This window comes from Sciurus carolinensis, chromosome 16 (genome assembly GCF_902686445.1).
Source record: "Sciurus carolinensis chromosome 16, mSciCar1.2, whole genome shotgun sequence".
In the NCBI taxonomy this organism is placed as follows: Eukaryota; Metazoa; Chordata; class Mammalia; order Rodentia; family Sciuridae; genus Sciurus; species Sciurus carolinensis.
This window is the reverse complement of record NC_062228.1, coordinates 59,074,133-59,193,696: the sequence shown is the minus strand read 5'-3', so window position 1 is coordinate 59,193,696 and position 119,564 is coordinate 59,074,133. Positions and strand designations below refer to the sequence as shown.

The following is a 119,564-nucleotide window of genomic DNA, read 5'->3' as shown; positions in this document are numbered from 1 at the left end:
GTTGCAAGTCAGAAATGCAGTCAACGCCCGGGCCCGCCGAGCCCCACAGCCTGGCAGACCCTCGCAGGGTGGTCACTGCCTCTGTGGCTCAGTGCTCAGGGCGGTGGGAGAGGATCGCCCCACCCCTCCCGGGTCCAGGAAAAGAGCAAAACTCAGGATTCCAAGTCCGGTTCTTACCTGGGCATGGCTCTGGACCATTGTAAAGTCGAGTACTCACAATGCAAACCACCATAAGCCGGGAACTGTGTGTCTTTACATTTTCCAGAAGCAAATCATTGTATTTACTGGTCCCATGTCCCCAGGTACCCAGCGTGACTACTGCAGATCAAGAGAGCAAACCTGCAGTAGATAATGAGGGAGACACTCGGAATAGCTAGACCCTATGTCCTGGCTTCTTGTGGTAGATATAGAGAGAGCGAGGGGAGGGAGAGAGGGAGGGAGAGAGAGGAGCAGATGCATATTGTATAATATAATCTTAAGTTCCAAAACTACCTGGTAGAGTCTACTTCTTTATATTAAAAACAAACAGGCTAAGTCATAAGGGAGCCCCTCCCGGGCTCCCCACTAAGGTGCCGGAGCACAGGCTTCCACTCAGCCAGCCACTCCTGCCCCGCACGCCCTCAGTCCCCGTCGGGGACATCGCTGCTGGGAGTGGAGACCAGAGGCAGAGCACAGGCAGCCTCCCCACCTCCACTGGGACCACGCATCATGCACCTCAAAAGTGTCCTTTCTAGGCGTCCGTGAGTGGCCCAAGGCCCCTGAGCGTCGCGTGGGGCGCAGACACATCTCGGCAAGGAGGGGCGTGCACGGCCTGGAGCCAGCCTGCGCAGGGAGGGTCAGCGTGCCTGCGCCTTCCTCCCTGTTCCTGGAAGTTCCTTCTAAAGGCAGGAGGGACAGAAGTGTGGCCAGTGCCTACAGAGTGAGTGGGAGGTGGCCCAGTGCCCGGGCTGTCACAGCCAAAGTGCGTCACTGTCCCTAAGGTCCAGAGGCAGGGAGCTGCTGCCGCTGTCACTGCCACAGTTTCACCTGACAACTGCCAACCCCACACCAAACTGGTGACCAGACGCCGAAAGGCCAACCCAACCCTGCATCGCTGTCCCTTGTATCTGGCGGGTGAGGGGGCCACCTTACCTGTTGCCCTGGGTGTGAGTTCTGGACTCTCCCATTTATCCATCTCGATGCCAAATTCAGAGACCCCGTGTGGCATCTCATGCCTGTGTCCAGCTCTCCCCTAATGCCCTGTAGAAATGTCCCTTCTACCCAGAATGCACTTCCCTGGTCACCACGGCCACCATTCTGGTCTCCCCGACAACTCCCTCTTGGTTCCAGAGGTTTCTCCCCTCTGACTCAGAGGCCAGGGAAAGGGAGAGAGAGGTGCAGCCGGCTGCGGCCAAGGTCTTAATGGCCATGAACTTCCAGGAAGTGAGGACAGGGGAGGAAGGCCAGGGGCGGGGCCAGGACAGAGGGGAAGGGCCCTGACCTCTGACCTCCTTCCCTAGAATGTGACCCTCGCCATGGCTGTGTTCACCATCCTTGCCTCCATCTACTTCTTCAACAAGGTGAGGGGACAGAGGGTGCAGGTGGGGCCGAGGTCCTCTCTGCTCCTGTTCGGTCATCTCAGTCTCTTTCTCTCCCATGTCTCTGTCTTTGCATCTCTTCCTCCCACAGGCTCAGCAGTGAGAAGACACAGGCTTCCCAGCCCAGAAGCCTGGTCTCCACCCACCTGCACCATGCCCCTGGCCTCGGAGACCAAATAAACATACAGCATTAGGAGACCCTGCTCCTGCTCCTGTCCCTGGGAGGGCCAGCCCCCTGGGTCTGAGGGAGGGGGCTGGGCCTGGACCCCTGGGTCTGAGGGAGGAGGCTGGGCCTGGACCCCTGGGTCTGAGGGAGGAGGCTGGGCCTGGACCCCTGGGTCTGAGGGAGGAGTCTGGGCCTTGACCTCTGGGTCTGAGGGAGGAGGCTGGGCCTTGACCTCTGGGTCTGAGGGAGGAAGGGAATGAAACCTCAGACTTTCAGATGCCTCATCTTGGAGCTGGGTTTGGGGAATGATTGGAGTCTCAGGTGTACTCAGAGAGGAGGAAAGACATTCCCACTCCAGGTACAAAGACACAGATGGGAGAAAGAACAGGGCAAATTCACTACCCAGCACCAGAACAGCCTACTTCGTACTTCAGACTCGTTACTTCTCTCCAAACCTTGGCTTCTCCTCTCTGTAGGACAAAGGTGGAAATCTTTGTCTGGTGGGTCCTGGAAGGGTGCAGCAAGGATGAACTGACATCAAAGTTGTGAATGGACGTACTTGAACAGCAAAGGGTCTGTAGTTACCAACATCCTATTCATCATTATTTTATTGTGTGAACACACTTCCTCTTTTCTTAGCAAACTCCTATTCAACCTTGGATACCCACTCTCCATGTCCCTTCATATAAAGGTGATCAAAGCCCCAAGTTCACAACCTGTTAAGTGGCCACCTGGATTGCTACCCGCCCACCCCATTCCCTACCCCCATTCCCGGATCCCCAGTGAATGCCCAGGGGCCAACCCAGCCTTTGCTTGAGGTTCATTCACCAGGTCTCATCTGGTTAGAAGCAATTTCAACTCAATATCTGAAAAGTCAGCTTCTGAATAGTGATTGTACATCATTTTCCAAGGAAAGGACTGAACAGATTAGTAGTCTTAGTATGATTTTAGCTCAGGTTAATGTTGTTTTATTGGATTACAAATACGTTAGGCCAATTATTTCAGCATAATTGGAAATAGCCCCTCCGAAATTCTCCAAAGCATCCTAATTTGATGAGTCCTTGGTTGCAAAACGACGAAGAACCACAAGGTGGCGGTTTTGGACCGTTTTCCTCAGCAGAACTTAGTCCGCGCGAGGGTCGCGCTCCGCAGAGGAACGTGGATTTCCGCAAAACCGTAATTCTAGGACCTGGGAGGTCTGGCCGCTCCCCTCTCCTCCCCGCTTGGGCTTGGGCTTCCTCTCCCCGGACCCTGCCCCAGCCTCCCATCTCCTCCAGGCTCAGAGGGGCCTTCTCTGGAGCCGACGCTGCCTTCCCTGCTCACTGATGGCTGGGGTCCCCGCCCCCAACCCAACCCGGCCTGGCACGGAGGCTGGGCTAACCCGACTCCCTCCGGTTTCGTTTTAAAAATCCCACCTTCCCCTGTGGCCCCTCTGCTCTATATAGAACTCAAAGATGGTCAAAAAGGCCACACGCCCATGCCTTTACCCTGGCTGTACCCGCAGCCTGCCGTACCTTCCCACTTCTGCTGTGCGTCCCGCCTCCAATGCTCCCCGCACAGGGAAGTGAGCCTCTGCTGCCCGCCCCTCCCCACCGCCTCTCTCTGCGCCCTCGGGATGGATTGGCTGTCGTTTTTTAAATCACGCCGACAAAGCGTCGTCTGTCTTCCCGCTCCCGGGTTCGACCACTTAAGACTTCTCGGTGCCCTGGGAGCTGTCAAAGTTCCGTTCGCACCACCACAGACACGTGGAGACGGACGGCTCGGCTCCGGCTGGCTGCCCTGTGCCTCCCCGGGGAGCTTTTGAAATTCCCAGAGCCCAGCTCCACCCTGACCACTTAAACCACCAGGCCTGGGGGTGGGCTCCCCCTGGAGATACCAAGGTGCAACCAGGGTCAAGAGGCATCCTGGGATGCATTTCCTGAAGACAAAAAGACAGCTGTTCGGCCTTGGAGCTGAGCGCAGGCAGTTCTGTGGCTGCTTCAGACTCCAAAAGTGGCGCAAAGATAAACTCTGAGTTTGGAAACGTTTGGAAGTTTGGAAGGAAGGTGGTTTCCCAGGACCCGGCAGGGAAGGGTGGATCAGAGGGACTTGGAGATCTACCACCCGCCAGCGCAGCCTGGTTTTGTTCTGTTCCACCTGGAAAGCCAGGATGGGTCACCCTAGGCCTCCTGCTTGGTTCCTGGGGCCCCTGTGTTTCTTTTCATCCAGACTCAAGCCTCTCCCTGTCAGACTGGCGCGCTCTGTCTCTCCGTCTCTGTCTCCCTGTCATCTGTCCGTCCGCCTCTCTCTCTTCCCACACTTCTCCTTGGATACCAGCTCTATTTCCATCCCTCACTGTGTCTGATACCGTCTCCACCCTGCAGCCTGACCTGTCGGTCACCTCCTGTCCCCGCCTCAGCCCCCTTATGCTACCTGCGCCTGTGTGATTCCTTCCCTGGTGCCTGTTCCTCCCTCCTGGCATCTCTCATCTTCCTTGGGGCTCTCCCTGGGTCTCTGTCCCCCTCTCTCTGGGTCTCTGTCCCCTCCCTCTCTGAGTCTTTGCCCCCCTCCCTCTCTGGGTGTCTTTGACCCCCATCTGGGTATCTGTGCCCCACCCCAGGTCTCTGTCCCTCTCTCTCTCTGGGTTTCTGTCCCCCTCCCTCTGGGTCTCTGTCCCCTCCCTCTCTGGGTCTCTGTCCCCTCCCTCTCTGGATCTCTGTCTCCTTCCTCTGGGTCTCTGTCCCCCTGTCTCTCTGGGTCTCTGTCCCTCTGTCTCTGGGTTTCTGTCCCCCTCCCTCTGGGTCTCTATCCCTCTCTCTCTCTCTGGGTTTCTGTCCCCCTCCCTTTCTGGGTCTCTGTCCCCTCCCTCTGGGTCTCTGTCCCCCTCCCTCTCTGGGTCTCTGTCCCCTCCCTCTGGGTATCTGTCCCCTTCCTCTGGGTCTCTCTGTCCCCCTCCCTCTGGGTCTCTGTACCCCTCCCTTTCTGGGTCTCTGTCCCCTCCCTCTGGGTCTCTGTCCCCCTCCTTCTCTGGATCTCTGTCCCTTTCCTCTGGATCTCTGTCACTCTCTCTCTCTGGGTTTCTGTCCCCCTCCCTCTGGGTCTCTGTCCCCCTCCCTTTCTGGGTCTCTGTCCCCTCCCTCCGGGTCTCTGTCCCCTTCCTCTGGATCTCTGTCCCTCTCCCTCTCTGGGTCTCTGTCCCCTCCCTCTGGGTCTCTGTCCCCTTCCTCTGGGTCTCTCTGTCCCCCTCCTTCTCTGGGTCTCTGTCCCTTTCCTCTGGATCTCTGTCCCTCTCTCTCTCTGGGTTTCTGTCCCCCTCCCTCTGGGTCTCTGTCCCCTTCCTCTGGATCTCTGTCCCCCTCCCTCTCTGGGTCTCTGTCCCCTCCCTCTGGGTCTCTGTCCCCTTCCTCTGGGTCTCTCTGTCCCCCTCCTTCTCTGGGTCTCTGTCCCCCTCCCTCTGTCAGTCTCTGTCCCGCTCTCTCTTTGGGTCTCTTTCCCCCTCCCTCTCTTGGTGTCTTTGCCCCCACCTGGTTCTCTGTGCCCCACCCCGTCTCTGTCCCTCCGCCCCTGCTGCTCTCCTCTTCCCCATCTGCCAACCACATCCAGCAGCCTCTCAGCTCAGCCCTGCATTCTTCCCTGCAGGTTGAGGAGATCGGAATCTGTCCCCTCCCTACCCACTGTCCCTAATTCCCCAGGAATTGCCTCTTGGGTCCCTGCAGGAGGGCTCAGCCTCCATCCCCAGAGCCCCGCCCCAGTCTCCTCCTCAGCTGCTCCTCTGCGGCAGGACAGGCAGGGCTGGAGGAACTGACGCAGCTGTCGCTGGAGGATCTGGGCCCCACACACATAGAGCAGGGGGTTGAGGCACCGCTGGCCACCACCAGGGTGAACCCCAAGGGTCTGAGAAGCACCCAGACATCCCCCAGGTCCAGCCTGGCCTTCTGTGTCCCCAGGAGCCTCAGTAGAAGCAGCAGGTGGAAAGGAAACCAGCAGAGAAACAGCATGGCCCCGGTGGCCCAGGGCATGCCCAGCAGCAGGGGCTGCCCTGTGAGCCTGGCCAACCACAGCCTGGCCCGCACGAGGCTGTGGAAGGAGCTCAGCAGCCCCAGACGCACCCCAAGTCCAAACACCAGCTGATCCAACGTGTGGCCCCAGAACCTGGAGTCCTGGGCTTGGCCAGGGGGCGCCCCAGCAGGAGTCCTGTTGTAGGGGTCAGCGGGGCTGGCGTGGTCCCTCACGGCTCGCAGGGCTGGCCCACCTAGGCCCAGCAGGAGGAGCCAGAGCCCACCGGCCCAGAAGACCACCCACCGAGCTGTGTGGTGAGCCAGCGCCCAGGTGGGCTGCAGCAGGGAGGTGTGGCAGGCGGCAGCCACGTGCGTCAGCAGAGAAGGTCAGGAAGGCCAGGCTGGGGTCCAGGCGGCAGAACACTCCACCCAGCATGTCCTGGTGAGGGTCAGCGGCAGGAGGACGGTGAAGATGGCGTCAGTGGTGGCCTGATGGCCAAACAGGCGGCTGACCAAGGGGAAGGCAGGAGGGGCCCCGCAGCCTGGATCAGCAGGCCATGGCCAGCCACCTCCAGCAGGTGGGAGGTGAGTGCCACCAGGGAGTAGAGGAGAATGAGGGTGGCCCAGGGCAGGCACAGCGCCTCGTGGGCAGACGACCATGGAGTCTCCGAAGGGCCCTCCATGGGCGGGACAACCTGTCAGGACCCACAGGCCACCAGGTTAGTGGAACCTGCAGCTCAAGTCAGCCCCACTGTCCACCCAGGAGTCCAGGCACCATCCTCTGGGGTTCCTCGCCCATCCTGGTTCTGCCCCGCAGCCCTGACCCAGTTCAGGCCTCACCCTCCTCCCCAGCCTCCCTGCCTCCAGTCTCTGGAATACTCCAGAGCTGACCCATCCCGCCCCCGATCACAGCCCTTCCAGGGCTCCCCGGCACCCCTGGACAAGGTCCCAGCCCCTCGGTCCCAGGCGGAAGCCCTGGATGTCTGTCCCCCTTCTCTGCCACCTCCTCTTCTGAACTCCCCCTGGTGTCTGCCAGCTTCCAGAGCCAGCCCCTGCCCTTCCTCCTCATCCTGGACTCTGCCTCTTCTAACCTCAAAGGCCTACCTGACAGGTGGTGTCCCTGAGCAGCTCCTGCTTCAGGTGGAGAAACTACCCAGAACGTGGAATTCAAAATCCCACAGCGGAGCAGATACCGTGAGCCCCAGGAGCCTGGACGTTAACGGGATCTGCATGTGGGGCTGGGGCCTCGGTTTATCCCCTCTGCTCCCTGGTGTCCTGAGCACACCAGCAGGCGGAGGGCAGGTATCTTCCAGGTGTCTGAGCAGGGGCTGGTAGCTTGGTCTCCCTTGAGGATCGGAGGTGGGGACTGTGGGCAGCTCGCAGAGGGCAGATGAGGAAGTGGGAGCCGGGGCCTGGCAGGAAGTCAGGGCACAGAGCAGGTCTGATCCTGGGCCTCAGTTTCCCCTCTGTGAATCGCAGGACTGACTCACTCCCCGGGGCACACCCAGGTGGGTCCCGGCCCCTCTGCCCAGCTGCAGCCCTGCCTGTTGTAGCCCACCCTCCCTGCCTGCCTCAGCTCCACCTCCTCTCACACCCAGGCGCGCATGGGGCTGTTGTGCCTGCTGTTACCTCATCCTGTGCCCCTTACTCCTTCCCTTTGCTGAAGATAGCAGACTCCTATTCATCCTTCAAAACCTGATTGGGTCCCACTATCCCTGGAATCCCCTCTCTGGCCACCACTCCCCCATCAGACTGGGTCAGGTACCATTGTCCTCGTAGGCATGGTCTCTGAGAGCGGGTTGGAGCTGTGCCGAGGGCGAGGACTAAGTGTCCACTGGGCACGGGGCAGTGTATTAGGACCTTTACATCGTTTTAATTTCTTCCCAGACCCCCATGAGGAAGTTACTCTTGCTGTCTTCACCTTATCAGGGGGAAATTGAGGCAGAGAGGAGGGTAAAGAACTGAACCAGCGAGGAAGTAAAAGGACGCAGGAAGGGATCCAGGGTGACCGACGGTGGCTGTGAGGAGGTATCATCCTGCTCAAACACGTTAGGTCCTGAGCCACCCAACCCCACGAGGCCACAGGACATGTTGGTAAATGGATGAGTGAGAGACGGCCTGTGTCCATCCTGCAAACTCCTACGATGCCCAATTCAATGTCCCCCCTCCCGGAAGAGGCAGAGTCCTGCCTGGAACCTCTTTCTCTCCCTCTGACTTCCTTGCACCCCTTCCCCCACTGGAATGGTCTCTGCCCTGTTTCCTGGAGCTCCCAAAGGCTGACTGGTGTCCCCAGGGGTCTGGATGACAGGTGGCTTGGGCAGACTTGCATGGAGAGCGGTGGCCTGGAGGAAGGGAGGCTAGAACCCAATGGTGAGAAAGAGGCAGAACCTCGGGCCAGTTCTCCAGAGAAGAGCCTCAGGGCTGCAGGCCACGTGCCATCCGTCCCAGGAGTCCCCGACCTCCCACTTGCTGGCCCTCACCTCACTCTGGCCTGTCCCTATGCATTCTCAGCTGGAGAACCAGGCCTCCGTCAGCAGCTTAGTGACAATGACCATACTGAATCCCCCCGTCAATCCCTCAATGCACCCAGCACCCTCACTGTAGGCTTGGACCCTCTGTGCCCCCTGCCTGGGGCACCCTTCCTCCTGCGGCCTCCTGGCTGCCTCAGGGTTGTTCAGTGTGTCCTGCTCCCAGACCCTGGGTGTCAGCGGCAGCCCTCATCCCTTGCCCTCCCCTTAATCCCTCCTCCTGGTGCTCAGGAAGTCTCTGACATCCCCCTCCTGCCAAGCATTCGTCTGCTCTCAGGTAGAAACTCCACAGGGGACAACGGATTCCTCCCACTCTGTACCTGAGAGAGCTCCGCATGGCATGTGGCTGGTGCTTCATAAAGACTGCTGAACTCTTGGGTGAATGATTGTGAGCAGGGATCCCTGTGCCCACTGAGGTGGCAGACGGCTGGCCCCCAAGATGCCCCTGTCCTAACCCCTGGGACTTGGGAATGTGTCCCATGACCTGGCGATGGGAAGGGAAGGTCACAGATGGAATTAAGGCTGCTGCTCATGTCATTTGACAACAGGGAGACCATCTCGGGTGGCCCAGGTGGGCCCGATGTGGCCACAGAGGTCCTTGTGAGGAAGTGGGAGCCAGGGAGAGAGGCAGAAGCCACCCTGCAGGCTTTGCAGGCGGGGGACTGGCTGGAGCCTTGAATGCAGACACCTCTAGCAGCCTGGAAAGGCAGGTCCTCAAGGGCCCGGTAAGATCTTTTTAGGACTTATAAGATAATTTGTGTTGTTTGAAGCCCCCAAAGTTGGATAATTTGTTACAGCGGCAAGAAGAAACAAATACACCCATTTTATAGACCAGCAAATGGAGACTCTCTGAAGGTCACACGGTCACTTCATTGTTGAATTTGCCTTTGGAATGAGAATGGGGTAGGTAATTGGGGACAGACTGCAGAGAGAGGGGGTCTCCACCCAACATGGCCAAAGGTGGGACGTGGAGGGAGTGACCAGGCAGTGGTGGAAGTGGGTAGGACTGGGGTTGGGAAAGAGGAAGGAGATCCAGGCAGGGGAAGTGGGAGGCCTGCTTGGCTAGGCCTTGTTCTTTGTGGCTCCTGTGGACCTCAGAGTGCCCAAGATGTGGAGGGAGAGGGAAAGCAAGAGAGGAGGAGGGGTGGTCCTGGATTCACACCCACTACCAGGTTTCCCCCAACTGGGTGTCCCCAGTCTGCCCCCTCCCCTTCTCCATCTCAGTGGCTAGGCCCTCCCTGCTCAGGCCAACTCCTCTCCCCCTGGGCCCTGGATGCAGCCTCCTCCTGGCCTCTGTCCATCCCCCACCAGGATCTTTCTACCCATGCCCTCCCCTGCGTACACACCTGCCATGGCTCCCCAGCATCCTGGGGCAAATCCCAGCCCCTCCACCTGGACTTCCAACTCCCTGCTTGAGCCCCACCCCCTGGTCCCGAGGTGGTAACCCCTCTGCCACAGCCTGAGCACCTTGTTTGTTCTTTGTGCCCCTCTCGAGGGTCACCTGAGACTTCCTTGAAATCAAGGTCTGAGCCTGACCTCTCCAAGGTGGCCTGCATCACCCACAGGGGGAGACACACATGAGAACCCTCTTGTCAGAGACGGAATCATCCACACTGCAAACCCACGCTGGGTCAGCATGGGACTGCCTGCGGGACCATCGTCATCCAGCAGCAAACCCAAGGGACCCAAACGCCCCTCATCGTGGGCAAATTCGGTCACGGTGCTACCTCCTCATTTTATTCCACACAAGAACAAGAGTGGGCACCCGAAAGCCCGCAGGGCATCTGGTGGTGCTGCGGAAGAAGGCGGACAGCGGACTCCCATGGTCTTGAGTTCGAATCCCGGCCCTGGCTGCCGTCCTGGCGGGCACCGTGGACGAATTAGGCCCATACCTGGTAGAGCAGCGGCGAGGAGTAAAAGGCCCCAGGGCCTCAGACCGACAGTGCACGGCGCGGGGAGCGTTCCTGCGCGGGGCTCGGGACGTGTCGGGGTGAGGAGTCTCATGACAGCTGTTTTCCGACATTTGATGACAGACTGTCTCCCAAGGCTGGGAACATCTCAAACCAGGCCAGATTGGGGGCGACGCCTCCCCTCCCTCGTTGCCTGCGAGAAACAGAGGTAGTGATTAAGATCGCATAATTACCTCCCTCCTGCCTGGGAGGGAGCCTCTCTCCGTGGGATCCGTGGGTTAGGACTGCCTTCCCCTAGGCTGCGCGCTCCCTGAGGGTAGAGGCGGCCGTTCCTTACGCTGCAATCTCCAGCGGTGAAAAGGATTTGCACCTACTATGCGCCAGGTCAACGCAGGCTAGGACAGGGCTCGCAGGGCAGGCGAAGGCGACGGGCACCCTAGAACGGAAAGTCCCACCCGCTGGAATGTCGACCCCGCCCCCAAATTCACATTCAGCCCCACCCACTTGGACGTAAGCTCCTCCTCTTGGAGTGTGCGCTCCGCCCTCTGGACACAGCCCCTTCCCCTGGCTGTCAGCCCCTCCCACTGGAATTTCAGCCCTTCCCACTGGAATGTCAGTTCTTCAAATTAACGATCTTTGTCTCCTTCACCTTTCTCTAAAACCGCGCCATTTCCCCGACAGTCCCCTATAAGCACAACTGGATGGGATAATGCAGTCAGACCCGTCAAGTCCCGCTCCGCCACTTACTTGCGGTGTGACTTTACCTCGCTGAGCCTCGAGTTTCCTGGTCTGTATGAAGGACATCAAGGCAGTGCCGTCCTCGTGGACTGATTTCGGGGGTTCACAGGTTTATAAATCCCTGGACAGGATCTGGCACTTAGGACACGATGAGCCATGGTCGTGATGAATGGAGGCGCGAATCGCCCTCTGTTGTCACAGCAGTCTTGTGAGATGAGGAGCCTTAGTCCCGATTTGGCGGAGTAGAAACCCGAGGCTCACCGAGGCGGTCCAGGGAGATGCCAGGTGCCCCCGCGGGGCCGCGGCCGCGCTCCGCCGCGCTGCCTGCGCTGCTCGGCCACCGGAGACCACCGCCCGCGCCCCGCCGGGAGGGTCCCGCAGCGGCGCTGAGAGCCGGAGCGCCGCAGTCTGCTGGAGAGAATGCTTAGCCGCGCTCGTTAGAAAATCAATGCAAATTAAAAACCTCCCCGGGATCCCACTCTCTCTCCGAGAAGGCGAGGATCAAAGAGTCTGACTTGGCGGTTGCGTTGGCGAAGCCAGCCGTGAGAAACAGCTTGGCGGAGCGGCGCCGAGTGGCGGTGTCTGGCGACACGGAGCACGCCCTCTGACCCGGGTTCCCCTCCCCGCCGAGGCGCTTACTCTGACAGGTGTCAGCCCTGATCTCCGCGAACGCCTCCCGGGGGCCGGGCACCGCCTGGGCGCCTTGCCCACCCTGAAGGCGCACTCCTCACAGCGACCCTTTGCAGAGGCCTGTTAGTGTCCCGGTGTGGCGCTGGTGGGACCCAGGCGTGGAGGGCGGGAGCAACTTGCCTGGTGTCCTCAGCAATAAATGACCATTGTGTTAGTCTGCGTTTTGGTACCCAAAAAAGTACACAAACACAAATGTTAAAGGACGTTACTGGTAGGTGGGGGGAGGGAGGTAAGTGAAAAACAATAACAATTCCCTCCAAAGAACATCTTCCTATCACAGCCCACCGCTTTTTCCTTTTCATTAATTGCCTCATTAACCTCTATTAATGCTTCCTTTCAACTTCTGGTGCATTGATTGTATTGTTCTTTTTCTGCTTTCTTGAATTGTTGGCTTTACTAATTTCCTTTTGGACTTTTCTTCTCCCAGTTTAAGACTAGAGCTATAGATTTTCCTCCAGGCACAGCCTTGGCCCTACCTCTGGCAGGTTCCAAGTGCCATTTTTGGAAATAAGGTGGAATATCAGTTTTTCCATGGAACACAGGAGTTACTGAGAAAGGTGTTTTGCAACGTATGGCCAAGGCGATTGGAGTGGGAATATTTTGTTCTTCCTCATTATTGATTTCTAATTTCCAACGTGCCCTGCATTATTACTTCTACTTGTGGGGACTCTTTCTAGGCTGTGCTTATGACCTAAATCAACCAGTTTGGGGTGGGGAAAGAATACCATTGTAGAATCTTGATTTTTTTTAAAAAGTTAAAGTTCATAATTGGGACAGTTAGGAAATTTGAATATGGACTTTTGTTAGATCATAACATGTTAAAGTTCTTAAGGAAGAGAAGAATGTCACAGTCATGCAGGGAAAATGCCCTTGTTCTTAGTGGCATAGGCTGAAGAATTTATGTGAAATATGGTGTACCCGTTTTCAAAAGGTCTGAAATTTTCTGGAGCTGCCTCTAAATACAGCCCCTCAGGGACAGCGCCTTGGCAGGGGCACCCTCTCTGTTGGCAGAGGTCGGGTGTCTCCTACTGACTTGCATGTTCTGGATGTGTGATGGTGTCCTGTGCAGGTGCCTGAGGAGGGGGAGGGGGAGGGAGAGGGGCAGAGGGGAGGGGAGGGGAGGGGGAGAGTGTGGGAGCCCCTGTGGGGTGGGACAGTACCCACATTTGGGAACTTTAGTTGAGTGGTATTGTGTACTGTTCTGGTAATCATGCCTTTGAATTTTTTCAAATGAAATCTTTGAGAGGAAAAAAAAGAAGTGTTTACAACTAAGTGCAGCAATGAGGTCACCTTCGGAAGAGATGGAGGAGTGATTGGGATGAGGAGGAGGAGGGAGGGGAACCCTGGGGTAGAGTTTTATTCTGTGACCTGGCTAAGTTGCATGGTTTTTCACTTGGTGATCAATTAATTCTCCCAGTTCTGTTTTTTTTTTAAATATATATATATATATATATATATATATATATATATATACTCTAGTGTGTCTTATACGGAATAATTTTCAGACTTTCAAAGATAGATTATAGCAGACTCAAAGCAACCTAGGTGCTCATCAGTAGGGGATCAGCGTAATACCTTTAGGCACAGTATGTCTACATAAGGGAACGCTTGGCCACCACCACTGCAAAACCATATGGGAGCCTCCTAGGCATTTATGTGCAACCGCCCTTTAGATTCACTCTTCTTGTTTGTTTGGTGGTTTGCAGTGTAAGGGATTGAGCCCAGGGTCTCTCCCGTGCTAGGCAAGCACTCTACCACTGAGCCACGTCCCTAGTCCTTAGACTCTTAATAGAACACACATGGTGTGGGATAATGTACTTGGCATGTTCTGTTTGTGTTAAAAATAATTATGCATGGGTAGGCTATCTGGAAGGATATGCAAGAAGGTGATATCATCTCCAGGGAGGAAAAGTAGGCATGGAGGATTAGGAGTGGGAGTGAGAATTTCTTCTTTTTGCCGTGTGCCTACACCACTTTAAAGTTTTGTTTTGTTTTTAATAAGTCACTTCCTCCAGTTAGTGTTTCTCAAGGTGCCTCCATCTTTCCTGTATCGTTTAGTCCTCTCCTCACCCCTGAACATAGAAGCATTTGGTCCCATTTTACAGAGTTGGTAAACTAAGGCTCTGAGAGGCAGAGTCCTCAGAACACGTCGGGGCTGGGCCAGTGGCCCCTGTGGACTGGGACAAGTCGTATGATGGTTTCTGGTTTGGATAACTTTTTTTTTTTTTTTTTTTGCCTCTACATAAAACTAAGGGAGTGGCACACATTGACCAGGAACGACTAGTGTTTCTGTCCCTGGAGGGAAGTAATTTTTGCATTTCTCAGCAAGGGCTGCTTGGGGTTTCAAGTCAGAGCAAGTCTGACTCTCAATGGCTTTGGCAATAAGAAATTTATTATCTCCTTCACACACAGCCCAGAGGCTGGTGCCCAGCAGGTGCAGACACATACGGCTGCTGCAGCAGACACCGCGCAACAGGGGCTCCAGGGAACCGCCATCCGGGCTCTCTGCTCGTGGCCCCGGGCGTAAGCATCCCAGGGCTGGCTGGGCTCTCCTTGGGGCACAGAAGCGTCCCACGTGGCTCGCCACGATCATTGCTGTGGTGGATTGCAAAAGCACCAGCTCTGCGTGCCACTTAGTACCCAGGCCCCTTCACAAGATCACTTTGCTGATTTTCCAATTGAAGTTGGCATTGTGACTTTTTTTCTTTTTTTTTTTTTTTTTTGTGGTGCTAGAGATTGAACCCAGGGCCTTGTGCGTGTGAGGCAAGCGCTCTGCCAACTGAGCTCTGTCCCCAGTCCTGTGACTTATTTTGACCAGCATTTTGGAATGGTAGTCACCTGTGCAGCAGTCCAAGCTTTCATCCCCTGCTTCTCTCACTCTCAAACCCTCCTCACGGGGCCGGGGATGTAGCTCAGTGGTACAGCACTTGCCTCACATGCACGAGGCCCTGGGTTCCATCCCCAGCACTTCCCTAAAGAACCAAATGAAACTTCTCCCCATAAACGCCACATTTTTTTTTTTAAAGCCAGTCTTCAGGATAGTAGGAACTATATGGCTCAGCCAATCTGTTACCCCAGCTGACCAGCCACTTCTCCCAGAATCTGTCATTTAGCAGACACACAGGTGCATAAGGGAGCCCAACTAAGACAAGAAAACTGCTCAACTGAGCCCAGTCTACATTGCTTAACCTCAGAAATCATAAAAGGTTTTGTTTCTAAGCCTCTCAACTTGGGGGGTGTTTGTTACACAGTAAAAGGTAACTGATACACTCACTTTCTAGTCAAATGGAGGAAGGGAGGGGAAAGCCCCGTTCAATCAAGGGCACTTCAAGGAAGTTACATTGACCCTCCTACTGGTCAGAAAGGAGTCCCATGGCAGCAACTACTTGCAAAAGTTACTGGAAAATGTAGTGTTTTTCTTTCCTTCCTTCCTTCCTTCCTTCTTTCTTTTTTCCTGGTTAACCACATGTCCAGTTTAAAACAAATAGGAATCTTCTTACAAAGAAAGGGAATGATGGGGAATGCCTCATTATCTCCACCTTTAGATGAGGGATTGCTGGTAAGACTTCCTGGAGTGGCAGTCTTGGAAGTCAGCCTAGGTAAGGGTTTGCACGCTAAGGAGGGAGGCTTCCGGCCTCTACCCGGAGGTTTCCTTCATCCTCTGGGGGCTTCACCTCTGGGACAGAAGGATTGATGAATCCCTCATCGCCAAACGCTCTGGCCAGGGCAGAAGGCAAAGACCGGAAACACTTTTCTTGGAACTCTCTGCCAATAAAGGCATAGATAAAGGGGTTGAGGCAGTTGTTGAGGCAGCCCAGGGAGAAGGTAGCCCACGTGATGAGCGTCATCTTGGACCAGGGGAATTTCTTTTGTATCATCAGCCCTGATTGGACCAAAAGCCTCGTGTTAAATGGAAACCAGAAGATGAAGAAAGTGCTCACCAGCACCAGCAGCAGCCTCCTTGGCCTGCTGGCATGGACCCAGCCTTCCCACCTGAGCCCTGCCCAGATGAGGTGGGCACAGGTGCCAGTGATCACCAAGGACACCAAGAAGCCCACCAGGAAGTGAGTCATGGCCACTGCCAAGCGTCTCTTCCAAGCCATTGGATTCCAGTCCAATGTCAATTCCAAGTTGAACTGAAGTAGCAGTGGCCACATCCGTTCACTTCTCCAGTGGCCTGGAATTTCAGGTACGGAGCGCATGCGGTAGCAGCCAGGAGCCACACGCCGAGGGACAGCCACCTTGCTCGTCGCACGGTGCGGTGGTTTCGGGCCCAGAGGGGGTGCAGAGCAGAGACGCAATGGTCCACAGAGATAAGGACCAGGAGGTAGATGCTGGCAAAGAAGTTAGGGGCCAGGAAGGCCATGTAGAGTTTGCAGACCAGACTGTCCAGGGTCCACTGGCCAAAGGCGGCATAGTGTATGGAGAGGGGCAGAGACAGCAAGACAGTGAAATCAGCAAGGGCCAGGTTGAAGAACCAGATGGCGGTGACCGTGCCGGACATTCGGAAAACAGTCATCCACAGCACCAGCCCATTGCCCAGCACGCCCACAGCAGAGGACACAGAGGACTGCCGTGGTCAGCAGGAGGAGGCACCACACCTGCTCAGGCAGGCACTCGGAAGCATCCATCTTTCTAGAAGGGGAATCACCACATGTCAGAGTCAGAGGCCGCCTTTCACTAGAGCCCACCATCCCCTCAAAGACCCCAGTCATCCCTTCCTCCATTCAATGACTTTTTTATTGGCTGGGTGCAGTGGCACATGCCTGTAATCCCAGAGGCTCAGGAGGCTGAGGCAGGAGGATCACAAGTTGAAAGCCAGCCTCAGCAACTTATAGAGGCCCTAAGCAACTCAGGGAGACCCTGTCTCTAAATAAAGTACAAAATAGGGCTGGGGATGTAGCTCAGTGGTTAAATGCCCCTGAGTTCAATACCTGGTACCAAAATAATAATAGCAATAACAATAATAATAATTTTTTGAGTGCCGATTATACAACAATGATATTGTTCTAGGTCCTGGAGATGAATAATGTAACAAGGTACTTGCATCGTAGGAAAGGAACAAATAAAATAAGAAGATAACACTTTATGGGGAAAAGTCCAAAGGAAGGCTTCAGATTTTTGGTAATGTCAGCACAGCTTTTTCAAATAGTCCTACAGACAAAAAATTACAAAATCTAGACAAAAATATCAAAAATCAATTTACTGATTGAAAACACTGGAGAGTAATCAAAATTAGGCATAAACTAGGGAAGAATTCCCCAATGGAGGTCTTTCAGTTTGCATCTTTCGTGGGGACTCCTACGCCAACCCTACAGCTCCAGTATCAAAAACCCCTGCATTCCCAGAGGCATGAGCAAGGAAATTGGCCAGAAAGACAGTAGGGAGGAAGAGAATTGTGGAAGGAAGCCACCTGTCAGGTAAACACAAAAATCTGCATACAAAACCCATCTAAATCCTTTCCTGACTGAATTAGGCATGTCTGAGGGAGTCACCAAGATGCCTGGTGGAAAAGCAACAGCTGGAATTAGAAATATCTGAGCACAGATTTAGGCCATTGTCCATCAGAGGTGACACAGACTTGGGGGTTCCAGTCCAGCCAACATAATTGCCTGCTAAAACAAAAGTCACTCTTCAAAGGAACACAACACAATTCAGAGTCTTGATATCGCTCATGATCTCCAGTCTCTGTTTGAAAACCACCAGACATGTGAAGTAAGAGATGCACAAGTCATACCCAAGAAAAAAGCAGCAATACGAAAACCCTGGGCTAACCCGGATATTGCAACACCCAAGGATGTTAAGTCATCTAATACAAACATGTTCAAAGACTTCAAGGAAAAGGTCTTCATAATAAACAAATGTGGAGGCCCTTGGTCCACTTAGAGGTCACTCAGGACATCTTGACTATAGAGGATGAAAACTGCTGACCTTCAGAATCAGAATATTCCTGAAACCAGGATGTTCTGTCCAAGGCTGACTGAGAGACAGGAAGCACAGATCGCCCCCTCTCAGCTAATTAATTGCAAAACTGTTGTGTTCAGTTCCTTTTAATTGTATCTAGAGTTCCTGCTTGCTGGCACAGAGAACTGCTTGCTGAAATAATAAAATCAAGCAGCTCAGCACTCATGGTTACTTTTAATTACATCTCTAGTTCTGTGTTCCTAACACCACACCCTTGTTCATGCCTCCTGAGAAAACCAGGAGCCAGTCAGTCTGGGACTTCACTTCCTCCTGGGGGAAGACGTCTGACCCCCTGCTTTGGAAGGACTTTGTCTCTGTGTCATTATTCATTCGCTACCTCCAGGGTTCAGCTGGTCTGGCCTGGCAAATAAATAGTGTGGGTATTCTAGCAGGAAAGAAAAATTATAAAAAGACAAGTAACTGACAATTCTAGAGATGAGCAGTTGAGATTTCACCAGATAGTCGTGTGGGCTTCACAGAGGGGAAATGACCTCAGTGCACTTGAAGGCAGATCAGTAGAAATTACCCAACCTGAAAGACAAGAAAAAAAAAAACATTAAAGAAAAGCAACGAGCCCACCAGTGATGCTGTGGAACAGCACGGGTCAGCCTAACCTAGACATAGCAGGAATTTCAGGGGAGGAAAAGAAAAGGAGACAGAGAAGTATTTGCAAAAATGTGCCAAATTTAGTACAATGATGTGGATCATCGTACTGATCCACGAATTTTGGTGAACTCCAAGCAGGATAAATACAAGAAAATCACTCGCAAGGCACCGGATAGGGAGACTGATGAAATCCAAAGATAAAGAGGTAATTTTGAAGAAAGTTCAATAAAAATGACAAATCACACTATGTAAAGCCATGAACATCAGCCAACTTATCGTGGTGGTGGGGGGCACAAAGTGATGGAGTCATATTTTTAAGGCGCTAAAAGAAGAACAGAAACATGTCGATTTGGGATTTTATAACCTGTGAAGGTATCCTTCCACAGTGAAGAACATTTTTTAAAATTGTTTTTAGTCGTCAATGGGCCTTTATTTTATTTATTTTATGCAGTGCCGAGGATCAAACCCAGTGCCTCACACATGCTAGGCAAGCAGCCCAGTGAAGAGCATTTTCAGGTAAACCAAAGTTGAGATAATTTATGGTGGGCAGACCACAAGAAACGCTTTAGGAAGCTCTTGGGGCTGAAAGGAAATGATAGCAATGTTAACAGACTTCTTAGGAAGAATGAAGATCATGAAATGTTTTCTTAGAAAATCAAGGTAAACTAGGGGCATTGGGACTGTGGGGGTGGGGCAGAAGAGGAAATGCCCCAGGACATTGGAACAGGCAAAGTCTTCTTTGGGTACAACCCCAAAAGCACAGCCAACAGAAGCAAAAATTGACAAACAAGGTTACATCAGACTGAAAAGCTTCTGCACAGCCAAGGAAGTAACCAACAGAGCGGAGAGTCCACTTCAGCACCCGGGAAACAATGGCGAACTCCTCCGGATGTGAGGCGGCCCCAAAGCTCACTGTGCTGTGCGGGACGTTCAGAGGAGGGAGGCTGGCGCCGCCAGAGCCTCCACCCGGCCAGCGCTGGAGGCCCGAGGGGCCTCCGGGGTTAAGTCTGTCCAGGAGCCGGACTCTCTCTGCTTCCTGGTGGCCACGTGCTGAGCTGCCTTCCTCCCCGTCACCCTTCACCACCCACCACGGCGTCCCGCTGACCCCGGCCCAGAGCGGGCCGTCTGTGGACTGGCCGCTGAGGCCGTGGGCTCCAGACGACTTCTCCTCCTCTCCAGGGACCTGCCTTCGGTCACCGTGTGGGAAAGCCGACTGACAGCCTCTGAGAAGGACAAACACCCAGTGCGCAGAAGGAACTCAACCCAGCGGGAAAGATGATGCGGGTCTTCAGACGCACCAAGGACCCGAACTGACCTCTCCCCGGGAAGACGCACGCGTCGCCGGGAAGCTCGTGAAAAATGCTCAGCCCTTAACCGTCGGGGCAGCGCGAATGGAAACCGCAGAGACAGCTCCTCGCCCGAGTGAGAAGGCGACGGTCAAAAAGAGAAGAGAGAACAGCGCTGGAGAGGGTTCGCAGAAACGGCAGCCTTCACAGGCGGCCGGTGGGAACATAAATCAGTACAGTCGTTTCGAAAGACGGCGCCCCCAGAGCTAGGAAGAGAACTGCCATGTGGCCGGGTAATCCCTCTCCTGGGCGTGTACCCAAAGGGAACGAATCAGCCCCCTGAGAGACATCTGCACTCGCCTGCGAATGGCAGTGCCAACAAGAAAGCAACTTAGGTCCCCACTGGCAGATGAATGGATGCAGGAAAGGAGGCTCAGATGTGCGATGGAATAGTATGCAGCCGTCAAAAGAGTAGAACTCTGTCCTGTTTGGCCACGTGGATGGACCTGGGGGATGTGGCGTTAAGTGAAACCAGGCAGGCGCAGAGACAAGCCCTGCGTGTTATCGCTTCAGCCTGGAAGGTGAAAAGTTGACCTCGCAGCCTGGAGCATGGAGAGTGGTTGCCAGAACTTGGGAAGCCGGGAGGAGGGAGGGTTCAGAAAGGGCAGTTGAGGGCAGGGAGGTGCAGTCGGACAGGAGGAATGGCGTCCAGCGTTGGACGGCCCAGGAGGATGACGCTGGTTGCCAACAATTAATCGCTTATTTCAAAATAGCTAGTAGAGAGGATTTGAACCTTTTCAACACAAAGAAATGAGCCATGTTTGAAGTGATGGAGACACCGATCACCCTGCTCTAACCACTGCACATTGGTATGGAAATGTCACACTGTCCCTGTAATTGGACTGAAATTGTGAATATGAACAATTTCTATGCATAAATTAAGATTTTATACATATATAAATGTCCCGACCCGCGGGACATCAACGCAGGACGTCAAACCTAAGAGAGAAGGAATGAAGGGACAAGAGACACAGGGAGTGACAGCAAGACAGGAATTCTGATCAAGCTGCAAATTTTTATTGTTCTCAAGGATATTTATGCTGAGGGAATGAGGGACATGATGAGACACAGGCTGGTTGGCTGTGTTTTTCTTTTGGGCTCCTGATAAGGTGCAAGTTCACGCCGGCGGGCCATAGGCAGAACTATCAGCCGGGAGTGGGGAGGGGGCGCGCTCCGGGAATCCGTCAGCCTTCAGCTGCAGGGTGTTTGTACAGGGGAGGCAACCACAAAATGCTCCCTGAGCTGCTGCTTATCATAAAGGTCAGAACGTCCTCAGAATGAGAACTTCTTCTTGGTCCCTGACATATAAATATGTGAAATATATTTAAAACCAGCTGGTCAGTAAGACACTTCATTGGGAAAGTACCATCTGAAAAGAGATTTTCAAGGAAGTGAGGAGGTGAGCTGTATAAATATCTGGAGAATGAGCATTGCAGACAGTAGTAGCAGCTTGTGCAAAGGTCCTGAGGTAGAACTGTGCCTGTATAGCCAAGGAACAATGAGGAGGCCAGAGTGAGAGGTGAGGAGGGGGCGAGAGAGGGCAGAGAGGGAAGGGGGCTGGTTATACAGAAGTTGTGGGTCATGGCGAGGACTCCCCTGCTTTTCCCCTGGGAGCCACTGGAGACTCTTGAGCAGAGGAAGGACAATATCTGACAGGTTTTGACCATTGCTGGGCTTCTGGGTTGAAACTAGATGGAAAGGGGCTAGCGTGGGGACAAGAGGCCAGGGAGGAGGCTGCTGAGTGATCCAGGTGAGCGAGGAGGGTGGCCCGGCCAGGGATTCTGCGTTGCAGGTGGAGCTGGCCAGATTTGCTGATGGGCCAGCTGTGAAGGTCAGGGAGAGCGGAGCTGGGGTGACCACAGGACCTTTGAGCAGGCAGAAGGTGGAGTTGCCCTTGATTTTGAAAAGGAAGACGGTGCTCCTGGCACTGCTGGGGAGCAGGTGTGGAATGAGGCCAGGACCTGAGCGCCTGGCATGGTGGTTGAGGCTCCCGTTAGACCCTCGGGGGGGCCTTCGGGAGGCAGTCAGACACGGGCAGTGAGGCGATAGGAGAGCGTTTCCGGGGGATGGGCACGTGGGAGGCACGCTGCTAGTTCCTACCCTGAGCCTGGGAGAGGTCACCAGGGTTGAGCAGTGGCTGGCCTTGGACGTCAGGCAGCCATGGGCTGAATCTGAGTTCAGACCTGAGTAGCTGTGTGGTCTTGGACATGGAGCTTGCCCTCTCTGGGCCCCAGAGTTCCCACCTCGGGTAGGTTCCTCCTTGCTCTTGGGATAAGTACAGGTCTCCTCGAGGTGGCTTATGAGGTTGTGACCCAGGAAGCCCTGCAGACCCTCCATAGTCTGCTTGTACCTCATCTCCCTTCACTCACCACATCCCAGCTCCCCTGCGCCGTGTCCATTGCTGAGATTCACCTCGTCCCTTCTTGCCTCAGGGCCTTTGCACATGCCGCATCCTCTGCCCTTCTTTCCCTGGCCTTGTTTCCAAACTTATTGATTTCTCAATGCAGATTCCACTTTCTCCCCCAAAACTTTCCCTGATCACCTTGACTAAAGCAAGGCTCTCCCCTGGGTCCTTCTTAAAAATGAAGGGATTGCTATGGGCAGCCCTGACTACATGATTCACATCCTTCCTCCCGGAGCCCCACGAATCAGTTCTGTCAAGACAAGGCCAGTGTGTGGCTCGTTCACCAGCCCCTAGCGCACAGTAGGCATTCAATCAGTAATTGGAGGGTGGATTAAAGGCAATCTTCTACTGGGTGTGGTGGCACATGCCTGTAATCCCCGCAACCTGGGAGGCTGAGGCAGGAGGATCACAAGTTGGAGGCCAGCCTCAGCAATGCAGCTAGATCCTAAGCAACTTAGCAAGATCCTGTCTCAAAAAAAAAAAATTTTTAAAGGGGCTGGGGGTGTGGCTCAGTGGTTAAGTGCCCCTGGGTTCAGTCTCCAGTAACAACAACAAAAAAGGCATCTTCTTTGCCACGGGGGGATGGATTCTCATCCAATTCGCCTAAAAACACACCTTGGGTGGGTGCCGAGTGCCAGACACCATTCCGTGTGCTGGGCCAGCAGCAGGAGGAGGGCATGGAGGCCTCTGCATGGGGAGACCCGAGGAAGCTCTTGTCACCCCAGAGCCCATCCTCTTCTGCCACCTCCCTGTGTGCGCCCCGCCCGCACCTGCTCCCTCCTTCCAACAAATCCCAGTCCCTTGTCACCCTCCAGGCGGGAGTGGGGTCAGAGGCTCTGCCTACCTCTGGTATCTGCTTCCCGCAGCTGCCAGCCAGAAACCCAGGGTGGGAACAGGACGCAGCTAGTGAATCTGCGGGGGGCAGACGAGGGTGCAGGAGAGTCTTGAGCAAGAGCCCTGGTGGCCCCAGAGGTCAATATCAGTCTGCGAAGTGTCTGTCACTCGACGTAGGTCCCGATAGGCTCGGGGCCTGGGGGCTAGAGAGTCACCCCAGCTCCCTGCTCTGCCCTTTCTGGCATCTGTGAAATGGGTCCAGATAAGCAAAGCACTGAGAACGGCCCCTGGCACACAGCTGGTGCCTAAGCATGGCCAGCGGTCAGTACTGCAATGACTTCACTCTAGAGAGGGCTCCGCCTGCTGCGTTTCACGGACACTGAGACTCGCCGTGTTTATAGGTATCACAAGAAATAAAAGACAGCCTATAAAATACTACACGCCCTCTTTTCCCTTGGAATTCCTACTTCCTGGCTCCTGAAAGACCTCTTAGAAATGTAGTGCCCAGAGGGAAGCACGGGTGGAGTGTCCTTTATCTGAAATGGCCGGGACCAGAAGTGTTTCTGATTTCGAATCCTCCTCCCTGCCCCTCACCTGCCATGGATTCTGGAATGTTTGCACGTACCTGGTGAGAGGTCTTGGGGTGGCCCTGACCCTGACCGTGAGAGGCATCCATCTCAGACACACTTCCACACGTAGTTGGAAATGAACTTGATGCTCTGTTATGGTGCACACTGTCTGTGTCTGTGGGGTTTTTGTTTGTTTGTTTTTTGGTACCAGGGATTGAACCCAGGGGTGCTTAACCACTGAACCACATTCTCAGCCCCTTTTTATATTTTATTTTGAGACGGGGTCTCACTGAGTTGTTTAGGGCCTAAGTTGCTGAAGCTGGCTTTGAACCCCTGCCTCAGCCTCCTGAGCTGCTGGGATGACAGGCGTGCGCCACTGTGCCTGGCTATGCCTGTGGTTTTGACTACAGCCAACCCTTGAGGTTGGGTGAAGAATTTTCTAGCCATGGTGTCATGTCAGTGCTCATGTCAATGTTTTGGATTTTGGAGCATTTCAGATTAGGGGTGCTTAACTAGTACAACGAAAATGAAGTATCCCCCAAGTTCGATTTCTTTGTCTAAAAAAATTCACAAACAACAAATCAAAACTGCATTAGAGAAAACGTCAGGCAGAGGCAGGAGCAGTCAACCGAGTGTGGAGACTCCGTGCCATTGTGTGACTTCCGTGGCCTTGTTCCATTGACATCTTTATCCCCTCCCCACCAGCAGTTGATCTGGGGGGTACTGGGGATTTAATCCAGGGTGCTTTACCACTGAGCCACATCCCCAGCCCTTTCTATCTTGAGATAGGATCTCGCTAAGTCCCCGAGATTGGCCTTGAACTCACGATCTCCTGCCTCAGCCTCCACAAGCAGCTGATTTTGAAGCGAAGTCCAGATATCACATTCTTCCAAGCGTGAATAATTTGGCATCTCTGGTTCGTTTTGGATATGGGTTGAGTGTGCCCCACCCGGGGCATTCTGTGTTAAAATTTAACCCCCATTTCGAGGGATTAAGAGGGTGGAAACTTGAGGTGGGAGAATCACAAGTTCAAGGCCAGCCTCGGCAACTTAGTGAGATCTTGTCTCAAAATAAAATTTAATAAAGGGCTGGGGATGTGGGCCGGTTGCAGAGCGACCCTGGGTTCAATCCTCAAAACAAGAGGGCGGAAACTTAATCTAACATGGCGTTTAGAGTTGGGGACTTTGGGGGGATGATTAGAATTAGATAAGGTCATAGGGCGGGGCCCCAAGATGGACATCCGAAGGCTTTACAGGAGGTCCTTCTGATTATCTTATGACTCTTACGAGGTTTTCTGGGGGGCTCGGCTCACCCCAATCACTCGATGCAGAACCATTCAGGTGCTGAGGTTTCTAAGCCAGAACAGCTCCGGGACCTCGGACGGGAGGTGAGCCAACTTCTCCATGAAGGGACAGAGAATGATAGTGGGCGCTTCCGGGAGAACACAGCCCGTGTTGCCAGCACCCGGCTCTGCAGCACCCAGCTCTGCAGCACCCAGCTCTGCCACCGGAGTGCGAGACCAGATCCATAGAAAACAGGCCGTAAGCGGCGCGGCTGTGAGCCCGAGAAACCGAGCTGATGAACGCCCGGTGGTGAGGTTCCGGTCAGCCTGACGGCCAGGAGGCTGCTCTTCTTTCAATCTTGTCCAGCTGCTGGAAAACATGAAAGCCATTCTTAGCTCAGAGGTGGCACAGATAAGCCGCGAGTGGGACTGGGCCTGGGGGCCAGGGTCTGCCATCCCCCAATCAATCTCCTCACCACGGGCTCTTGACCAGCGTGGTCATTCCCGCCCCTTGGTGGGGTCCCCACATGCAGCTCTGTCTCCCCAGGTCCTCGCCTGTCCCCACCCACACTCGTTGGCACCAGGCGTGAGCTGTCAGAAGATGCCTCCCGGTTTCCGAGGGGTGGCCATGTGGGAGCGTGTGCTCTGTGGAGCCATCAAGACGGCCTTTCTTTCAAAGGCCGTGCCTGCTTCTCGGTGGGGGCGCCTGCCTGTGCCAAGACTCAGGAGCATGAGACTGTTCTCGGCCGGGCTGTGCTCTACCTGGATTTGGGGGTTGCTTCTCACTGTGGTGAAATCCTGAATGTATTTCTCCTGCTGCTTCGTAATCTCCAGCTTTTTAAAATCAGACTCGCCCGTCAAGTGTTGTGGCTTCCTTTCTCCATCCTTTCTTGGCCCAAATGGCCCGAAAGCCAGGGGTGCTTTTTCTCCCTAAGTGTTTGGCTATTATAAATAGTGCTGCAAATAATGTCTTTGAAGATAAAGCTTTTCTCCACACTTAGGATTATTTCTTTGGTCTGAATTCCCACAACTGCTCCAAAGAAGAAAAGATCTTGTCTTTATCACCCAGAAGGATATAAGAGCCATAGGACAGCACAAGATAGACTCTGCCCCAGTCTCCGCCCCCTGCTCCAGGAATTCTTGGTAGATTTTTTTCCCCGGTTGTTGATTTATTGGGACAACCGACTCTGTGTGTGTGTGTGTGTGTGTGTGTGTGTGTTGCTGGGGATCAAATCCAGAACCTCGCACATGCTAGGCAAACGCTCCACCCCTGAGCGACACCCCCAGCCCCAGTGACTTCCTGCAAGATGGTGGGCCTTTCTGCTTCCTCATGGGTCTCATCCACCTGCCTGCTGGAATCCAGCTGCCCCTCCCTTTCCTGTGCCCTCTACAGAGAAGACTACTAACTCTGCTTCTGTCGCAGGGGATACAAGGGTTTTTTTTCCCCCCAAGTCTATTTCTTGACTTATTATTTTAGGGTGAGTTTTTTATAAGCAGAGTTATTAGCTTAAAGGCTGTCAAATTTGTGTTTTTTCTTTTTCTTAATTTTTTAGATGTCGATAGACCTTTATTTTATTCGTTTATTTACACATGGTGCTGAGAATTGAACCCAGTGCCTCACATATGCCAGGCAAGTGCTCCACTAATAAGCCACAACCCCAGCCCAAATTTGCATCCTTAATACAAGAAAAAATTAAGTGTTTTTAAAATTCAAGCTGTGTTTGCCTGCAGTTTGATTCACGCTTTTTAGGGGCAGTTCTGAGACTCTGGCAAATGACCAGCCCAGTTGTGACACAGAAGAGTTCTGAAGCCCCGGATTCCCTGTGCCCTTTTACAGTTAAAGGTTTTAAAACACAAGAAGAATATGGGAAGATGGGAGTCCATCAGCAGGATCCCTGAAAGATGCAGGGTTTCTCTCTGAGGTGGTGAAAATGTTCTAAAACTGGGGGATGGTTACACAAATCTGGGTTACACTTGAAGTGTGGACATTGTCTTCTATGTGAATCTCAGTCATTATTAGCTCTGAACCAAGCCTCACAAAGTTGTGTGCAATTGTACTAAATCTATAAACCATTTGTGAGGTCTTGACATCTGTGTGACGTCTTTCATCCCAACCAAGAGCTGGGAATGGCCTTGTTTTTATTCAGGCTATCCTGAAGTTCTATTCGAATCAGAGATTAAGTTTCCACTGCAGAAGTTTACACTTTCTTCTTTACTAATTTCTGCACGATTTCTAGCTTTTGGTGGGATTGTGAATGGTATCTTCAATATAGGATGCTTGTTTATTGTTGGTGTAAAGAAATGGAATTGAGGGCCGGGGTTGTAGTTCAGCGTGTGTGAGGCACTGGGCTTGATTCTCAGCACCGCCTATAAATAAATGAACAAAATAAATTCCATCAACAACTAAAAATATATATATAATTTAAAAAAAAAAAGAAATGGAATTGATTTTTTTCTCGGATTAATCTTGCTACAGGAGACCTTGCTGATATCTCTTATTTTTGTTCTAGTAGTTTATCTGTTCATTTATTGACTTATATAACCATATCATATTCAAATAATGGCAGCTTTCGCTATTCCAGTCTAGTCTCCACACTTCTTGTGTTCTTTTCTTTTTCAAGGAAGAATTAGTCAGGACTCTCCTTCAGCTCTACACAGAGCAATAGCTGTGAGGAGGGTATCCTGGCCTGCTCGGATACCCTCCAGAAGGAACAACATTCAAAATTTCTGTGGTGTTTGCTGGAAGCTTTATGCAGAAAAAAGAGAACCAAGTATTTTAATTTTTAATCATAAACAGGTGGAGAGCCTTATCAAATTGGTTTTCCACATCAGTTGAAACCATGATGTTTTCTTCCCTAGTCCGTTGACATGATGAATTACATTGAAAGATTCTACAAAGTCGGAGCCATCTTTGCGTCAGAGGCCCAATCATGATGAATTATAATTCAACATTAGATTTAATAGGTTATGTGATTTATAATGTGATTTGAGTTTTTTGCACCTATGTTCATAAGAGAAATGGAACTGTATGCTATTCTTTTCTGATTTTGAAATCACAAGAATCATCAATGGATACTAGATCTAGGAGGAAATTGAATGAGGAACCAGATTTTACCTGATCTTAGAGTGTCTGTCCATGGACTGCTCATTAGTTACAAAGGAGGGAAGAAAACATCAATTGCACAGTGGACACACTGGACATCATGTTGGCCGAACCATTAAAGCTAATGACAGAAGGGAGGGACAGTTGGACACTGACTGTCCAGATGAGAAACTTCCAGAAGGATGCACTGCACCTGGTGAATCCTGGTGGAGACTAATCATCATGAGCGAACATCAGACAAACTCAAAATGAGGGACTTCTACTTTTAAAGAGGAGGCGGAGGGGATGTTCTTCCAAAATGTCAGTATCATAAATGGGGGAATGTTCCAGATTAAAGGAGGCTGAAGAGACTTGACAACTAATGCAGTAGGACTCCAGCTGGATCCTGGACCCCAGGGGGAAGTGCTGGGAGGCACGTCATCAAATCAACCGATGAGACTGGAACGTCACCAGGAGATCAGATAGAAGTGTTGCATAAATGTGTTTATTGAGGTTGATTACTGCAGTTACGTAAGAGAGTGCTCAAATGCTTCAGAAAACACGGATATACTGAGGAATGAAAACTAGCTAGCACTGTAAAACTCTGCCCTGCCCCCCGTCTATGGATAAAGCCAGCGGCGAGGTTCACTGTAAATATTTCATCCGGGGATGTGCTGTACCTATAGTGCCTCAGGATCCCTTGTCACCGACAGACTTGGTTTTCTAAAATCATAGACTATGTAACACGACTGCTATTTAAAAGGTCCATTGACAACTAAAATTTTTTAAAAAGTAGTTTAAAAAATGTATATACAGATGACAATATTTCTATTTAAAAGTATATAGATGTCAGTCACGGTGGCGCATGCCTGTATTCCCAGCTGCTGGGGAGACTGAAGCACCTGGATCACCAGTTCAAAGCCAGCCTCAGCAAAAGCAAGGTGCTAAGTAATTTAGTGAGACTCTGTCTCTAAATAATATACAAAATAGGGTTGGGGATGTGACTCAGTGTTCGAGTGCCCCTGAATTTAATCCCCAGCATAAATAATAAATAAATAAATAAATAAAAACAGTATATACGTAAGAATGGAACAGCCAGTCATTTGGACACAGATGAGAAGCACTCATTTCCAGCCCTGCCTGGTGCAGAGCTTCAAATACGTTTCTGAGCACAACACACCACATTTATATTAACATTGTAGTTTTCAAGGAAATAAGACCCTGGCTCCACTAGGCTGTTCAGACCTGGAGCTTTGAACTATGTCTCTCGAAACCTTGTTTCAACTGACTCTCACCCCAATTCCTCTCTTCCTCTAAAATCCTGTAACTCCAGGACCTCTTAGATCATCCCTTAAGAAAAGGGAAAGAGTAAAAAAGCATGTCCCTGAATGCCTCTCTGTTCCCAAAACCGAGCCAAGTTAGTGAAGGAAGCAACGAAAGCAAGCCTGGGCCTGAAAGTCCAGATGCCCATCATCGTGAAGGACTGCACACACCACACACCTGGAACAAGGCTACGTCAGAGTGAGCGGTAGAGAGATACTTTCTTGCATGTACCCCAGGCAGGCGCTCCCTGGAAAGCTGCTCACACAAGCAAACTCAGCAAGTTAATGCCGGCGACAATGCTGCTGTTTCTGCAGTCTGGGACATACAACTCCCCGAGTGGGGAAGGTGCAGAACGAAGGAAACTGTAGAAAGGATATGTCACTCATCCAACTGACCACCACTGGACATGATACCCTGAGAGAAAGGAGGCACCACTTGGCAGAGCATCGCGAGGGACAGAGGTGCTATCAGACTGTCACCATTGAATATTTTGCAGCAGTTTCTGATCTCTTGTAAGTTTTCCCCAAAAAATCAAATGACTCCAGGCACTTTCTTTGGCCTGTCTGCAACCTGGCCCGCTGCCCTGGCACACCTGGGCTGTGGATGGGGTACAACTCTTCCTCTGAAGTGTGGTCTCCTTGGTTGAAGTGTGGGCTGACATTGTCCCTGTCCCATCGGTGGATAGAATGACAGAGCTAAAGCAAAGGAATTAACTGTTATTCACTAACATTAAATCTGGATAAGATACAGCCAGAGGAAGGAGAAGTTGTGCTCCATTTGTGTACAATGTGTCAAAATGCATTCTACTATCATGTGTAACTAATTAGAACAAATTTTTAAAAATCTGAATATTTGTGCAGTTTATCTGTAAGTTTTAAATTATTTCCAATTTTTTAAAAAATTGTTTTTGTTTCTTGTTTTTCTTTAAGAAACTAAGTTAGTGTGGACCAGTGTGTAGCAAACATTCTCTAGGCAAGGGAAATTTTGTTGAATTTTCTATGGTAGTTCCATGCATACTAAGACGTCCAAATTTTGAGACATGTTTTTTTTATCATTTTCTAGGCACACTGAATATATATGATTTTATTTCACCATTAAAAATTAGTTATGCTCTCTCCATGGAAACCAGCTGTATTTGCAAAACTCTGGTTGGAAAGCGCATGCACGAGTAGACTCTAGAGATTCCTGTTTTCCTACTCGCGGCCTAGGGAGCGGACTACATTTCCCAAAGTACCTCGAGGAGTGGGCATCCCTATGAGGGCGTGGCCATTAGGCTTGCTGGGAAATGTAGGCGAAGCCCACGTGGAAGTAGGTGGTGGGGCTTGCTAGAGGACTTGCAGGAGACGCCCGATGACTGCTGGGACAAGAGAACCCGCTTCTCAGCCTCCTGGGATTTGTAGTCCTGAATATCCACAGGGCTCCTAGTTTTTCCTGCTCCTCTGGGTAATATCAAGCCTCGTGCCCATTCTCTACTACTAATCTGGGATTCTTTAATGCATCCGTCCCAGTCAGCTGCCCTGGCTTCCTCTGGTCCATAACGCTGGCCTCACAAACTGAAGAGCCAGGGAAGGAACATTCACAATTGTAGCCCATGGGAGGCCTTAGGCCTTCTTGGCGGAGTGGGCAGGTTTCCCATTCCTTGACCAGTAACAAATGTGCCCATAATGCCGTGTACATGCTTGCTGCTCTGGTGCATAAACAGTCCTCCCAAATGCACACCCCTCCCCACCCCTATTCTCTCTTTGTGCCCACAACTCTCACTGAGCTGGTATGGTGGCCCTGGTCTTGCCAGAGAGAAGACCAGATAGTAACACCTATGGTGATGTGGAAAGGGACACCCCCACCCCCAGGATCCAGTGGGTGACCAGAGGAGGTGCCTGACTCATCCTGGGCAGATCAGGAAGGAAAAGCTGCAGAGATCCAACTCATCTTTGGGTTGCCACCACAGTCCCACATTGTATCTTCATTCAGTGGGCTCCCATGTGCCAGGGAGGCTGGGCATGAAGAGTTGGTCCTACCTATCCACATCTACCCCCACCATCAGTGTCCCCCATCCTGGCTGGGTCAGGAGAGCAGGCAGTGGTTCTGGAATATGGAAGAGGGACATTAACTGTGGGGTAGGGAGAAAGGGCTGGCTCTTGGATAGAGTTGTTCACCCTGCGGAAGAGGGATGGAGGACAAGGACCTATGCATGTGAAAAGGCAGGTGTCAGCAGACAGCACAGAGGTGAAGGTGAGGCTGGAATACCCAATGGATTACCCTAGGTTTCCCAAGGTCTACTAGGAGGCAGGAATGATTATCATTCCCATCGTGGGCACTGGGGCACAGCAAGGCAAAGTCCTACTCACACCCACCTAATAGGTGACTGAAGTATTAGAACGTGGATTAGAACGTGGGCCACCTGGCTCCGGAATCCAGGCAGGAATCTGTTGTGTAGTCTTGCCCATGGACTTCCAGAATGAAAGTGCTGAGTGTGGTGACCCCTCTGGAAATAGCACATACTCATCACTGTTGGCTTGATCTGTCCTGGTTCACTGTAAGCATCCTGCTGTCCCCTCTAACCCTGGGAAGCTGCTTCAAGTGGAAAGACTTTTGAGCATGTCTGCCCCCACGGATTGAAGCCCTCCTGACAGTAGGCCATTCCCACCTCCATTTTCTGTACTTCCCATGGAGCCCTGCAGCTAAAAAATGACTCCACAAGGGACAAGGGGAAGTGCAGTACTCTTGTGGCAATGACAGGAGTGGCTTGTTCCCCCCAGGGTGGAACCAATGATGACACTTGAAGCATGTGGTTCTATGGCTGAGGGAAGGTCAAGTGCAAATCAGGCTCACATCCCTGTTCCTGGACTCCACAATAGTGTCAGGGTCAGGCCCATGATGCCAACAGTGGCAGGGGCACTGGCATAATTCCATGAGCTCCTCCCCCAAATAATGTGGTACAAAATGCTGAGGAACAGGCTGGCCAACTCCTGAGTATCTTCACTGCTCCCAGGGAATAAAATTATGAAAAACAGCGAGGAAGGAAGGTAGTGCGTGGCTTTATGTTCAACCTCTTCCCAAACAATCATTTTCCTGGCCTCACCTGAACATCACAAGAGCCACACAAAGTAGGAGAGATTGCACCATGTTCAGATGAGAAACCTGAGACTCAGACAAGAAGGGCCTGACTCACACTTTCATGGGCCAGGAAGTAGAGGTGGCAGCACTGGGAAGGAACCTGAGCTTCCTGGCAGGGAAGGTTGTTAATTTGTGTCTGAACACAGGGCCCAGGAGTATGGGAGAGGGAAAAATAGTAGGAGGTGTCTCTCCTTTCAGATCAGTGCTTGATGAAATGGTACCATCTGGAAAAAACGAGCTTGAGATACACTAATTAACACTAAATAAAATTAAATGGATTCTTTCCAGTAGGACTTGCCAGAGCCTTTAGCAACTTTGTGCTTCCCAGATCTCTGCCCAGGACCAAGGCCAGGGCCTGGGGCAATGACTGACAGAACCTGCATCCCAAAAGCCTCCAGAGTGGGCACAATGGAAGTGGGGCATTCACAGCATGCGCACGTGTGCGCTCGAGACATATGTGCAAGGAAGCGCATGATCTTGTACACAAGCACATATGTTCTCCATCACTGATACTGGGCTCACATGTTAACCGTAAAAGGCAGGACGGACAGGTACCCAAGGTCCAGAATCTACTTCCCCAGAGGTAAGATAAGGTCAAAAGTGCCTCCACTGTCCCTCAAGTCAGATTCCACAAGGCTTTATTGGCACCGGACCAAGTCTGGTACTCCTAAGTTCAAGAAAAGGCACGGACATGGAAGGGGTCCCAAACCCGCAAGAGTCCTCCCAGGAGCGCCCAGCCCAGCCGGGGATGGGAGGACACTTTCACCGCGGGGCCCAGGGTGGGAAAGGAGTCCTGGTGTGTTGGGGGCGGGGAGGTGTGCACAGTGCAGGGATGGAGAGGAGAGGAGAGGCGGGAGACCGGCCCACTAGAAAGGGAATTCGCACACGAAGTAGAGGCGCCGTTGGCAGTCGTGGTCCCACCATGAGCCGTCATCTGAGGCCTGCGCCACGCAGTTCTCCAGCACGCCGCCGTTTGGCTGATCGGGACTGAGCGGATGCGGCGCGGCGCTAGGTTGGGCGCCCGGTTCGGTGCTGGGTGCGCGGTGCCAGGCGAAGAAGGACACCCGCTGGCCGTTCTCGAAGAGGTAGAGCCCTTCGGCGCGCCGGTCGTGCACGCCCAGCCACACCGGCCAGTTGTAGGGAGCGAGCGCTGCACGCAAGTAGCGAGTAAGCGCTTCCATCTGCTGGCGGTCCGCAGGTTGCGCCAGGCTACCGCCCCGCGCCACGCACCGCGCCTGCGCCGCCGCCTGCGCCTCGAAGTCGCGCGAGAGCAGGAAACACTTGTGGCCTAGGCGCAGCCCCTTTAGACAGCCTGAGGGCGGGGCGGGGAGGGAAGTAGGCGGGGTCAGAGCGTTCGGGGCGGGACCAGGGTTTCGGCGGGAGGAGGCGGGGTCAGAACCCTGGCGAGCAAGGAGGCAGACGACCAGGGCCGCCGGGGGTGGGGCAAGTCTGCTGGGGCGGGACCCTAGGGGGCGTGGCGCGGCCGGAGTTGGGTCAGCACAGTTGTGAGGGGAGGAGTGTCCAGCCCATAGCCCATCCCAGTTACTCGAACGTCCTGGGCGCCAACACACCCCAATCCTCTGGGGACACTCTTGCCCATGACATGCAGGGCCCCTCCTCCCACGAGTGCCCAATCTGGTCCGGATCGTCCCATTTTCCCTGCCGCGTGTGGTGGGGACTTACCCTCCAAGCGGCCATGCTCGCGCTCGGCGCGGCCCTGCGCCTCCTGCAGGACTTGCACCGCGTCGCGGGTGTCGCCCGCCGCTTCCCGCAGCTGCCGCAGCCCTTGGGTCAGCTCGACCACGCGGGTGTCCAATGAGTGCAGACGGACGTGCAACTGGTGCAGGCCTGCGTCCAGGCCGGCCAGGCGGCCCACTGCGGAAGGACAGGGCAAGCGCTGGAGGAGGAACCTTGGGGTTCTGGAACTTCTGAGTCCAGTAGCCCGGGCTCTTGGAGGCGAGGACTGGGACCCGGGGCCCCCTGGGATGTGGGGGCTCTGGGCTGGGCGGTGAGCAGCTGAAAGGCCACTCCAGCTTCTGCTTACTCACAGATATAAGTGATGGTGTCCTCATGGGTGGGAGAGGGACTGGGGATGGAGGAAGGGGTTGGCGTTGCTTCCTCCTCCTCCTCCTCCCCCTGATCCTCTTGAGTCTCCCAGGCCAGTTTACCTTCAGGAGTAACAGCAAGATTCTCATCCACCCCCACAGCTGGCAGCCCCAGAGCCTCCTGCAAATGCTGGAGCAGGGGAGGGATGGTCAGCCCCAGCTTACCATTCCTGATGCCCCACTGTCCCCTCTCCAGCTCAGCTCACGCTCTGAGCCTGAGTCCTTTCCCTGAACCCATCACCCCCATTCTCTGAGTCTATCCCCATCACTCCCCCTTGACCATTTCCCTAATCTTGGAATACCCCCTCCCAAGCCCACAGTTCCCCCAAACTCCACAGCTCACCTTCAGCATCAGAGCCTCCCTCTCCCGCTCCTCCTCCAGGGCACCTCCCCAGCCTCCCTCCCACTCTCTCTCAACTCCCCGAGCCCCGTGACCAAAGCCCAAGAGTTGGGGGACCACCAGGACCCCAAAGAGCCAGGCTGCCTGCATCAGGCTGAGCTCTCAGCACCCAAGGTTGCAGATGTCAGGGTGTCTGGGGTAGCACTAGGGTCTCTGGGGACTGGTGAGTGCCCCTGTCCTGTGTGCAGATCACTAGCCCCTGGTTCCTGCTTTTCCCAGCCTCTTCTTTGTGCCTCCCCTCCTGCTCTTGTCTCTGTCGGTTGGTCTCCTGGGCTCCTCTGAGTGTGTGTCTCTCCCCGCCCTCTTGGCTCCCCAGAGGTCCTGCCTCTGTGGCCGGAAACCTCCAACGTTCCAAAGCCTTGATCCCGCCTTGGGTCTCCCCACACCCCCCTCTTTCCACTTTCCAGAGCTTGCTTCCGCCCTGTTCTTTCCTTCTGCCTGGCCAAGAGCTTAGATGGTCAGGAAGAGGATGGAGCTGGCTTTCCAAGGGATCCTGGGGATGGCAGGCCCCAGCCTTGAGAAAGGAGCCCCCTTAGGACCAGCGGGCAATGGTGGGGTTCTGGGGCTTCAGTCTTGCTCCTTTCTCCCCCTCCTGGCCATTCCTTAGGAGATGGGAGAACTCTGGGACTCACTAAGGTTGTTATTACCCTGTGGCCACCATCGCCCACACACACTGATGGAAGAGACTCTTCCACCACTCTCAGGCTCTGGGGCACCTCCTACACCCCAGATGGCTCACCCCTGCCCTCCCAGCCCTTGCCTAGCAATGCAAATGGGGTGAGTGCATGGGTGCCTGTGGGGACACGTGTGAAAAGCATGCTTGTGGTTGTGTGTGCAGTCCCAGATGGGGTTCCTGGATTCAGTGCCTACATTTTACTGGAAGCCTCCTGCAGGCCAAGTGCTGGGCAGGGCTATGCTGGAGACTGCAGCTGCTCACAGTCAAGCAGACAGATGAGTCCCCAGGGTGAGAGGCTGGGCAGAGGGTGGAGACGGGGCGGAGGTAGTGGCCAGAGAAGTTTTCTCCAGGTGGTGGAGTAGACAGAAGCTGGGCTGGGTGCAGATAGAGCTCTGAGCGTTCAGTAAGCTGCCTCATCCCAGCCTGGACCACTGCAGTCACCTCCTCCCTGCCCTCCCCCTCCTTCCTCCCAAGCCCCTCCAATCCCGGCGGCTTGCCGCAGCCAGAGCAATCCTTCCAAACCATAAATCAGATCACATCATTCCCCACTCCCCTGCTCCCCCACCTTCCCATCATAAGCAGGAGGGAAGCCAAACCCGAGCCTTAGTCCTCAGCACAGCCCGCCTGGCTGGGGGCTGGGAAAGGAACCCTTTGCAGGTCTGCAACCTCATCACCCCCTCTGCCTCTGCCCCGCTGGCTCCTTGCTCTGCCCCACCTCGTCCTGTGCACTTGCCTTTCCCTCCTTCTAGAAGCTTCTTCCCTCAGCTCTCCCTCATTATTGGGGTCTCAACTCCAAGAAGCCTTCTCTGGAAGCTTCAGGTCCACAAGTTGCTTTATAAGTGTCCCCCTTGTCAGTCATTTTGGAATAATCATTTTGGCATGATCTTGTGTGTTTGTTTACATATGCCTCCTGCCAATGAAAGCAGGGATTCTTGTACACTGCCATTTCCCTCGAGCCTCCCTAGCACATAGTAGGGTTGAATCCAGCTGAGTGGGGAGGTAGCCATTCCTGGTGCGGTTGCAGCTTGGTCAAAGGCCCAGAGGCTTGACTTTTGTGTTTAGCATGCACCCTGAGCTCCCAGGGTGGTGGCTGCAGCATGGGTGGAGAAAGTGAGGGCAGTGGGAGAGAGGCTCAGAGGAAAGGGGAGCTGGAGGCCATGCCATGGCCACCCTATGCTAGCCCTGTGGATCATGCAGGGCTTTTCCAGCCTCAGCCTGGTTGGTTGTGCAAACAAGCATGGAACTCATGAGCCAGGAATCAAGGGGTCTGCTCTTCAAAAGAGGAAATGGAGGCTCTGAGAGGGGATAGCACAGATCTCTGGAGTCACCAGCCTGCTGGCAACTGGCCAAGACTTCTGGCTCCAACAAAGAGCAAAGCATCTGCCCTCAGCTACTGGAAGCCCCAGGAGGGGCCTTGAACATCAACATATCCAGTTTTCCATTTTCCAAGAAAACTGGTTCGCAGAGGGCAGTGTGACCTTGGACAGGTTGCTCACTGCTTCACGCCTGGGTTTGTCCAGTGCCCATGCAGGTGCAGAAACCCCTCACTAGGCCTAGAGACCTCAAGAGATAAGGTGTAGGTCCAGAAAGGCCTTATAGGCTGTAGAGGGGGCAGAGCTTCTCACTGCTGGCACCCAAAGGAGCAGCTGTTCTCCCTGGGTCCAGCTGCTCGCCACCTGGGCGGGTGGGTGTGCATCATAGGGGCCTCCCACTCCAGCTTGTCCCAGGAACCCTGGAGAGCCTGCAGCTGGAGGCAGACTGAACGGCTGACTAGAACTCTCCACTATAGGTGCCTGTGTTTACTGGTGACCCAGGAGGTACCATTGAAGCCAGAATAAGGTAGAAGCCTGGGTTGCCCAATGGAATCCACTCTTTCTGAGTGCATCCTGGGCATGAGTGAACACAGCTGACTGTGCAATTGTGCATGAGCTCTGAGCACATGGCTATGCAGGACTATTGGTGATAAGTGAAGATATGTAACTGTAGTGGTGCCAAGCAGTGCACAAAGAGGCCAAGTGAAGACTCTGGAGCCAGTATGCCTGTCCGTAATCCTCGGTGCTGCCTCTTCATAGCTGGGTAACCTTGGGCAAGATACTTAGCCTCTCTGTGTCTCAGTTTTCTGTGCCTTTGTAACACAGGGAAGGTGAAAGGCTCAGAGCCTGGCATACCACACCTGCTCAAGAAACGTCCTGGGAGGAGCTATGGCACTGTATTGTGCAAATAAACAGGTGTGTGCAAACGGATGTGATGGATGGTACTATGGGTGTGTTGGGAAGGCTCACACACACCTCCCTACCATGTGTCTCCATTACCAGGTTGTGAGATATGAGAACACACACCCAGGTATGCTTTCTGGGCATGTGGCAGGCAAATCTTGCACTGTGCTGCATGTGTGCTCTGGCACAGGGGTGTGACAAGCACAGGAGGCTGGGTGTTTGTGGTCATGTGTCCCCAAGTACATTGTGCGTGGATGGCATGCTATGGACAGAATGCACGTGTGGAGTTGTCTGTGAGGACTATGCAAGCTGGTGACTCTGCACCTGTGCCTTGGGAGAACGGTGCCTGTCGGGTGCGCCCAGGTGTGCCTTGCCCTGTGCTTAAGTGATGTGTGTGCGTTTAGAGGCACAGAACAGGAATCTATAGCCCTCAAAATCCAATTTGGGGATGTGGGTGCCTGGCAACAAGTATTTATTGCACCCCACTGTGTATGGGGGCGGTGGGAAGCACTCTAGGAGGAGGCGGTCTTGGGACGTATATTGGGTACCCTTGGGGGGGCGGGACCCCATCGTTGGTGTATGGGGGCGAGCAGGGTGGAGTCCGGGGTTGGGGACTTGGCAGTGGAGAGGAGCGGTGGGGGAGGGCAAGGGGAGGGGGCGGAGCCGGCGGCGGGGGGGATGGGCGAGGTTTGGGGGCGCGGGGAGGGGCGATGTCTCCTCCGCCGGCTCCCGGAGGGAGGGGAGAGGGCGGAGGGAGGGGAGGGAGGGAGAGAGGGAGGGAGAGAGAGACAGGGTGAGGGAGAGACAGTGAGAGCGAGAGAGCGAGAAGGGTGGCAGAGGAGGCGCGGAGCGGGCGGCGGCGGCGGCGGCGGCGGCGGCGGCCCGAGGAAGAGGAGGAGGAAGAGCAGGCGGAGACGCGGCACCCGGAGCGGGCCGGACCGAGCCGGGGGCGGGCGAGGAGGGGCGCGGCGGCCGCGGCAGAAGGGGGGGCGCTCTGCGGATGGCCAGGCCCGGCCCGCGGGGGGGGTGAGGTCCTCGGCCCCCCCGCCCTCCCCCCCGGCCCCCGCCCGCCCCCTCCCCGGCCCGCTCGCCCTCCGGGGCGGTGGGGCATGGCCTGAGGGTCCCCCGTCTCCGGGGGGGTGGGGGGTGGGGGGAGGGGGGAGGGGCCGCGGGCGCCGCCGACCGGGACTCAGCAGCCCCGCCAGGCAGGTAAGGGGGCCGGGAACCTGGGGGTTTGGTGGAGCTGCGGGGCCGGGGCTGCGGGAGGGGGCGGGGGCGCCCCGGATGTCCTTGGCCCGGCGCCGGGTTCCGGGCCTGGGTGTGCTGTGGGGGGTGCGGGTGAGGAGGGGATCGGTGCCCGGGTGACACCAAATTGGGTTACGCCCCGGTCCGGGGTGCCCCGTCCCAGATCGCATCCTTGATGAGGGTGCACCCCATCCCCCGCCAGCAGAGCCCCTAGCCCGAATCCGCCTCCCGACTCTCCAGGGCCAAGGGTCGGTCGCGGTAACCGCCTCCTGGCCCTGCCCGGCCACTCCCCCGCCTCGCCCACCCTGGCGCACCTGGGTCCCTCCCTCAGGTCACCCTGGTTCCCACCCCATCCAGCGAGGGTCTAGGCCCGAGGTTCCTCCGCCCCCCTCGACTGGCTCTAGCTCCCACTTCTCCTTCCCGGCGCCGCGATTCCTTTCCACCCCCTGCCCAGACTCCCCCCATCCCCACCGCGTCTCCAGTCCTTTCACCGCCGGCCGGCGCACCCCCTCGGCTCCCGCCCCCGAGTCCCGCTCCCGGTGCCCCCGCCCCTTTCTCCGGCCCGGGGGCGCTCCCCCACCAGCCGTTCGGCCTCAGCCCGAGCTCGCTCTCCTCCCCCCTCCGCCTCCATTCATTCTCCCGGGCCGGCTCTCGGCCATGCCAGTCGCCCCCTGGCCCCCCGCAGCCTCCCAGGGCACCCCCTCTCCCCTTCTCCACACCCCCCCTCGCCGATTCCTCAGCCCGTCTCAGTACCAGCTGCGTGCCAGCTATTCTTAGCCGCGGAGCGTTTGATTCATGCCGCCCCGGCGGAGTGTGCCCGCTCCCTCCCTCGAGGCCGGAGGGGGAGGGGCCGGAGCCGGTCGGGGGGCTGGGGCAGGCGCGCGCGCCGGGGGCCCGGGACCAGCTTTTCTTTCATCCCACCGGTCACCCCATTCCTGCGGGGCTGGAGCTGGGGGTCAGCCAGGGTCAGCCGAGGGGGAGTGGCTGTGGCCCCAGATAGAGGCGGGACGTGTGGTAGGGCGGACCGAGGATTGGAAGGAGGCAGGGGTCTCCTGCAGGGCAAGGTGGGTGGGGCAGCCGGGCTGCGTACCTGGAGCGGGAGGGGGCTTCCCAGCTCTGGACACGCGTGGGGGAGGGCCCCGGCCGTGTTAGATGCTCGCTCGCCCACAGTTCTTGGAACTCTCTTCCCTCCACACATATTTTGTCTTCCCTTCCCCAACCCCCTAACCCATCCCCACTCCCCCAAAGTCAGCAGTACCCTCTACTGCTTCCCATCTCCATGGCAACGGTGCAGGAGCCGGGCCTGGTGTGGGGGGGAGGGACCAGACCAGACATTCTGGTTTCCGGTGCTGGGGTGGGAGTAGGGGAGAACATGAGAGAGGCAGACCCCATTTGGAAGGGACCCACCTTCATAAAGCCATCTTAAGGGAAAATGGGACCCAGAGATCTTTACCCCTGCCCCCAGATCTTCACCTCACTTCTTGGTCTCCTCCCCAGCCACCCTCCTCCCAATTCTCCTCAGTGGAACCACCAGTGCCAGGCAATGCCGGCCCACCCACCCTGCGGCGCCAGTCCTGAAACACTCCCACAGGTTATCCTCAGCATCCCACACCCACCAGGCCATCACACCTGGACATCTGCCCCCCGGGATAGCTTCCCCATCCAGCCACATATCCTCTCAAGATGCCCCAATAACTGCCAAAGGCCATCACTTCTCAGGTTCACCCAGTGCGAGATGCTTTGCCTTGTGACAACCCCATCTCAATGCCCCTTGCTCCCTGGAATGACGAATCCCCAGCAACCCTCTGCACAAGTAGCCAGCCACACTCAGTGAAGCCAGCGGCTCCACCTGCTCACAGGCACCTCCTGCTGCCCCAGGCTCACCACACCTCCATCTCCCCTTTACTATAGCTCAGCCTCGGCCTCCCTCAGGGTGAGGGGCCAGGCCGGGGCCAGGAGGGCAGGATGCCGGTGGGTTGGTCCACCTGTCCGTCCTTAGCTAATTTTAGCTGCATTTTCTGTGGCCTGACAAAGTGGGCCAGTAGCTCCCGCGGTGATTCTGCGGTTTCTGGGACACGGCCACGCTAGGTCAGCGGCAAAGTGGGGCGCAGGGGGGGCGGGGGCTGCAAGCAGGGCCAAGGGCAGGGAAGGAGACAGGTGCTGGGAGCATGGCAGGAATAGGAATGGGACATGGACTTGTAGAGGTGGCAGAACCTGCGCCCAGTCTCCTTCCTTTCCTGTTCCTGAGAGCATCGGGGAAAAACTGCCCTTGACCACTTGTCCAGAGTGGTGCCAGTGGCCTCCAAGGGGTTCTAGGCTCCTAGTCTGACAGTCACCCTTGGCCCCTGCAGCTGCCTGTGATGCTGCCGTCCCCCGTCGCCCCGTGGCCCCACAATGACCCACAGCCCTGCCACAAGCGAGGAAGAGGAACGCCACAGTGCCAGCGAGTGTCCCGAGGGGGGCTCAGAGTCCGACAGCTCCCCAGACGGGCCAGGGCAAGGCCCTCGGGGGTCCCGGGGCCAGGGCAGTGGGACACCTGGTAGCCTGGCCTCCACCCGAGGCCTCCAGGGCCGATCCATGTCTGTCCCGGACGACGCCCACTTCAGCATGATGGTCTTCAGGATTGGCATCCCGGACCTGCACCAGACAGTGAGTGACCACTTACTTGCCAGGAGCAGAACTGGCTTGAGGAGGCACCTGGGGCTGGGTGTCCTCCCAGGAAGCCCCCTTGGCTCTCATTGCCAGGCCCCACCTACTTTCCCATCTCCTTCCCCGTGTCCAGAATCACCCCCCACCCCAGCTGTCCGCTTCCCTCCCATCGCACCTTGGACCCCTGACTCACCTAGCCCCGGCTGTCCCCTGCCTCACCAGAAATGCCTGCGCTTCAACCCCGATGCCACCATCTGGACTGCCAAGCAGCAGGTGCTCTGCGCCCTCAGTGAGAGCCTGCAGGATGTGCTCAACTACGGCCTGTTCCAGCCGGCCACCTCGGGCCGGGATGCCAACTTCCTGGAGGAGGAGAGGCTGCTGCGGGAGTACCCCCAGTCCTTTGAGAAGGGGGTGCCCTACCTGGAGGTGAGGTCCACAGCCTCCCCAACCCCTTCACTGACAACACAAGTCGTGCCCTAAAGCACCCTACCCCCGACACATGCTGGTCCCAGTTGAGACCTTACCAAGGGAAAATTCAGTGGGCTGTTCTGGATCTCCTATGAATCACAGGAGAGTCTGAGGCTAAGTCCAAATCACCATTTGTTCTGAGTGGCCTTGGGAAAATCCCTTCCCCACCCCAAGCTTCTCTTGCCCCATGGATTGGGGAAGGACCTCCAGTTACAGTAGGCATTCGAGCACATCCCTTGTGGGGTCCTCACACCTGCTTCTTCAAGGTAGGAGTTGTAAGGAACGCATGCCCTAATGACCCAGCGCCCTCAGGAAAGCTCCCTGCCACCCTCTGCCCACCAGCCATGGCTCCAGAGCTGTTTCCACACCAGCCCTGAGCTCACCCTGGGGCATGAGAAGGAGTCAGACCCTACCTGCTCAGGTTCCTGCTTCTAAGTCTGTGTGTCTCTCCCCTCACCCCACTGCTGACCTCAGTTCCGATATAAGACTCGAGTTTACAAACAGACCAACCTGGATGAGAAGCAGCTGGCCAAGTTGCACACAAAGGTGAGAGAACCCTGCTGACATTGACCCACCTCACCCCTTCCCATCCCTCTCTGGCTGCTCATCCTTCCCAGGACCACATCATTTCCACTGGGCTCCTTTGCCTCCCCTTTCTGTTCCCCTGAGACCTCATGTCCATTCAGGGTCCCTTCCTTACTCCCACTTGTCCTGTCTGGGGACTACTTCATGAACACCCTGCAGCCCCCCAATCCCATAGCCTGAATCTCCACCAAATTCAGGGATCAGCCCCCTCCTCTCCATTGGTATCTGTTCTGGGATTTAGCCCTCCAATCCTGGGGCTTCATCTCCCCCATGTCTCCCGTGGTCACCTAAAAGCTGGAAGGAAGTCAGGGGCTGCAGTTGCCAGAGGGGGAGGATTCTTGATTCTCAGAAGGAAGAAACTCTGACCCCTTCTTAGCACCCCCAATGCACACCGTGCACCCTCTTTCCTCCCCGACCTGTGCCATCCACTTTGGGAGCCACTTGCCACATGTGGTTTCGGAACACCTGCAACCTGGAGTTGGGTCACAGGGGATCGCAAAGGCTCTGTGCACGTGTGTGCGCGCACACACACACATGTGAAACATCTTATTAATAACTTTCCCATGGATTGCCTGCCGAAACAGTGTCACTGTGGGACATTCTAGTTCGAGAACATAGCTCATCAAAATGAATTTCAATATAATTGATGGTTCCCCTTTCCTTTTTGCTTTGGAGGTGGCCACTAGAAACTTTTCAACGCCACTTGCGGCTGGCTGTGTATTTCCGCTGGGCCGCGCTGCTGGAGATCTCTGCCTTTCCCCCCCTGGTCCCTGACCAGCCTGACTTCTCTCTCTGTCCGTGGCACAGACGGGGTTGAAGAAGTTCCTGGAGTATGTGCAACTTGGGACGTCAGACAAGGTGGCGCGCCTGCTGGACAAGGGGCTGGACCCCAATTACCATGACTCGGATTCGGGAGGTAGGGAGGAGCCCATGTCATGGAGGACACCAGGGACCAGGACTGGACAGCATGGGCAGGAATGCCAGTCCCTACCACAGTCACTCCGGAGGGGTCCATGGAACCACATGTTGGGGTGTCGAGCTGGGGAGCCACGGAGGTGGTATGGGAAGGGTTGACGTGGAGGCTGAGGGCCTGCTTGTGACTGGCCTTTCTTGACCCTCAGAGACCCCCTTGACCCTGGCGGCCCAGACCGAAGGCTCAGTGGAGGTGATTCGAACTCTGTGCCTGGGCGGGGCCCACATTGACTTCCGGGCCCGGGATGGCATGACAGCGCTGCACAAGGCCGCGTGTGCCCGGCATTGCCTGGCTCTCACGGTGAGGCTGCCGTGACCACCCTGGGACCCCGGCTCTGTTCCCCTGGTGCTCTTTCAAACCCTAGTTCTTTCATTTCCTTTAAAAATAGCTGCTCCTCCTATCCCTGGTACAGAGCCCCTCCCCACGGACTGACAAATGCACGGTCCCTATTGTCATTCCAACTCCTCAGGTGTGCCCACCACGCAACAGCTGCTCCCACGGCAGCCCAGGGAGCTCATGACTCTCCCCAGCACAGCCTCCTTGCTCAGACACCCAGACCACGCTCTGCTCTGACCTGCTCACCCACCCAACTTTTGTCTCCCAGGTGTCAGCCCACCTCACGTCCCCTAAAACAGGGAACCCTCTGCTGGGCTCCAGACGTCCCGCACACCTGAGTCGCCCTCCGCCTGCCCTTTCTAAGCTGGTGCTTCCTCCTGGGCATCCCTCTCCTCTCACGTGCACACAGCCCCTTCACATGCTGTGCCTACGATAATGCTCTTTTCCAAATAGGCAGACCCCAATGCGCCTGTCAGTTCGCACAGAAATGTTCCTCTTCCTCGCCCCATCAGAGCACCTGGTTCCTCTTCATGCCCAGGCCAGGACTGGCTGCCCCCAAAGATGGCCATTGACGAACACCCCGTTTCTCGGGTGCTCCGGTGGACTTGGCCCACCCTTCAATTCTCCAGCTCCTCCTTCTACATTGAGACCCCTTACTGTAGGCAAATGCCAGCTGCCGAGAGCCGCCTTTCATCCCTGGAATGAACCACGCATACCCAGTCCCAGACCCACACCCTGTGCGCGCACACACCCAGCCTCTAGGCCTCCCCTGTCCAGTCCGTGAGCCTCTGGCCACATGGGGTCGTTTAAATTGAAATTAATTAAAATGAAGTAAAATTGCATTTTAAAATCCTCAGTCTCACTCACCACTTTCAGGTGTCATGGCCTTCTCGTGGCCACCATAGCGATGGCACCCTTGGAGACCATCTCTAGCATTGCAGAATGTCCCGCTGGACAGTGCCATTGCAGGGCTGCTCTCAACGCTGTCTCCTATTAGTATCAGTGGCACCCACCTCCCTCGCCCTGAGCTATCCCTTAAATAGGACCATTCCCCACCCCTCAGCCTGCACCCCAGTGAGGCTGGCCCCGCGCTTGCCTTACTCCACGCTCACCCTTTCCCAGGCTTCCGCCTGTCCCCCATCTTTGGGACTCTGGTCTTAGTAGCACCTCTCACTTGGCCATAGGCCCTCCTGTGCCCAGACTCCAGCTCTCATTTGTCCCCCAGTGAGCATCCTCTGGAGCGAGGGGACACTGCAACCACCGACATTCTTTAATGAGTCCTCCAGGGTCACTCATGGGTGAAAGTTTGGGCAGTATGTGAGAAGGACATGTCCTCTGGAGGCATCTACTCTGTCCCCTCATTGTTCCCCAGGGATGGGAGTGACCCAGCGAGGGAAGGGCCTGGCTCGAGGTCTCCAAGGCGTCATGGTTGAGCTGAGGCAGGCTTCGGCAGTGAGGGTCACCCAGGAGTCCTCTCCAGCACTTCAGAATGAGCTCGTGCTAGTGTGACCGTCACCTGTCTTTCTTCCTTGCTCTCTCTCCCTTCCTAGGCACTTCTGGACCTTGGGGGCTCCCCCAACTACAAGGACCGCCGGGGGCTGACCCCTCTGTTCCACACGGCCATGGTGGGGGGCGACCCCCGCTGCTGCGAGCTGCTCCTGTACAACAGGGCCCAGCTGGGCATAGCTGATGAGAATGGCTGGCAGGAAATCCACCAGGTGCTCCAGACTTGGCCCTAAGGGGTTGAGGGGAGACCTGGGCCCCAGGGCATCCCAGGGACTGGGGCCGGGGCTGGGGTCCAGATGCTGGGGTTCTTACAGAGGGCAGCAGGGAGAATAGCGTGGTCTGCACAGAGGAAAAGGTAGTGTGGACATCAGGACCTGAGGGGACACGGGCTGGGGGATTGCACAGCTTGATCACCAGGAAGGGTGGGGCTGGCCTCTTGGCCCTCTTGAGGTACCAGACTGGACACCAGGCATGGGAATGAGCAAACATTCAGGCTTGTGAAACTGACGGCCTAGGTCCCTGGGCAGGAATGGGGTGGAAAGGAAGAGAAGAGGCGGACATGGGGGTTCCTGGCTTCCGGGGAGAGGAACCTGGACAGTGTCAGGCTGTGATGATCTAGCCCCCCCTCCCTGTCCCCCCCAGGCCTGCCAGCGGGGCCACTCTCAGCACCTGGAACACCTGCTCTTCTATGGAGCTGAGCCTGGAGCCCAGAACGCCTCGGGGAACACGGCCCTGCACATCTGTGCTCTCTACAACAAGGTCTGACCCGTGGGGCGCAGCCGCCCTGGCACCCTCCTCCCACAGCCCCCTCCCCAGCGCGGGGCCCAGGCCCTGTGGACTTCAGCCTCCATGCCTCCGCATTCTCTGCTTCTCCACGGCTTTCACCCTCCATCCATCCATCCTTCCATTCGTCTGTCCGTCCGTCCATCCATCCATCCATCCATCCAACAGATATTGACAGAGTGCCTTTCCTGTGTCAGGCCCAGAGCTGGGTGTTGGGGACAGTGTTGAGCTTGTGACCTGGAAGGGAGCAGACAATAGCCCCTGCTGATACAGTCCAGGGTGTGCAGAGCGAGGTCGCAGGGAATCCAGGTCCCCACAGAAACCACCCCCGGGCTTGGCCTAGGGTGGAGGTGGCTTCCTGGAGGGTGTACCTCCAGGTTTGAGACCAGCCAGAGTCAGCCAAACAGAGGGCACAGCCTGAGCAAAAGACCAGAAGGAGGGCCGGTGGGGACCACTGCAGGAAGTGAAAGGGGTTCCGTGGGTCCCCTTTCCCATGTGTCTCCAGCCAACCAGCAGGGACAGAGGAAAGGCCAGAGTGCAGCTCCCAGTGGGGATGATGCAGGGTCGCAGGTTTAGCAACTTGAGGCTGGGTGGACACTTCCCCCCTCAGGAGGTCCCGGGAGAGGTGGGCAGTCTGCAGCAGCAGGAGGTCTCGCCCAGGAGCCGGAGCTGCACTGGGACAGCTGTTGGCAAGGCGTAGGGCACCTTTGCCACCTGAGCACCCAGGCTCCCAGGCAAGTCAGCCCCACTCAGAGCATCCATCTCCCATCTGTCTCCCTGCTCCCTGCCCTTGAAGAGCTCTGGGAGACGGGCCTGGCACGAGGTTGCTGGTCTGGCAGCCCCCTTCCTCCAGGAAGTCTTCCAAAGCAGCCCGGCCCCTTCTGCTTCAGGAGAACTCGCAGTGCTGGGGACTTGGCAGGTGGCCACATGCCGCCTGGTGGCGGTGAGCAGAATGCTCAGCGCTGAGGAAGGACTCTGTGTTAGTCAATCCAGACCAACACCGGCGGGCACTTCCCCTCCCCACCTGCTTCTGTCTCTCCTCCTCCCTGACCACGGGTCAGGGTCAGGTCCTGTTTCCGAGGCCGCTGTGCAGTGGAGAAGGGAAAACAGCAGTCCTGGGCAGGCTGCAGGGTCCTGACCAGGCCCCTTTCCTGCTCCAAGACTCTGTCCTTCTCCCTGAAATGGGAATGACATCAGCTGATTGAAGGGGATGAGTGAGCATATCTATTAAGTGTTCATCCCTAGTAGACAGTCATAATAATAATAATTGTTATTATTATTATCATTACCAGTGTCAATCAGGATTCAGTCAGGGGACGTACCATTCATTTGAGCAGGAAAATTTAGCACAAACAATTAATTACATACTAGGCACGTTGACTCTGAACAGCCTGGATGAACATGTTATTTCCCCTCTTTGGAGCTTCCCCCATCTCATCTGTGAAATGGGTCAGCAGTTAATGTCCACCACACAGAAGGATCGAGTGGGTTAATGTCTGACTTGCTCTTGGCATGATGTTAATAAACGTGAGCTCGTCTCCTACCTCTCGAGATCCCCTTGTCTTCCCTCCCAGGCTTTCAGCTTTCCAAGGGCTGGGGCTGGGGCTGGGGCTGGCCATCCTTCCCTGATCTTGCTCCCCTGGCCTCTTGTATGCCTGTCTGGCCTCTGGTGGTGAAGGTCAGGTCCGCGTGTAGACTGTGAGCTCTTCTGGGGTGGGACTGAGCTCAATGACTTGCTCTGTCCCAAGCCCCCAGCTCATGGTAGGCCAAGTCGCGTCTCTGTGGAAAGAGTGAATGGACAAATGCTGAGTCAGCCATCTTGGGTGCCCCCCAGGGCTGTGGCAGTGCCCACCTCAGAATGCTCCACGGTGTCTGTTTTGACAGACTGAGTGACTCAAGGACTGAGTGAATGAATGACTCAGTGAACAAATGAATTTTGACTGACAGCTCCATATCTTCCATCCTCATCCTTCCCACATGCATTTCTTGAGCACCTACTGTGTGCCCGGTGCCAGGTGCTGGGGATGTGAGGTGAATCAGAGACAGCGTCTGCCCTGGGGATGGTGGAGGGAGTTCACAGTCTGGCGAAGAGGCAGACGTGTAAACAAATTATCGCAATCCCGTGAGACGTGAGATAGGCGCTAGTCTGCAAGTAAATACGAGGTTCCCCAGGCACCCAGGGGAGGGAGCCACTACCTAAGACTTGGACATTTTCTAAACTTGGGTAGCATAGAAGGAAGAGCCCGTGAGCTAATGGATGATGCTTGGACCCCGTACCTCCATCGTGGGGGTTGGAGGTGTGTGACAATATACTAAAATACAGGTGGCAGTGTTACCAGGGCAGCTGGGGGACAGTGTGTGCATAGCCAGACATACACGCTTACACACATGCATGCACATTCTCAGCATGCACACACAGCACCCACTGGACCGACTGCTGTCACAGGGAGTGGTCTTGGTAATTGGATCTGCCTCTCTCAGGGCTTCATTTGTAGGAGACAGATGAGCATGAGGATGAGAAGACCAGGTTCAAATCCTGCCTGTGGGTCTTGGGCAAGCGATTTGGCCTCACTGAACCTGTCCTGTAGAATGGGCCTGGGCCCATATCCCTACAGGGTCTGTCCTGCGGACAGACAGGATAAGATGAGGAGGTGTTGTGGGTACTTGAAATTAGCATCTGGGAGCTGGAGTGGAGCTACACTGGGGCAGCCAGGTTGGATTTGGCCAGGCCAAGACAAGGTGAGAAGAGTCTCCCCCCTGAGCAATGGTCCATCAAACAGTCCCTGTGCGCGGGCGCTATTCCAGGTGGTGGCAGGTGCCACAGACAATATGATGTTCTTGTGGTGCTCACCATGTGCGGGAGGAGATGCCAAAGAGAAAAATGACATCAAGATGGAATTTCAGGACAGAGTATTAGAAAGAAATGAGTTAACACTGGCTTCAAAGAATGCCTGTCACATACAAGAGTGTCACATAAAAATAAATAAAATAATTAGAAAGGAACAGGACAAGGAAGTTCTTTTGACGGAATGTTCAGAGAAGGTCTTTCTGAAGCTGGGCATAGTGGCACATCCTATAATCCCAACTACTTGGGAGGGGAGGCTGAGACAGGAGGATCAAGTTCAGGCAGGCAAGTTCAAGGCCAACCTTGGCAGCTTAGTGAGACCCTGTCTCAAAATAAAAAGAAAAGGTTGGGGATATAGTTCGGTGGTAGAATATTTGCCTGGCATATTTAAGATTCTGAGTTGCATCCGTAGTACAGCAAAACAAAACAAAAGCACCTATCTAAATGGGTGGCATTTGAGCAAAAACCTGAACGAAGTGAGAAAGCAAGCTGTGGGGAGACCCTGGTGTGGAGAATTCCAACAGAGGGATAAGCAGGTGCAAAGGCCCTGGGGCAGGAGCATGCCTATCAGAGGAGAAAGGAGGCCAGTGTGGCTGGAACATGGGCAGCAAGGGAAGATGGGAGAAGATAAAGTTGGTCCATAGGGGCAAGCAGACAGCTCAGGTGGGGCCTCCCAGGTCATGGCAAGGACATGAGAGCTCTGAGGAGTGACATGGTTGATACTGATAAGAATTGATAGTAGCTGTAGATGGCATCCCCGCCCCCACTGCCCCAGTCCTGGACCCTCTGTCCTTCATGGTGCATGTGCCCTCCCTTCTGGACCTAGCAGAGTATGTGATTAAGATCAAAGCCTTTAGAGTCAGACAGACCTGGTCTCAAAGCCAAGTGCTGACGGTCATTCACTATGTGACCTTGAGCTCCTTCTGGAGCCTCAGTTTCCTCATCTGTAAAACAGGGACCATAATTTCCATCTCATTGAATTGGTAGGAAATTCGGCAAGCTCTCAATTCTGAAGTGCTGAGCACGGCATGTCACATAGTAAGCCCTTCATAAGATTTAGAGTGGTGGTTCTCCACCTGGTGCTTCTGCCCCCCAGGGGACATTTAGCAATGTCTGGAAACATTTTTGGTTGTCATGACTGGGGAAGGGACCACTACTGGCATCTAGTGGCAGAACCCTGTGACGCTACGCTACACTCCAGTGCAGAACAGACTCCCTGGCTTCAAGCGTGAGCATGCCACGGCAGGAAGTTCAGACCAGCACTGTCCAGCAGAATGTCACACGAGCCACACCTTCCTAATGTCCTTAAAGGTCCTCATGGCCATGTTTAAGGAAAAAGAATCAAGTGACAGTCATTCATTTTAGCAGTATCTTTTATGTGAGCCAATGTAATATTTTATCACTTCAATGCGGAATCAATACAGAAATTATTCGAGATGCTTAATTTCTCTGCATAAGTCCTTGAAACAGCCCCTCTCCCTTAGGACGTCCACATTTAAAGTGCTGGTGGGCCACACTGGTGAGTGGCTGCTGGCCTGGGCAGCGCAGGTTCAGGTGGGATTATTCCTGGAATTCTCAGTACAGTGCCTGTGTCCCCTTATGGTGACCTCCTATTTTTTTTTTTTTTTAACTTCATCCCATGCCCCTGGATGTCACCCACAGGAGACCTGTGCCAGGATCCTCCTCTATCGAGGCGCCAACAAGGATGTGAAAAATAACAATGGACAGACTCCCTTCCAGGTCTGGGGCTGGTGAGGGGTGGGGAGCGGGGACGAAGAGGACCCAGGGGACAAGGAGGGTGGGACTGAGGAATGCTGGGAGGGGTGCCCAGGTCAGGGAGAGGGTAGGTGCTGGAGAGGAGGGCTTGGGCTGGAAGGGACCTGGGGTGGCTTCCTGCCCCCTCTCGGCCACGTGGGCCACCCCTCCCTGCACCTCTCCTTCCAGGTGGCAGTGATCGCTGGTAACTTCGAGCTGGGGGAGTTGATCCGGAACCATCGGGAACAGGACGTGGGTGAGCGAGTGGGGTCTGGAGCTAAGAGGGGAGTCTGGGGCAACTGGGGTTCACAATGGGGTTGGGGGGTTAGGGGCTTTACGGGGGGAGCCACGATGGGATGGAGAAAACCCCAGAGGGCCAGAGCAACCTGCAGGGTGGTGGGGAAGCAAGTCCAGCCCCCCCACCGCTCTCACCTCTTTCCATCCGGCCCCTCCCCTACCACCTCTTGCCCACACCTCCCTCTGTCATCTCTGCCTCATTTGCCCCCAACCACCACTGCCCTCCCAGTGCCCTTCCAGGAGTCCCCCAAGTATGCAGCACGGAGACGGGGACCCCCAGGTGCAGGGCTGACGGTGCCCCCCGCGCTGCTGCGAGCCAACAGTGACACCAGCATGGCGCTGCCCGACTGGATGGTGTTCTCCGCCCCTGGAGCCTCATCCTCTGGCACCCCTGGCCCTCCCTCGGGGCCCCAGGGCCAGTCTCAGCCCTCAGCCCCCAGCACCAAGCTCAGCAGTGGGACCCTCCGAAGTGCCAGCAGCCCCCGGGGTGCCCGGGCCCGCTCCCCATCCCGAGGGAGGCACCCCGAGGAGGCCAAGAGGCAGCCCCGAGGACGGCCCAGGTAGGAAGGACTTGACCCTGGCCCCACAGTCCCTCTCCAGCCAAATGCCCTGCTCAGAGCTGACCCTTTCTCCAAGGTTGGCCCAGCTGCTCCGCTTCTGTCCTGAGAGTGGAGGGTCCCCATCCATCTAGGGCTAAGTCCCTAGGGCTCAGTGGGGGCATATAAGCTGCTCTCCTGACCCCTCCCCAGTATATCCAATTGTAGCTAAGCACCCGTGCCATGACGGGGACCCCAAAAGAAAGCTCAGTTCCAGCCCCTGAGACAGAATGTCAGGGTGAGGTGGGCGGGAAGAGTGTGGTGGGCATGGGCAGGGGCTTTGGGAAGAGCGTCCAGACTTGGTGATGAGCCCGGGGAGGAGGAGAGGTTGCTGAAGGGAGGATGGGTAGGAGCCATTCTAAGGTAGGGAGGCCAGCCTGGCCAGAGGAGAGCAGGGCCAGTCAGACATGCGGAAAGTGGGAGAGGCGGGGAGTGCTGGGCAGAGGACCTGGACCCCACCCAGGAGGAGGCTGGGAGTTAGTGGCCCAGGGCTCCTGAGCTGGGGATGACACAGTCCCAGCTCCATTTCAGGAAGCTGAATCAGGCAATGTGTGTGGGACCACAGGAGGGGGCAGAGCGGAAGCCAGGAGGCGGGGGGTGCTGGGGTACACCAGCGGGCAGCAGAGGGAGCCCCTAAATGCCCTCTTCCCGGGAGGACTCCAGAGCTGGGCAACCACTCACCCCTCCCACTCACCCTCTGGTGCTCCACCCACCTGCTACCCGAGGCACCCCCCTTACACCCTCTGTGTGTGCAGCTCCAGCGGGACGCCCCGGGAAGGGCCAGCCGGGGGCACAGGCGGCTCAGGGGGCCCTGGGGGCTCCCTGGGCAGCCGCGGGAGGCGGAGGAAGCTCTACTCAGCGGTACCTGGACGCTCCTTCATGGCCGTCAAGTCATACCAGGCCCAAGCTGAGGGGGAAATCTCCCTGAGCAAGGGCGAGAAGATCAAAGGTAACAGGATGAACCAGGCAGGGCTGTGGGGCCAGGCAGGGGCAGGCGAGCCACATTGGGGAGGAGACGGGGGTGACTCTGAGCAGCACCTAGGCACCTAGACTGTCCCACCCACTCTGGGGACCCTAGCGAGTCCCGGAGGGGGAGGCACAGCTGAGATGACATCTCCAGGAGCAGGGTCCGGGTGAAGGAGGGGAAAGCAGCTTTCAGAGGACACTGCTGGGCTCCGTTGGGGTATTTGGTCCACCTGGTCTCATTAGATGTCTGATGGCCCTCCTAGGAAGGCGTCGTGATCCCCATTGTATAGGGGAAGGGACACACAGGAAGCCACATGCCGAGTGTCCCCAGTCCAAGCCCAGCCTTCACCTCCTGCCTCAGCCAGGAGTTCTCATCTAAGAAACGGCACCAGGCGGCTGGTGTGTGAGGCTTGGCTGAGGCCAGGGCTCCGTCAGCGGTGGCTGCTGATACCAGGGGTCGTCTCTCTGGTTTCCCATTTTCCACTGGAGAACAGTGCCTCTGGCCCCCACGTGCAGACTCCTCGGGCCCTCGGTGCGATCTTGGATAGAACGTGTCTTGGAGACGGGAAGTAGGCTGCAGACGTGAGGGTAGCCCCAGGAGAGGAGCAGGGTGGCAGCCGAGAGTCAGGCTGCCGGGTTCAAATCCTGGCCCCACCACTTCTCAGTGGGTCCCAGTTCCCTCCGCTGTAAAACAAGACCCTGACAAGGATGGGAACAGTCTCGTGAAGCATTCAGACCAATGCCTTGCACATCGTGAGTGCTGTGTACGCGCTAGCCGTCAGTGCCAACAGCGGCCCTGCCGCAGGCACTTAGAGGAGGAAACCCGGCAGCCAGACTCCCAGCAGGGCAAGGTCTCCATCGGGAGGCAGAGGGAACCTTCAGAGGTATTCAGGGATCAGGCTGATTGCTTGCATCTACTTTGTTGTCTGTCTCCCCATGGTCTGAGTTCCTGCAGACAGTGAGGTCACAGGTCATGGTCTCTGGGTCACCAAGGCCCAGTTTAATGACCCAGCACACAGACGGCCCAGTGCACATTTGCTGAGTGAATGGATGAATGACAGGGTGCGTCAGAGCCCATGGGCCTGGGAAGTGGGGGGGAGAGGATGAGGGAAAAAAGAAAGGGAAGCTGGGGGTGGCCCAGGACCAGAGTGGCATCTCCTGTTGTCTTTCTGAACCACATGTCCAAAGCTTCTCTGTAGGGAGAGGACACACTTCCTGGCTTTATATCCCCCTCTTTCATTAAAAGGGACTTAATGGTCTCAAGGCTCGCCCCACGCACGAGGCCACTGAGCTCCTCCTCCAGCTCGCTCTGCCCTCAGAACCCAAGCCCGATGCCTTCCCCTGGCCTCCGCGGCCTCCCTGCCCCATCTTCCTTCACCCATGAGGTTCTGGAGACCTTATCCTTCTCCTCTTCCTCACACTTTCATCCTCTTCTGGGCCAGACTCTTCCTTCTGTCTGGAAAACCCTTCCTCACGCTCTCTGCCTCCTCAACTCCTGGATCCTTCAACTCTCGAGCCAGCATGTCAGTCCTCAGGGACCTGCCCCTCCGCTGTCCAGCTGATGCACGTCCATCTGCCCTCTCTGGGAACGCCCTGCCTTTCCCCTTGAGTTCTAGCTTCAGGTCCCAATCCTGCTGTGGCCTATAGAGTTTCTCCTCCAACAGCCTCTGGTCTGAGGCCTCCATGAGGGCAGGATCCACACTGTGTACAGCAGTGTCTACCTTGGTCATGAGTGGTGCTAAATAAGTATCCATCCAGTGACAAATGACTGATTCCAAGACTGCCCAACCAGGCATGGCAGAGCCAGCCGGGAACTGGCCTGGACAGGTCATCTCTGCTCTTGTCCGTGACCGTGGCCTTTCCTCAGTTGGACTCGCCACATCCTATCAAGGGAGGCGGTTCATGTAGGGAAAAGTAGCTCAACTCCTCACATGGTCTGGGCCATCTCCAGATAGGAGAATTTTCTGTGTCACCTTCAGTGTCCTCATCCACAAGGTGGAAAAGAGGTGTTCCCTCCCAGGGTGGGCACAAAGATGGAGTGAGGTGGATGAGTGGGGACAGAGTCATGAGGAAAGCTGGGTACAGGGAAAACTGTGTCTGTCACTTAGCAGCAGCAGCCGTGAGCCCTGGATGAAAAGTTAGCAACACAGTAGTGACTCAAAGCATCAGCTCTGGAAACCGACCTGTGTTCAAAGCCACCCTGCCAGTGACAGGCCCTAGAATCTTGGGCAAATAATGCAGCTCTCTGAGCCTCAGTTTCCTCCTCAGTAAGACAGGGATCATGAAGGCACCCTGCACAGCGTTCCAGCCCAGAGCAGGAGCTGGGTACCAGCCTGGTCGTCCAGCTCTGTACTTCAGTGCCAGGCGCGTGACAGGCAGAGGGGGAAGTTCTGCCCACCGGCCACAAGGTGGGGCCGGCAGAGGCAGCCTGCAGTTGTGGAGGGGAGAAGGAAGCGGGGATTTAACTTCTTGTCCTTTCTAGAGCCAAGGGAGGCAAAGAGGCAGAGGGAGGGCCCTGGAGGGAAGGACAAAAGACTAAGTGGCAAGGCTGCTTCAGAACACGGCAGGAGCAGGGTTGCAGGGGAGCACAGCTTGTCCTTGCAACGGCCACCCAAGTTCACAGGGCCTAGGAAGGGTTAGAGAATTACACAGCTGGGCTGTGGCTGGTTACCAGGCGTTTAAGGACCAACCGTGGACCAGCCCCTAACCTGGGAGGGCCATGGCAGGAAATGCCTCTCCCCCACCCCCAATGCCTCTTTCTTTTCTTTTTCTTTTTACTTACTTTCTTTTCTTTCTTTCTTTCTTTCTTTCTTTCTTTCTTTCTTTCTTTCTTTCTTTCTTTCTTCTTTCTTTCTTTTTTTTGGTTCTGGGGATTGAAACCCAGGGTTGTTGACACTGAGCTACATCCATCCCCAGCCCTTTTTACTTTTTGAGACAGAGTCTCACTGAGTTGCTTAGGGTCTTGCTGAGTTATTGAAGCTGGCCTCAAACTTGTGATCCTCCCACTTCAGCCTCTGGAGTCACTGAGATTACAGGCATGCACTATGAGGCCCAGTTCCCCTCACCCGGCTTGGGTCCAGAAATCTTGAAGTCAATAGTGACATGATTTGGTTCTCCCACAATCCTTCACCCTTCCTTAGACATTTCTTGAGGATGCCCTTAAGCTAGGTGCCAGGGATTATGGGAAGACTGTGTGCTCGGGTGTGCTGGGAGCTGGGGAGCAGCAGAAACGCTGAAATGTTCCCATGTCTCTGCTCCCTGTCCAGTGCTCAGCATCGGGGAAGGAGGCTTCTGGGAAGGCCAGGTCAAAGGTCGTGTTGGCTGGTTCCCCTCTGACTGCTTGGAAGAGGTGGCAAACCGTTCCCAGGAGGGAAAGCAAGGTAACGAGGAACTCCTGAGTATCCACCGTACACCCTAGAATCCTCATCTCCCTTCCTCTCCCCCTCCTGGGGAAGGGGTGGGGTGCTGGGAGGTAGAGGGAAGGCTCGGGTCAGGACCCTGGGTGGATTTGTGGATTCCAAAATAAGGGTTCAAGATTGTCCCTTGTCCTCCTGCAGAAAGCCGCAGTGACAAAGCAAAGAGACTCTTCCGGCATTATACCGTGGGCTCCTACGACAGCTTTGATGCCCCAAGGTAAATGTCTTTACACTCTCAGGCGCCCCACCACCCCAGTCTTCCTTCACGATGCACACTTTAGCTATGTCCACCAGCTCTAAGCCCCCATCTCATCTTCTCCCAAAATTTGAAGGGCGTGAAGAGTAGAGAAAGCAGTTAGTTTCAGACAACACAGCCCAACCCCAAACCATGCTTGTCAGTCACTGAGACTGCCCATTTTGGGGTAGCCAGAGTCTAATGAGGTGGCTGGGTGCCTGGGGGTGCTCGTGTGTGTGACTGGGTGGAGGCCCCCGTCTTCTTCATGTGCCCCATTCTGTGCAGTCACATGCAGCGGGAGTGTGTGTGCGTCCCCTGCCTGGCACTGCTGTAGGGAGGGGACTGGCAGGGCCAGGTGGGATGGGGTGGGAGAGGGGCACACTGACACCTTTCCCCTCCCTGGCTGCTGGCTGACTTGCTTCTGAAGCTTGATGGATGGGATTGGCCCAGGGAGGTGAGAGGGGAGGGGCTGGGGGGGCTGGGGTCAGGATGGGAAGGACAGGGTGCCTGTGGGATGAATGAATGTGTGCGTGAGCACGAGCAGAGCCGAGGTTTCCTGGGGTGTGAATGTGTGTCTCTGTAGGTGCGCATGACACCTATCTGTGCGCATGTGAGGCTGGAAGGCCCATAGATGGAGATCCCTGTAAAAAGGTCCTGGACCAATGGCTCTGTCCTACTCGGTATATACGGGTGCATCTGTGACTGTACTGAGTATATACGGGTGCATTTGTGGCTGTGCTAACTGTGCAACTGGCTATGCATATCTGTGCTTCTCCGAGTCTGTGGGCTTCTCCAGAAGTGTTCATGTGTCTGATCACACATGTAGACAGGTGGGTCTCTGTACACCTCTGTCTGTGCATGTTGCTGTGTGTGTGTTAGCACAGAAGAGTGTGTGCATGCATCTGCATCTGTCTGATTGGTCTGGAATTCAGGACCTGGAATGCTGGGGGAGGGGAGAGAGAGGAAGGGAGGACTCCAGGGCTTGAACTTCCAGAGGGCAAGGCTGTGGGAAGGGAGGGTCATAATCTGGTGTCTGAGAGATGACACCCTCCTCTGCCACCCCACAAGCCAAGGAAGGGTCTCCTTGTTCATAGCGTCCTTCCATTAAATGTGTCCAAACCTATGTGTCTGTGTTCTGGCCAGTGGGGAAGGGTCGGGGTTGGGGTGGGAAGAGAGTGACAACATGGGGAGAGGGAGTGGGACTGGAATGCCACCCCGCGCCCAGAGGGTCTGAGGCGCTTGACCATTGTGCGTGTTCGCCTGGTACGTCTCCGGCTCTGGGCACTGGGTGAGTATCAAGGTTTCCCCCGCCCCTAGTGTTCTTGCTTCAGAGAGTCGGGCTCTGCTTCTGTCTCTGTCCACATCTCTCTTGGTCTCTCCTTGGCCTCGGTCTGGGAGGTCACTTGCTTCACCAGCTGGTTGGGGTTGATCCCACTCTACCTCCTTCCCCTCCTGCTAGCCTGTCTTGCCTTGTCTACTGGTGGTTCCTGTCTCTTCCCCTCCTCTCCTCGGGGGCTCCATGTGCTGCTGTGAGTGTGGAGTGCCTGAGGCCCCCTCCTCCTGCCTTCCCTCTATCCACCCCTGGCCCTGTCTGTGGTGACCTGGCCTGGCCTGTGTTGTGTCCTGCATCCCGCTACTGGTCCCCAGCACCCCTGCTGAAGCAGGGCCATCCAGCTGTGTATACCCCTCCTGGCCTGTGCCACTCTCTCCTCTTGCTCGCTTGGGGTCCATGGCTGTCTTCTGAGCTGCGCTGTGTGTCTCCCTCTGGCAGGGCTTCTGGGGGCGGGGGAAGGCTCTCTTGCCTCCCCGAGGCCAGGTCTGACTGTCCTGGCCTTCCTTTCTGGGCCCTTTCAGACGGTGTTGGGGTGCATTGTGTGTTGGTCTGTGGTGGTGGGCTGTGTGTCCCCTCCCGGCGCCTCTCTCACCCGCGGTGTCCCTGCCCGGAAAGTGGGGCTCCGTCCACGCGTCCCTGCACGCGGTTGTGAGGCATCTTGTGTGATGTTGTGCGTCCCTCTCCCCGCTCTCCCTCGCTCTGCACCTGCGCGGGAGGGCTCTGGAGGGGGGAGGGGGGTTAAGGGGGGGCAGACCGGAAGTGCCTCCCCCTTCTCCCCCCGCGCCTCGCCCCTCCCCCTTCTCCCGCCAAGGGGGCCCCCGCGTTCCCCTCCCAGCCCCCTCCCCCTGCCCGGCCCCCTCCGCCACCCGGCGCAGGACGCCAAGGGGTTAAGCCTCCCGCCCGCCGCCGCCTCCGGAGCTGTCCGCGGTGCTGAAGCCGGCGCCGTCCGCGGTCCTCGCGCTACCGCCGCGGCCCGACCCCGCGCCCCGCGCCCCCGCGCCCCCCGGCATGTGAGCCCCCGGCCCTGCCCTCCCTCCCGCGGGGGGGTGCGCGCCCCCTCCCCCTCCCCCCTCCCGGCGCGGGTCAGCATGAGGCGGGGCCTGGGGGCCCGGACACGGGGGTTCGGCCGAGCGGGGACGGGGACGCGGCGGCGGCGGCGGCGGCGGGGGCGGCCGGCACCGGGACCCGGGCCGGGGCCGGGGCCGCGGCGGCGATGGCTTTGTCTGCGGTCGGCGGCGGCGGGGGTCTCGGGGGCGGCCCCGGTGGGGGCTCCCTGCCGCAGCCGCCCCCCCGCGCTCTCCTCCAGCTGGCCGGCCTTGGGGCCCCGGCGGCGCAGCGTCTGGTACATCTACAGGTAACCCAGCGCGCCGCCCCCTTCCCTGCGGCCTGGCCCGAGGCCCCGACCCGCTCCCGCGACCCTGCCCCGCCAGCCCCCTCCAGGGGCTGCGGGATCCCATGTCTCCCCCTGCTCTCGCTGCCTTTCCCTAACCTCCGCCCGGCCTAGAGCCCTTCAGATCCCTCCCGTCCCCTCGCCTACGTCTCCCTCCCCGGGCCCCTCTGCCAGAGCCCCGTGCACACTCCTCAGCCCTGGGGATCCGTCCTCCACCCCCTCACGGCCTCCCCGGCCCCCTCTCCTCTTTCCCCAAGGCCTGCCCCAGTCCGACCCTCAAGACGGACCCCACATCAGGCTCGGAACCCACTTGCCCCTGCTGCCGCCCTCAGCGCGCCCACTCTGTGCAGCCCTCCCCGGGGAACCACAGTGGCTTCCCCTCAGGCACTGACACCCCCAGGCCCCTGTTCCACTGATCCCCACCCCCGCCCCCCCTTCCCGGAGTTGGCAAGGGCCCCCATTCATACCCCTCTCTCCCATTCACAGTCGTCCCCCCAGCACACACGCAACCCGCCCCCAGTCTCCCCTCCCCTCCCCTCCTCTTTTTCCGCTGCGTGTCACTGTGCGACTGTGCGTGTGTCAGTATGGCTGTGTCGATATGCGCGTGTGTGACTGCCTGCAGCCGTGTGTATGTGTGTGAGGGAGAGAGATGGGGAAATGGTGGGCTCCTAGCCCACCCCCCAGCTGTGTCCATCTGTGTGTCCCTGTGTGACAGTGTCTGTCTCTGTGTGACTTGGAACGATAGTGAGGCTGTCTGGGGACTCATCGTGTGTGTGTGTGTGTGTGTGTGTGTGTGTGTGTGTGATGGAGTGGATCTGTCCCAGGGACTGCGGCTATGTTTCCCAACACCCAACCTCCAGTGCCCAGCCTGCCCCCTCCCCCTCTAGCCCCCTTGGCTGGTCCCTCTTGTGTTTCTGTCACCATGTGCCCCTCTCCCTGCCCCCAGGGGGCCTGTGGGGGCACCCTTGAGCCAGAGGTTCTGTCCTCTGCCCATGTGGGGCACGTGTACTGGACCACAGCTGAGCTTCTGCATGGGGAGCCGCATCTGCTTGTGTTTCCACTTCTCAGCATGGGGAAGGGGGCTGGCTTCCCCGTGTGGGGCCTGTGGGCTTGCTGTGCAGAGGACCATGGAGATGGGTACACAGGGAGGGGCTGAGCACTGGAGGGGCGCCATACACCGCAGCAGGCTGGGGGCTGTGGGATCCTGAGTGTGTGAGAAGGACCTCTGCGTGGGGGAGGGGGAGTGGACGCTGCAGTCTCCGCGTGTGGGATCCAGTGAACAGGAGCTGGCCGCTGAGCTCCAGAGGCCTCTCAGGGACGCCGAGGAATGGCCTGGGGGAGAGCACTGTGCCAGCTCCTGACAGGCAGGTAGTCTGCACCACAGAGCGTGAATGGGGTGCAGTCTGGGTAGCAGATGTGGGGGAGGGGAAGGCTGGAGGGGCCTGGGTAGGAGCGGGAGGGACAGGGCGAGTAGGGGTACTGGAGTAGGGCATGGATGCTGGAGCATGGTGTGTGTGCAGTGTGCAAAGAAAAGACACAGGGTGAAGAGGGAATGCGGGGAATGTGAAGAGGATTTGGGGGTGGGGATCTGGGCAGCCAGAGAGCAGGGGAGAGGACGCAGGGAATGTAAATGAATGCAGCTGGGAACAGAGCCTCGGAGGGCGTCGCTGGCTTGGAGGGTGAGATGAGTTGAGGATGCAAGGAGGAAGAGCTTCCCCTGGATGAGTGGTGGGGTGGCCAGAAAGTACCAAAGGTACCGGGGGCCATTTAGGGGACACTGTGGGGTTACATACAGAGGAGGTGAAAGAGGACGTCAGAGAGATGAGGCCAAGGAAAGCAGGGAGAGGTGGCACCGAGAGGTCGAGGAGGTCACAGAAGTCTAAGAAGGACATTTTGGGGAAGGGGATGTGGGAGTTGGAAAAATGGCCCCCTGGGGTGGGCTGAGGGATGTGCAGGCTGATGGAGTGGTTAGGGTGAGGGGGGACTGCAAGATGGTATGGAGTGAGGTGCAGGGGGACAGGGGCAGGGGAGATGAGGTGCAGAGTTGCAGGAAGCTGGGGGACAAGAAGGCAGTTTAAAAGTTGGTGGGATGGGGGGACCACCACATAGAGCCAGGGCCCAGTGACCCAGTCATGAGAGCAGGAAGGAGAGAGGAGCCTTATGGGCTCAGAGGTGGGACTTGAGCGAGAAGGACAGAGGCGTGCTGTGGTGATCTGGTAGTGTTTGGACACTTAGGTTATTGGGGTATATTGCTTGTGGGGAGTTAGAATCATGGCTTCCACACTTTTGTAGCTGGTGTGATCTTTTTTTATACTTAATTTTTAGTTGTTGATGGACCTTTATTTTTTATTTATTTATATGTGGTGCTGAGAATCGAACCCAGTGCCTCACACATGGCTAGGCAAGTGCTCTACCACTGGGCTACAACTCCATCCCCCAGGCTGGTATGATCTTGACCAAGTGTCTTCTCTTGCCTCAGTTTCCTCATCTGTAAAATGGGAACAATAACAGTCAACCCTTCTTAGGACTGATGTTAGGATTAAATGACTAGATAAATGTGAAGTGCTTGGAACAGTGGCATTTAGCCATAGTTGAGTACATGTTACTCACTGTGGTTGGCATAACTTGAGATAAACTTTAGGTGCTGGAGGACATTTCCTGGTGATTTGGGGTATGTGCTCAAAGTATTTGGGTGTATGGAGTGGAGAGTATTATTACTGCAGTTGCCAGGCATTAGCTTGGATATTGTTGAATGTTATTCACCCTGTGACCTCAGGCAAGTTATTTAACCTTTCTTCCCTCTGTTTCCTCACCTGGGAAATGGAAATAGTACTTATATGTACCTCATAGACTGGTTGTGGGGACATATGTGAATGAGCTGCCTGTGAAGTCTTTAAGTACTGCCTAGCCCATAGGAGGTACTTCCTGGCCCATCACAAGCGTGGGATTTTACTGGTTGTGTTGTTGGATGGAGGATTCTGTGAGGTTCATGGATGTGGAGTGGGGGTGGTATGGGGCAGGGAGGCAGGGGTGTGAGGTATGAATGAAAGGAAGAGAGATTGCTGCTAGTGAGGAATACAGGGGTGCTGAAGGGCATGGCTGGCTGCTGGGGGTACCTGGAGAGATGGAGAGGACATGGGAGTAGCAAGTACATAAGGGCTTGGAGGAGGTTGTCGGGATTTGGGCGGGGGGGTTGCAAAAGTGGGGATGAGGATGTCACCAAATGCATGGGGCAGCCCTGACCTGGGAACCAACTTCTGCTGACCCTGCCTCCTGGCTGAACCTGTGGCTCAAGTCTTTTTGGCCCCTTGTCCTTCCCATCCCCCTCGCCCCGCTTCATTCAGTCCTTTCCTTCTCTCCCAACAGCAGCTCCATCAGCTGCAAAAGTGGCCAAGCCCTGGGCTGCATAGAAGATTAGGGGGAGGAAGACATGGTAGGGATGGTGGATGTGTTTATTGGACAGGGTGAGCTCTGAGCAAGGGCAATGGCCCAGACATGTCTGTGTGTACATATGTGCTGTCAAGCACATGAAGGCGTGCTGAGGAGGGCGGGACAGGCTGCACGTGCATGTGCTGAACAGTGTGGCTATGACACAAATGTATGGATTTTACAGTGGAACTCGTGGGGGTCCTGGAGTAATAGGGCCTGTGGGGTGATGCCGAAATACAGTAGAAGCACATTGGGTGTTACTGGCATGTGCTGGGATGTGTCGGGGGGTGTGTTATGGGAATACACTGAGATGGGAGTGAGGGGGAAGTTATTATTGGAGCATACTGGGATGTGTGGGGGTGTTACTGAGATATACTGGAGTATTCATGGAGGGCTGTTTTGCTAAATCTGTGGGGGTAGGTAATTGGGGAGCACACTTGGCTATTATTGGAGTGTGTGGAAGCTGCGTGGATGTTACTGGGGTGTGCTGAGGGGGTCTGGGCATTGTTGGCATACCCTGGGATGTGCAAGCAGAACAGTGGGGAGGTGCTACAAGTATACAGTGGCTCGGGCTCCAGACATTACTGAAGGATGCTTGAGGCAAAGCAGGGTGTGCCTTCTGGTGGTTCCTAGGCATTCTAGGGTGTTCTGAAGGGAGTGGGCTGGATCCAGGGGGATCTTGATGGCCCTGGGGTGTTGGATGCCCCTGGAGGAAGAGCTGTGCATTGCTGAGGTATGCAGGGGTGATGCTGGGCATGGGGCCGTGGTTTGAGCAAGCCTGCACAGGCGAGGAGATAACCGCAAAGACTTTGGTTTCATTGATATTTACTGGGTTTGTGAGCATTGCCTAAATGTACTGGCAGGACTTGGTGGCTTTCCTGAGGACTGTCAGCATATTCATGGGGAGTTCCCATTTTACTAGGGTATACTGATGGCATGCAGGAGATACACTTGAGATTTACCAAGGGCTACAGAAAGCCCACTGGAACTTTTTGCCGCAATGAAAATGTTCAGCACTGTCAGCACTGTCCTGCATGGTAGTAACCATCAGTCACATGTGGCCTCTGTGACTGAGGAACTGAATGTTTTTAATTTTGATTAACTTTCATAAAAATAGTCACATGCAGCTGGTGGCTGCCATATTGGATGGTGCAGAATAAGCAGAGTCCCAGTAGGCTTGGGGACCTTGGGAGGCGTAAAGGATTTGGGAGGGGAACCATCAAAGGACATGTCCTGGTGACAATGCCTTGATCTTAGGACAGTGAACAGATCCCACTGAACACAGGCTTTTGCCAGCCGCTGTGCCATACACCATGCATGTTACCCACTCTGAATTCCCCCATGACTCCATCAGGCAGGGTCTGTAATTGTCCCCCACTGTAGGTGAGGAAACTGAGGCACAAATGGTTAAAGTCATGAGCTCAAGGTCACAGTCAGGAAGTGGCTAGCAGGAACCCAAGTCAAGCTCTGTAGTGATCTGGAGGCTTCTTTCCCCAGCCCTCTGGGTTCCTGGTGCACAGTGTGCCCCGTAACTGCTTGCTGAATGGATGGGCGGCTGGATGCATGGATGGATGAATGAGGAAAGAGTGAGTGGGAGAGAGAGCACTCTGGGCTCTGAGGGGGAGCCTGTCAGGGCTGCTGCCAGCACATGCACAGGGAGAGACATCCCAGGAGGTGCAGTGAATGGTCCTGGAGCAGAGCAGGGGCTGGGGCACCGGGTTCCTGGGTGGGGCACCAGCTCTGAGTCTCATGATCCCTTCTCCACCCCCATCCCTCCTGCCTTCCTGCCAGCGATTACATCATTAAAGAGAAGACAGTTTTACTGCAGAAGAAGGACAGTGAGGGGTTTGGGTTCGTGCTCCGGGGGGCCAAGGGTGAGTGCCGGCCGGGGAGGGGCTGGGAGCAGGGCTCTCTAACCCAGGAAGCAGGGCCAGGGTGGGGGGCATAGAAAGAGAAAGGGACCCCAATCCTCCCACCACCCCACCCCGGGGTGCTGGTCCCTCAGCTATGGTGAGGCCTCTGTGACTTGGGTCTGAGCCCCATCCCCTGCTTGGCCTCTCCACCCCCTCCCCTCCGACCCCGCCGGCTCCTCCCTGTCTGCAGCGCAGACCCCCATCGAGGAGTTCACCCCCACCCCGGCCTTCCCGGCACTGCAGTACCTGGAGTCAGTGGACGAGGGTGGCGTGGCATGGCGGGCTGGACTGCGAATGGGAGACTTCCTCATCGAGGTGAGTCCTGCCACCTCTCTTCCATGGGGCTCTGGGAATAGGCCTCCAGTCCCCTCACAGTCCACACCAAGATCTGGCTGCCCAACTCAGATTTCTTTTGGCACCAGGCTTCCCAGCCCCCTGGCCGCCCCCAGCCAGCAATTCCATCTAAAGACTCTTCAGAAGCATCTTGAAAGAGTGGCACAGGGCTGCCTCCAACACACACACACACACACACACACACACACACACACACTACTGGGGGATGAGCAGGGGACCTAGGTGAAGAGGATGTGCAGTGCCTCCTCCTGGTCCTGAGCCAGGGAGTTCAGGAAGTGGGTAGGGGGCCTGGCCAGTGGAGGGGTGGTATGGAGGTTCAGAGGGAGGGGAGAGTGGTGGCCAGGGACAGGCCAGGGTAGAAGGCCACTTTGCTGGGGATTCTGAAGCTCCCCTTATCCACACCTGTGCCACAGGTGAATGGGCAGAACGTGGTGAAGGTCGGCCACCGGCAGGTGGTGAACATGATCCGCCAAGGGGGCAACACGCTGATGGTCAAGGTGGTGATGGTGACCAGGCACCCGGACATGGATGAGGCTGTCCATAAGAAAGGTACTTCACACAACTGCGTGGCAAGGCCTGGGCATCCCACAGCTACCAGACCAGGACCCTCAGAGCCTTCATGGCTGGTCCCCACCAGCCCAGGCCTTCGCTTTCTCAAGGCTGCTTGTCCATGCCCCTTGGGGAGAAACAGCGCCAGGGAGGGCTCAGCATGCCGCGGTGCTGTTCTCGAGCTCTGGGGCAGTGTGGTGGCAGGAAGGCATGGGGTCTTGTCCCCATGGCTCTGATAATTCCCACCCCCACGTCGCCTTTTCAGCACCCCAGCAGGCTAAGCGGCTCCCGCCCCCAGCCATCTCCCTTCGTTCCAAGTCTATGACCTCAGAGCTGGAGGAAATGGGTGAGCCTGAGGGGCTGCTGGGACTGAGGGCCAGGGAGGGCCGGGCGGGGGCTGGACCATCCCTGGAGTGCGTCAGTGTGGTTAGTGATCAGGGTCCTCGTCCTCCATGTTCCCCAATCTATGGGCCAAATTCTGGCCTGCCTGTGTGTCGCTGGGAAGGGCTGTCTGAGAGACCACATTCCCCTGTCCTCTTGTATCTCTGTTTCTCTGTCGGGATCTCTCTCAGGGTCTGTATGTGTCCCGCTCTCTGCGGGTCGCTCTTTCTTTCCTTCGGGCCTCTCTCCATCAGTGTCACCTCGCCCCCACCCCACTCTCTATCTCTCTTTCCACTGGCTCCCCCGAACCCCCAATAACAGAGGAGAGCGAGCCCCTCCCTCCAGACAGGCCCATTGGACCCGGGGGGTCCCGTTTCCCCCGACTGGGGCGGGTCGGGCAGCTGACCGCCGGCCTCCCGGGGCCCTAAGGGAGGGGGGCGTTCCAGAGAGGGGGCCCTCGCCTCTCCCCTGACGTCCTAACTCTTGGCTCCTCTACTGCCTCTCCCCCGGGCTAGTCTCCCCCTGGAAGAAGAAGAGTGGTGAGTGGGTACAGGACTGGCGGGAGGGCCCCTGTCTCCCGATCCCGCCGGCGGACTCGCCCCTCCCCGACCCCGGCCCTTCACTGCCCCACTTGCGCTTGCGCACTCGCTGGCCACGCCCACCGGCCCGCACCTGCTGGCCACGCCCACCGGCCGAGCCTGCTCCGCCCCGCTTCTTGGGGCTCCCTGGGGCGCCCTTGGGCTTCATCCGTTTCTTTTGCCCACAGAGTACGAGCAGCAGCCTGCGCCGGTGCCCAGCATGGAGAAAAAGCGGACCGTGTATCAGATGGCTCTCAGTAAGAAGACCCAGCCCTGCTCCTGGGCTGCCCCGTTCCCCCACCCCGCAGCCCCGCCGGGCGCCGCGTTCACTCGGACTCTTTTCTCCCCGCGCGCCCCTCAGCCACCTCCGCTTAGCGCTTATCTTCGTTCCCCAGCCACGTCACGATCTCACCCCTTTCCCTCCGTCCGACCCTCACCCCCTCCCTTGAGGGCTCTCCTACTTGCCCTCACTCTTCCCCATCGCCGGTCCTGCCTGCTGGGAGGAGAGGCGGCTCCCAGCAGGACTGCCCGTGCACCGGGAATGAGGACAACAGCTCTTTTCTGGCTCATTCAAAACGCTATTCGGGCTTCTCCCACTCCCGCGGTAGCTCTGTCTTTTTGGCAGGGTCTGAGCAAACTTCATCTATCTCCCCACCCATCTTTGCCTCTCTCTAGACAAACTGGACGAAATCTTGGCGGCAGCTCAGCAGACCATCAGTGCAAGCGAGAGTCCTGGGCCTGGCGGCCTGGCGTCCCTGGGCAAGCACCGGCCCAAAGGCTTCTTTGCCACCGAGGTAGGCAGCCTGGTGTGGGAAGGAAACAGTGGGGTGCACCTGCCAGCCTGGAGCCTCTTTCTTCGCCCTTCCAAACGTCTCCTGACAGTGCTTCATGCCAACCCTGGAGGGGCACCACACGTCCTGGGTCCCAACTTTACAGGTCCCCCTTCCATCTGCCCATCCTCTTGCCCCTCATTCTCCTCCCAGGTACAGTCTCTTATATCCTCACTCTCCTGGCCACTCCTGCTCCTCAGGGTCTTCTCTTGCCCACCTCTGTCTGTTCCTTGAGGGTCTCAAGGAAGGCAGCATGATATCAGAGACGGAGATCCCTGCAGAATAAGTGTCCAACAAGTGGTGGTTATTCACATGTTAATCATTGAGCTGGGCATCGTGGTGCATACCTGTAGTCCAAGCCACTTGGGAGACTGAGGAGGGAGGATTGCTTGAGCCCAGGAGGTCAAGCCTAACCTGGGCAACACGGTGAGACCCCATCTCAAAAAACATATATATGAATTATTATCTTTGTCCTTTCCCCACTGGAGGGTAACCTCTGGTGAGTGGTGTTGGTCAGTTTGGGATGCTGTGTTTGGCAAAGATGATCTCACTCATTGTTTAGAATCATCTTGTGGGGTACATACACTTCACTTCTTAGCCCATTTACAGAGGGGGAAACTGAGGCTCAGAGAAAGACCCAGGATTTCAACCCAGGAAGTCAGGCCCCTAAACTCATGGTCCAGTCTCAGCCTGGATTCTTCTGGTGGGACCCTGCTGGCTTCTCCCTGGCTGTCCGCTCACTGAGCTGTGCCCTTAATACCAGAACATGCCCCCATGTCTGACGGTATCTCACCCCACCCTCCAGCAGTCACCTCCTGAGGCCAACTGCTTGCCCTACCTCTCCCTTTACCCAGGCCCTGCCCTCTGGCCACACCTACCACCTGGTGGCCAAGGGCCATTTACTCTAGAGCTGGATCCCTTGGTTTTTAGGGGCCATGGTCCCCTATGGCGGGCTGACTAGTTTTCTCAGAATAATGCTTTTAGATGCAAAATGCAATATGTACAATTAAAAAAGGTGGTTACACCAAAAGTTATTAAATTTATTATTATTATTTTCTTCTTTTGTAGTACAAGGAATTAAACCCAGGGGTGCTCTACCACTGAGCTACATCCCTAGCTCCTTTTATTTTGAGACAGCGTCTCACTAAGTTGCCCAGGCTGGCCTCAAACTCATGATCCTCCTGCCTCAGCCTCTGGCACTGCAGCGATGACAGGCGTGCACCACCACGCCTGGCTTAAAGTATTTTTAAAAGGCAAATTTGTGATAGCGTAATATTGGTCCCACTTTGTCAACACGAGATCTGGTGATGGATCTTAACTACTCTAATTTCAAAATCATGAGGAGCATAAACACTATTTTGAGAACCGCGTACCACTGTGCTGGGATATGGTAATGTCTGTGATTTCTACTGGGCATGCAGGCACCAGTCTTGCTGAGACTAGCAGAGTTTGTTGCCTACATCCTTAATTGAGGAAGAGTTGAATTTTCACTGGAGGATGTAAAAATAAAGACTTGTAGTTTATTCCTGTTTAAGTGCACGGGCCTGCCTGAAGTCTATCCACGGTTAGACCACATCCTGCAGAGGGTCTCATACTTTTACAAGAGTCAAGAACAGGTGGCGAATTTTGCCCCAGGACTCCCGGAATTTCTTTCTAGTTTAGAGACAGGTCTTTGTCCACTTCTCAGAAGTTGGGGGCAGTGCCTGCAGGCAACAGGCCCTGTTTTTACGCCCTTTTCCAAAGAAGTTTGAAATCCCTGTGGCTTTTAGGTTATCATCCATGCTTACCACCCACCAAGTTCAGTGTAAGAAACAAAAGTGCATGATCAAATTGCGGGAGAGCATGGTAGTGCACACCAGTAATCCAGCAGCTCAGGAGCCTGAAGCAGGAGGATCACAAGTTCAAAGCCAACCTCAGCAACTTAGTGAGGCCCTAAGCAACTTAGTGAGACCCTGTGTCTAAATAAAAAATAAAAAGGGCTGGGGATGTGACTCAGTGACTAAGCACCCCTGGGTTCAATTCCTGGTACAGAAACAAGCAAAGCAAACAAACAAAAACAGCAAAACCAAACAAACAAAAACAAACATGGTCATTAGAGCCAGGCAGATGTGGCTTCAAATCCTGACTTCTTTGGCTAACTGTGTCACTTTGGATTATGCTACTTAATTTCTGGGAATGTCAGTTTGCTGCTCTGTAAAATGGGGGAAAGCTGACTTTGCTGCTGCTTCGGAGATTTAAAGGAGCTGAACGTCTCACGGAGCAGGCTCTCAACAAACACTGGCCTCTGTAGAGCGCAGCTTTTCCCTCTGCCATTCGATGCTTTTCTATCACCTTCTGATCTGGAGCAAATCACTTCCCCAAAAATTTCACTCTGGAGTTTTTGAAATTTCACATCCAGTTCTGGGCTCCACAGACTCCCAGGCCATCATCTGAGGACATCAGCCAGAATCTAGTCCACCTCTTTTTTTTTTTTTTTTTTTTTAAATTCTCTCTACCACTTCTTGATTCAGTCCTCTTCCAGTCTGAGCTTGAAAACAAGAGCTCATCGCCTCCTGTAACAGTTATTCTATATGTGGACAGACTTCCAGAAAGTTCTTCCTTTTATGGGGCCCAAATCTACCCCCTCTGGGCTTCTTGCTTTTCTCCATCTGTGGTCTTCTATCCTCACCCTCCTGTACCATCTCAGTTCCTCAGCAAACTTCCCTCAGGGCAGGAGGGAAGGGCAGGAGAGAGAGAGAGCATCCCCATTTTACGGAAGATGAATAGGGCTCGGGGATTTGAATTTGCTTGCCTGGGATCTCTCAACCAGTGTATGTTCAATCAGAACTGAGATCTGCGTCCTCTTCCTGCACACCAGGGTTTCTTTGATCCTCAGTAATTAAGGATTCTATATGTGCAAATTCATCTGCGCACTAAAATTTAATTGGACCCCAAAATCAATATTTGTGGGTCTTTTTGTGATTCATCATGGACATGAGCAGAGTGGCAAAAATTTCAGGTCACCAGATGTGCGTGCTCCTGGCTGAGTGGACCAAGCAAGTGCTCTCTCAACACATACATCTTAGGGCTGGCATCCTCTATTAACCAACTTGACACCATGGGATGGTTTTGTTTTGTTTTGTTCCGTTTGCACCTTTGTGCTTTTTGTTGGTGATTTCGATGTTTGAAATGTTCCCCAAGTATACTGCTGACATGCCTTCTAGTATTCCTAAGTGCAGGAAGTTCTCTCGGGCATGAGTTGTGGTGCTGCTGGTGGTGAGTTTAATGCTAATGAATCCACAAAATATATTAAATAAGGGATGTCTCTACAGAAACACATCTGAAACAAGGTTATGTGTTGATAGGTTGACAAAAATGTGAAGTGACTTTGCAGAATGTAACTACCACAAGCAATCAGAATTGTCTGTCTGGGGCCTGATGGTTCTTGGTTGCAGGAGCTGTCCTGTGCATTGTAGGATGCCGGCACTGTCCCTGGCAGCTTTCATGCAGGACTGCCTCCAGTCCGAAACTGTCCCCAGGTATTCCCCACTGTTGCCTGTCAGGCAAAGCCACCTCTGGTTGCGTGCCACTACCTCACCATCCTGAGGTTAAAAGAGTCTTGGCCTAGGTGGATGCGGACTCCGGACACCACCGTATCCACTCGCTCATTCCCTCCTTCATTCAAAATTACTGGTGATCTGGCGGGTGATGTCAATTCTTCTGGCCTCCTTTCCTTCTTCATCTCGGCCTCTGCTCTCTCTGAATTTTCTTCCCTGTAAATCTCCCCCAGGTGTTTCCCTTTTCTCCCAGACCCCAGAAATTCTATAACAGCAGGTGAAAGTGCAGTCAGCTCCTTCTAACTTCATGTGCCACTTTTGGCCACATTACTTAATTTCTCTGCATCTCAGTTTCCTCTTCCATAAAACAGGGTCAGAGCTGACCCTGCGGTTCTGATGAGGATTAAGTGAGGTTAACTCTTAACAGGGCCAGCTGTTGATGGGGGACCCCACTGTGACTCAGCAGTGAGCCCTGTGTGTGCCCCAGAGACCCCAGAATCCCAGAGGACCCCCAAGGGCATATCAGACGAGTGAAAGCAAATCTTACTTTCATTTATTCGGCAAAGGCATGGAGCCACTGCTGCCCTGTGGGGCCACACTGGTGCACTCAGGCGCGACACGGCCCTGAGCCCCCTGGAACTCACCACTCGAGCTCCAAAGACCACCTGGATGGGCTTAGCCACCAGCCAGTAACAAAACCGGTTGCCCCCCCGACCCTGCCCTAGAAGTGGAGCTCACGGCACTCACCCGAATCCCTCCCGGAGTCCTCCTGCCCTCCCCATTCGTGAGTCCAGGAGCCTGTGGCCATCTGCCCAAAAGGACCTCCCATTTCTTTTCTTACTCCATGGATCTGTCCCTGGTCTTCCCTAAGCCTCCTCTCATGTGGGGGATCTGCCCATCTCTGTTCCTCCCCATCGCCAACCTGGTCTTCCCTGCCCGCTGAGCCAGCTCGGAGGCTTCTGGGCCCCCTGGCCTCTCGCGCTGCTGGGAGTCCTTCTCCTCTGTGTCTCCACCTCCCTTGTGTTTCGCTTCTCTCCCTCTTCATTCTTTGTGTGAACTCCTCTGCATCTGGACCGGTGGCAGTGTTGGGGCACCGTGTCACTCCGAGGCCTCTTGGACCAGGTCTGCATGAGACTACCACATTGTACATTGTACATGGTGCCACTGTTTAAGAACTCGGACATGGGGAGGTTTCAGTTCCCCAGGACACACTGTCGCCTCAACCTAGGGGGTGGGAGGAAGGCCAAAGCCATGGGGGACACAGACCCCCAGCAGATCGGCTCAAGGCCAAGGCCGTGTCTCCTCCTGGGGCTCTGCTAGTTGCGTCTCTCCATCTGCCTGGCTTTGTTGGCTACTGTCTCTGCTCCCTGCCGTCCCCAGTCTCTGTATGGGTGCAAGTTTTGGCCTTTCTCTCAACTCAGTTTCTCCCTCCAATGATTTTTATCAGTTCGACTGGTGGCCTGGGGTTGCCCTGGCCTCCTGGTCTCCAGGCCTGCCAGGCTTGCCCCTCTGGGCCCCTCTTTCTTTCTATTACGCCTCAAATTCCTGCCTGTTTCCCAGTCTTTGTCCCTCCCGCTTCTGAGTTCCCCCCTCTGTCTCTGTGCCGGTCTCTCTCCCACCATCTGCCCCCTCCTCTCCATCTCTTCCTCATCTCTGCCCCTCCTTTACCCTGTTAGGAGCCGGCTTCTCAGCAGGACTTCCCCAGCCCCTTGTCAGCAGGAGGGCATACTGGTCCACTGGGCACCCCACCCCACCCCGAGGCCACGGGAGAGCTGGACCCACAGGCCGACTCTTTCTAAGGAGGCTCTTGCCCGGCAGCCAGTGACATCATGGGCAGCTGGCGCACTCTGATTGGCTGCCCCTCTGCGCGGGAGCTGGGCTTGGTGATGGAGGCTGGCCTGCCCGTCTGGAGCCAGTTCTCCCCTCAGGTTGTCAGACCGAGGCCTTGGACGGTGTTAGGGCTCAGCCTGACGTCTCTGGAACTCTGACCCTTCTTATGTCCAGCTCACCCACCCTTTTTTTTTTTTTTCCTCCTTCCTCTTCCACACTGAAGTGTCTTTGACTGATCTTCACCCTCTTCAGCCAGGAACACCCTGGTCTCTCACTCAAGCTTCTCTGTAGCCCTAACTGCCTCCGCGTCACCCCGAACAGTTCCGAGCCACTCTCACCCCCACCGCCCCATCACCCTGACCCCACACTGCCCCCCTGGACTCCTCAGGGCGCTGCCCAACCTCCTGCCCTCCTCACACCGTCCTCCCCCGCCTTCCACCTTCACAGTCCCTGCATCCTCTTCGGCTTCCTTCCCTTTCTTTGCACCACTATTTGATCTTGGCATTTTCTAACCACCCTGGTCTGTTTTCTCCAATCCCTCTTTAATCTCCTCATTCACTGGCTGATCTAGGACGAGATCCTTGTCCCTTCTGATCTACAGTCTCTTTCATGATCATCATCACAGCCTCACCACCTGGGCTCAGGAGTTTGAGGGCTCAGGGGACCTGTGCTGAAAGCAGCAGGTCAGTGGCTCACACAAAACTATCTCCCTTCACCGGTCACTCCTCTCTTTCTCAGCACCCCTGAATAATATCTTTGCCATTCACAGGGTTCTGCTCCCTGAAACCAGACAGCTGCAGGAAGGACAGGAAGCCAAGCAGGGTCTTTGATAGGAGAAGGACCTTGGGCATGGTTGAGAAGAACGGGGCGGGCTGAATCCACTCGGTGGAGAACAGAAGCGGGGAAGCCGTCACGGGGGTGTGCTCGGGAGACACCATCCAGTGTCCCCTTGGAGCTGGCGCTGTGTTGTTTGGTGGGATGTTCAGGAGAACAGGGCTGAGGTTGCTTCAGGATTCACTCACATCTCATCAGTGGATGTTGCATGGCCTCCAAGGAATCCTTCATTTCCTGAGTATTTATCGAGCACCTACTCTGTGCTGGACCTACTGCTAGGGTCTGAGATTGTAGGAGTAAACCAGTCAGGTAAGGTCACTTCCTTCAGAGAATTTACATTTGGAGGGTGGAACAGAGCAGAATTGGGTTCTGCTGTATGTGAGAGTAATTTCCAAATCACAGTAGTTTGTCCTTTGATGTTAAGAAGTTGGGAGCAGGAAATCCCAGGAAGGTGGGGCAGCCCTCATGGGCATGAAGGCCTGGGGTTCTTCTCACTCTCTGCTCCAGCATCCTAGCTTTGCTTACACCTGAAAAGTGGCTGTATAGTCCAAGGTGGCTGCAAGAGCTCTAGCTATTGCACCGGCAATTCCAAGTAACAGGAACTGTGCAGGGTTGAAAGGCACACCTTTAAAGAGACTTCCCAGAAGTAACGTACCCTTCCACTTACCTCCATCTGACCCCTTCTATTTTACTGACTTATTTTGTTTATGGCCTGCCTGCCCTTCATGTGGCTGGGACATTTGTCTAATTTGATGCATCTGCAGCATCCAGATCAGTCCCTGGCATGAGGAGGCGATCAGTATATATTTGCAGAATGCACGAGTCAAACAAACACAGAATCAGGACTAATGCAGGAAGGCCAGTGCAGTGAGTGGGTAGCCCAGACCTGAGGAAGGTCTGTGCTCTGCTGGACCAGGGCCATCCCGTAGAATTTTCTGTGATGATGGAAATGTTCCACATCTGTACCACCCAGCATGGTAGCCATGGGCACGGGTTCAGCATTTCGTGTGTAGCCGGTGCCATGGAGAGACAAGGTTTTTTTCTTTTAATCAACTGGAATTTATATCTAAATGGTTGGTGGCTACCTTGAGACCACACAGACCCCCAGGAACGGGGAGCCAGGCCAGGAGGAAGATGAGGAGTCTTCCCAAGCAGAGCATGGAACATGAGGAAAGGCTGCTCTAGGCGGAAGGACCAGCAGATGCTGAGGCTCAGAGGCAAGAGACAGTGCAGGGAATGAAGCGACTGGGTTGGGGGGAAGGAGGACCTGGTGGCCACAGAGTCCCATCCCAAAGGCGGCAACTATGTCCTGAGCAGGTTTCCTGTCTCTGCACTTCTGGTCTCAAACATGGAGAAGGGAGGCATCTGGAGCCACCAGGAAGAAGCTGGGGAGTGACTGGCTGGCTCTGGTCCAGTTGTGCCTTCATTTGACCCATGGTGGTAGGGACCAGGCAGGCGAGAGGATGGGCCCAGGGGCTGCCCTCAGGCAGACTTCATTCCACTTCCCTGATCCTTGGGAACTTTTGCCTTCGTGAGTCCCTCCTTTATTCCATGACTATGTGGGTACAAAGACGCATAATCTGTACCCTCTGTCCCCTGAGTTTCCAAATCCTCTGATTCAGCCAGCTACAGATTGAAAATATGTGGGGGGAAAATTGCGTCTGTACTGAACATGTAGTTTTTCTTATTATTTTCGGAGCAATATGGTAGAACAACTCTGTACAGAGCATTTGCATTCTCATAAGTATGATAAATAATCTAGAAATGACTTGAAGTATACAGGAGAATGTACCTAGATCATATGCAAATACTGTGCCATTTTATATAAGGGACTTGGGCTTCCATGGATTCCAGGATCCCCCCGAAACCGATCACCATGGATAGCAAAGGGTGACTGTTTCATCCAAATTGGCTTGTATTCATTTTTTTCCTTCTGCTTTTAAAAGAAATTGAAACTCTTCCCCTAGAAGTATTGTGGGCCCCAGAAGCTGTAGCTTGAGTGCCAGGAGAGGTGGCCCTGCCTTCAGGGAGCTTCCATGTTAGTTAGCGGCGGGTAGAGACAGCAAGCCAGTGAGCTGGGTCATTTCAGATGAAGACATGTGCGACAGGCAGATGCAGCAGACAGCTATGGGACAAGCGGAGGACGTGGGGTGCAGGAGTTAAAGATGAAAGGATGGAGAGACGTGGAGGAAGGGCTGCAGGGAGAAGGGCCAGGACTACAAGTCCCAGACCAGGATAGAGCTGGGGTGTGGTGGGGACAGGGAGCAGGTGGGAGAGGTGACAGGGGGCGCCTTAGCGTGGGCCTCCTGGAAGCCTGAGATGCGATTCCCATGTGGCCATTTGCTAAGGTGGAGCCTTCAGGGAGTGAGGCCAGCAGACGTGGCTGCAGCCTGTCTTCAGCCTGATCCCCCCGGGGAGCTCTGGCGTGAGCTGCACCCCAGAACCTGTCCTGCCGTCCTGCCGAGTACTTCTGGGCTTTACCAGTCCCTCAGGTGCCGCAGGACTGCTCTGAGGAGCTGCCCACAGCGGAGAAAGACGGGGGAGGGGTCTGGGTGGAGGAGCGGGAGGGGTCTGGGCAGTGCCAGCAGCGCCTCCCTCGGAGGGAGTTCAGCTCTGCTGCTAACCTCGGTGGCAGGTCCTCTGGGATTCCCAGCAGGGCGATCTCCTGCCCCCAGTTTCTTCTCAAAACATCCCTTTGACTCTTGTATGGACAACAAACCAGAGAGGGTGTGGGGATAAGTGGGAGCAGGAGGAGGAGGAAAGAAACTGCAGCACTCCAGGTGAGCGCCAGGGGGGACGTGGGCAGGAGAAGTGGTGGCAGGAAGGGCCCAGCTTAGTGGTGGCGCACTGGTGGGGTGGACTGCTAATCTGCTCTCTGCCCGGTCCTTCCTCCCCCTGCCCACACTTAAAACTTGGCCCTGACTTAGAATTTGCATCCGCCTTCTCCCCCTGTCCTCCCTGCCTGCCAGGGTTGGTGGAGGAATGGGGGATGGCAGTGTGCAGCGGGAGTCTCCCTGCCCTGACTGACCTTCCTCTGCTCTCTTCTCTCTCCTGCTGACTGCCACCCCAAAGTCGAGCTTCGATCCCCACCACCGCTCCCAGCCAAGTTATGATCGTCCTTCTTTCCTGCCTCCGGGACCTGGGCTTATGCTCCGGCAAAAATCCATCGGTATGTCCCTGGAAGAGTGCGCGAGTGGGCTGCGGGGCGGGGGGCTGATCGTCTACTGGCCAAACAAGGGTGTTTGGAAATGTTTTCTGCTTTCATATGTGACCACAGTTCTGTCAGGTCTGGCAAAGAGCTCAGACTGGAACTGGGAAAGTGGGGTATGATCCTCTCCTTCTGAGCTGTGCTGTGTGACCTGGAACAGGTGGTTCACTTCTCTGGGCCCTGGACTCTGCATCTACAAAGCAGTATATTTTTGCATTCCTGGATGCAGGATTAGAAGAGAGGATGGGGCCCTCAGACACAAGTGGGAGTTGAGAACAGGTAGTGAGTCAGGCTGACACCGAGTGGGAAGCAGGTGAGAAGGTCAAAGACAGTCCTGACAGTTCATGAGCAGGCAAAGACTTAACTCCTCAAGACCCCCAGAGTGGTTCTGCCCATCGGGCGTGCTGTTCCCGGGAGTCCAGTGTTCACAGTCCCCCTAGCGTGAGTCTTACCCTCCGTGGTCTGCCTGTCTGGTGGTGTTCCGAGTGTATTCTCCATCATTCCTCTCCTCCTTTTAAAACTTAGCTGCATCCTGCACAGTTCCACCTGTGTAATCACAGGTCTGAGGCTCTGATTGCATTTCCTTCCTGCATATACATGAAAAAAAGCACACACTCGGCGCATATTCACCGCGATCCCAGCTCAAGACGCTTTGGCTCACCCCAAGCCGCCACTAGTACACCTGGGCTTTTGGGCAAATTAGAAAAAGGCGCCCCCTCATGGCTCAAGGAGGAAATTCAGCTGAATTTCGCCCCTAGCCCGCTTGCTCCCCCTGCTGTTCTTGTTGCGCAGAGCACAACCTGTATCACTAGGAGGCGTAGGGCTAATACCTGTGAAATTTTTAGCATGTAATACTGGGTGCCATTGTCATCATCATCATCATCATCATCATCATCATCATCATCACTCCTAGTACTACTACTAGTACTACTACTAGTACTACTACTACTATCTTCTATGGGATAGCGGAGCAGGAGATTCCTCCTGCCCCTAGGCCCCATTCCTGGATCCTCTCTGTCTCCCCAGGGGCTGCAGAGGATGATAGACCCTACCTAGCACCCCCAGCCATGAAGTTTAGCCGCAGCCTGTCTGTGCCTGGTTCGGAGGACATCCCCCCACCACCCACGACGTCCCCACCAGAGCCTCCCTATAGCACACCTCCGGCCCCCTCCACCTCAGGCCGCCTTACCCCCTCCCCCCGGGGGGGCCCCTTCAACCCAGGCTCAGGTGGACCCCTCCCCGCCTCCTCCCCCGCGTCCTTTGACGGACCCTCCCCTCCTGACACCCGTGTGGGGGGCCGTGAGAAGAGCCTGTACCACAGCGGCCCCCTGCCCCCTGCCCACCACCATCCGCCCCACCACCACCACCACCACGCCCCGCCCCCCCAGCCCCACCACCACCACGCCCACCCACCTCACCCGCCGGAGATGGAGACCGGCGGCTCCCCCGACGACCCCCCACCCCGATTGGCTCTGGGGCCCCAGCCCAGCCTGAGAGGCTGGCGGGGCGGCGGGCCCAGCCCGACCCCGGGGGCCCCGTCGCCTTCGCACCACGGTAGCGGCGGCGGGGGCAGCAGCTCCTCCCAGGCCCCGGCCCTGCGCTACTTCCAGCTGCCGCCCCGGGCGGCCAGCGCGGCCATGTACGTGCCAGCCCGCTCCGGCCGTGGCCGCAAGGGCCCGCTGGTCAAGCAGACCAAAGTGGAGGGCGAGCCCCAGAAGGGCGGCCTCCCGCCCGCCCCCTCGCCCACGTCCCCCGCCTCCCCGCAGCCACCGCCGGCCGCGGCGGCCCCCTCGGAGAAAAACTCCATCCCCATCCCCACCATCATCATCAAGGCTCCGTCCACCAGTAGCAGCGGCCGCAGCAGCCAGGGCAGCAGCACTGAGGCCGAGCCCCCGACCCAGCCCGAGGCCTCCGGCGGCGGCGGCTCCTCCCCGAGCCCCGCCCCGGCCATGTCGCCGGTGCCGCCGTCGCCCTCGCCCGTGCCCACCCCCGCCTCGCCCAGCGGCCCGGCCACCCTGGATTTCACCAGCCAGTTCGGAGCGGCCCTGGTGGGGGCGGCCCGCAGGGAAGGGGGCTGGCAGAACGAAGCCCGCCGGCGCTCCACGCTCTTCCTCTCCACCGACGCGGGGGATGAGGACGGCGGCGACAGCGGGCTGGGCCCAGGGGCGCCCCCCGGGCCGCGGCTGCGCCACTCCAAATCCATCGACGAAGGCATGTTCTCGGCCGAGCCCTACCTCCGGCTGGAGTCGGCGGGCGCGGGCGGCGGCGCGGGCTACGGGGGCTACGGAGCGGGCGGCCGCGCCTACGGGGGCAGCGGGGGCAGCAGCGCCTTCACCAGCTTCCTGCCCCCGCGACCCCTGGTCCACCCGCTGACCGGCAAGGCCCTGGATCCGGCCTCCCCGCTCGGGCTGGCCCTGGCCGCCCGCGAACGGGCGCTGAAGGAGTCCTCAGAGGGCGGCGGGGCGCCCCAGCCCCCTCCCCGGCCGCCGTCGCCGCGCTACGAGGCCCCGCCGCCCACCCCGCACCACCACTCGCCCCACGCCCACCACGAGCCAGTGCTGCGCCTCTGGGGGGCCTCGCCACCCGACCCCGCGCGCCGGGAGCTGGGGTACCGGGCAGGGCTGGGCAGCCAGGAGAAGTCCCTCCCGGCTAGTCCACCGGCCGCGCGACGCTCCTTGCTGCACCGCCTGCCCCCCACAGCTCCCGGGGTCGGGCCACTCCTGCTGCAGCTGGGGCCCGAGCCCCCGGCCCCGCACCCTGCCGTGAGCAAGGCCTGGAGGTCCGGAGCCCCCGAAGAGCCCGAGAGGCTGCCCTTGCACGTGCGGTTCCTCGAGAATTGCCAGCCGCGGGCCACCGCGTCGGGCGGACGGGGGCCCCCGTCGGAAGATGGGCCAGCTGTCCCACCGCCCAGCCCGCGCCGCTCCGTGCCTGCCTCCCCCACCTCCCCGCGGGGCAGCGAGGAGAATGGGCTCCCCCTGCTGGTCTTGCCGCCGCCCGCTCCCTCGGTGGACGTGGACGATGGCGAATTCCTTTTTGTGGAACCTCTGCCTCCGCCTCTGGAGTTCTCCAACAGCTTCGAAAAGCCAGAGTCGCCTCTCACGCCTGGGCCTCCCCACCCGCTGCCGGACCCACCCACCCCGACCACTCCCTTACCTCCGGTGCCACCCCCAGCTGTGGCCCCCGCCCCTCCCACCCTGGACTCCACCGCATCGAGCCTGACATCCTATGACAGCGAGGTGGCCACGCTGACCCAGGGGCTCCTGCGGCTCCTGGGGACCCCCCTCCACCAGGCCCTCCAGCCCCAGCAGCACCGGCTCCCCCGGTTCCTCAGCCGGGCCCAGACCCTCCACCAGGCACGGACTCTGGTATTGAGGAGGTGGACAGTCGGAGCAGCAGTGACCACCCCCTGGAGACCATCAGTAGTGCATCCACGCTGAGCAGCCTGTCTGCTGAAGGTGGCGGTAGCGCAGGGGGTGGTGGAGGGGGTGGGGGTGGGGCTGGTGTGTCCAGCGGGCCAGAGCTTCTGGACACCTATGTAGCCTACCTGGATGGCCAGGCCTTCGGGGGGAGCGGGACTCCTGGCCCACCGTACCCCCCACAGCTCATGACGCCCTCTAAGCTCCGGGGCCGGGCACTGGGGGCCAGTGGAGGTTTGCGGCCTGGCCCCAGTGGGGGACTGCGAGACCCTGTCACCCCTACCAGCCCCACCGTCTCAGTGACCGGGGCTGGAACTGATGGGCTGCTGGCCCTGAGTGCTTGCTCAGGACCCTCAACAGCAAGTGTAGCTGGGGGTTCAGTGGCAGTAGAGCCAGAAGTCCCACCGGTGCCCTTGCCAACGGCCTCCTCCCTGCCTCGGAAGCTGCTGCCCTGGGAGGAGGGCCCGGGCCCACCACCACCACCCCTGCCCGGGCCCCTGGCCCAGCCTCAGGCCTCAGCCTTGGCCACAGTAAAAGCCAGCATCATCAGTGAACTCAGCTCCAAGCTCCAACAGTTTGGGGGCTCCTCGGCAGCTGGAGGGGCTCTGCCTTGGGCCCGGGGAGGCAGCGGGGGCAGCGGGGACAGTCACCACGGGGGACCCAGCTACGTCCCTGAGAGGACCTCCTCACTACAGCGGCAGAGGTGAGCATGGGCTAGTGACTGGCAGTGGAGGCCAGAGAGGCCCAAGTGGGGGTTCCAGAGTTCATCTTCCCCATAGCTGTGTCCTTTTGGGGTCTCAGGGTGACAGAAAGAAAATAGAAACAAGGCTGCTTGCAGGAATTTGCCCCTGAAGAGGCACATTTTCCCACTTCAGACTTCCTCTTAGTAGCTCCGTTGGTCTCCTCCATCACCGTCACAACCACCCCGGGTTGAGAAAGTGTTAGCAGCAGGAGGGACTTGCTGAGGCCTTTCTCCTCGATGGGTTGTCAGCTCCTTCTGATGGTCCCTGAAACCTCCTTGAGACCTACCCTGAGAGCTGTGGTGTGACTGGGGATGTGACACTTGAGGGCATCGTGGCTACAGGTGTGACTCTGGGGTCCAGTTCCTTGGGTCCCAGGCCTGGCCCAGCCCTTGTCGCTACAGAGAGAATCCACCTCTCTGTAGGAGGGGGACAGCAGTGGGCCACTGTCATGAGATGGGAGAGGACAGGGCCTCTCAGGAGCCCAGCCCCATGGGGATGGGGGAAATGCCAAAAGATGCAGATGTTTTCCCAGATGGGAGTCTGAGCCCATTCAAGACCTCTGAGCCATAGGGAAAGTGGTGACCTTCCCAATTCAGACACAGTGGGAGGGAGAGCTCACAAATCGTATCCATCCGCAGAGCGCAGTGTTAATTCCACTTGAGAGTTGGGTATCATTATGATTAACATGCAGGTGTGGGTTTATTAGGCCATTGAGATTCTACAGCAATTCACTCATTATTCTTAAATATTCCGGGTCGAGGAGAGGATACTTCATTTAGTCAACACACACATCAGTTATAGATGTATCACCTGCCATGTGCTGGGTTCCATTCTGGGGAGGAGGACCCCAGAGTGAACAAGACAGGCACAGCGTAGCCCCCACACAGCCCATAGTCTAGTGGGGAGGTGCAGAAAATAAGCAGAATAATTTCAACCATCCTTGAAAAAATACAATAATGGGATGGTTATAGAAGGTCTCTCAAATAACAGGCAAGAGGAGCAGAGAGTGGAGGAGGGAAGGGGCCCATCACCAGGCTGTCTGGGGAAAGAGTGAGCTACTCAGAGGGAACAGCCCGTTCAAAGGCCCTGAGGTGGGCCTGTGCTGGAGGGAGGTAAAGGGATGAGGGGAACCTATTTCTCCCCTTGTTTCTTCTCTCTTTCATCTCCCTCTCTTCATCTCTCTCTCTTTCTCTCTCTCTGTTCCCTGTCCCCATCCATCTTTCTCCCCTGAATGCCCACCCTCTTTTTGTTTCTTTCTCACTGTCTCCCTGTCTCCCACTCTGCTATGACTGGCCATAACCCGAAAGGCAGTATAGAGTAGTGGTTAAGAGCTCAGACTTTGGTGCCATATAACCGGGCTCTGCCACTTCCTGGCTGTGTGTCCTTAGGCAAGTTACTTAACCTTTCTGTGCTGATGATGATGATAATAATAGTAACCTGCGTCAGGGCTGTCGTGGGGATTAAATTGAGATGCAATATGGAAAGCACTTAGAACGATGCCTGGCACACGTGAGCAGCAGTGAGTGATGGCGATTATTATTATTATCACTTAATGTCTCTTTTTCTTTCATCTCTTGACTGTCACCCTGTCCCTGTCCTCTCCTCTCTCTCTCTCCCTGCATTTCTGTCCTGACTTCCATCTTACCCCTATGCTCCTCCCATCTCTCCCCACCTCTCTCTCCACCTCTCTGCCCTGCCCTCATGTCTCTGCCCCTATATCTTGACCGCTGCCTCTTTCTCACCCTGCCCTTCCTTCCCCCTGCGCCCCTCTCCTCCACCCCTGCCCCGGTCATCTTCCAGGCTCTCCGACGACTCCCAGTCCTCGCTCCTCTCCAAACCGGTCAGCAGCCTGTTTCAGAACTGGCCCAAACCACCTCTGCCGCCGCTCCCCAGTGGAACTGGAGTGCCCCCTTCAGCCGCTGCAGCCCCAGGGGCCACCTCACCCTCGGCCTCCTCCTCCTCCACGTCCACCCGCCACCTCCAGGGTGTGGAGTTCGAGATGCGGCCCCCTCTGCTCCGGCGGGCCCCCAGCCCCTCGCTGCTGCCTGCCTCGGAGCACAAGGTCAGCCCTGCGCCCAGGCCCTCATCCTTGCCCATCCTGCCTTCTGGACCCCTCTATCCGGGCCTCTTTGACATCCGCGGCTCCCCCACCGGAGGGGCAGGAGGCTCCGCAGACCCGTTCGCCCCTGTCTTTGTGCCACCACACCCAGGGATGTCCGGGGGGCTTGGAGGAGCTCTGTCGGGGGCTTCGCGCTCCCTCTCACCCACCCGCCTGCTTTCGCTGCCCCCGGACAAGCCTTTTGGCGCTAAACCTCTGGGGTTCTGGACCAAGTTCGATGTGGCCGATTGGCTGGAGTGGCTGGGCTTGGCTGAGCACCGTGCCCGGTTCCTGGACCACGAGATCGATGGCTCCCACCTGCCTGCCTTGACCAAGGAGGACTATGTGGATCTGGGTGTGACCAGGGTGGGCCACCGCATGAACATTGACCGGGCTCTCAAGTTTTTCCTGGAGAGGTGATGGCTGGCCTGGACGGACCAGCCGTCCACAGCACCCTTGAGCCCGCTGGCCTCCTGACCTCTGAACCCTGACCACCGTTCTCTTCCTGGGCCAGGGACTCTGCTGAAACTGCGCCCTGCCCTAGTCTCCCAAGGCCTTGGGTCACGAGGTGGCCCCTGCAGGCCGGACATTTTGCGCCCCACAGGAGGGGGCGGCTGACACAAGACTGCGTTGTGACAGGGGGCGGAGGGGGCGATGGAGGAAAGGACACGGGCACCCAGAAGGAGGGAAGGGTCGATTCTGGGGGGAGGGGACAGACAGAGCCATAGAGGGTCCACCCTGAGCCTGACTGGATGGGGGCCTGACCCCCAGGCCACAGGGGAAGGGGGCACCTTCAGATTCCACCACCTGCCGCCCCTCTAGCAGCCTTCCCATCCTCGCCAGGCCCTCAGCTCCCCGCTCCCCACCCCTGCACATGGCTGTTCCACCCGCTCCTGCACGCCGCTCCATTGCACGCCACTCGCCTCCTCCCTCCCCTGGGCTGCAGTTTTGCACAGATTTGCCCTCTCGCTGTCTTGCACACTCGCCTTTGTGTCCAGCCTCTGGGGCCCCCTCAGCTGTCAGACTCCTGTTTTGCTGGCACGCGTGGCGCTTCTCCCGCTCCTCACGCTAGGCACCCTCTGCTCTGACTCTGGCTCACACACGTCCCCGCTGGGACCCTCCCGTGCACACCTCACTCCCTACAGTTCCCAGACCCCTCAGCCCGCTCTGAACCCATGATGCAGACACACGTGGGACACACCTTCCCTGCCCTCCCCGCCCTGCTCCTCCGCTCCCTGGTAGCCGGCTCTGCTCAGTCCTTGGCACCGCTCTCCTGTGCAGCCCTCCGCGCACGCAGTGACCTCCGTTTGCTTATGTTGAAGCACTTTCTCTTCTTTATCCTGAGCCCCAGATTCTAACTCTACCCACCTCTTCTCGCAGTGGCACCCCGCCCCTCCCAGCCGCTTTCCCCCTCGACCTCTTGCACTGTCACTTTTGCACACTTGCTTCACAGAACGTCTCTCGCAAACGCTCGTTCCGCTTCTCTTTGCCAGGCCCCATTCCCCTGCACCCCCTTCTTCAGACCTCTGCCCATCTCCACTCTTGACTCTCGCACACCCTCTTGCACACTTGCTCCCACACGTGCACCCTCCTCTGCTTTCTCACTGCTCCTTGGGAGCCTCTTCCTTCCTTCTGTGCTACTTTGCACCCCAGAACCTTGCTGCACCTCCTCTGCCTTTCCGCTCATGCAGCTCCCAGGAGACCGCGCCCCTGCCCATCTCCCTCCGCGCGCTCCGGGACTGCATTGCCCCTTCTTTTCCTGACACCCTTCTCTTCCGCTCCCGTGCAGGCACAGCTCTGGTGGCTGTTCTCAAGCTCTGCCTCCCTGCTCGCTCTGCTCACTTCCTGGGAGAAAAGACCCGGTTCACGCTTGCTTCTGCTCACCAGGCTTCTCACCCGCCTCTCCTGCCGCCAGCTCCCCTTCCCTTCCATCTCCCTCCCTTTACTCTGCCCTGCCCTTCTTGGGCCATCTGTCCATCCGTTTTGCACGAGGATCCCATTCTCCTCCCAACCTCCTCTTCTCTCCAAGAACTCCTCCCTCTCCCTCCAGCATGGCTGCTCCCTCCCGCACGCTTCCCCTTTCCCCTTATTCCTGGGGCTTGGGAATTTTAAGCCACCCCTTCCCCTTGGAAGCCCCTGCCCTGCTGTGGGTAAAGGGGGGGAGGGCATAGCCCTCAGGTCCCCCCCCCCCATGTTCAGCTGCCAAAGAAGGAGCTCCCCCTCCTTCCCCCAAGCCCATTCCCCTCTGCTGCCCCCTACCCCCGAGGGGGGGGCGCTCCGTCCATGAGGGGAGGGGGCAGTCCCCTCCCCTTACCACGTCAGGGATCTGCGGGGAAACTTGTGGGAGGGTCGTGGGAGGGGGGAGGGGTGGCGAGGAGAGGAGCAGAGGTCGCGCTGGGTCCCTACCCGCCCCCTCCCCCTTGTCGGATGCCCCCAGTCCGCAGGGGGCCTGCGCGGCGCCTGTCTATCAAGGGCTTGTTCATTCTGGATGGGTGCCGCGGGGTTGGGGAGGGTGTTGGGGGTGGGAAGGGGGGAGAGGAGGTGGGGGAGGGGGGAGGGACTGGATGGGGGGGCAGCGCGGGGTGGAGAGGAGAGACAAAGCAAAAAGAAACAATAACACAAGAAGAAAATACAAAGCAAAACAAAAGAAAAAAAAACTAGAACACACACACACACACACACACACACAAATCCAGAAAGAAAAAAAAAAAAACCTGAAATAAAAGCCCGAGAACTGTCTTCCAAGGGGGGTGGGAGGAGGAAGAGGAGGGGGGCGGATGAAGACGTTTGGTTCTAGCCGATACAGGGATGACATGCGTTGAAAGCCCCGGCGCCCGGGTCTTCCCTTCCGCTGGCCTCGGTTCCTCCCTCGAGGGACTGGGACACCAGCGTCCATTTGCAGGGACTGGAGTAAGTTTAGGGAGGCGGGATTATAATATGGGGGTTCGTCCCTACCCCCCATCACCTCCCTCCCCCTGACTCCCCACCAAGATTTTGCAGAGAGAAATGGCTTTTGTACCAGGTCATTCTTTATAATTAAACTCACAGTATCCACCCCCTCGAGCCGGCCCCGCCTCCTTCCTGGGGAGGCAACGCCCCCTTTCCTCCGGGGTTTGGCGAGTGACGCCCGGGCCGGCGGGACAGTGCGCAGCGGGGGCCCGCCCCACGCGTCAGTCTTCCTCGGTAGGCTCCGCCCCCAGGGCCTGGAGCATGTGCCGACGAACCAGGGCGCGGCGCAGGTGCAGGCGGTAATCGCCCAGCAGCAGCTCGTCGTGGCGCACCAGCGAGTGCGCAAGCCCTCGGGGGCTGATCCCTGAGCGCAGCAGGCAGGACCGCGTCTGGAAGTCCGTGACCGTGATGAGCCACCTGCGGGGGCGGGGCGGAGACCGAGGGGGATCTTGCTGGCCGTCTCCGCCCGCTTCTGTCAGAAAGTCCCTCGCTCGGTCCCTGTTCGCTTACTGACTCCAGCCACTCTGTCCCTGAGTTCCTCTTCTGCTGAGGTCAACCCGTGCCCTGACCTTCATCGGGGTTATTCCAGGCTCAGTCCTCTCAGCCTGGTTCTGCCCCCTAATCACAAGGTTCCCCCTTCTCAAGCCGCCGCTCCACGCCAGCCCTCACCTGCTCGCTCCCGGACCCGCCCCTACTATGCATTCGGTCCACACTGCCCTTCATAGCAGCTTTCCAGGCTCAGCCTCCTCATCAAGGTCTTGCCTCGGTCTTGGTCTAGTCACTCCCTGATTCACTCACCGTCGGGGTCCCCACTCAGTCCAGGTCCCGCCCCTCAGCGCCCTGCCTCCGCCCTGCTCTTGCCCAGTCTCCGGCGTCTTCACTCCGACTCCGCCCCTAGCTCCACTCCCCGCCCCGCCCGGCCCTCCACTCTGGCTTACCGGTCCCGGCGGCCCGCGGTTCCGCAGATGACGTTCACGTTCTCAAAGCGGATGCTGCTCACGCACCCACTCTCCATGGCCCCGGGCAACTCGGCCTCCAGCGCCTCCAGCACCTCCAGGTGTGTAAAATCCTCCTGGGGATTTTCAAGAGCTTCAGCCCTTGATGCCCTGGGTTCAACCCTTCAGTCCTAGTTAGAAAGTCATCCTCCTAGACCCCACCTGTAGAACCTGCCAAGGTCCCAGGTGGCGTTTGAGGGGCAGGGATCGCACTTGATTCCAGGGTCCTATTGCTTTTGTCAAAGGGTGCGGGGGCGGTGATAGGTATCGCTCAGCATCAACTGTCATTTGGGGTCACTCTCCAGAGAATCAGTTCTCACCAAGCCGATTTGTCCAGGCTAATGAACAGTTGCTTGAATGATTCCCAATTGTGACCAACTTCAGCAATCTACCAAAACCTTTTCCACAACCTGCAGTGGATGGTACTAAAAACTCTTGAAGATTTCTGCCAGGATTTAAATTGTACACTTTTCCTTTTAAAGCCATATTTGCATTTTAAGGAATGCTCACTTATCAAAACATAAGGGCCATGGGGGGGGGGGTTGATGTCTTGTCAATCTATGTAACGTTCAGAAGCATCTATTGATCACCAGCCACGTTTTCGATATGGGACTGCAGTGTTGAAAGAGATACAGAGTTGTCAAAGTATATACATTAATGAAAACAGATGCTAAATGAAAACAAATTGCCCCCCTCCAGGAAGGCAAGGCTTAGGCGGGGAGGAGCAGGGACTGAAGGGTCCCTTCTTCACAACCCCAAAGGAGAGGAGTGATGGGGTGGGAATGGGTCCCTAAAAGGAGAACAGTCCCTGTGTTGGGGCAAGGCCATACAAATTAGCTGAGGGGCACCTCAGAGGTCAGTGCTTGGTGCTCCTTAAGCTCCCATTAATACCAGCTCGTCTCCCTGTATACCAGGCGCCTGGAACCTCACATTACCTGTCCTAAGAGCAGGGATTGCCCCGGAATCCCTATACCGAATGACCTGTTTGCTGAATCTGTCAAAAGCATGAGCTTTTCCTTGTGAGTTTTTGTTATACTTGAAACTTCACAGAATTTTCTAGCGGATGGATTAGCAGGACCCCCTTGGTCCTAAGTACCCCTCCCCCCCGCAAACCTCTCAGACTCCCCTCTGGGATGAGCAGTGATAAATCTAACGACAATTCCTTTGACAAATTCACAATCAATTTTCAACAAACTGTCCCCGTGCCAAAGCCACAGCTGGTAAACCACAGAGCCTGAATTAAAACCCTGGCCACCTCAGTCCTGAGTCTGGCCAGCTGCAGAAACCAAGGGCCTGGGCCACAGGGGCCAGGGGCCACTCACCGAAGTCTCCATGCAGAGGCAGAGGGGCTGGGCGGCGGGCGGCATGGAGAACTTCCGGATGCACGGGAGCTCTCGGTCCAGCGTCTCATATTCTGCAATGACGTGCCGCAGGTACTGCTTCCTGGGGAAAGAGTGACAGGCAGGGGTCACCGCTATCACATCTGTGGGCGCCTGGGCCAGAAGTCATGGGGTCAGGAGCCACTCACGAGGATTTGACGGGCCTGCCCAGGATCCCGGCCTGTGTGTCTTCTGGGATCTCCAGGTTCACAAGGAGGGCTCCTGAGGACAGAGAACGCTGTGTCAACTGCCCTGCGCCCTCCTCAGCCATGATTCAGTTTAACTGGGCATCATCCAGCGCTGTCCACACCACCCCAGAATAGCTCCTAGGTCAGTGCTGAGCTACTGTCCCTCAGTTCCCCGAACTCAGCTGGCTCTGAGATGCAGGGACTGGGCCCTACTGACCTCAGCTCTGCTTTGACAGCCTGGTTCCCATCTGGCTCTGCCTGAAGGGGGCGCCAGAGGGAGGCTGGAGTGCAAACCATTTGGAAGGGACTTGCTCCTCTCTGTGACCTCTTCCAGTGGCCCTGCCTGGCTTCTCAGGGCAGCAGGGTCACCTGGCTCCAGTAGTAACACCTGCATCTAGTTCGCAGTTTTTCCAGCCTTTTAGAACCAGCCTCTTCCTCTGGCCCCTTCTTGACCAGCCCATGGTGGGCTGACTGCTCTCTGCCTTAATGCCGGTGGTCCCCCACAATCCAGCTCCTCTTCCCCTAGAATGGCACCCAGCACCCAGCTGCCCAGCCTGCCTTGCAGTTAGGTGTGGCCACGTGACCAAGCTCTCACCCACAGAGTGCTAGCAGGAGTGACGGGTGCAATTTAAAGAAAATGTCTTGCCGTCAGCTTTTTGCCCCTTTCCTTGGGCTGGAATGAGGATGTAACAGTAACCCAGCTTGCTCCACACCAGGCTATGGTGAGCACCAACATGGGAGGAGCCTGGGTCCCTGAATGATCTCCTGGAGCTAAGGTGTCCCCCAGCCCAGACCACCTGTCCCCACTCCATGAGATCATGAGAGAAATGGACTTCTGTCTTCTTTATGCTCTTTTATTTTGGGGTCTCTGTTATAGCAGCTGAAGAGAGAAAAGCAGTCCTAACAGCCAGGAGCCACTGCCCTCAGAGCCGAACCCTGGTGCGCTCCTGAGAGGCATGCAGCCGCCCACACCACCACCCGTCAAGGCTGCTGTGACTCCCGTACAGAGACAAGACCACTCTTGAGTCACGGCTCCTTGCACACAAACTCACCAGCGTTTTCTGAACCATTGTCCATTGTCCAGAAAGGAGCAAGCACTCCCTCCTGGTTCAGGGCGGGCAGCTGCTTCTAAATTAGCAGCAGCACTGGCTCCTTTGTTTGTTTGTTTGTTTCTTTCTTTCTTTCTTTCTTTCTTTCTTTCTTTCTTTTTTTTTTTTTTTTTTTTTTTTTTACCAGGAATTGAACCCAGGGGCGCTAAACTGCTAAGCCACATCCTGAGCCCTTTTTTATGCTTTATTTAGAGATGGGGTCTCGCACAGTTGCTTAGGGCCTTGCTAAATTGCCGAAGCTGGCCTTAAACCCACGATCCTCCTGCCTCAGCCTTCCGAGCCACTGGGATTACAGGCATGTGCCACCTCAACTGGCTCACCAGCAGCTTGCAGGAGTCAGCATTTGGCTCCTGCGTTCCAGGACAGGCAGTCTCAGCACACCACTGCCACCTGTGTTCCTGGAGGTCTCTGACTCCAGGCTGGTGACACAGCTCAGCCCTTAAGGTGGTCAGCACCCTGCTCTGTTCCCCTCCTCCCTCCTCCCTCCTGTTCCCTGGGCGACTGGAGTGAACTCTCTCCGGCCCTCAGGTGGGAGCCTGTTGTAATTTAGGAGTATTTATTTCTTATTCCTAATGTCATATTGGACCCCTGCCCCCAGAATAAAGTCCTCCCTTGGTGGAGTCTCATTCTCCAAGTGTGGCCTGGGGACTTTATTTGAAATGTGGCATTTCAGGTCCACCCCAGACCTCCTGAGCCAGAATCTGCATTTTTAAAGAATCACCTCTGAGAAGCCCCCTCCCTTTCTTCTTGCCACATAGCCTTCCCCTCCCACCCTCAAACAATAGTCCCCGGATATCTGGATGTGTGCTTCTTGGGCCATGTTCTGCTCATGACAGCTGCACTTTGACCTTTACTTCTGTGATATGTTCATTGAATCTGTCTCCCTACCTCTTGTGTGGGAAGAGGACAGAAGCCTCTCTTTTTGCCCCAGGCACATGATTCTTAGTAAGGACTGAATATGCTCCAAGGGACATAATTATCAAAAGGCACGTGTGATCTTTATTTGGGTCCTAGTTGTGCTTTTGTTTGTTTTGGTACCAGGGATTGAACCCAGGGGCACTTAACCACTGAGCCATACCCCCAGCCCTTTCTAATATTTTATTTAGAGACAGGGTCTCTAAGTTGCTTAGGGCCCTGCCAAGTTGCCGAGGCTGGCCTTAAACTTGCAATCCTCCTGCCTCAGCCTCCCGAGGGGCTGGGATTACAGGTGCACACCCTTCTTATTTAGGTCTTAATTTTAACAAAAACCAAATAGAAAACAATTTTTTGACATAAGTAATGGAATATGAGTATGTGGTAGGTATTGAATGACATTCAAGAAAATAATTGTGAATTTTGCTAGGTGTAATTATGGCACGGTGGGTATGTAATTAGTTGAGATGCGTGCTGAAGCATTTTTGGGTGAAATGGAATTATGTTTGCAATTTTCATAAAACAAGTTTGTCCTATAGAATGGCCCCCTAAAAGCATGTGTGTAGGGGGCGCCTGGATGAAACAAGATTGGCAGGGCATTGCTATTTATTGAAGCCAGTGCACAGGTTAATAGAACCTATTATAATGGGTTCTATTTTTGTGTACGTTTGAAATTTTTTTGTAATAAAATTCTTTAAAATTTTATCACAAATAACTTAGAAAAAAAATTACATGCCCTGCCAGGCATGGTGGTGCCCACCTGTAATCCCAGTGGCCTGGGAGGCTGAGGCAGGAGGATTTCAAGTTCAAAGCCAGCCTCAGCAACTTAGCAAGGAGTTAAGCAACTCAGTGAGACCCTGTCTCTAAATAAAATGTATTTAAAGGGCTGGGGACGTGGCTCAGTAGTAGAGCGCTTGCCTAGCACATGTGAGGCACTGGGTTCGATCCTCAGCAGCACATAAAAATAAATAAAACGAAGGTTAAAAAAAGTATAGGGCAAAATTAAAAAATATATATACATTATATATATGTATATATTTTTAAAAGGCTGGGGATGTGGCTCAGTGATTGAGCACCTCTGGGTTCAATCCCTGGAATCAAAAATATGTGTATATATATATATATATATATATATATATATATATATATATATGCATGCCCTGGAAAAGTGTGTTCAACAACTGACAAAGCAGCTCTGGCAATGTCAAGGTGCATAGGAAGAACTGCAGATGCAATGACTTCTAATACAATATGACATTAGGAATAAGAAATAAATACTCATAAATTACAACAATGATGTTAATAGTCATTTAAATGTATGTGAATATGTATATTAAAGGTATGCAAATTATATTTAAATTTAAATGTAACTCAACTAATAAAAGCATAAATTTAAAAATAAGTATTTGTTGAATAACTATCGTTCATTCTGTGCCAGCATGTCAGAGATCTCCTATGTGCCTTGGAGGATGCTGGGGACCAAGAGCTGAGTGAGACCTGGGAACCCCCAGTCCAGGGAGGAAGGGAGGGAAGGACTGGAAAGGGCAGCCTGTGCCTCAGTGGAGGGGAAGCTCAATCCGGGAGCAATCCAGGAAAGCTTCCCAGAGGAGGTGCTGTCCACAGTGAAACCTGAAGGGTAAGGAGGAGTCTGCCAAATAAAGAGGAAGAAGGAAGAAGGGTATTTCCTGCAGAGGGGCTGGTGTGAGTCCAAAGAGCCAAGAGAAACAAAAGCCCAGGGTCACCTGCAGGAACTTCCTGGAGTCCGTAGCCCAAGACTGTGGAGCACTTACAGCAGTCACAGGTCATCAATTATTCCTGAGACGGTGACTCAGCATCTGCCCTCCCCGCATGACAGCAGGCTGCCCTTGCATCCGCCAGGCCTACAGGCGAGATGCTTGTCGTTCACAAGCTCCCTCAGGGTCTTCGTCAAGGTCTGCGACCTGACTACAAATGGGGTTGGTTCCTAAATGCCACAGTGGCCAAGCCAGAGCCAGCACTGACCTACCCCGCTGACCGGCTGCTCAGTGCAACTCCACCAGCTTTTCTGGAGCTTATGTGTACCTTGCCTTCAATACACGGGGGCTTGGTCTGGCCTTCACGGGCACAGCATAGCTCCTGGCTCAGAAAAGGGCCATAAAGCGGGCACCCAAGAAGGAGAGCCCACAGCCACCCCATCACGCCTGCCCAAGTGACGCAGGAGGCGCACCCACGTCCAGTTCGGTGGAGAATATTTGGACTACTTATCGGCCTTGAACCGGTGCCTCCCAGCTCCTGCTGTTCATCAGAACCACCGAGCAAGCATTCAAACAACCACAAATGCTCCCCACCCCACCCCAGACAGTCTTGTGAAATGAGGTCTGAGGTAGAGTTAGGTATAGTTTGTTTTGTTTTGTATTTTTTTCCAGCAATAAGCTTCTAATTGGTATACAAGGGAAGTCAAAGACCTGACTGAAATGATGATAATCCCATTCCTTCTGCCTGGTAGAAGTGGGCAGGTGACTGAGTGCTGACCAATGGGACGTAAGGAAAAGTTGCTTGGGGGGGAATCTAAGAATGAAGACCTCTAGAGGTGATGCCTGGAACTGTGGCAACCATATAGTGACCATAAGGTAAGCAAGCTGGCAGGCAAAGGTGACATATCCTAAACCAAGAAACTGGACTCTGGAAAGAAATTGGGTCCTCAGTGCTATAGCTGAGCAACTGGTTCAACAATACCCAACCCCCAATCCCCGCACATACTTCTGGGTTTCTTTTTGGGTGAGATAATGATATTCCTACTCTTTATAATAAGTCCAGTTTTCTACTAACTACTTACAGCCAGATGCATTGTCCTCACTGAAATATTAATTAATGTTGAGTAAGTGAAGGACTGTGCTGAAGCACAGAGCGCAAGCTGAGAGGGCGTGCACAGGAGCCTGAGGTTGTCAGCAGGGCACAGACCACACAGAGCCTCAAAAGCTGGTGGGGGAGTGGGAAGCCTGGAAGGCCTGTGAACAGGGACAGCCAGACTCAGCGTTCAATGTCAGAAAGATCCCTTGGGAGCCATGTGCACTGGAGGAGAGAGACTGAAGACCAGGGAGAAGGTGAGAAGAGGGTCCATGTGGAAGAGAACAAGACCTGAGGCAGGGTTGTGAGGACAGAGAGGATGGGCCAGGCAGACAGGAGAGTCAGAGGACAGGAAAATGGGAACTGAGAAGCTGTGGGAGGGAATGGGGGCCATGTGTGGAGAGATGGTACCTTCAGTCTGGCTCAGTGACTGGGTTGTTGGTGGGACCATTTGAAAATGAAAATCAGGGAGGAGAAAGGAAGGGAAGATGCAGAGTTCAGTGTGGAAGAGAAGGGAGAGTGAGGGCCTCTGGGGAAAAATGGCTTCAGAATTGCTGAGGTCCAGAGATTCATGGGAAATGTAGTTCTGGGGACCAGAGAATTGGCCAGGGACTGCAGAGAATTGTGGGAAGTGTAGTTTTTGAGGTCCAAGGAACCCCTGTCCAGGATTTTGGTGAATATGAATGTGTGTGGGGTAGGGGTGGGGGTCTCACTTTGCAAAGCCAATGACTCACTCAGGGGCACACTGAGGGCCAGGGTCACCACACAATGCCTGGATGGCAGAAGCCTGCAGCCCGCCCCCCATGCCCGGCTGGTACCTGCCTCCTTTTGCACGCAGGGGCTGCCCAGGGTGGAGGAACACAGAGGCTCCACCTCTTGCTGTATCCTGGGAAGGCGGGTGGGGTGTGTCTCAGGAGGGTGGGAAGAAGGGTTCTGACTAGGCCACCCACCCCTGTTCCTCCTCCGGGCCACAGCTTCCTCTTCTTTTTTGAAGCCCGGGAGGGGAAATACAGAATTGGAAGGCTGAGACCACATGGTGACCCGGGTGCCCTTAACCTCTGGAACTTCCTGTACGGCCCAGTTCCTTCTTCCCCACTTCCCTGAGCCTTCCTTGCCCTCTCCCTGTCTCCTGGAGTCTTTTTCCCCGTCTCTCTCTCTCCATCCCTCCTGCTCGCTCTCTCCCCATCTCTCTGCCCCAGTGCCCCCCGCCCTCTCTTCCCTTTTGCTCGACTTCTCTGCCCTCCTCTTCCCTGTCCCCTTCCTCCCCGGCTCCATGCCCCCCGCCTTCTCCATCAGTTTCCCCAGCTCCTCCCCAGCCCCACGACCCTCCCTCTCTTCATGCTCTTTTGCCTGTCTGGAACTCTGTCACCCTCTCCTCCTGCCCCTGCCTCTCGCCGCCCCTCAACCCAGCCTCCTTCCTCCATCTCTCTCCTCTCACAGCTGCCTCTGCCACCGACCCAGCCTCCCCTTTCTTCTCTCATCCCTTTCTGATCCCACTTGCCCTCCGCTCATCCCTGTCTGCCGCAGGAACTGGTTAGACACAGGCAGTCAAACTGAAACTGGGTTCTCTATGGGGAGGGGGAGGGGAACAGAGGCCCGTTGCCATGGTACCCCTGGGGGGTGGGGCTGAGGGTTCTAACCCCCGAGTCTGAGGGAGGAGGGCTGGGCCTGGACCCCTGGGTCTGGGGGAGGAGGGAACTGGGGCCTGGACCCCTGGTTCTGGGGGCTTCTGGGTCTCAGGTGTTGGACTGAAGGGGTCCGGCCCTGTGTGTCACTAGCCATTCCTTTTTGTGACTTTAGAGCTCTAGCAGGAGCTGCGGGAGAGGAGGCTGGCCTTGTTTCCTCTGTCCTCGCAGCCCTCTGCCTCTGTGGCTCTGATTTGTTTCTCTCCCTCTCTCTCCACTTGCAGAGGATCCTGCCTTCACTGACTCTTGTCTCTGCTTACTGAGCATCCACGTCCTCCTTTCTAGGCGATTCCCTGAGTGACTTGCTTTGGGGTAGATTAATAATCAGTGTGGCCTCCACAGACAACTTGTACAGTTCTCTTTTCTTTTTCCACTGAAGTTGTTGGGCTGATCAGAGTCAAGGCAGGAGCTGCTGAGGCCACTGTGGCAACACGCAGGGAGAGAACTTGCCTGAAAGCAAACAACTGGAGGGAAGCAGATCCTAAAGATAAGACAGGCAGGTTCCTGGTGATGATCCGGACGGCTGGGTCTAGCTGTGCCTGAAGCCCTCATCTACCCAATAAATTCCTCTTATACTTAAGTCAATTCAATTTGAGTTTTTGTCATTGGGAACTGAAACAGTAGATAAATAGACTCACTCAGTTCTTCTGTGGCTCTCCCTCCTTCTGGCATCTTGACATCTCTTTCTCTCCTGTTAAGCTATCCTTCCCCACTTTCAATGCCAATACCATCTCTGTAAGGTGCGGGCATCTTGGTTGTCATGGCCACAGGCACCTCCCCATCAGTCACTGAGCTCTGGCCCTCTGCCCTTTGCCTCTCTGGGCTCCTTCCTCTCTTCCTCCCTCTGCACTCCCCCTCGCTCTCTCTCTGGATGCTGTCTGGACTCCTCCTGTCCTGCCTGGACCCTGACCCTAGCCTCCTTCTTGTCCTCCCAACCTAGCCTCTTCCCCACATTCTTTCCCCACAGGCACTGACCCTGCCTGCCCTGCTGGTAGGCCTTTCGTAGCTTCCCGGCGCCCTGGCGGGTGTTCAGCCCCTTGACCTCACCTTCGGTATTTAGTTCCACTCGCCCACCTCACACCTGGACCCTTCAGGCCTTCTTGCCACCCTCTATGAGCCATTCGATCAACCCTCCTGCACCCTGCCCCACTCCTGTCTCCACTCCTTTCCACATGCTGTGCCCTGTGCCTGGACCTCTGCCCAGCCCTGCACCACCTCCCACCTGTTCTCATCTTTAATAAGAAGCCCAAGCGCCCCCTCCTCCAGGAAGTCCTCCTGGCTCCTCCTGCTGCCAGGAGCATTTCTGGCCTCCTGCCTCTGCGTGCTTTCTTCTGCTCCTTTTCTAGACCTCTGAACACTGTCTGCCCCCCTACTGGCTCTCTGTCCTGCTCAGGGATTTGTCCCCTGACCACCTCTGCCCCCCAGCCTCCCCTCACAGGGGCCAGCCCTCTGAGAAGTCAGTCCATGTGAACTGGATGAACAAACACGTGACTGTTTCCCTCTGTCTCTGTGATGGACACTGACAGCCCCCAACCCCATCTGCCCTGTCTGTCCTGGTCCCCATGAGAGGAGAGAGGGCCAAGGAGAGAAGCCAGGCGCTGGAGTCACGAAGATCCGCCTGGAATGCCAGGCAAACCAGGGCAAGTGTCAAACCCTCTCAGAATATCAGCTTCCTAATCTCTGGACAGTAATGTGGCCTTGAAGGGCCATCGGTGAGTAAGTGAAGCAAAACGCCCCCAGGCCAGCCAGGCAGGGGCAGCTGCCTCCCCGGGCCCCGTGTCTCTGCGCCTGGCTTCAGCTGCCTCCTCTGGAGCCCTCTGGGGTGTCTGGTCTCTTCGTCTGGATTGCTTTCTCTCTGTTTCTTCCTCCCTCTGGCACGGGGCAGCTGGGGCCCATCTCTCTGTCTCGCCCTCTCTCAGTCTCACCGTCTCCGTGCCTGCCTCGCTGCCTTGCCCCTGCCCCACCCCTCCACAGCCCCCACCTCTCCTGGGCCATCCGAATCCCACCCTCTGGCCTGGTGCCCAGCCTGGGACACGCACAGTCCCGAATCAGCATTTAGAAGTATGTCGGCCCCGCAGGGGTGTGGCTGGTCCTTACCTGCTCAGAAGGCTTCCTGCCCACCACCGGTGCCCGCCAGGCCCTGGCCAGCTGAATGGACCTCTCTTCTCAGCCTTTACTGTCTCCATGGGGAGCCCCAGAAGAGGCGAATGCATTTACATGCGCCTGTGCCTGTTCCTGGGCGTGTGTCTCTGTCCAGGAGCCTGTGTGTGAATCTGGAGGTATTTGTGCAAATTCATCCGTCCATCCATCCATCCATCCATCCTTTTATTTATTCTTCCAACGTCCATCCACACACATGGCCATCCGTCTGTCTATCCCTGGAGCCCACCCGTCCTGCAAGCACCCATCCAGCCACCTGTTCCTGCACCACTCACCCCTGGGTCCAGTGCCCACCCAGTTGTCCGTCTGTACATGGACACACCGCTGTAGCCACGCATTCCTCCATCTAGTCCAACAACCAACATTCTGTGGGTCACCAGCGTGTGCCAGATACTGTGCCTGGTGAGGGCACAGCCCTGAAGAAGAGGGCCACCTGCACAGAGCCCGTGTGCTCTACAGTCCTCCAGGGGACAAACCCCTCCTGCCCAGGCCTTGCTGAGGTCTCCCTGGCTCATCGCCCCACTGTGTCCCTTCTTCCCCTGGCTAATACCCAGCCACTGTCGCCGCTCAGCTCCAACATGGCCTCCACAGGGAAGACGGCTCCCGGACTTCTTTCTCAGACCCACGGCACCCTGGACTCGCCTTGATAGCACTGGCCCTAGTTGGGGATCCTAGGATGTCGAGTTACTCGATCATCTGTCTCCTCCACTAAATCACGCATTCTCCCTCAGCTGGAATTTTTGTCTATTTTGTCTATTTCCCAGCTGAATCCCTGGTGCCTAAAAAAATGTTCAGGACACAATAGGTGCTCACAAATGAGCACATGGATTCAATTGGATAAATATGGAGGACTCTCCCTGTCTCCTGGTTCCTGTTTTAGCGCTCCTTATACCATTCTGCACTCCCAGAGGCAATGGCTCACAAGGTCCTCCACCGTCCCTGGTGCACATGAAGTTGTGGCTGAGGGCAAGGGCTCTAGGCTGAGATGCACATGTTGTTAATCTCCGATCTGACACTAGCCAGCTGTGTGATCCTGGGCAGGGCACTTCCCTCTCTGGGTCTCAGTTTTCTCACTTGTCAAATGTGATTAAAGATTAAATGAGCCAGGTGAGGTGGCACACACTTGTAATCCCAGCGGAGGCTGAGGCAGGAGGATCGCAAGTTCAAAGCCAGGCTCAGCAAAAGCGAGGTGCTAAGCAACTCAGTGAGAACCTGTCTCTAAATAAAATGCAAAATAGGGCTTTGGATGTGGCTCAGTGGTCGAGTACCCCTGAGTTCAATCCCCAGTACCCCCCAAAAAAAGATTTAAATGAGCGAATGCACGTAATTATTAGTTATGCCAGCACTAAACACTAAAGCACCATCTATGCATTTAATTTAGTCCTCAAAATAATGAGATAGAATCTGATTTTCAAAATTATTGTCATCCTCATTTACAGAGGTGGAAACCGAGGCGTGGAGGACTTAAGGAACCCACCAGGTCTGCATAGTGAGAAAAAGCAGAGCTCGGAGCTGGGGCTGGGGCTCAGGGGCAGAGCGCTTGCCTGGTACGTGCGAGGCACTGGGTTCGATGCTCAGCATGGTGTATAAATAAATTAATAAAATAAAGGTCCATCAACAACTAAAAAAATATTTTAAAAAAAGCAGAGCTGGCACTTGAACCTGGTGTTTGACCCCCAAAGCCACACATCTGCCTCTCAATGCCTGGGCAGCCTCTGAGTCTGTCTCTGGAAACCATCACGAGGGACTGGTGAGCCCACTGTGTGCACATTTCTGAGTGGTGCATGCTTGCTGGCCTGGACAGGCACCTGCTGGGTGCAAGGGTCTGGCTGTGAGAGTGGTCACAGGGCAGGGCCAGGGTGCACTCTCGTAGACATACACCTGTGCCAGCTTCCCTGGGAGTGAATGCAGACCCACCTGGAAAATGTGAGCAGACAGGAGGATGGGACTCAGGGGAAGCCAGGAGGCATTTCTAGAGGATTCTGTGGTCTAAGGACTGCAAAATGTATACACAGGCACAGTATGTGTGTGTGTGGGGGAGCAGTCTAGTTAGAGGGAGAGCCTGGAAGACTTGTATTAGAGTTGCATTTGCAGAAGCAAGAAAACTTTTACTCAAGGGTTGTATTTATTTGGGTGTCCCTGGCTGGGGGGACAGCATCAAGTGAGACTGGCTGCCTCTCTGAGCTGGGACTGTGGCTAGGTAGATCTGAATTTCACCAAGGGAATTAACCTCCATGGACCTTGATTGTTTCCTCTGTGAAATGGGAATAACATAATTGCACCCATCTCAGCACCAAAGTGAAGATTAAATGAGAAAATGCTTTCAAAGCACTGAGCACATTGCCACTTTGTCATAGGAGGAGGCAATTATCATTAACTGCTATTAATATACCAGAAACTGCTACTTGCTGCTTTTAAGAAGTATTCATTAAGAACCTACTTGGTATTATAGCTTTATCTACACTGGTTGGTTTTTCAAACTCTGCATCCCTTAGGAAATAAATTCATTGTTTATAATCTGCTGGCGAGAAACGGGCTCAGGGCACGGAGCTAGGATTATAAAGGAAGGATGGGGTCCAGGCCCTTTCCTTCCTCCGCTCCACGCTGTCACAGGCTCTGCCTCTGATTCCGAGGCCTCCTGCTGCTGCTAGCCCTCAGCTGCTCAGGGGGAGGCACTTGAAGTCCTGGAGTCTGGGATTTCTAGGTCTGAGAGAAGCAGAGCTCTAGATCCTGGGGGAACAGCAGGTCATGATCCCAGATCTCCGGATGCCCGATGTGGAGGCGCACTGGGTCTTTGATGCTTTAGTCCCGGGAAGTCTCCCCTCCTTCCTCGCTGCAGCCTCGCGATTTTGGCTTTCGGGCGGCGGGTTGGGAGGCGAGAAGGAGGGGTGCAAGGGGAGGAGCTGCGGACCTGCGACAGGGGCGGAGGAGGAGCCGGGCGGGCACCGCGGCGGGCGCGCGGGGCTGCGGCGGCGGCGGCGGCGGCGGCTCCGGGTGAGTCCGCTCCTCCCCCTCCCCTGCCACAGCCCCCGCCCCAGCCCGAGCCGGGGGGCGGCCCCGGCGCGTGGGACGGGGGTCGGTGCAGAAACGCGTGGCTCTCGGGCCGGGCAGTGGGAGTCTGCAGCGCTCGCTGGCCGCGCCGGGGGAGGGGCACGTGGCCCTGGAAGGGGGATCCCGAAACACCTGGGTATACCCCATCCCTCGCCCACCGATCCCCGAGGCGCGGGGATGGTTTACCCATTCCATGGCCCCTAAGGACTTAGGTCTCCGCTGTCGTTCAAGGTCCTCGACATCGTTCCGCTCCCCTACAGTGTCTTGGGACCCTGACATTTAACCCCCCCGCAATACCTCAAAAAAAAAAAAAAAAAAAAAAAAAAAAAAAAAAAAATCTCGTTCTCTCTGCAGCTCAGAGGCATTCAGGACTTCAACTCCCAGCAGACCTTGCAGTGCCGGGTCTAGAAAACCTCTGCAGCGCAAGCGCGAGGCCTGCCGGGAGTTGTAGTTTACGAGTGCTTACCGGCGTGGGGCCCGGGGGTGGGAGGGTGCAGCGGGACCCCAGGGGTCGCCTGGGGTCGAGCAACTGGTTCCAGTAGGGCAAGATGTGTGACTTGGGCTGAGCTTTCCCCCTCCCCCGGCCTCGGCCCCCAGATCAGACACCCCCTCTCACCACCTGGCGCGCGTGGGGACGGGTCTGCAGCCCCTTGTCCGCCCTACAACCCCCATGGGCTGCCGCCCGCCGCCGCCTCGGCTGCCACCCAGGACAAGGCAGGGATAAGCGCAGGTGAGTGTGACCATGCCTGTATCGGAGTCCTGGCCTTTTGCAGCAGCCCCATGACACCTGCCCATCTGTGAGCCCAGATCTGTTCATCCCTAATTTCCTTCTGCATCCCCCTTCCAACCCATCTCTGATGTCTGGCTCCAAACCATGTGTCACTAATTCTCCCCCCCATCCCACATCCACCTCTCTCACCTGGCCCCTCTCATTTATGTCCCCATCCAACCTTCCCTTCTGGACCCACGTCTGTCTGCCCAGCTCTCCTATCTACCCTTGTGTCTGTCTGTGATCTCAAGCCATTATCTGTCTGTCTGGGCTTTGTTTCTGCATCCCTTTATCCTCTTCTCCTGCTGTTTCTCTTTGGAAGCTATTTCTGCTCACGCTATCACCTGCCCCTCATCGCTGATCCTCTGTCCATTCCTCAACCCCCATGAATTACATGCCAGCTCATTTTTTTCTCTGTCCAACCCAAGTCACAATTCTTGACTCCCCTCCCATCTGTCTGTAGCTCTCTCCCTCTCCACTGGGCTCCAGGTTGCCCTCTTCATTATCTCTGTCTCTCCTTCCATCATCTCTCCCTTCCCTCAACTTGGTCCCTATCTCTGCATCTCCACCCCTCCCCATCTTTCCCCATACCTATCCACCTCTTCTCCTCTTTCTTCCTGGTCCTCTGCCTGTCCGCCCCAGTCTGGTTCCTTCTCCTTCCTCTGGCCCTCTAAGCACTTTCCAACCTGAAGTCCTCGCTCATGCTGTTCCTGCTGCCCAAAATGCTTTGCTCTGTCTTAGTTCCAATGCCCACTACTCATGACTGGCTCTCTCTTGTCCTTCAACTCCCAGAGAGCCCACCCTAACTGTCCCCTCCCTGGTTCCTTTGTGGCATATCCTCCAGCTCTTTCTTTTAAAGTGTTTCTCACCGTCGGAGCATGTCTTCTTGTTGGAGCTTGTTTGTTTACTTGTTTGCTGTTAGTCTCCTCTCTTTGGATTGTGACATTCAGGAGGCAGACAGCCCCAGTACTTCCTTCCTGGCTGGATCTGCAGCGGCCAGCACAGAGCCTGGTGTATGGTCGGTGCTTGATGAAGATTTGTTGGAAGAATGAATGAATGATGAATGGCCGTCTCCTCCTGTGTCCGTCCCTAATCTCTGTCCCTTCCTCTGTGCAGCCCTAATCTCTGTCTCCTTGTCTGCCCATCCCTTTATTTGTGCGTCCTGAATCTGCCCTTTGCTGACCTTCCCAGGCTGCTCCTCCTGGTCCATTTGTCCCTGTCCTCTGTCACCTGTCCACTTGTGCCCATCTCAGTCTCCTTGGTGTGTCCTGCCCACGTTGCTGTCTTCTTGCCTGTCCACCCCTGACTTCCTTGTCCATCTCTCCCTCGTGTCTGTGTTCTTGTCCTTCTTTCTCTGATCTTGGTCCTCGATTCATCTGCCCCTGCTCTCTGTTCCCTCTGCCTATCCCTCGCCTGCTCTCTTCCTCTCTGTCCCCATATCTCTGCACCCCTGCCCATCCCTTCTCCCCCATCCGGTTCCCTGGACCCTCACCCCTCCCAATTACAGGACCAGACAGCCACCATGTCTGGGGACTATGAGGATGACCTCTGCCGGCGGGCACTCATCCTGGTCTCAGACCTCTGTGCACGGGTGCGAGATGCCGACACCAACGACAGGTGCCAGGAATTCAACGAGCTGCGAATCCGAGGCTATCCACGGGGTCCAGATGCAGGTCAGCACCCCAGCTGTCTCGGCTAGCCCCTACCCCCACAACAGCCAAGACTGTTTGGCATTCAGAGTGGGCTGCTCAGCTTCCTGTTCCCTTTTGGGATCAGTCCCAGTTAGCATCTTGAATCATTTGCCTGCTGCTACCCCACTCCCCAAACCTCTAAACTCAGGAGAAGGAGCTGTGTGGTCAGTCTCTTGACTGTGGAACCACTCGACCTCTGATCTTTTGTATTTTACTCCATGGCCTCCCTATAACTATGGCCACCAAATAGTCCCTTCAGCTTCCTTTGTGCACCTTACACAGTGGTTCCAAGCTCAGGTTTTGAGTCAGGTGGTCTGACTGTGTGTGTTCAAATCCCATCTCCCTGCCTGGTAACTGAATGACTTTAGGAGAGTGACTCTTCTTGTGTACCTCAGTTTCCTCATCTGGAAAATGGGGGATGAGAAAGAGACTACGTCATAGGGCAGATGAGAGGCTCAGATGATGCAACACATGGGAAGCACTTAGAACACTGGATGCACAGTGGTCTTTCAGCCAACACGGGGATTTACTTACTGAGCACCAGCTGTGGTCCAGGGAACAGGCAAGGTCCTGATCATTGACTATGCACAGTGATCCTCCATGGTACAGACAAGCCCTGTTTTCTACAGGGAAGACTAAAACTCAGAGGGTGAGGTGACTTGCCCAAAGTCATAGAGCTAGGAAGCAGCAGGGTTCTGGAACTAGGAAATGTCATGAGTGCCACTGGGAGACCGCAGCAGTCTCTGGCTGAGCCCTGGAGCAGGGCTGGGCCTCCTGTGTGTAGGACAACCAAGTGCCACTAATGAGGAATCAGGGCCAGCGAGTGGCTGTCACTTGCTCAGAGCGGAGCCAGATTTTGATCCTGGTTAGTCTAGTCCTGCTGCTTGGGATCCCCAGGACCCCTCTCAGGTTCAAGGATTTACTTGAAGGACTTGGAACTGAGAAAAGCGGTTGTATGATCCAAGGTCCAGGTAAAATAAGGCACTCCTATCAGACCGGGCACCCTAAGGGCTTGGAGCCCTTGTCTGTCTGTCTGTCCTGGCAGATTCCCTCCCAGGAGCTGGTCAAGGGCCAGACTTCCCCGCAGGCAAGTGTGCGTCCTTTGCTGTGGAATCACGCCACCCCTCCAGGCCCTGCCAGCTCCCCCCGGCTGCACAGACAGGAATGAGGAACCTGTCAGGCCCTGGAGGAGTCAGTCTGACTTCCTCCAGAGTGACCCCTGGCCCCAACCCTGCCCATGTTCAGGAGGCTTTTAAAGTCTTGCCTCTGGTTTCTCACGGTCCCCATAACTTGCAGTAAAGTTTGGGTCACTTAGAAAGGAGCACCTCAAGGGAGAAGGCAGGAGGAAATTTAGGGTTCCTCTGCCAGCGACCGGTTATGGCCCTGCAGAGTCTTGTCCTCTCTTTCTCAGAGCCTCAGTTTTCGGTGTGTAAGCTGGGACAAGTGATCCCTAGGTCACACACCATCATAAGGATGAATGCCACACACTGCTGTAGCTTCACTGAGCAGTACAGGACCAGAGTTGTCTGTTCCCTCTGTCCCCTCAACACTCAGCTGTCCTTGCTGGGAATGACTTAGCCACCTACTTGCCCACCATAATCTACCATCTAGACAGGCAGGGGTTCCCCTGTCTTCTACCTCACTGCCACCCAGGAGCCAGTTCCAGAACAAATGCACATTTCCAGATAACCCCACTCCTGGTACCAATCACTGAGCAAGCCACAAATCTTCAACTGTAAGAAGCCGGCTGTGCCTGGGTTTCTCTGCAGGCAGAGCAGCATGTCACAGGCATTTGGAAGCCGATGTTATGGTGTTGGATCACTTCATGGAAGCAATAGGATTAATTATTCTAATATAAAGTCACACTGGAACTGACATCTATTAAGAATTATCGAGGTGTGATAGCATAGCACCATGGTGAGGACCATGAGTTCTACAACCAGACACCCAGGGCTCAAATTCTGATCCACCACCTACCAGCTGAGGGTCTTTGGGCAGGTGATTCTATTGACTTCAGTTTCCTTTTGTGGAAAATGGTAGTAATTATGTTGCCCGCTTCATGTGGTGCACTGAGTGTCTGGTATGTAACCATCCCTCAGCAAATGTCTTATGATATTCCACATTACCTCTGCATTCCTTTTAACCAAAGAGTAGGATGGTTTTTCCTGTTGGGCAAATAGAGAATGTAAGGCTCAGAGTGGTTCGGAGAGGTTCCCAAGGTCACACAGCAAATTGCAATTTTAGTCCTGACCTTCCTGACTGTGCTGTGTAATTCCCACTTTTCCTGAACCATCTCTGACTGTTTGTGGGGGGGGGCTTGGTTTTACCCTAGATATTGTGTTTTCTTACTGAAAGGCAGCCTGGGTTTGTGATCAGGAGAGTAAAATCTGGAGGCAGACTGCTGGGTCCAGATCTCAGCTCTGTTCTTTATAACCTGATGCAAACTCTCGACCTCTTTAAAACGGTCACATGGAAATAGCTCCCTTCGAGGACTGGGGACTTTAAATTGCTATGCACAAGAAGTGTGAGGGATGATGCATACCAAGTACCAAGGGTTGGCCCCTTGGGAATTCAGTGGTAGGATGCACTCCGACCCAACCCTGACCCCTGACCTCTGTTCTCACCCTTTCCAGACATTTCCGTGAGCCTGCTGTCGGTCATCGTCACATTCTGTGGCATTGTTCTTCTGGGTGTCTCGCTCTTCGTGTCCTGGAAGTTGTGCTGGGTGCCCTGGCGGGACAAGGGAGGTTCGGCAGTGGGCGGTGGCCCCCTACGGAAAGACCTAGGCCCTGGGGTTGGGCTGGCAGGCCTGGTGGGTGGCGGCGGGCACCATCTGGGGGCTGGCCTGGGTGGCCATCCTCTACTTGGTGGCCCACATCACCATGCCCACACCGCCCACCATCCGCCCTTCGCCGAGCTGCTGGAGCCGGGCAGCCTGGGGGGCTCTGACCCCCCAGAACCCTCTTACTTGGACATGGACTCGTATCCAGAGGCGGCAGCAGCAGCCGTGGTAGCTGCTGGGGTCAAACCAAGCCAGACATCTCCCGAGCTGCCCTCCGAGGGCGGGGCAGGCTCTGGGCTGCTCCTGCTGCCCCCCAGTGGTGGGAGCTTGCCCAGTGCCCAGTCGCATCAGCAGGTCACAAGCCTAGCACCCAGCACCAGGTGAGAGACTGCTGGGCGGCTCTACTCTGAACTTCTGCTCCTCTGGGTCTCTTTCCTGTCCGTGCTTTTCTGAGTTCTGGATCAGGACGATTGGGGTCTGGATTCCTGATTCCCAGGGAATGAAGAGGCTGAGGCCCCGGCTTTGGATCTAAGGGAGGATGGGGCTGGCGGGGCCTTTTCTCCTTGGACCTGAAGGATTCTTGGGTTCAGAGGCAGGAGAGGACTGGGGACAAGAATACAGGGTCAGGAAAGTGGAGGAGAAGGCAAGAGGCAATTATCCATCCCCGTCACTTGAGGCTGGGACTTGCCCCGGGACCTGGAGCTCATTCTTCCGTGGTAGCTCATTCTGCACACGTACACTGAGCACCTCGCGTGAGCTGGACCTGGCTGCCCTCACGCACTACCGAAGGTCCCAAGAAGACCCTGTTCCCAGACCGGGGGCCCAGGGGCTTCCTGGAGGTGGAGGTGCTGGGCTGAGTCAGGCAGGGGGGCAGGGGTGGGACTGTGCATTCTGGGAGAAGGGAAGTGGCAAAAGGCGGGACAGGAAGGAGATCAAAGTTCACTGGGGGAACAGACAGGAGCCCCTGGGTGTGAGAGGGAAGTTGAAGAAAGAGGATTTGGAAGGTGCGGGCCTCAGGTGCCAGGTAGGGAGGCTGGGGCTTTGTCCTGTGGGCCCTGAGGAGCCATGGAGGGCTGTGGGCAGAGGAAAAGCAGGGTCAGCTCTGGGTGTACAAGGACCCCTCTGGGGTCATAAGGAGACTGGGAGTCCAAACTGGAGAGATCAGGCCTCAGCTGGGACAGGGCAGTGGCAATAGAGAGGAGGGCAGGTGGGGGAGGAGAAGATTCAGAGGGCCTGTGCTATGTGAGTCCTCAGGGCCCAGGAAGTTATTCTAAGTCACCAGTTTGAGCCCAGAGGAGGCTTCTGAATGCTGGTTCACAGGTGTAGGGATGGAGGTGGCTTAGAAATGGGGATAATCCCCCAGATACAGATGCAGAAATGGACTCAGTGAGCATGAGGCTTGCCAAGGCCACAGAGTGAGCACAGGAAGGGGTCAGGGCCACCTCTCTGGGGGCTGAGGAGGAAGCAGGGAGGAGTCTCCCGGGGGGTCCGATGCAGCCAAAGATCAGAGCCACTGACCCCAGCTTGGTCTCCCCTGCTCACAGGTACCCAGCCCTGCCCCGGCCCCTCACCCAGCAGACTCTGACCACCCAACCCGACCCAAGCAGTGAGGAGCGGCCACCCGCCCTGCCCCTCCCCCTCCCTGGTGGAGAGGAAAAAGCCAAACTCATTGGGCAGATTAAGCCGGAGCTGTACCAGGGCACTGGACCAGGTGGCCGCCGGGGCGGTGGGGGCTCTGGCGAGGCAGGGGCACCCTGTGGCCGCATCAGCTTTGCCCTGCGGTACCTCTATGGCTCCGACCAGCTGGTGGTGCGGATCCTGCAGGCATTGGACCTCCCCGCAAAGGACTCCAATGGATTCTCGGATCCCTATGTGAAGATCTACCTGCTGCCAGACCGCAAGAAGAAGTTTCAGACCAAGGTCTGAAGCCGCGGACTGCACTTCAGAGTTCCACAGAGCAGGGACCAAAGGGCCTGGACCCCTGGGTCTGAGGGAGGAGGCTGGGCCTGGACCCCTAGGTCTGAGGGAGGAGGCTGGGCCTGGACCCCTGGGTCTGAGGGAGGAGGCTGGGCCTGGACCCCTGGGTCTGAGGGAGGAGGCTGGGCCTGGACCCCTGGGTCTGAGGGAGGAGGCTGGGCCTGGACCCCTGGGTCTGAGGGAGGAGGCTGGGCTGGACCCCTGGGTCTGAGGGAGGAGACTGGGCTGGACCCTGGGTCTGAGGGAGGAGGCTGGTCCTGGACCTTTGGGTCTGAGGGAGGAGGCTGGGCTGGACCCCTGGGTCTGAGGGAGGAGGCTGGGCTGGACCCCTGGGTCTGAGGGAGGAGGCTGGGCCTGGAGCCCTGGGTCTGAGGGAGGAGGCTGGGCCTGGACCCCTGGGTCTGAGGGAGGAGGCTGGGCCTGGAGCCCTGGGTCTGAGGGAGGAGGCTGGGCCTGGACCCCTGGGTCTGAGGGAGGAGGCTGGGCCTGGAGCCCTGGGTCTGAGGGAGGAGGCTGGGCCTGGACCCCTGGGTCTGAGGGAGGAGGCTGGGCCTGGAGCCCTGGGTCTGAGGGAGGAGGCTGGGCCTGGACCCCTGGGTCTGAGGGAGGAGGCTGGGCCTGGACCCCTGGGTCTGAGGGAGGAGGCTGGGCTGGACCCCTGGGTCTGAGGGAGGAGGCTGGGCCTGGACCCCTGGGTCTGAGGAAGGAGGCTGGGCTGGACCCCTGGGTCTGAGGGAGGAGGCTGGGCTGGACCCCTGGGTCTGAGGGAGGAGGCTGGGCCTGGAGCCCTGGGTCTGAGGGAGGAGGCTGGGCCTGGAGCCCTGGGTCTGAGGGAGGAGGCTGGGCCTGGACCCCTGGGTCTGAGGGAGGAGGCTGGGCCTGGAGCCCTGGGTCTGAGGGAGGAGGCTGGGCCTGGAGCCCTGGGTCTGAGGGAGGAGGCTGGGCCTGGACCCCTGGGTCTGAGGGAGGAGGCTGGGCTGGACCCCTGGGTCTGAGGGAGGAGGCTGGGCTGGACCCCTGGGTCTGAGGGAGGAGGCTGGGCCTGGACCCCTGGGTCTGAGGAAGGAGGCTGGGCCTGGACTCCTGGGTCTGAGGGAGGAGACTGGGCTGGACTCCTGGGTCTTGGGAACGGGTTGGGGGAAGGCACGGGCTCCTGGTCCAGGAATTGGGACTGGGGGCATGTGGTCTGCTTCCCCTCTCTCACCCACCTGCCAGGTGCACAGAAAGACCCTGAACCCCGTCTTCAACGAGACATTTCAGTTCTCGGTGCCCCTGGCTGAGCTGGCGCAGCGTAAGCTACACTTCAGTGTCTACGACTTCGACCGCTTCTCGCGGCACGACCTCATCGGCCAGGTGGTGCTAGACAACCTCCTGGAGCTGGCCGAGCAGCCCCCTGACCGCCCACTCTGGAGGGACATCGTGGAGGGCGGCTCGGTCAGTAGCTCCTGCGCCCACCAGCCCCTCTGCCTGGATCGCCTCTGCTGACCCTGGGACTTGCTAACTTCTCCTCCCTGGGGGTTTTGGTTGGTGTTTGTTTCAATGTGTGGAGACCCAGTGGCCTCTCGCCCTCCTGGACTCTGTCAAACATCAGCACCAGCCTGGATCCCAGATCCCCCGACCTCGGGCCCCCACCCCGCCCATCTGATGGTGTCACAGTGCAACCTGCGACTTCTGCCCTCTGACCCCAGGTTTCTGGCCCCCAGCTTCCTTCACCTCCACCTCCTGACCTTCCAGTCTCTAGACTTCTGAGGCTGCAGGCCTCTCTGTCTCTGAACTACTTTGCTTTTCAAACCCTTGACCTCCAAACTCCCACGCTCTGCCCCACTGTCTCTCCCTGCCCCTTCCCCTGAATCCTGACAGCCGAACCCCCCAGCCTCAGGCGTGCTGGGGTCCCCAGGCCCGTATCTCCCAGCGTGCAGATGGTGGTGCCGCAGGCTCCCTCCGGTTCCCTTGCTCTTTCCTTGTCACCCGCCCTCTGGTCTGTGACTGATGCGGGTGCAGCCCATTCCTGGCCTCGCTGTCTGAGCCCCACCAGTCCCCAAGCCTCAGACCCTTGATTCCTCCGCCCTCCCGGTCCTGACCCACGGGTTACCTACATCCAAGTTCTCTGTCGGTCTTGGGACGGCCATGGGTGGGGCGGTGAGGCCTGTTCTCCTGCCTGTCTGTTCAGTGCACGAGGACTGGGTGCCGACAGCGAGGCCTCGGGCTCCCCCAGGGCTCTCCCCGGCCTGCGTGCTCCGTCCGCAAGCCCAGCCTCTGGGTCTAAGTGCCTAGCGCCAGGGTCCCTGCCTCCAGTGCTCCAGTGCATCTGTCACACCCTCTCCTGTGTCTCCCTGGTGCCCTGTGCCTGTCCCCTCCCATCTGCCCCCCACATCACCACTTGAGGTCTTTTTCACTCGCTCATCCTTTCATTCCTTCCTCCAACCAGCCATCCTTGAGACCTCCAGGTCTGGGTGGACACCACTGGTGTCAGGGACCAGTATTGTGGGGACACACGGGAGGAGCATCTGCCCAGGGCTTGTGGCAGGAGGTGACCATGAAGCTGAGGCTCGAAGACTGGGAGGTGACAGGAGACAGGGAGGGAAGGGTATTCTGAGCAGAGGGAACATCCTGAGCAAAGGCCCTGAGGTGAGTGGGTGAGGCTTGGGAACCAGGGCTGCCCTGCCATCATGGCTCCTGGTCAGCCCCAGCCCTGCTCCATCTGCGTGTCAGTGACAGGGAATCTGCCTCCCTTGAAGCCTTGCTGCAACTGGGAAAGGGGTTCGATGATGCCGCCCCATCCTGCAAGCCACCAGGTCCCCTACTACTGCCCTGAGCAGACACCTCGCCACGTGTCCCCACCACACTGGCCCCTCACACCATCAGGGATGAGCTAGGCCTGGGCCCGGGTCTGCCTCCAGTCTCGGCCCTCTCCAGGGCTAACTTCTGTCTGTTGCCAGTCCTTATCCCATTCTGCCCATGTCGCTCATCTCTGAGTTGGGGCGTCCAGCTGGGGCTCCCCCTCTTCCCGCTTCACACTCCTAGGGTCGCTCCCCCTGCCCCACCCAAGTCCTGCTCTTGCTCTGGTCCTCTGCCCCCTCACAGGCCCCCTGGCCCCTGTCTCTCTCCCTCTCACTCTGAGTCTCTGTCTCCGTCTCTCTCTGGGTCTCTAACTTTCTCTCTGTCTCTCTCCATCTCTGTCTTTTCTCTGGGTCTCTGTCTCCCCTCCACCACCACCACGCTCTCTGGGTCCCTGTCCCCCTCTCTCTGGGTCTCTGTCCCCCCTCTCTGGGTCTCTATCCCTCTCTGTATCTCTGTCCCCCCGTCTCTCTGGGTCCCTGTCCCCTTCTCTCTGGGTCCCTGTCCCCTTCTCTCTGGGTCTCTGCCCCTCTCATTTTAGAAATCCACCTGAGGGTCTCTTTCCAGTCGTCTCCATCAGTGTCCTGGCCTCTGCCCCGTCCACTTCTTGCTGTGTCCTCTCCTCCTCTGGCTCCCTCCCCTCACTCCCGCTCCTTCCTGCTTTCACTGCAGAACAAACAGGCTTTGATGGTGGTGGGCAGCTGTGGCCAGGGAGCGTCAGGCCTTGGCCCAGAGTCAGGTTGCTGAGTGGATGGGGACGGAGCCTGGGTGTCATGAGGAGGGCGAGACTGGGATGGAGCAAAACCAGGGAGAGATGGGGCCTGGCGTCACCGAACCCCCTTCCACCTGCAGGAAAAGGCAGATCTTGGGGAGCTCAACTTCTCACTCTGCTACCTCCCCACCGCCGGGCGACTCACCGTGACCATCATCAAAGCCTCTAACCTCAAAGCGATGGACCTCACTGGCTTCTCAGGTCAGTCCCAGGGGGCACTAGATTGAGGGGGAAGCTGGGCCTGGCCCCCGGGGTCTGAGGGAGGAGGCTGGGCCTGGAGCCCTGGGCCTGAGGGAGGAAGCTGGGCCTGGACCCCTGGGTCAGAGGGAGGAGGCTGGGCCTGGACCCCTAGGTCTGAGGGAGGAGGCTGGGCCTGGGCCCCTGGGTCTGAGGGAGGAGGCTGGGCCTGGACCCCTGGGTCTGAGGGAGGAGGCTGGGCCTGGACCCCTGGGTCTGAGGGAGGAGTCTGGGCTGGACCCCTGGGTCTGAGGGAGGAGGCTGGGCCTGGAGACCAGGGTCTGAGGGAGGAGGCTGGGCTGGACCCCTGGGTCTGAGGGAGGAGGCTGGGCCTGGACCCCTGGGTCTGAGGGAGGAGGCTGGGCCTGGACCCCTGGGTCTGAGGGAGGAGGCTGGGCTGGACCCCTGGGTCTGAGGGAGGAGGCTGGGCCTGGAGACCAGGGTCTGAGGGAGGAGGCTGGGCTGGACCCCTGGGTCTGAGGGAGGAGGCTGGGCCTGGACCCCCAGGTCTGAGGGAGGAGGCTGGGCCTGAGCACTGTTCAGTACCCTCCCCTCTCCCCAGACCCCTATGTGAAGGCCTCTCTGATCAGCGAGGGGCGGCGTCTGAAGAAGCGGAAGACCTCCATCAAGAAGAACACACTGAACCCCACGTACAACGAGGCGCTGGTGTTCGACGTGGCGCCCGAGAGCGTGGAGAACGTGGGGCTCAGCATCGCCGTGGTGGACTACGATTGGTGAGCGGCTGCCCCGGGCGGGAGCGGCGCGGCCGCCCCCGCCCCTTCCCCTGGTAATCACCGCCCCCACCCCAGCATCGGGCACAACGAGGTGATCGGAGTGTGCCGCGTGGGCCCCGAGGCCGCCGACCCCCACGGCCGCGAGCACTGGGCCGAGATGCTGGCGAACCCCCGCAAGCCTGTGGAGCACTGGCATCAGCTGGTGGAGGTGAGTGGGGCGGGCGAGCCATGCGGGAGGCGTCGCGCCAGAGTCTGATGGCCTAGGTTCAAATGCCTGCCCTACCCACCGCTGTGCCACCTCGAGCAAGCCAGTTAACCTCTCTGTGCTTGAATTTCCTCTGCTGGGTAATAGAGCTGTTAACAGCAACTAGCGTTAGGGTCAGATGTGAGGATTTGGTGAGTTAAGGGTTCAGTCAAGGGTCGGGTAATATTTTTACCCATAAAATGTTAATAAAGGGGGAAATTGGGTGACAAAATGAAGCATCTTAGAGCAGGTTGTGAAAATTAGTGCCATGTAGTGGGTGGAGACCTTTATAATAAATAAGAAAATAAAAAAGTCAAAATAGGACAGAACAGCTGGTTGAGGTGGCACTGCCTGTAATCCCAAGGCTGCAGAGACTGAGGCAGGAGGATCGAAATTTTCAGGCCAGTCTCAGCAACTTCAGGAAACCCTAAGCAACCCAGCGAGACCCTGGTGGTGTGGCTCAGTGGATAAGCACCTCTGGGTCACTCCCTGGCAAATAATAATAATAATAATAATAATAATAATAATAATAATAATAATACATAGGGCTGGGTTTTGGCTCAGTGGTAGATTCATAGTGTGTGTGAAGCCCTGGGTTTCATCCTCAGTAAAACTCACACCCACACACCCGTATACACACCCATGTCTGTAGGGGTGCACACTTATACTTTGGACCCTAAATCCTCGGTCAGTCCATGTGATAGGACATGGGACCACGGTCAGTACATGGGATAGGACATGGGACCACGGTCAGTGCATGGGATAGGACATGGGACCACGGTCAGTCCATGGGATAGGACATGGGACCACGGTCAGTCCATCTGACAGGACATGGGACCACGGTCAGTCCATGGGATAGGACATGGGACCACGGTCAGTCCATCTGACAGGACATGGGACCACGGTCAGTCCATCTGACAGGACATGGGACCACGGTCAGTCCATGTGACAGGACATGGGACCATTGCCCTCGTTTGAAATCTGACATTTTGTTCGTCATGGATGCTTTGATTTCATCTTGACTGTTAAAGACTATCACATTAGTATCTTCTTCCTCTGGGTTGCTGGCTTGGGGCCACACCCTCAGGTGACACTCCCATGGGTTCCCCTGTCACCTCAGTCTGGTCCTGCCTGGAATTCCTTCCCGGTGAATTGACCCTCTGGGCACAGAGCTCGGATCTGAGCCTTGAAGACTGACTCCGTTCTGGTGGGAGGGAGGCCACCGTCTACGAGGACACAGGCCGTCTTCAGTCCTCCATGCTCTGGACTCACTCACGCACTTATTCCACACTCTTCTCCGGAAGTGCTTAGTGCCACAGCCCACGCTGGGCAGTGCTGGCGGGCCGGATCCTGGCTCTGCCCCTGAGTTTTAGTCCACAGTGCTTTCTGTGGCCCGGAGAGTCTGTCCACCCCCAGAGCTGCCCCTGCCCTTCCCCTGCTTACCCTCATGGCTCCCCAGAGCCCCCAGGACAGTCTCAGCCCCTCAGAGGCCTGTGGGACCTGCGCACTCACCCTAGCCTCACCTCTCCTCGACTCGCAGGACCTGTCTTTTCTGTGCTGTAGTGTCCCTGTCTGCAGGATGACACAGAAACACGGTCTGCCCCATCCCTGCAGAACTGAGTGCAAAAGAGCACTGTCCATGCAGAGCAGGGGGTCTCTCTGCTGTTGAGCACGAGTGATCATACTGCCTCTGCCCCTGCTGAGTGTTCTGGCTCTCCCCTCAGGAAAAGACTCTGACCAGCTTCACAAAAGGCAGCAAAGGACTATCAGAGAAAGAGAACTCAGAGTGAGGGGTAAGGAACCCAGACCAGGTGGGGTCCCAACTCTTGGTCTGAGGGAGGAGGCTGGGCCTGGACCCCTGGGTCTGAGGGAGGAGGCTGGGCCTGGACCCCTGGGTCAGAGGGAGGAGGCTGGGCCTGGACCCTTGGGTCTGAGGGAGGAGGCTGGGCCTGGACCCCTGGGTCTGAGGGAGGAGGGCTGGGCCTGGACCCCTGGGTTTGAGGGAGGAGGCTGGGCCTGGAGCCCTGGGTCTGAGGGAGGAGGCTGGGCCTGGAGCCCTGGGTCTGAGGGAGGAGGCTGGGCCTGGACCCCTGGGTCTGAGGGAGGAGGCTGGGTCTGGACCCCCGGGTCTGGGGGAGGAGGCTGGGCCTGGGCCCCTGGGTCTGAGGGAGGAAGCTGGGTCTGGACCCCTGTGTCTGAGGAAGGAGGGCTGGGTCTGACCTTCTGGATCTGAGGGAGGAAAGGCCCAGCCCAGGGTTTCTGGTCCCCTCTGATAGAGCTACAGAAGGTCCTGACCTTACTCTGAGGTGCTGACCTCCCCTCTCTTGTGCAGGGCTGGCCTAGGCCGGGGATCGGACCAGGCCCCCTTGGGATACCATTCCTTCCTGCCCGGACTGTGAACTCATCTCCTCGAAGCCATAATGTCCGAGCTGCTGGTGCGGGGCAGGCCTGGGCTTGCCCTCCTCCCCTGGAGCGTGAGGGTGGGAGGCAGGCCCAGCTCCCTGTTTCAGGGTGGGGGGCGCTCAGCCTCCACTGTCTGTCTTCTCTTTCCTGGGGCTCCCCCTCGAGGCAAGGGGCCATGCATGTCTGGGGGACCCCCGCCCCACAAACCCTCTGTCTCTTTGTCTGTCTCTTTACTGTTGTCCAAGACTTGGTGTCCTGACCCTCGTTCTTATGTGAATGTCGACAGACCAGTCCTCTCTGTCCCCCCAGACACACACTCACACCCGCGTCCATTCCTTGTGTTTGCCACACCCCGCGTCTGGCCGATCCCCCCACTGCTGCTGCTACCACGCCAGAATAAACACACGCCGTGGGTCTCACTCCACCTGCGGCTCCTGTCCTCTCTGGGACTGAGAAGCTGTCCTGGAACCTGCCGGCTGTGCGTTCAGACAAAGGCGTGTTGCGTTCCGTGGCTGGGCAACTTGGTTGACCTCTCTGAGCCTTAGTTTCCAAAGAGTCCTACAGCCAGGACTGCTGTAATCATAGGACACAAAATGCTACACAAACCACCAAGAGAACTGCAAGACCTCTGTTCTTGGGGAGTTTCAGGGCACACAGGGACTTCAGGTGCAGTTGAATGCAGGGGTTCAGGTGACTCTGGCACTTCTGCTTTCCTCCTATAGATGGCTGTCATCTAGGTCTTGCAGTGCTAATGAGATGACCATTTGGCATCCAGGCTTGTAAGGTTGCATCTGTTATAATTCCTCCAGCTGCAGAAACAAACACAAAATCCAACAACAAAAGCAAAAGCAGAGTTCCCAACTGAAAGGGCTTAAGTGATGGAGATTTCTTATGCTCATAACAGATCTTTCAAAGACAGACTGTCCCAGAGTGAGCACTGAGCTCCAAACATCAGGCCCTGAGTTGGCGTCCCCGAGACAGGTTTTGCCTTCCCTCCTGGAGACAAGCTGTGTGAAGTGACACCAAGCACAGTGTTCTCACACAGTGGCATTAAAGCAGGCAGTGTCGATGGGACCTCGCCTTATGTGTTCATCCTTTCTCTCCCTGGAAGAGTTCTAGTTTCTCTGTGGCGACCCTGAGCTGCAGAGCAGTCTGGGAAAGTGGGCATCTGTCATGTCTGGTCTCCATCATGGGGCACAAGGCTTTGCGGGTGAGGAAGCAGAGGGAGGGGGGCTTTGCTGTGTAAGACATTCACAGGACCTGCCGCAATTTTACGGGATTAGCAGGTCCTGCTATATCCGCCCACAGAGCAGATCATTTCTGAGCAAGCAAAATGTGGGTCCTCTCTGTCTCGGCCTCTGTACCAATCAGGAGAAGGATTCTGATTGGTCTCCCTCAGGCTTTTGATGCCCACCACCACGTGTGCACCCAGATGGGCAAAGATGCTCTTGGGTCCCCCGCTGCCATCACTGACGCCTCCTGACCTGCCCTCTCACCTGCGATTGGCCCAGACACCCTTGGGACTCCTCCCTTCTTGCTGGAATGGTGAGTTTATCTCCTGGAACCCATAGCATTCTCTAGCCAGGGGCACAGGGGTCCCTTCACTGTCAGGCCTGAAGGAACTGCATGGCAGCAGGCAAGGGACAGTCCCTTAAAATAGATGTCCACTACGTTCTGTCTACTACATCCTGTGCTTGGCTTTTTGGAGTGAATCCACACCTACACACCTTTTCTAAGAAATCTACAATGCCAAACCTTATGTCCTTGCATGGTAGGGTGGCTGTACCAAGTGACTGCAGACTGGCTCACGAGAACACCACAACCGTACTCTCTCACAGTTCAGGAAGGTGGAAGTCTGGAGTCAAGGGGTCGACAGGGTTGGTTCCCTCCAAGCCCTGGGAGGATGCTAGTCCATGCTTCTGTCCTGGCAACTGGCAACTGCAGGCAGACCATGCATTCTCTGGCTGGTAGATTGATCACCCCGGTCTCTGTGTCCACCTTCAGATGGCTTCCCCACAGCCTGCATGCCTTTCTCTTAATAAGGACACCTGTCCTTGAGTTTGAGCATTAGCCTAAATATGAATTATCTCATTTGGAGGTCCTTAACTTAATTACATCTGCAAAGACCCTGTTTTCCAAGTTTCCACTCACAGACTCTGAAGGTTAGAACAGGAGCATGTCTTTTGGGGGCTACCATGACCCTACACCCACCTGGAGAAAGTGTGTCCATTTCTTACACAAAATCTTAACATGTGATCCCGCTCCTAAGTGTTCACCCGTGAGAGTAAAAACAGGGGCACGCAGGTATTCATGATAGCCCTGACTGGGGAAATCAGCAACCAGCCAACTGCCGATCAGCGGGAGAGGGGAGAGCAGATCGCGGTGTCCCGGCGGGACTGAATGCTGCCGGCAGTGAAAAGAACCACCCACCAACAGGTGTCGCACTGCAGGTACCTCTCAGGAACCTGGTGTCTAGTGAAAGGAGCCCTGAGCAGAGGAGTCCCGGTGCACGCTGAGGGGTGACCTTTACACAAAATTGTCCATCAGGAAATTCATCCACAGGGACAGGAAGCAGATCTGTCACCTGGGACATGATGTACCGCGTAGGGTGGGGTGGTGACGGCAGTGGGCACCGGGGAGCACTCTGGGATGGTGGAGCTGCCTTCTGCCTTGATGGTGGGGGTGGCACTGGAGACCCCAGCTAGAGTTCACTGCAGGGTGCACTCAGAGGAGGTGTATGACAATGTTTCACTTGAAAGGGGTAAAAATATTTTCATTGTTCCAAAATATGTAAAATTTACCGTTATTTTTGTCCTATGAAATTTCTATTTAGAATTTTTTTTTTTGCTTTTTAAAATTGGTGCGCTATAAATATACATCAAAGTGGGAATTCTCGTTACTTATTTGTTCATGCAAACAATATAATGATATAATCGGGTCAGTTCTGTTCTCCTGGTGACCCACCCTCCATCTCCTCCCTCCTCCTGTCCTTCATCTACTCCACGGGTTTCCCTTCCATTCTCATGACATCCCCCACCCTTTTCCCCATTTTCCTCTCTGGCTTCTACAAATGACAGAAAACATATGACCCTGGACCTTCTGACTTAGGCTTATTTCACTTCATATACTCTTCTCAAGTTCCATCCATTTACCTGCAAGTGATGTAATTCCATTTTTATTTGTTGCTGGATAAAACTCCATTGTGTACCGCTGCCACATTTTCTTTGTTTGTTCATCTGTTGATGGACACCTAGGTTGGGTTCATAATTTGGCTGTTGTGCCTTGTGCTGCTGTAAACATGGATCTGCCTGTAACATGGAGCATGCTGACTTCCATTCTTTTGGACACACGTAGGGGAGTGGTCTGGCTGGGTCACATGGTGGTTCCACGCCCAGTGTTTTGAGGAGTCTCCATGCTGATTTCCATAGTGGTTGTACTGATTTACAATCCCACCAACAGTGTAGAAGTGTTCCTTTCCCCCACATCCTCTCCGGCATTTATTATGTATTGTCAATGGCTGCTGTTCTAACAGGAGTGAGATGTAATCTCAGTGTAGTTTTGATTTGATTTCCCTACTTGCTATAGATGTTGAAGATTTTTTCATGTAATTGTTGACCATTTGTATCTCTTCTTTTGAGAAGTGTCTCTTTAATTCATCTGCCCATTATTGATCTGGTTATTTGTTGTTTTTTTTTTTTTGGTGATAAGTTTTTTTTTTTTTAATTCTTCATATATTCTGGATTTAATCCTCTGTTGGAAGAATAGCTAGCAAAGATTTTTCTCCCATTCTGTAGACACTGTCTTCATGCTCTGATTGTTTGCTTTGCTGTGCAGACGCTTTTTAATTTGATGTCATCCCATTTATGAATTTTTGGCATTATTTCCTAACTTTGCGAGTGCTTTGGAGGAAGTTGTCGTCTGTGCCTCTGTGTTGGAGTGTTGACGCTGTTTTCCTCCAGCAGTTGCACAGTTTCTGGTCTAATGCTGACGTCTTTGCTCCACCTTGAGTTGGCTCGTGCAGGGTGAGAGACGGGGACCTAGTTTCCTTCTTCCACATGTGGATTTCCAGTTTTCCCAGCTCCATTTGTTTAACCGGCTGTCTTCTCTCCTTTGTTCTTAGCACCTTTGTCAAGGATCATATGACCGACTCTGTGTGGGTCTGTCTCTGGGTCTCTATTTTGTCCCATTGGTCAGTGTGTCTGTTTTTACCCAGTACCGTGTGGATTTTGTCACTATGGCTCTGTGGTGTCATCTGCATCAGGTACGTGTCACCTCCAGCGTTGCTGTTCTTGCTCAGGATTGTTTTGGCTATTCTGAGTCTTTTATTTCTCTGTCCAGTTCTTGAGGAAGCTACCACTTTTAGGTGAACAGGAACACCGAACACACTCACCCTGTTGTGCAGACATCACCACCTTCCACCTCCAGGGTTGTTCTGGTTTCACACAGTTGCAACTCTGTACCCAGGAAACAACCCCATGCCCCTCCTCCAGCCATTCCATTCCTCCTCCACCCCCCGCCATTCCATGAACTCTACTCCAGGTACCTCGTGTAAGTGGAATCATACAGTATTTTTGTGACTGGGTCATTTCCCTTGGCATAATGTGCTCAGGGGTCATCCATGTTGCAGCATGTTCCAGAACTTTCCTCCTTTCCAAGGTGAATTTACTCTATGTGTTGACCACCTTTTTACACACGCTGGGGATTGAACCTAGGGGCGCCTAACACATCCAGCCCTTTTTTATATTTTACTCAGAGACAGGGCCTTCTAAGTTGCTTAGGGCTTTGCTAAATTGCTGAGGCTGGCCTCCAACTCGTGATCCTTCTGCCTCAGCCTCCCAAATTGCTGGGATTACAGGGGTGCACCACCGCACCCAGCAGTATATTTTCTTATACATAAATTATAGCTCAGGTTGATTTTAAAAAATACTCGTACCTAATCTAATACAATCACCCGAGTGCAATGGCATAAGCCTGTGCCCCTCCCCAAGGTCAGGTAGAGCGAAGCCACGTGGAACCGCAGAACAGGATCCCAGGGTGCTGAGCCTGCCCCCCAAGGGCACGCGCAGCCTTCCTTGATGTGAAAATGATTGCTAGGTGAAGAGGCATCCTCAGAAACCCATCCCAGGCAGACCAGGGAGGGGCTGCAGGAAAACCAGCACAATGTATATTTGAGAAAGGGGAGAAAAGAGACACCCAGCATGGCCATTAACTGCATGTGTCACAGAAAACTGATCTTTTAAAAATGAAGAGGAATATGCCCACGGCACAATGCCCAG

At 56.0% G+C, this 119,564-nt stretch overlaps 6 protein-coding genes across 9 annotated transcripts; 2 read left to right on the top strand and 4 right to left on the bottom strand.

The window, feature by feature from the left end:
- Positions 1 to 5,337: 5,337 nt before the first annotated feature.
- LOC124966169 (formyl peptide receptor-related sequence 7-like) lies at positions 5,338 to 6,894 on the bottom strand. The gene is given in 6 exon segments (XM_047527222.1): positions 5,338 to 5,597; positions 5,600 to 6,102; positions 6,104 to 6,146; positions 6,149 to 6,223; positions 6,226 to 6,415; positions 6,825 to 6,894. Coding segments are annotated over 5 exon segments (1,059 nt in total). The 5' UTR covers positions 6,404 to 6,415; positions 6,825 to 6,894.
- An 8,306-nt stretch (positions 6,895 to 15,200) lies between these two features.
- On the bottom strand, positions 15,201 to 16,217 carry Gpr32 (G protein-coupled receptor 32). Its single transcript, XM_047527220.1, is given in 4 exon segments — positions 15,201 to 15,434; positions 15,528 to 15,727; positions 15,730 to 16,154; positions 16,156 to 16,217. Coding segments are annotated over 4 exon segments (921 nt in total).
- A 16,522-nt stretch (positions 16,218 to 32,739) lies between these two features.
- On the bottom strand, positions 32,740 to 34,901 carry Clec11a (C-type lectin domain containing 11A). Of its 2 annotated transcripts, none has more exons than XM_047529104.1 (4): positions 34,562 to 34,901; positions 34,162 to 34,348; positions 33,797 to 33,988; positions 32,740 to 33,425 (listed from the first exon to the last, which is right to left on the bottom strand). In XM_047529104.1, the coding sequence occupies exons 1-4, from the start codon at positions 34,706 to 34,708 to the stop codon at positions 32,980 to 32,982; spliced, it is 972 nt and encodes a 323-aa protein (XP_047385060.1). In that variant the 5' UTR covers positions 34,709 to 34,901; the 3' UTR covers positions 32,740 to 32,979. The 2 variants fall into 2 exon arrangements, with proteins under 2 accessions (XP_047385060.1, XP_047385061.1); XM_047529105.1 differs by having other exon boundaries at positions 34,282 to 34,348.
- A 3,418-nt stretch (positions 34,902 to 38,319) lies between these two features.
- Shank1 (SH3 and multiple ankyrin repeat domains 1) lies at positions 38,320 to 85,084 on the top strand. The gene is given in 25 exon segments (XM_047529103.1): positions 38,320 to 38,719; positions 41,107 to 41,404; positions 41,627 to 41,830; positions 42,347 to 42,418; positions 43,265 to 43,373; positions 43,579 to 43,730; positions 45,317 to 45,484; positions 45,915 to 46,031; positions 50,563 to 50,640; positions 50,845 to 50,911; positions 51,182 to 51,512; positions 52,304 to 52,497; positions 55,781 to 55,894; positions 56,072 to 56,147; positions 56,593 to 56,619; positions 64,109 to 64,191; positions 64,421 to 64,545; positions 64,998 to 65,133; positions 65,399 to 65,479; positions 66,281 to 66,349; positions 66,768 to 66,886; positions 76,195 to 76,291; positions 77,357 to 79,585; positions 79,588 to 80,449; positions 82,290 to 85,084. Coding segments are annotated over 24 exon segments (6,483 nt in total). The 5' UTR covers positions 38,320 to 38,719; positions 41,107 to 41,149; the 3' UTR covers positions 83,008 to 85,084.
- A 524-nt stretch (positions 85,085 to 85,608) lies between these two features.
- C16H19orf81 (chromosome 16 C19orf81 homolog) lies at positions 85,609 to 88,182 on the bottom strand. Its single transcript, XM_047529696.1, has 4 exons — positions 88,060 to 88,182; positions 87,854 to 87,974; positions 86,475 to 86,608; positions 85,609 to 85,953 (listed from the first exon to the last, which is right to left on the bottom strand). The coding sequence occupies exons 1-4, from the start codon at positions 88,179 to 88,181 to the stop codon at positions 85,758 to 85,760; spliced, it is 573 nt and encodes a 190-aa protein (XP_047385652.1). The 5' UTR covers position 88,182; the 3' UTR covers positions 85,609 to 85,757.
- Positions 88,183 to 99,725: 11,543 nt separating this feature from the next.
- Positions 99,726 to 114,712, top strand: Syt3 (synaptotagmin 3). 3 transcript variants are annotated; one of them, XM_047529694.1, is made up of 11 exons: positions 99,726 to 99,784; positions 100,439 to 100,571; positions 102,118 to 102,283; positions 104,935 to 105,463; positions 106,628 to 107,003; positions 108,276 to 108,494; positions 110,751 to 110,871; positions 111,470 to 111,641; positions 111,717 to 111,849; positions 113,610 to 113,678; positions 114,218 to 114,712. In XM_047529694.1, the coding sequence occupies exons 3-10, from the start codon at positions 102,133 to 102,135 to the stop codon at positions 113,673 to 113,675; spliced, it is 1,767 nt and encodes a 588-aa protein (XP_047385650.1). In that variant the 5' UTR covers positions 99,726 to 99,784; positions 100,439 to 100,571; positions 102,118 to 102,132; the 3' UTR covers positions 113,676 to 113,678; positions 114,218 to 114,712. The 3 variants fall into 3 exon arrangements, with proteins under 3 accessions (XP_047385650.1, XP_047385649.1, XP_047385651.1); XM_047529695.1 differs by lacking the exon at positions 100,439 to 100,571 and adding an exon at positions 100,824 to 100,842 and having other exon boundaries at positions 99,743 to 99,784; XM_047529693.1 differs by having other exon boundaries at positions 99,736 to 100,571.
- The last annotated feature ends 4,852 nt before the right edge of the window (positions 114,713 to 119,564 follow it).

Coding starts and splice junctions, on each gene's coding strand:
- Clec11a (XM_047529104.1), bottom strand. CDS start 34,708: ATGCAGGCAGCCTGGCTCTTTGGGGTCCTGGTGGTCCCCCAACTCTTG. Junction 34,349..34,561: donor GGGAGGCTCTGATGCTGAAG/GTGAGCTGTGGA, acceptor CCCCTGCTCCAG/CATTTGCAGGAGGCTCTGGG. Junction 33,989..34,161: donor GGACACCATCACTTATATCT/GTGAGTAAGCAG, acceptor GTCCTTCCGCAG/TGGGCCGCCTGGCCGGCCTG.
- C16H19orf81 (XM_047529696.1), bottom strand. CDS start 88,181: ATGGCTGAGGAGGGCGCAGGGCAGTTGACACAGCGTTCTCTGTCCTCA. Junction 87,975..88,059: donor GGCAGGCCCGTCAAATCCTC/GTGAGTGGCTCC, acceptor CTCTTTCCCCAG/GAAGCAGTACCTGCGGCACG. Junction 86,609..87,853: donor GCCTCTGCATGGAGACTTCG/GTGAGTGGCCCC, acceptor GAAAATCCCCAG/GAGGATTTTACACACCTGGA.
- Syt3 (XM_047529694.1), top strand. CDS start 102,133: ATGTCTGGGGACTATGAGGATGACCTCTGCCGGCGGGCACTCATCCTG. Junction 105,464..106,627: donor AGCCTAGCACCCAGCACCAG/GTGAGAGACTGC, acceptor CCCTGCTCACAG/GTACCCAGCCCTGCCCCGGC. Junction 107,004..108,275: donor AGAAGAAGTTTCAGACCAAG/GTCTGAAGCCGC, acceptor CCCACCTGCCAG/GTGCACAGAAAGACCCTGAA.